The sequence below is a fragment of the Physella acuta genome, unplaced genomic scaffold, assembly GCF_028476545.2.
Source record: "Physella acuta isolate Inbredline_101_S28 unplaced genomic scaffold, ASM2847654v3 ptg000959l, whole genome shotgun sequence".
Taxonomy (NCBI): domain Eukaryota; kingdom Metazoa; phylum Mollusca; class Gastropoda; family Physidae; genus Physella; species Physella acuta.
Genome location: NW_026732476.1, coordinates 1 through 126324, shown reverse-complemented (window position 1 = coordinate 126324; position 126324 = coordinate 1). Strand labels below are relative to the sequence as shown.

At 36.1% G+C, this 126324-nt stretch overlaps 4 protein-coding genes and 1 pseudogene across 15 annotated transcripts; 4 read left to right on the top strand and 1 right to left on the bottom strand.

Moving 5' to 3' along the window:
• Positions 1 to 22529: 22529 nt before the first annotated feature.
• On the bottom strand, positions 22530 to 68833 carry LOC131953856 (uncharacterized). 10 transcript variants are annotated; one of them, XM_059317261.1, is made up of 9 exons: positions 68784 to 68833; positions 63679 to 64019; positions 38196 to 38335; positions 37557 to 37715; positions 32798 to 32855; positions 32343 to 32389; positions 30022 to 32208; positions 29413 to 29435; positions 22530 to 28024 (listed from the first exon to the last, which is right to left on the bottom strand). In XM_059317261.1, the coding sequence occupies exons 2-9, from the start codon at positions 64013 to 64015 to the stop codon at positions 22591 to 22593; spliced, it is 8385 nt and encodes a 2794-aa protein (XP_059173244.1). In that variant the 5' UTR covers positions 64016 to 64019; positions 68784 to 68833; the 3' UTR covers positions 22530 to 22590. The 10 variants fall into 10 exon arrangements, with proteins under 10 accessions (XP_059173244.1, XP_059173242.1, XP_059173243.1 ...); XM_059317259.1 differs by lacking the exon at positions 68784 to 68833 and adding an exon at positions 66977 to 67100; XM_059317260.1 differs by lacking the exon at positions 68784 to 68833 and adding an exon at positions 64233 to 64324.
• LOC131953857 (voltage-gated purine nucleotide uniporter SLC17A9) lies at positions 59879 to 82104 on the top strand. 2 transcript variants are annotated; one of them, XM_059317266.1, is made up of 13 exons: positions 59879 to 59965; positions 75742 to 75985; positions 76459 to 76585; positions 77199 to 77418; positions 78049 to 78148; positions 78497 to 78570; positions 78802 to 78976; positions 79290 to 79386; positions 79565 to 79652; positions 79850 to 79884; positions 80082 to 80253; positions 80611 to 80640; positions 80815 to 82104. In XM_059317266.1, the coding sequence occupies exons 2-13, from the start codon at positions 75831 to 75833 to the stop codon at positions 80952 to 80954; spliced, it is 1413 nt and encodes a 470-aa protein (XP_059173249.1). In that variant the 5' UTR covers positions 59879 to 59965; positions 75742 to 75830; the 3' UTR covers positions 80955 to 82104. The 2 variants fall into 2 exon arrangements, with proteins under 2 accessions (XP_059173249.1, XP_059173250.1); XM_059317267.1 differs by lacking the exon at positions 59879 to 59965 and adding an exon at positions 74854 to 74925.
• Positions 82105 to 87123: 5019 nt separating this feature from the next.
• On the top strand, positions 87124 to 96690 carry LOC131953859 (cystathionine gamma-lyase). Of its 2 annotated transcripts, XM_059317268.1 has the most exons (13): positions 87124 to 87412; positions 89646 to 89727; positions 91092 to 91187; positions 91300 to 91409; positions 91834 to 91980; positions 92299 to 92356; positions 92544 to 92621; positions 93009 to 93161; positions 93266 to 93387; positions 93642 to 93694; positions 93878 to 94016; positions 94506 to 94630; positions 95131 to 96690. In XM_059317268.1, exons 1-12 carry the CDS (start codon positions 87134 to 87136, stop codon positions 94581 to 94583), a joined length of 1395 nt encoding a protein of 464 aa, XP_059173251.1. In that variant the 5' UTR covers positions 87124 to 87133; the 3' UTR covers positions 94584 to 94630; positions 95131 to 96690. The 2 variants fall into 2 exon arrangements, with proteins under 2 accessions (XP_059173251.1, XP_059173252.1); XM_059317269.1 differs by lacking the exon at positions 94506 to 94630 and having other exon boundaries at positions 87125 to 87412.
• Positions 96691 to 97572: 882 nt separating this feature from the next.
• On the top strand, positions 97573 to 111810 carry LOC131953861 (DNA ligase 4). The gene is made up of 21 exons (XM_059317271.1): positions 97573 to 97688; positions 99446 to 99634; positions 100010 to 100087; positions 100560 to 100661; positions 100906 to 101214; positions 101534 to 101638; positions 102139 to 102245; positions 102497 to 102642; positions 102887 to 102960; positions 103197 to 103333; positions 103642 to 103742; positions 104260 to 104441; positions 105678 to 105845; positions 106942 to 107079; positions 107491 to 107637; positions 108273 to 108390; positions 108605 to 108737; positions 109722 to 109851; positions 110084 to 110178; positions 110327 to 110479; positions 110832 to 111810. Exons 2-21 carry the CDS (start codon positions 99449 to 99451, stop codon positions 110965 to 110967), a joined length of 2745 nt encoding a protein of 914 aa, XP_059173254.1. The 5' UTR covers positions 97573 to 97688; positions 99446 to 99448; the 3' UTR covers positions 110968 to 111810.
• Positions 111811 to 112826: 1016 nt separating this feature from the next.
• LOC131953860 (arrestin domain-containing protein 3-like) lies at positions 112827 to 126193 on the top strand (annotated as a pseudogene).
• Positions 126194 to 126324: the final 131 nt, after the last annotated feature.

The window sequence follows — 126324 nt, the reverse complement described above, 5'->3', positions numbered from 1 at the left end:
TAATTAGCTCCCTTCCGATAATTAGTTTTTCTACAACTCCGCATGAAATGGGAGAGGCATAAAAAGCACAGTATTGGATAGGGGACTGAACAACCGAGAGCAGAATAAAAGGCAAGAGTTACTCGCCCTTGAATAACTTATAAGGCAGGTGAATTGAACGCATGCTTATGATTCAAAGGATTTTTATTTTTTTTATTTTTACATACTTTTATCTTTACTTTATTTTGTGCACTAGTAAATACAGGTACCCTGGGAAGGATTGGGAAAGTTGTAGGGAAAATACCAGCAACAACTGTCTTTTGATATGATGAACCCATATTGACCAGAGATTTGCGCAGAAATGTCTTCTCCTGTGAGAGAGACGAGGGAATGGTAATGACCAACACCCACCCCCTCCCCCCAACAGAGAACGAACAGTGCAAAAAAATCTAACATATTTTATTTAAAAAACGAAAAATATTTAACCAGTATCCGCACCTTAACCCCAGAAATGTCAGGTGCCCCCCCCCCCCCCCAACCCACACTAGAAGAATGCCTGAAAGAAACCCAAGTAATGATCCCTTAGTCGGCTCCCAAATATGAGTGTTAAAATTATTTTTTTAATTAATTATTTTTTTTTAAAATAATCTAGTGCGTATTATAATAATCCTGAATAACACAATTGCAAATAGAAAGATAAGTGGGTGTGATTTTTTTTTTCAATTACAATTTGTTGTTAGAAAAAAAAAACTTCAAAGTACTATTTATACTAAGCTCGACGCTATTTTCATCTTACCTGCTTTAATGGCCAACCCCCCCCCCCCCCCCCCCCCCCCCCCGCACACACACACACACACACACACACTCACACAAACACACAACACAAAAATAAATCCACATTGAGTCTGCCAAGGGTGCACAATGTTACAAAAAAAACAAGATTGAAATTGCCGATGCCATAAAAAAATTGTCCCATGCACCCAAAACAATGGCTACGTTTCAAGTCCGCTCCCTATTGAAGTATCACAAGCAGACGATAAATATTGTAGGCCACATCAATGCGCCGCGTGATGATTAAGTCTTGAAAGTGAAACACGCCCGCTCTATTCTGGCCAGTTTTTTGTACCCTTTGATCTGGCAAACTCAGCGTTTCAAACTTAAAGGTTTTCAGTTGTGTTTTGTTATCTTTATAAATTCACAAGATTCTGTGAGGTTTATTTTCTATTAACTTTTGCGTTAAATTTTTTTTCTTTAAAATTTTATTCCTAATTTATTTCAAAGATATTTTTGTGTTATTGAATGGCGATAAAAAAAAAACTGTTCTAAAAACTTGATTCACTCAATTTAACTTTACGGGATATAAACCATGGGAAGGACTGTTACAGAATCCGGTAGACTTGCCATCTAGGCAAATTAAAAGCTAAAGTGACGTGCATCAGTCAGTATTGAACTGACTTTGTCACATAGTGTAAGACTTGCCATCTAAGAAAATTAAAAGCTAAAACAAATTAAGATGTTAAAAAAAGTTGAATACGGCTGAAAATTCGGGAAGGAATTGTCGGTCCATTAAGCAAATTAATGGCACCTCATTGTAGTGATGTGAAGTGTACTAGAGGTGTACATGTGGGACCGAGTGCTGTGTGTGTACACACCTTATTTGTATGTTGCGAGACAGTGTCGTGTACGTGTTTGTTGCCGTGTGTTTGTTGTACGGAGTGAACGAGGGCACACATAGGTCACATACAGAGGGCACACAGGGGGCATACAGAGGGCACACGACACCAAGATAATGGGTTGACATTCAGATAAACGGACATGATACCAAGATAATGGATTAACAGACAAGACACCAACACAATTGTTTGACTGACACCCAACACCCAAATCATACAGGACACCAAAACCCTCCACACACAATCCCCGTGACGTCATTAAAAATCGATCACCATCTGATTGATCTCCGATCACGTGATTTCGATACATCCCACCCAGTGCGACTGTCATTCATATTTCTTTCCCTGCTCAGGGTTGAGATTTGGTTTTAATTCACCCCTCCCCTTTCCCCCTCCCCACCTCCTCTACAACCCCCCCCCCCCCCCCCCCCACCCCCAGCTACCAACAACACACAAACAACACCTTCCAGTTGAGCAGCAAATCAATAATTGTAATTTTTTTTCACTGTAGTTATTTCAGCAAGTAACGTTGTTTTTTTTTTTTTTGCTGTTTTTTTTTTAATTTCGTCATGCATCACTGAACAACGTGGAGCTTTTGTTCCGGAGTTTGTCCAAGGCAGCAATCAAGCGTGGTGGGCGTGATGAGTGGGTGGTACCTGGGTGATGGGACACACCATGGATTATGCATGGTCAGAGCAAAAGTGTGCATTGAGGAACAAATAAACGAAACAATGTTACAGGATTAGCGATAAATTTTAAAAAAGACTTCAGAAGAGGTTTAATGTGCTGACTCCAGTGGGGTAAAATCAAAATGGGATTGGAAATTGCAAGTATGGAAGATGATTTTTTGTTGTTGTTCTATACAGAAATGTGCAAAACGTTTCTTTGATTTTGTGGATTCCTTATCATGAGACAAACAAAAAGACTGCAGTCGACTGGTTGAGTAAGATAATATGATGCTATAATATAAATACTCTCAAGTTCGATCAACTGGCAAGGTACAATGAAACACTTCTGAGTCGACTCAGCTAGGTCAAGCTAAAGTAAGGGTGGGTGTGTTGTAGTGCTGACTACACATTCTTCTCAGGGGTGGGGGGGGGGGGGGGGGGGGGGGGTTGGGTTTGTTCGCGGCTTTTTTTCACACATGACAGACAACCGCGGCCATTAATAAAGGGCAGATAACTCTCGCAATTCACTGATTGCTTTTAAAACAAATATTATTAGTCATGTGAGATGTCGGCTTAAATGACGTAATACTGGTTGGAGCTTAAATAATTATTGAACATTTTAAAATCGTATGCTATTAAATTAAAACATGTGATTTTAAAAACTTTACCATGTGTATTTTGTATCACTCTTTTTACAAATGATATAAAAATCTTAGATAACTAAAAAAATATTCAAAAAATAAACTAAACCATTTTTTTTTCTCTTCGTCGCCACCTTCTTATGTAAAAAAAAAACAAAGTTATGCTGACCTTCAACAACAGATAAATATATATATATATATATATATATATATATATATATATATATATATATATATATATATATATATATATATATATATATATATATATATATCTCACAAGAGAAAATGGACATACAAATCAAAATGGAAATAAACGGCGGCCCCGGCTAAACCACAGATATAAAAAAAAAAAGTGTTTCCAAATGTCAAGGTTATGATCGAGTGTGAAAAAGTAAACAGACAAAATTGTCAAAAAGTAAAAAAAACAAAATTAAGTTCTTGGTATTTGCAACTTTCGGTTACATAAATCCCTAAAAACGGATATTTCTTTTTGCTTTCTCGTATATATGAAATATAGAGAAAGTCTTGTAATCGTGGGAAAAAAAAATTCCGGATTTTTGCAAATCTCGACGTTTTACAACTCCCTGAGCCGAAAAAACATAGTTTTGCAATCTTGTCTGTATGTCTGTGTATGTATGTGTGTGTGTCTGTGTGTGTGTGTGTAAACACGATAACTTGAGTACCGTTACAGCTAAGTTCATGAAATTTCATAAATAAGAATTATATTTAAATCGTAGATCCGTATCAACTTTTGAGCGGTTTCCGATTACCGAAAGTGGAACTTTTTCTACTTTCAATTTTTTTAAAAGCCTATAAATGAAATTCCACATGTAAGTAAAATATCTAATTCTCTGCCTTCTTTCAAATTTTGAGTCATTTCCGTTGACCGAAAGTAGTAGTTTTCGTTGTTTCCAATTTCTCAAAAAACGCATTATAATTTATAAAGTACTAATAATATTCCGCACTTCTCCCATGTTCGCTTGGTGCGCAATTCTTTTTTCTACGAGAGTCTATTCTATTTTTAAAAGTTGAAGTAATTAAAAATCATGTCTATATCCGAGTTGCCATCCCCCGTATTGTTATATAAGAATATTCCAGAAAGTTTAGGGGAGATCACTCCCGGTTTATTAAATATTTGAAACACCTTCAGGTATTGGCGATATCTTTATTAGTTCTCACGTGCGTATGCTCGTGAGTTGTTGTTTTTTTGTTCTGTCGGTTAGCAGCAGACGATTTAAGCACACGATTTAAGCAGACGATTTCAGCAGACGATTTAAGATACATAAGAAAAGAGAGCTGGGAGGCGTGGTGGGTGTGATGGAGCGGGGGAGGGGCGCGCGTAAATTCTAGAATGAAGGTGTGAACGTCTAGTTTATGGCGACAATTATGGCTCACCTTTAGGCGTAATGAGGCTTAATGAGAGATGATAAAAAATCTGAAAAAGATAAAAAAAAACAATATCGGCTTCAATTTAATTTACCAATTACCCTCCTTTTTTAGAGCGTTATTTTTTTTTATGTCGTCTTCTTTCTACACCCATAAATTTTTCTTACATTTTTAAACGAGAGTTGTATGAATAAATGATCATTTAAATTTCGATTTTTTTATATCGGCACGTTCAAATTTAATTCGAGACAGGCAAAGACAAGAATCTAATTCGGGTTCAATTCAGTAGAATGTCCCTGAGTCCACCCAGCTCTGATGGGTACCTAACTCAGGTTAGAGAAATACAGGCGGCTGTGATGACCACATTATCCCCTTGTATAACGAGGTCATTGAAACATCTGCCCCATGTGTCTTGTGCACGAACGGGGAAAGATGATTGTTACGTTCTGAGTTGGTTTCAGATAAATGACAACTCTTCGTGACTACTTTAATTACTTTTATTCCGTCTCAAATACATTCAAGCGTAGCCCTCGTCCTAATCGCTAGCAACTAACCCCTGACAATCATTCACTCCCGCTTTTATACCGCATTCGACCTTGGGATAACAATACATAAACACACCGGGGTTAACAATATTCTAGGGTGAACTCAACTCACACACGCACTCTCCCCTAAGTTCGAGACTATTCTACCCTATTCTAATCTGACCTCAACTGACCCGTAACAATAATGAAAGACAAGAATATGGTAGAATTAGTAGAACTGGCCTGAAAGAAACACTGGTGATTATACGGCAGCCTTTTCCCATATACCTTTATATAACATATCCTTAGACCAACACTCACCTAATATTTTAGGACCCCCCCCCCTTTATTTTTTCCACCCCCATCTAACTTGCCACAATGCGGTACTACAAAATCAAGACAATTATATTTTTTTTATGTTTTTTATTTTTAAAACCAGGATTTTACAGTGTGGTACGCCTAACCGAAGAGTAGCCCCATGCAAACATACGCAAGCTCACACAAAATGATACCTGGTTACTTTCTCGTAAAATGGAGTGAATGATGAGCTGTTGTACTCGTACAAAAATCATTGTACGTCTTCCTGGGCCGGAAAAATCCGGTTGGGCAATCGTGTGTGTGTTTGTGTATGCGTGTGTGTGCGTGCGTGCATGTGTGGGTTTTTTTGAGTACCGTTTTAGTGAGGTGAACGCTTTTTTAGATGTAATTATTAGATTCTATCCGTAGGTTTTTTTATCAACTTTAAAGCGATTTCGGGTTACCGGAAGTGGTACTATATTTCCGGTTTCTGTAAAAAAAAATTTCATGTTTTATAACTTCGTGTAATTCTCACAAAGTAGCCTATTCTAAAATCGTTTTGCCTTTATTGATTTTTTTATTAGTTTTATAGACGAGCAGTTTTGTCACAAATTTGCCTACGATTTCGTTAGCCCGATCCCACACGAAGTACACCACTACCTTTTCTGTTATATGGAAATATAAGAGAAAGCTTAAGGGAGATCACTCCCGATTTATTTAAAAAAACACCGTGACACGTTCGAAAACCTGGGTCAAACCAGTTTAGTTTCAATAAAAAAAAAAATTCTCTCCGCTTGATTGCGTTAGCTCACCTAATTATTCCCCCAAGTTTTTATTGTAACCAGTTTTAAACTGAATTCTCGCCTTAAGACAAACAAATGAAGCTCAGCCGCCTATTTTAGCCCCCCTTGGGAAGATTGTGAAATATTTAACGGTAAGATTTCTCAAGAGACGAGCTTTAAAATCTATTTTTTTGGCTGGAAGTTTTTTTTATTTCTCTTTAGAAAAGGTTAATCGCTGTGAGATGTTCTTTTATTCTGGTGCTCTATTTGCGTTTTAACCTTTAGGGATAGGGAATAATCAAGGATGGGGGGGGGGGCATGTGTATTTGTGGATAATAAAATGAATTATATATTATTGCGTTTTTATCAGAGATGCACTTATCCGCAAAGTCTAAAAACAAACTGTATAAGTACACAAAGAAATAATTACATCTTGATAATAGAGACGTTTTGGTATATTATCCTCAGTGTTTTAGAGCAATTTTAAATCTAAAAGCTAATACCAGCAGACTAGTGTATAGTTAAATAGATGTCTACCGTACTTCTATGTCTTAAAACAAGTGTCTCTGTGTCTCAAACATGTCTTCGTGTCTCAAAAAATGTGTCTCGATACCAATATCTGTATGACCAAAAAAGCCGTCATTAATCCCCACTTCATATTTTTTTAATTTACAAAACTGTCAACCCAATCTTTTTTTTTAATTTAAAAATTAACCTAAAGATTTAAGAATAAAGGCAATAATTGTATCGTTTGTATCGTTAATCCATAACTAATACTAAAAATCGATTACTGTCCCTCACAATCAACCCACAATCGCAGTAATCGATACCGCGACAACTAAAAAACGAACCACGCGATGGCCGTGAGTATTTTACAAGCGTAGGTAACAGAGAATACCTTAGAAAAAAGTATCGTGTTTTCTCTATCTGTTTAAAGTGCTTGCCGCGCGTAGAAGCACCACTGGCTCAAGTTGTTTTAAATTTGTTAACACGGGTTGCTGAAGGTTTTCAACTTTGATTAGTACTGCCGCACTTTACGGTGAGGTCCGTCTGTTGACGGGATGGAATGGTGATGACGTCACAGTCCACGGGTGATTAACGAATGTCAAGGTCGCTATGTAATTTAGTTTGTAATTTAAAATAGATTGTATGATTTAGAATTATCTGGCTGATTTATAAATGCTCTTGCTATATATAATTGTCTGTCTGCATTTATCATTGTCTGTCTTATTTATCATTGTCTGTGTGATTTATCATTGTCTGTTTGATTTAGAATTGTATGCGTGATTTCGACATGTCGGTCTGATTTAGAAATGTCTGTCTAAATTGCTGGTTTGGGAAAGGGTAGATAAATACGAGGGCGTCAGAAAACAAGTTGATTTATTAAGGGGGTTGGGGTGGAGTTATAGGGGGTGGGGGGTTGAGTAGTTTCAGAAATGATGTTAAATTTGTGTAATAAATTTTTATTTAATTCCACTGTTTTTCACTTTCTAGAATACAGAGTATAGAGGAAGTATTGTAATCGTGCACAAAAATCACATGAAATGTTGACAGTTTTCATTATTTTACACCTCAGTACTTCGCATATGAAGAAGTACTGAGGTGTAAAACTACAGATTTGCAAAGCCCAGTTTTTCCGACTCGATTACCCATAGAACACCGAAATTTTGATAAATCTGCATTTATTTTAATCGGGCAAAAATAATAAATGCAGATTTATCAAAATTTCGGTGTCGGAGTCGGAAAAACTGGGCTTTGCAAATCTGTCGGTATGTTTGTGTGTGTGTGTATGTGTGTGTGTGTGTATGTCTGTGAACACGATAACCTGAGTACCGTTACAGCTAGGTTGATGAAATTTCACATATAAGTATTATATCAAATCTGTAGTTTTGTATCAACTTTTCAGCGATTTCCGGTAACCGGAAGTGGAACTTATTCTACTTTTAGTTTTTCAAAAGCATATAACTTGATTACTGTTTCAGATAGAATAAGATAAACGAAAGTTCACATGTAAGTAAACAATCTAATGCTATGCATTCTGTCAAATTTTGAGTAATTTCCGTTGACCGGCAGTAGTTATTTACGCTATTTCTCAAATGACAGAAACTGTATTACACAAGACAGAAATAGCTGACTGCTAGAAACTGTGTTACCCATGTCCAGATTACCATGGTGTAAACCAGACATTGACCCATGTCACCTCCACCCCTGACAAACAAAAACTTTAAGTCAGAATTAAACAATTCCCAACGGGTGTGTAGAAAAAATGTAAGGAGATTAGCCTTTAGCTAATGTCAAGTTCTTTTCTCAGATGTAGCGGCATCGAGATGTCTAGTCTGAGAGGGTGGGGCATTTCCCCTGGGTACAATGTCTGTGAAAAGATGAGGGGGTGCGTCTTTGGGAAGCCATATATGGCGATATTTCAAATATTTAAAACTAGATCAAGTACTTCATTTATTCTTTGCAACCTGACTATCCTTAAAAAGCGTTATCTTTAAACCCGATAATTAGTTTTCAAAATATCATCTTTTCCCTTTTGTGCGCAAGACACATGAGACAGATGAAGAACAGTTGATCTGTTTCTATTACCTCGACAAAGATTGGATGAAGCGGTCAGCACTATGCTCAGCCGCCTTTCTTTACATAACGTGGGTCAGGTAACTATCTTGAATTATATAGTGTTGTAATTATAAATTTGTAAAAGACACAATACATGGAATTACCTTTTAGTGGAGTTCGTCTCGGCTATAGGATGAACAACAGCTCTCGACTATAGGATTTGTATACAACATTGAACAACACCAGCCATCGACTATAGGATTTGTATACAACATTGAAGAACACCAACACTCGACTATAGGATTTGTATACAACATTGAAGAACACCAACACTCGACTATAGGATTTGTATACAACATTGAAGAACACCAACACTCGACTATAGGATTTGTATACAACATTGAAGAACACCAACACTCGACTATAGGATTTGTATACAACATTGAAGAACACCAACACTCGACTATAGGATTTGTATACAACATTGAAGAACACCAACACTCGACTATAGGATTTGTATACAACATTGAAGAACACCAACACTCGACTATAGGATTTGTATACAACATTGAAGAACACCAGCCATCGACTATAGGATTTGTATACAACATTGAAGAACACCAACACTCGACTATAGAATTTGTATACAACATTGAAGAACACCAACACTCGACTATAGGATTTGTATACAACATTGAAGAACACCAGCCATCGACTATAGGATTTGTATACAACATTGAAGAACACCAACACTCGACTATAGGATTTGTATACAACATTGAAGAACACCAACACTCGACTATAGGATTTGTATACAACATTGAAGAACACCAGCCATCGACTATAGGATTTGTATACAACATTGAAGAACACCAACACTCGACTATAGGATTTGTATACAACATTGAAGAACACCAACACTCGACTATAGGATTTGTATACAACATTGAAGAACACCAACACTCGACTATAGGATTTGTATACAACATTGAAGAACACCAACACTCGACTATAGGATTTGTATACAACATTGAAGAACACCAGCCATCGACTATAGGATTTGTATACAACATTGAAGAACACCAGACATCGACTATAGGATTTGTATACAACATTGAAGAACACCAGACATCGACTATAGGATTTGTATACAACAATTATGAACACCAGATCACCTTACTATTCCAGTGATCACCAAAACATATTCGTCATCGATTCCTCCACCGAGTACAGTAATCTTTATTTTTTATTGACTAATTTTTTTTTTAAAAATTAGACAAAATCAAAGATTCTCACGATTTATCTGAAATGCATTGTCTAGAAAATTTGAAAGAAAACGCTTTTTTTTTAAAAAAAAATAAGCAAAAAAAAAAAAAAAAAAAAAAAAAAAGAAAGAAACGGGCCATTCAGGAATTAAAAGATTCTACCAACAGATAATGTGTCCGAAGTGAAAGCCTGTAATGTGAGGGTTTTTTTCTTTTTCTAAAAGCCGATATTTTTTTTAAAACCCGTTTTTCTATAGAACAAATTACACCGACGTTGCCACTACGAGCGAATGAATGAATATCACAAAGGTCAACGTTGGCTGATAAACTACTCGTATAACCAATATGCCATTTAGGCTTTTAAGGTTTTTTTTTCTCTCTTTTTTTTTTATTTCTTGTATTCCATAATTCATTTCTCCAAAACAATCCGGGTGATTTCAAACAATTTTTTTTAATTTGATAACTACATTTTAGAATCATAATCAAATATATATAAGAAACCCAGTAATGGTTTTCTTTATTTCTTTATGTAAAAATTATTGGTTTTCGCACCCTGTTTGTGTGGCTCTCATGTCAGTCATTACATTTTAAAAATAAATGTATCTGTGATTCTCAAATTACTTTTTTTTCAAATCCCGAGGGTGCCATTTTCTTCGCTTTTCAACCGGAGCTTTCAGAATAAGCGTATCATGGGCTGGGTTGTCGCTCTTTGCGATCGATATTTCTTGGAGAAATCAGGAGTAACAATAACACGGTTAAAAGGGAGAACGGTGCATTATAATCAGTGATGGGGGTAGAAAGTGTTCCTTCATAATGGTAATAAAAGTACATGCATATTTCAGATTGCGGTAGATCTACGCGGGTGTTTTTGGCTTGTTTGGCGCTGGTTCTAAAATTTGATCTGGCCCATTCATTGTAAAGAAAGCGGGGTCTTTAGATCTATATACAGAAATAGAAACAAACAATAGCTACACCATACATATAGGCCTATAGCTTATCATTTTTTTAAAACATAAAAAGCTTGCTTTTTAAAATGTCTACAAAAGGAAATAAAATTTATAAATAAAAATTTAACACAAATAGGAGAAAATGAAAGTAAAAATGGTGTCGGTACTTAGCACTGAAATGTCAGAAATTTTAGTTTTTATTTGACATTGTGTCTCAACAACAGTGCTTTTTCCGGGCAATTGTTCTCGTGAAACATACGTGGGAGGGTAAGGACTAACTTATATTTCGATAGAGCGGGGGGAGGGGGGCAGCGGCGGAAAGTGGTTGAATTATAAATTTTGTATATAAGTTATTTTTCATTCGAGAAAAAGGGGGGTGGCGATTTTCGGGGGTCGGGCGGTTCTCCTCTGTAGAGAAGCACGACAGAAATTCTGCTCAACAACAAAGCCTAGCCTACTTGTCTAAAATTGTGTTGTCTGATTTCCGTAACATTTGTTCTAACCCTCTTTACTGTAAGTCAGTGCTATTGGTCCCATTTAATTAAACAATTTATAAATATTTTTTCCAAGGCAATAACCTTAAGCTGGCTTCTCGGTCATAATAACGGTATTGTGTTTTAATTATACAGAAATAGCTTGTTTATTTTTTTGTTTGTTTGTTGTTTTTTGTTTTGATTTTTTTTTTCGAAGAGTGGGGGGGGGGGGGTTGTAATAAATAGCGATAGTGGGGAAAATTTTTAAAAAAAAATGCCAAACAAAAACAAAACGATCCAGCGCATGGCAAGTACTCTACCACGAGAGTTGGGTGGGGTGGGGTGGGGGGATAAAGATGGATCGTCGTTTCGTGTGTGGTCTAAAGTATAACTAATTACCTGTTATTTGTCTCATTTATATTTCTATACACGCACAAGCAAGCAGGGCAAGTCGGGGTGAAAATATGTTGAGTAAAAAAAAAAACATTTTAGCAAAAAATTCCATGTCACATAGCCTAATTTATCTACAGATTATCTTTTTGAACTAAGTATTCTAATGAGCTACAATGTTTACATGTTCTAATTTTATATACAGAATATCTTTTTGAACTAAATGTTATACGTAAACTAAGTTTGTTTTAAAAATTATTTATATTTTGTAAAATAAAAACATCTCGACTGTATTTTTAATGCGCAAAAAAATGTATACTAAATTTAACCGAGAAAATTTTTAAAATGTTTAATTAGTTTTTCCGTGTACCAACAGCGATTACATTTTTTATGTACGTTTAGTTTACGATGGTAGGGGTTAAACCTCGGTGATGGATGGGTTAACCCTTGATGATGGAAAGATCCATTAAACGATTTATATAGCTACACCAGCCAGTAATTAGTGATGGGTAACTGCACGTTCCTTGTTTTGGGAGATGAAGAGCGGCACTGAGTTATGGCGGCGGTCGTTCAGTCTTTTATGCAAAGATTCGGTTATTTTCGTCAGCTTTGTTTCTTTTGAGCGTGAGTACATGTGCGCGTGTTTAGAGATGAAAGGTGTGGGGTAGGTGGCTGAAGGTAAACTTGATTTTTACGGTTACAGGTAAACTTGGTTCTCATGTTGTTTGTTTTTTTTTTTGTTTTTTTTTTTCTGGGGTACATGAGGTGGGTTTAGTACAATGTGTGTCGCGTATTAGGTGAGTTATTTTAAATTCACATGCATCTGGTGTATGTCACGTGTTGTGTGTCACGTTGCCCGTATGTCACATGTGTTCGCTGTATGTTAGGTTTGTTATATAGTTTACGTATGCCATATGGAACACCAGTCGTCTGCTAAACCCAAAAGTCCGAGTTCGAACCCCCAGGCTGATGAGGCTAGATAGCTGGGGAGCAACCTCTCTAGGAGAGACAACTCCAAAATAAACCAACTGATGCCTTGTAGTTATTTTTTTTTTTTTTTTTTTTTTTACAAAAGCTATGGAAGCAAATCCAAAAAGAAAATCAGGCTGAAATCTGAGCCAACGACGGCGCATATCAAGTTGGGGGAGATCTCTTCCAACATTACAATGGACCCAAGCGAGAATAGTCTCAAAGGTATTCGAGAGGCCCATTAAATATTTTTAAAATCATGCACGGAGTAATTAAAATTAATGTGGTTATAAAATCCTGCCTGTTTGGTTTTTGTTGGACTTCAAAAGGAAGAGTGGATGTATTTGACGTTTTTAATATTTTTGGTAATTAAACACTATTTTTTAAAAAGGCAAAAGCAATTAGGTTTTCGCGTGGTTATGGCGACATGAAAAATGACATCCTGATATTCGATAGGCTAGCATAAATTTTATTGCACAAAATCTAAACAAAAATTGTGAAAAATGGTAGAACTAGGTCACGTGGTTGAAAATAGCATTGTGTAATTTAAAACTTTATCTGCAAAGTTTTGAAAACAAATAACTATTGATCACGGAGTTCCTGTACAGCCAATCAAGATGTGTCTTACGAAAGTGAAACTCCGGGACATACCTTAGCCTTGATGAAAATAAATAGAAATGTAGCCTTGATACAAATTATTCTCAAGTTTTCTGGATTCGCAACATTTATAACAAGTGTTTCTTCCAGACTTTTTTCTCCGGGGGGTGGGGGGGGGGGCACTTGAAATTTTCGGGGGGGGGGGGGGGGGGGATGGACTAAAATTTCCGGTGGAAGGGGGCCGGACACTGCTAAAAGTATATATTTTCTATATAAATTTCATTTCGTTCGGGGGGCAGAGCCCCCCCCCCCCTCCCCCGAAGAGATGCCTTGTAGAAACTCTGTTTATAACATTAATTCTAAAAATATTAAATTTCCGAATTGTTTTTAGGCTTAAGTTTTTAATTTTTATTATTTTTACGATCGCTTTGATTGCAAAATCTAAAAAGGCACGTTTTTAATCCATGTCAACAATATGATGGAAGGATTCTCGTCAACTCGGTGGTCTCCATTAAGAACGAAGAAGAAGAAGATGTTATATCCAGTGCGTCACATTTGCCTTTGAGTGTCATATTTACCCATGTGTCATAACGTCATATTTAGGCAACATACTGTGTCACTTCCCAATAGTTGCAAGACAGTCTTCTCACACTAATTACAATTTCTAATTACATCACACTAATTACAGCATCACTATATTTTATCAGCTCCTCTCTTTTCACTTTGAACGCATCAAATTTTGTTTTCCTCTTAGATTTACCGGTGCTTGTATAATAATAATAATACCATATTCGTTTCTCAAACATCACCGAAGCTAATGTTTCAGCCTAATTATCCTTAATCCCACGCCATCCTTTGTATTAAGTCTAGCCCTAATCACCAGTGTTATCGGCTATACGACATACCAGGATCAGGATTGACCTACCAACGGTTATTGGATAAACCTGATTTACCAGAACACGTGACGTCACGTCCTAATGCACTTTATTTTCTCGGGTTTCTCTGTTGACAGTGCACTTTTTTTTACGCGCTGCCCGCCTAAAGTTGTGGGAATTCCCGAATTGCTGTGCTCTTTACCGTTTTCATTAGCGCGCTTTGGGTTGATACAGTGCTTGATTTTATTTGTGAATCTTTCCTAGTCTGTATTTTATTTCAGACCAGACTTTGTATTATTTCTTGAATGACACGGGTCATATTGGGCTTCACTGTGAATGAATCGTGTAAACATTTGTACCAGATGGGTGTTGACGCCACCCCCCTCCCCCCTCCACACCACCCCAAGTTTTAAAATCAGATTTTTTTTTTAAAGACGATAATCCCATCTACATGTATAAGTAAAAAAACAAAAGATTTTAAATGTTGTCGATTTGATTGTGTGCAATGTAATTATCATTATTTTTAGAAACCTCGAGATTGCTGTGTCTAACGATAAAAACTGAATGTGGCCTACATCTTCGAAATGGACACCAGCGAGTTGACGAAAATCCTTCCGTAATGTTGTTGACATGGAATAAAAATGTGCTTTTTTAGATTTAGGACCATAAAAATAATAAAATATAAAATTTGTTTAAAAACTTAAGCCTAAAATTAATTCAGAAATTTAATATTTTTAGAATCAATGCTATACAAATTGCAGATCCAGAGAACTTGAAAATAATTTGTTGAGTTTAAGGATACATTTCTATTTATTTTCATCAAGCCTAAGTTATAACTCGATGTTTCACTTTCGTAAGACAAACATTGATTGGCTGTAAAGGAACTCCGTGATCGATTTCTGACAGCCCACTTTATAGTTATTTTGTTTACAAAACTTTGCAGATCAAGTTTTTAAATAACAATGCAAATTTAAACACTATGACCTAGTTTTTCTATTTTTAGCTTACAATGTGTACAATAAAATTTATGGCAACCTATCGAATAGCAGGACGCCATTGTTTATGTCGCCATTACACGTAAAAACCAAATTATTTTTGCTTTTTTTTTTAAATTTTTATTTAGTTACCGAAAATATTAAAAACATCAACTACATCCAATCTTTAGTAAAGTCCGAAAAAAACAAGACAGACAGGATTTTATAACCATATTAATTGTAACTACGCCGTGCAAGATTTTTAAATTAATTTATGGACCTCTCAAATACCTTTGAGACTTTTCTCGCTGGTGTCCATTAAGTTTTACATTTTATTTTATTTTTTCGGTGTCACCCGGTGCGAACCGCACCCATTACTCCCACCCGCCAAACGACGTTACTGGGTTATGGCTATGGGTACCGCACGACAAAGATGTAAGCCACCCGCATGTAACTAACCTACGGGTTATAACGAAAATTGGTCAACGACCCCCCCCCCCCTCAGAATTCTCGAGATAAACATTCCTTGTTTTTGTTTCTCCAGCAAAATTATCGATAACTCATCTCTGCCTAGAGTACAATGTGCTCGATAATTACACCAAAAGTCGCCCGGGGCTGTGCCGGCAGGTTTAAGGGCGGCACGGGGCAGACGACACACCAAATAAAACAAGCTTCTGTCAACAAATAACAATTAGATTCTGCCACCAAACGATATCAGTTCAATAAAATAATTGTCGGTGTTTGTTTATTTTACCCTAAAGAAGAAGGGACATTTTTTTTTGCGTCGTTTTCCATTTAGATATACGAACTTGTATTGTCTCTTCCAGTCTCCCCCCCCCCCAGTGTTTCTTTCAGACTTTTTTCTCTCTTAAGGGGGGGGGTGGAGAATGGTAAAAGTATATATTTGTAAATTCTATTTCGTTCGGGGGTGGAGGTGGTAGATGCTTCGGGGAGGGGCTTAGCCCTCACGAAGGGATACCTGGAAAAAAACGCTGCCCCCCCCCCCCCCCCAATCCCTCCACCCTGAGCACATCCACCGTCCCCCGCCCTGGACGTAAAAAAAAAGGGCTTAGTTCATAAAGAAAAGAACATTTATTTATACTTCAACATTCTAATTATTTTACTTTAAAATAATATTTATTTAACCAGTATTTGCATCCCTACTCTCCGCAAGTTTCAAGTTTCCCGGCAAGTTTAAAGTGCCCCCCCCCCGCCCCCTAACCACCACCACCCCCGGAGAAAAAAATATTTGAGATAAACACCATGCTAACGAAGCAGGTAACTCTCAATGTCTTGTCAAAACTGATTTGTAAGCCTAAAAGATAACACGATTCGCATTATGATTGCCGTACGATCGCTCGTTAAAATACCTTCTCTAAAGTACAACCGCTAAAGCTAGACCTGTGTCTTGTATTTTTTTCAAGGCATGTATTTGTTACATTGAGACTTATGTCGTTAAAAACTGAAATATAATAAAACTGTGTTTTATTTTTTAGACTACAGCAGTGACGTGCTGTCAGTGCTGGCGCCAGGTTATTTAGCGCCCTAGGCAAAACTTATTAAAAGCGCCCCCCCCCCCCCGCATTTTTTTTCGTGCCCCCGTATTAACAGAAGCGCAAGGCCCGAAGACAAACTTTCGATTTGCACCCCCTCCCCCTCAAACTTTCGATTTGCACCTCCTCCCCCCCCCCCGCCCTCACACTTTCGATTTGCACCCCCCCCCCTCAAACTGTTAATTTCTTTTTCCAACCCATTTTAGCGCCCCCCCCCCCTACCGACAGCGCCCTAGGCGACCGCCTAGTTCGCCTTATAGGCAGCGCCAGCCCTGCATGCTGGTTAGGAACTCGGGGTACTAGGCTAGTCCTCTACTAAGAATCTCAAAAAATACAAACTAATTTATTTTGACAAATAGTGTCATACGTCGTGGCCAAAGTATCGTTACAGGTAGTTGCAGGCTCGGAGCCCATGTCGGCGTTGTTAATGTTTTATTCTTATTTTTATTTACAATGTTTCCCCAGGCGCCATAGCTGGTCCCCGTTGAGTAACACAGATCTAGAAGATTACTCCCCCCCCCTCGTCAATTACCCCCCCCCCCCCCTCGTCAATTACCCCCCCCCCCCCCCCGGACTCCTCCCACCTTTCCCATTACCCCCTGTTATCCCCCCCCCTCCCCCCATGCTCAAGAACCTTGACTCTAACCGTAACCCCAAAACCCAACTACAGACATATAGCTAATCCTAATCCCCAACATCAATCTTAACCCCAACTCTAAACTTACGTCTAACAATAACCCTGACCTTAACACTAGCTCTAACCCTAACCATAACCCCTAACCCTAAACCTAGTCCTAACTTATCCATAACAGGGCGGGGGTAATTGCTTGGGGGGGGGTGAATTGTTCCGGGAGTAATGTCCGGTGTGTGGGGGGGGGGGGATTGACGGGGTAGGGGAGTATTGTCCTGCTCCTGGGAACATACCACACGTCACTAAACTGCGGGTATCTGAAAAATTCTTAACGCATAGTAGAGTCGATTAGCCGGACACATTTGTATAAAAGTCACCCCAACAACAAATTAGATGGTACGGCTAATCAATTAGAACCGCTATTTCCAACAGCCGTCCTTGAGTCAACATTTGTTTAGGTTATCCCTTATCCTAAGGATAATTTTCTCCCACCCCCGACCGACCCCCCCCCCCCCCCCACACACACACACACCCACACAGATCAACAACATGTTGTGGGAGTTCTATGCACGTCAGCCGCAGGGTGGCTAGTCGATCAGTGAGGGGCGTGATCAGGTAACTAATTCACGGGGTAACAAGTGCATCTTTGGACGGTTAGACACTACACCTTTGGACGGTTAGACACTACACCTTTAAACGGTTAGACATTACACCTTTAAACGGTTAGACAAATGCACTTTTGGACGGTTAGACACATTTGGACGGTTGGAAAAAGGACGAATACACATCTAGACAATTAAACAAACGATGAATAACCTACACCGGTGACAGGACAAATGATCTCAGGACAAATTATCTCAGACAAAATATCTCAGACAAAATATCTCACGGACAATTGATCTCAGGACAAATGATCTCAGGACAAATGATCTCAGGACAAATGATCTCAGGACAAATGATCTCAGGACAAATGATCTCAATGACAAATGATCTCACGGACAAAAGATACCAGGACAAAATATATCAGGACAAATGATACCATGGACAATTGATCTCAAACAAAATATCTCAGTCAAAATATCTCACAGCAAAATTTTAATAGTGTATTTGATAGTTGATCTAAAAAAAAGTTTATAGACTGTCATACGGTTTTCTATACTATCTTTAATATTGTTTACAGGCCTATATACTAATTGTGAGAAATGTTTGCCGTATACAATTGTCATATTGCACTAAAGATTTTAAAACTGAGATTACTAATATAGTATTTGAGGTTCAAGACATTTTTCAATAGACAGCGTAGGCGGGCTTGCCAAACATGAGACAATCCTACCATGTCAGGTGGACGAAACTAGATCAAAAGGGAATGAAATAACAATAAAGACACTCATTCGTATCAAGGTGGCCGCCCGCTTTGATGGCAGAGACATGCTTTAAGGGAAATACATCCGCCCTCCATGGACAATACAACTAGCATCAACAGTCAATAGTTATGTGTCGGTCACACCTTTAGACGGTTTAAAAAACGAATAAACATATCTTTGGTCATTTAGAAAAACGAATAAATAACAGCACCAGGTCAAACCACCAAGCCACACCCTTCCCCCAACCCAGCTCCCACCCATCAACCCTCCTCCCCCCCCCCCCCTTTAAAAATGTATTTCATTCTGGTTCTTTAAAAAAATTTGTGCATCGTCACATTTCTTGAGCACATGATCACACGTATCACATCCCTTTCCACCACTCCTCCCCCTCCCCCATGTGAGTGTCGTCATTTCCGGCGATAAACTACAACTTTGAAGTTATAGATGATGAAAGTTAAGGGAAAAAACATAACAAATATAGTGTTACGTTTAAAACACCTCTGGGGGGAGGGGTAGGGGGTGCACTATTATTCAGGGGAACCTTAACTATTCTCCAACCCACCCACCCCCGTTTCAATTTGAGTTTTAGAATTTATTTAACGTACAGCATGTGTCGGCTATTCAAAATACATGTTTTGACACGATGTGATGAATCAGGTGGGTATAATTACAAATGGCCGTTATACTGTGTGGATGGGGGGGGGGGGGGGGGAGGGGGAGGTGTCATCCATAGATTATTTCACGCTTTTCTCAAACCTCCCATCTTTCCCTCCATTACACATCGTCACTAAAAACTAGATCATCCCGCTAAAATGACGTCACACCTCAGCTTACAACCACTCCTCAAAATTTTCAGTTGAATTATTTTTAAAATAAAATATCTTTTTTCCACTTAAAATGTTGACTCAGAGCTCGGTCAACAAAAACGCGAAATATCGGCTGAAAATTCAGTTTCTAACATTATTTCTTTTTAAAATGCAAAGGTGTTACGTCACACTATCGGACCCCACCCACCTTCACAAAATCACGGACCCCCGCCCCTCCCTACACGAGTGTGAGGTTATTTCCCTAAAAAGGAAAGATGCTGATCTAGGTATCATCAGTAGAACTAGCAGGATGTTATGTCTCAACTTTCTACCGTGTATTCTTAATTTAATGACTTTCAATTATTGCAGCATAGACCTTTATTCTATAATTGCTTTCTATTATTCTGAGCGTCACAGGTTGTATTTTTTTTATTTAAAAAAATAACCCACATATTATTATAATTATACAACCAGCATTGCATTTATTTTATGTTGAACCAAGCTTACGGTTCTGTAAATGCAAGGTACACTACTCCTGTAAAGTTTTTGCTTTAAAAAAATTAATTCCGGTCACCTCCCCTTACTTGGAATTTTTGGATGATAGGGCTCGAGGTAACAACCTAATTCTTACAAACCTTGATAGATTTTGTATTGATAAAGAGCTGCATGAAGATTGTTCTTGCCATAACTTGATGCAGTGAGCACACAATTGGCAAATAGTGAGTGGCCATGGCCAAAGTTTTACAAAATTTTAGATCAAGATTTCTCACCAGGTATACTTTTGTTCACAGATGCTTTAAATAATAAGTTTACCAGAATAAAAAAAAAAACAAGATTTTAATATTTTATTTATTTGGAAAAAATACATATATAATCCAGATATGAAACAATTTATCTGGAACATTTATGAAGAGGGAAATTTCAGTTAGAAATATATAAGTAATTTCATTATTTTTTTTTTCAGTTTGTAAAAAGACAAAATTAACATCCACTAGTACTTTCAAAAAGTGATTTAGCAAAAAAACACAGAGAGATAGCCCCTCAAAAAAATTCAAAATTTTAAGCCATCCAATGATTAGGTTCAAATAAAAAGCTTGTTTTTAATGTCACTGAGAAACTCCTTTAAGTATATCTTTAATACATCTTACTGCTGTTTCACTTACTGATGACTTACAATCATATAAAAAATCAGTTAACAGTTTAGGTTATAGTCAATATTAGATCAAGAGTCAGAGCTATTTTATATTAGCTCTATTGTTTTAAATTTTTAAGATGTAAAATTTCATCATTTTTTTTTAAATCTATAACTTTTTGAATTTAATAAAACTGCATGAAATTAAATCTATGATGTGTTGCTAACCTCTGTTTAAAGTTCCACAAATAAACACAAAACCAATATAGCAGCAGCAGAACTAGAGTTAACCAGCTGTCTGATTATGGACCATAAAATCATGGACATCAGTTTGCAAAACATTTCAACAGTTTTAACAATTCACATCACAGGTACCAATAAAGCAAATTTCTGTAGGAATAAAATGAGTGAAACAGAACCCTTTTTTACAAGAAAACAAACAGCAAATAAAAACATTTTGAACACAAGTGAATATCTTTTTTTTTCTTGGATTAACTAACAAAACAAGGGGAGCAAATTAGGCAAGATCATGATTTGATCAATGAAAAAAACACGATTGGCTGGATCATGACATACTTTGTCTTGCCAACTTGAAATATTTATAATTAAATATATGAGTATAGAAAACTATTCTACCATCCAAAATAATTTGCCTTATGACCTAAATAATCAACTTTTCAAAAAAAAAAAAAAAAATACAATTAGTAATAGCAGTACTTACAGAATAAAAGATATACCACACCTAAATTGTGTTACATTTTCTGAGTAAAAAAGTTAAAATTTTTACCGAACTAACACATAAAAACAATTTTTGAGTACAATTTCATTCAGAAATACAATTTTAATGCTACAATTTTTTAAAGAAATAAAATGTTTTTTTTTTCAATTACCAGATACATAATAAACAAAAACCATGATAAAAATCCTATTAAAGTATCCACTCAAAAAAATGTAGATCACAATATTTTTGATTGACAGATCAATTTTATATTAAATTACTAAAACGCAAATTTACCCCTTTTTTGAAAAAGTTAAAATTAACATGTTCCTTTTTATCATGTATGAGTATGTTAAATATGGTAATTACTTATAATTAATTACATCTGTCCAAATTGTACTTTTAATACCAGAATACTGAAGGTTTAACAGCTAAAAAAATAAATATAATTTTAGCCAGAGATAATTTAACAGTACCGTTTCTTCTAACAAGTGAGACAGCTTTTATCTACTAATTACAATTACTAAAACTAATTCACCAAATATGGCACGGAGTTCCACAGATCTGAAACAATTTCATTTCAAAAACAAATTTAGCAATATTTGTTAAGTCACAATGTAGCTTACTAAAGCTACAGATTTGAATTTTGAACATTTGGAACATTTAAAAAAAAAATCTTAGCATTTCCTCTTTTAAATTTTACATTTCCACAAAAAAGTTGAACAATGGCATATTTATTTTTATAAAAGGCATCCATTAAATTTTTAAAAATGACAAAGCTTATAAAAAAGAAAACAAAAAGTTTAAAAAGGCTGAACTGTGAAAGTTCCCAAGGAATGTATAATATTAAAAACAAATAAATGCACCAACTGCAAGCATATACAGATATTTTAAATAAATCTTAAAGGGAATGCCACATTATGTATCACACTGTGATATCATTAAGATGCACCATTTTTAATACTTATAATTGCATACATTATTCCTGGACGAATTTCTAATTTTATAAGCACAATAAAACAACAACAGCTACATAACCAACCGTGTAAGCTTTTTTCAAATTTAGAATCATTAAACCGACTAAAAATCACTCAGGGTTAACGACTTTTATGTAACTAAGTAATTACAGTAGAGTGAATGAAACCACCTCACACTTCAAAACAAGTGAAAACAGAGGTACTTTAAAATTGAAGCAGTTTTAATTCTACCAACAGTTACCACTAAGTCAAAGTATCACAGCTGACAACATAGGATTCTGGACCTAACACTGATCCCATTCAAGTTAGCTTACATAAAAAAATGAATATTTGGCAACTCGTATGAGGGCCAAAGATAGATTATTAAGCTGCTATAGAAGGATTTTTAAAAAACAATTTCTGGTCTGTTATAAAACTTTTTTCGATGTTTGACCATACTCATCAACTGACACCTGCATGTGTATGAGTGAGACGTTCTTTTCATCAGCATGCTGAGACCTCAGGTGTTGGGTGGCGGCCAGGTGGGAGGATGAGTACCACCCGCAGCAGGCACACTCATAAATGTAGGTCAGGTTGGACTTGTGAATCTTGGAGTGGTGGTCCAGGTCAGACCGGTTGATGTAGCAGCACTCACAGTTGGGGATCTCACACACGTAGATACGCGAGGGCAGCTGGGATTTCCTGGCCTCGGTGTCCCGCATCACCATCAGCTGGCCCTTGTGCTCCTGGGCGTAGTGTGCCTTCATGCCCGATAGAGTGCTGTCGTAGAAGTAGCCAGTGCAGTACAAGCACTGGTACTTCTTCTCCTCCAGCCTGACAGACATGCTGCTGGATCTCTTCAACTTGCGCAGGTCCAACATGTCAAGCTCCACCCTACACGCGGGGAAGTTCCCACTGTTTGATTTTTTGCTTTGTCTGGCACCAACAGCCTTTTTTCCTGTGGACTTGTGACTCGTTGGTGCCCGGTGAGATAATGTGTGCCGCTCAAACTGTTTTTCAGTGCTAGACAGCTTATAACAATCTGGGTGTGAGCAGATGAAAAACCTGCACCGCTCATGCCTCCTCTGTTTAAAACAGTTAACTACCATAGGTGGCATTGAGCTATGTTTATTTAAGACATGGGGTTTGATCTTTTTTAGTGTCCCCTCACTGACATCTAAACAATAGCCACACATGTAAACTGCTGTTTTTTCATGACCTGAATCATTGCCTTTGTCCGAATCTGATGACAACCTAGGTGTTTTGAGTTGATCTGTCACTTCAGTGTTTACATGGTAAGATGTTGATGGCTGAGAATAAATAGGTTTTGATTTACTGCAATATTTTCTTTTTAATTTCTCCCCACTTTCACTACTGTCTCCATCCTCTAGAGCAGGCTTCATCTTTGACAGAGCTTTCACAGCAGCACTTCGAGCTGGTATACAAGTAAGCTGGGAGTGTGAGAGCTCCTTTTTTTTACTTTTAGCTTTATGGCCTCTTGACAACTTCGCTTTTTTAGCTTCAGGTTCTGGCCTAGCCTCAAAGCTGCGGACCTCAGGTTTGGGGCTCCTGATGACAGGATCCTCATAAGAGCTTTCGTAGGTTTCACTAACAGAGCTGACAGACAGAGGCACGCTGCGAGGGTTGGAGGCCATGTCACTGTCTGAGTCCCCAGTGGAGTCGATCAGCTCGTTTAGCCACTCGGGTACCTGTTTGTGCACAGGTTTGCAGGTGTCATCGGAGCATTGCTCAGCAACCAGCCGTTCTTCAGCAACCAGTGGTTCTACAGCATCAGCAACCAACGGTTTTTCAACATCAGCAACTAGCGGTTCTTCAACATCAGCAACCAATGGTTCTTCAGCATCAGCAACCAATGGTTCTTCACTGTCACTGTCACTAGAGCAGCTGCTACAACTACTGCTGCCTGAGCTACTGCTGCTGTCAGAACTGCTGCCACTGGAGGAGTCAGATTCATCAGATGCATCCATACTCTCTGCTTTATTGTCGTTTGGCTCATCCACCTTAGCAGCATTAGTATCATCACTAATGCTACACACTGTCATGTTTCCAAGCAATTTGAACCTCAGCTTCAGTGGTGGAGACATAATTTGATCTTTTTTCTCAATGACAGCCTTAGTAGACCCTGGTAGAAGAGCTTTAGTGTTGGGTTTTTGTTTAAATGTAGGTGAGCTCTGATGACTTTCAACTATTGGGAGTGCACTACGCCCACCCACTGGTAGGGCAGCTTCAGTCACATGTGGGGTGACAACAGGCACCGGTGGAGCTACAACATCAGCTTCTGGTGGAGTGACATCAGTGACTGGTGGGACTACAGCCTCAGGTGGGGCAACAACAGCCACTGGTGGGACTACAACATCAACTTCAGCCAAGTTCTGCAACTGTGTTTGTGTTTCAGCCAAGTTCTGCAACTGTGTTTGTGTTTCAGCCAAGTTCTGCAACTGTGTTTGTCTTTCAGCCAAGTTCTGCAACTGTGTTTGTCTTTCAGCCAAGTTCTGCGACTGTGCCTGTGTTTCAGCCAAGTTCTGCAACTGTGTTTGTATTTCTTCTTCACACAAATCATCCAAAATCTCATCACACACTTCCTGGGCCCCAGTTTCTGATAATGTTATCTCCTCTTCAACATAATCAAGTTCTGGCCTAACAATGTGCTCTTCTGACCTTTCATCCTCTGGACAAGGCTGACCAGTGTCCATCACAGCAGGCTCAAACTGGCTGCCAGTGTCATGCAAACTGTTGTTCTCAAGGTAGTCAACTTCATTAGCCACTTCCACATTATCTATGGTACAGTAGTCTAGAGACTGGCAATTATCAGAAGTAAAATACTCCTCAATTGGTGCTGGATGGCTGACGTGACTGACTTCACAGAAATTGGCATCATATACAGAGGTGTACAGTGAACTGCTTGAAGGGGACACATCATCTGAGCTAGCCTCAGGTTGTAGAAACTCCTCATCTGGTGTTTCATCACTGATTAGTGTTGGATGATCAATGTGACTCACGTCACGAAAAGTAGAATCTTCTGCAGGAGTGTGTTGAGATGTATGTGAAGGGGAGACTATTGAGCTAACATCAAGTAATGCAGCTGGAGTTAAAGGACTAATTGGTAGTGGACGACATTTTGGACTCACTTCAGTTAAAGTAGTATCATATACATGGGTATATTGAGAGACATCAGGAGCAGGTATGGATTCCTCAGCTTTAGTCAAATGACAGGTGGGTACCGGATGGCTGACTTTGCTCAAATTTGAATCATATACATGGGTATATTGAGAGACATCAGTTGAACCAACATCAACTGGAGCAGCAGGTATGGACTCCTCAGCTCGAGTTAAACGACGGACGGGTACTGGATGGCTGACTTTGCTCAAATTTGAATCATTTACATGGGTATATTGAGAGACATCAGTTGAACCAACATCAACTGGAGCAGCAGGCATGGACTCCTCAGCTCCAGTTAAACGACGGCTGGGTACTGAATGGCTGACTTTGCTCAAATTTGAATCATTTACATGGGTATATTGAGAGACATCAGGAGCAGGTATGGACTCCTCAGATTGAGTTAAACGACGGCTGGGTACTGGATGGCTGACTTTGCTCAAATTTGAATCATATACATGGGTGTATTGAGAGACATCAGTTGAACCAACATCAAGTGGAGCAGCAGGCATGAACTCATCAGCTTGAGTTAAACGATGGACGGGTACCGAAGGGCTGACTTGATTTACTCCACTAAAATTAGCTTCATACGCAGAGGTGCAGTGAGTGCTATGCAAAGGGGTTGAGCTATTATCAAAAGGGGCAGCTGACCTAAGTTCTTCTGGGTGAGTTAAATGACTAATTTGCCGCATTCCACAATAATTAGCATCATCTGCAGAGGTGAATTGTGATGTGTGAGCAGAGGAGACATAATAGGAGCTATTCTCTGCTGGTGTCAGTTCTTCATCTCCAGTCAATCCACTGCAACTATTTAAACTACCTTTAGTGTCACTGAACACTGTATCTATAGGCGTATCCTTGGCTGGTTCTACATTATGTAAATTATTACACTGAGATGGGAAGCTAAAATTGTCCACTGATTCACTTTGAACAGGATGTATTTCTTCCGTACCAAAAAATCTCTGAAGTAACTTATCATTTCTTGGCTGAACACTCTTTACCCAGGATTTAACAGCTGGCCCTATTTCCATCTCTTCATTGGCCGACTGAGAAGGTTTATAGAAATTGCTCTGTGTGGTTGATAAGTCTACAGGTGTAGACTCCTCCATTTCTAGCTCATCGCTGGTTGACCTGGTACAATGCTGTGTAGAGTTTTCTGATCTAGATAGAGTACCATTTTGTTCTGTATATTGAGAGTTACCCTGGAAAGCTAAGTTTTCATGCTCCAACTGGCAGACAGCTTGCCCACTGTGTTGGGTGATATTGTGTGAGGCTGAGTTTTCCATTTCAAACTCCTGTGTTAGTGTATCAGGCTGGGTGGACTTACTCTCTAATACTGTGCTCTCCACTACAAGCTCATTGGTTAGATTTTGATGGTAATGGGATCTACTCTGCAAGGCTGAGTTATCATTTTCAAATCTGCCAGCTTGCACATTTTGTTGACAACTGTTATCCTGATAGGCTGGATTATCAATTTCAAACTCATCTGTCAGCTTTTTATGCAGGGGGGAATGGTGTGGTAACTTATTTTCTAACTCATCCTTTTCTAACTCGTTAGTAATCATTTGTTGATTGGGGGAGGAGTTACTCTGTAAAAGTGTGTTATCTATTTCAAACTCATCAGTCATCATTTGTTGATTGGGGGAGGAGTTACTCCGTAAAAGTGAGTTATCTGTTTCAAACTCATCCGCTGGTTTTTGGTGTTCATTATCGTTGCTCTGTAAGGCTGTATTTTCTAATTCCAAATCCTCTCTTAAACTGTGGTCTTGTGTGTTATGGAGTAAACCTGAACTACTTTCTTCAAACACATCCAGAACTTGCTGTTGGTGTTGTAATAATCTACCCTGTAAGCCTGATTTTTCCACTGTGTTTAACTGATCCACACCAAGATGGTCTTCAGCTGGGCTTGTATGTACAGAGAAGTTTCCACCTCCATTGGGTTTTGTTGCAGCTTCAAACTTATCCTGTGTTTTAAGATCATCACTTTCATCATTCTTATATAATGGGGAGTTGGTTTGTATGCCTGATCCTTCTACTGTTGCCAGCTGGTCAATTTTACCAGACTGTTCTGGTGAATTACTAACATTTGACGATACATTTGCTAGCACTGGTGATAATGCTGACTGACTGACCAAATTATCTTTTTGTAACTCTGTACTCTCTAATGCTGCCAATGAATTAACACTAACTGGTGAATTACTAAATGAATTAACACTTACTGGGGAATGACTACGTTTTTCTATTGTAAGACCTGATTTTTCACATTTCGCTGAAGGTGAATGTTTACGGGAAATATCTATCATATCATTATCTGAACTCGAAAAGGAATCATCACTCTCTAAAGCTAGATCCTCCTCTAAGTCTACATAACTAGCCATACATGATTTTATTCCTTGGGGACTTTCACAGACATCCTTTTCATCAACAGCTAAATAAGAATTGTTAACATTTCTATGTACATTATAGCTATAAGTACTCCCTGATGTAATCTTGTTTAGGCTTGGTTCTGGGTCAATATTCAAGTCAGATTCTGAATCACTGTCCCCAATTTCTTGCACATTCATCCTTTCTGATTTTGACGAGGAGTCTGAATCTGATGAAACGTCCAGTGGAATGCTTCCATCCGTGTCCTTCTCATCAAACACGCTGAAGTTGGAATCACTACACTCTGTCTCATCCACTGACCTGCAAATAGAAAAGGCAATATTTTTTTCCTACATGTCATCTTTTTGTCTAGGACAACATACCCTTGGCAAGACTATGCTGTCCATAGTCAGTTTCAACTAAAATGTTAGAGCATTCACTGATTGCATGGTTGAAACTGTCTGTGGCTAAATGAAAGCTGACTATTGTTTAAACCCGAATTTAAGACAAAAACTTAAACCTTACATTTTTTCAACTAATTAGCTGTTAAAAATTATCACCGATTAATGATTTATTGAACACAACTTAAGTACATTACTAAGAAAAGTCAGCTATTAATTTTCATATAAAACAATGCATATTTATTTTAATTTAAAAATCAGGGCTTATACAATTTTTTAAAGTAATATTTTTTAAATCAAAAATTTTTAAAATGCTAAAAATTAATAATCAAAATGATTCACATAGTAAGAAGATAAACAGAAAAAAGCAATAAAATTTAAATAATGTAAAATAAAATGGTTAAAAGTTTAGTTTTAAAATTATATCCAAATATATCATTTAATTTGTACACCACACTATAAATATATCTACATTTTCTAACTGGATTGAAATAAGAATATCCCATAAAATTCTTGAAACATGTCATGTAAAAGCATTTTACCATTACATAATTTTCCTTTCTGACACAAGAAACCTTTAACAACTGAATGTTTTGAACAACTAAATTATTTTATTAAAATAACACATAACCCATATGCAAAAAAAAAAAAAAGAAATTTACAATTAAAAAAAAAACAAAGAGTCAAAATAAAAATAAACCACTAAATGCATTTCCAACTGACATCAAACACAGACTAAAACACATGCTTTAAAAAAGTCATCCACTTATAATAATAAAAAGAACAGTGAAAGCCTATTTAAATTATCAGAAGGCAAAAATGTAACAATATAAAATTAGTGTTAGATGTAGTATAAAAAAAATATTGTATGACCTAGTGTCAAGCAACCAGATTTGTCCTTTTAACAACAAGTTAAATAGTTCAGTCAAACATTTGCCTACAGTAACATGCCGAGAACCTATAACAGATTGTATGTCCTCCTTGTGGTTAATTAAGGTCAAAGATAATGTCTTAACATTAAATACTGGATTCTTTCACTCGGGAAGGTTAAAGATAAGGAGTCAAAGTTTCTTAGATTCTGAGTAAACAGTTACAAGGCAATAGGTCAGCTGTTGTGCTTAACACAGAATAAAATTCGAGTAAATTATTCTCATAATACATAAAATTCAAATGTTTGTTCAGTTTTCAGAATACATCAAGCAAAGTTTCAAAGAGAAAAATTCACAGTTGAGCAATTTGAAAGTTACTTTAAAATAATAAATAGAAAACAAGTTCAAGTGGGGTTTGTTTTTAAATATACATGCTTACACTCCTCTTCCCTTTTCAACTACCTGAAAAAAAAAGGAATTGACACCCTCTATCACCTGTTATTTAAATACCTTACTCTTTTTTTTTAAAACTGAACTTGACATTTTTAAACCTATTTTTGTTATTTAGTTTATGTTACAAACAGAATTATATATTTATTCATGCATTTTTAAAAAAAAAACATTTTTTTTTTCTAGCCAATTTAAAACATCCATGCATAATAAAACTAAAACTAAAGGAACATTACCAGAGCAATTTAAATGCACTAAACAATCTCAGGCTTAAACTAGAACTGCAGAGGAAGCTAATTTTATTAGAAAAATCAATGCTTTTGTATTAAAATTATCCTACAGATTTGGTTAAAGAGCTAATTACAATGCAATGCTAAATATAAAAACCATTCTTCAAGAAAGAAAATGTAACGGCATGCAACAACTTTCAAGTTTTCACTAATATTGGCAGTTAATAATCCACAGTGTAATAGATAATGCTATGTCAAACATAATGGGATCGTCTTCACATCTACAAGCTACTGGTCAAGTCAATCAAATCCAAAAAGCGTTTTCAACCATGCAATCAACAACACTGGTAAAAATTTCAAGACGTTACCTTCTCTTTGGCCATCTCAGCAAAACTGACAGTTTGATCCAAACACTCCCGAATGTGTGGCTCTACCTCAACATCAGCCAGCTCTGGTTTATTCCACGGTGTGCACTGATCTACATGATTCAAGAACATGCGAGGGCTCTCAGATTTAAACGTGCAGTCATCTCTAGCACAGAAAAAAACCTGCTGCCCCGTGCTAGACTCTTCATCCACAGCCACAAGACCCTTCCCTCTGTGCTTGTAGTAAATGTGACTTTTCATGGAAGAATGGCGTTTAGCTGTGTAAGTACAGTGGTAGCAGCGGTATACAGTACTTTCTTTTTTAGCTCCTCGTGCTGGAGCTAATTTTACTTTGAGCGAGCTGGGTGAGTCTCTGAGAGACACAATATCCTCAGCCTCCTCTTCCCCATTTGTAGGAAAGCTGTCATTGGAGGCCTGAGATAGAACTGAGGAAGCGGGTGAATGGTGCACTTGCGGAGATTGGCTTCTGTGCCTGGAATCAGGGCTGATTGCAGGTACTGAGTGCTTAACATTAGAATTTCTATTTACAGTGCGAGGATTTTTATTTATGATGGAATCTGGGGTCATATTTTTAATAAGAGCAACATACCTATGTGGTTTTCCAGGATGTTCTCTGTTGGAATGTTCTTTGATTTCTGCCTGGCTATTGCTCTGAAATGAACAGTAACCACAACTCCAGTAAAGGCTAGAAGTGCTAGAACTACGATTGTTTCTCACATAGGGACCTCGGACTTTATTTCCTGAACTGCCTCGCTGGGGTTTGGATGAAGATGAGCTGGATGGATAATTTTGCATAGGACTATTTTGAGAATGGGAAGCAGCCTGCATCATACCTGTAGGATGAGGCTGGTTATCATGTCCATGTAGGTAGGGATTAGGAGAGTTATGGTTAGATGAATAAAGGACCCTATCTGATTCTGAATCATCTGGAGGCTCCGGTGCTTCACTGATTTCCTCAACTTCCATTTCAAAAATGTCATAATCAGAATCTTTAAGTGGTGCATGCCTTTTAGGGTGCTGGCTTTTTCTGGATTTGCCCAAACGGTCTTTATGCACTCCATCTAAACTTTCCCCATCTTCTGAATCAACTTTTGCTGACTTGGCTGGCGATGGCACAGCCTCATTAAATGTAGAATCAGTTTTTCTTTTCCTGTGCTCAAGCTCTTCAAGTGCCTTCTGCATTTCTTGTGGGTCGATGTCATCAATATCTTCATCCGGGTCCTTGTTTTCTTTACCTTCAGCCCGTGCTTTAACACGCAAATAGTCAGATAGCAGTGTACAATAAGAGAGTCTACTTGCCGTTTCTGTAAAGTTTTCAGAGTGAACCTTATGCATGTGTCGAACAACATCTGATCGGCAGAATGATTCGTAGACACAAAATTTACAGCTAAACCTATGCTCCAGAGCATGCTGAATCAACAAAGGTTTATTGTTTGTGGTAAAAGGACAAAAGTTACACCAAAAGTAACCAAAATCCAACGACGCTACAACTTTGTCTGATTTATCTGTAACAAATGACTTAGAGCTAATCCCACACACGAGTTCATGGTTTTGAACATTGAAAATTTTCTCAATTTCATTGTCAGCTGCATTAGATTCCATAAGGGCGTAAGTAAAATGTGTCTTGTCTTTAAGTATTGAGGTATGTCTCAGAGTGGGGCTTTTAGGTCTAGCCATTCGGGGTTTCAACACATTCTCGACATTTTTTCTATTTGATACATCCACGCGAGCTTGCAATGTGGATGAAATCGGAAACACAGTTGGCTTGCCAGCAGCTGGAAAAGCTGGCTCGGATCTCTTAATAAAACCATCATGCGCTGCACGAGCTCGACGGGCATTAGGCTTAAAGCCACCAGCATCACTCATAGCAAGTAGAGTTTCATTCTTTTTTAGAAGACCCTCGACAATGTTCTGCACTGTATCCATCTTCTTGCCTGCTATTGCACCCTGAAGCTGGCTGCGAATGGTAGATCCAGCAAAGAGATCATTTAGAGGTATCTGAACAGGGTGTGCTGTGATGGAAGGTGGGACACCAGTCGGCACAGGTAAGGTGTTCTCAAAGTGAATTGGAGGAAGAGGTGAAGAATTCCTAGAGTTAGCATTGGAGTCATGGCCAGTGGGTGCGTTCAACCGGTTTTCATACCCTGTGTCTTCTGGTTCATCTTTAACCTTTGATAAAAAGAGTTCAATTAAACATTCAAAAACTTCAATTTAAATGTTTAGTCATGATGATAGATTTCGGAAACCACTAAAAGGGTAAATATGTGCTGTAAAATTGTGCTGTAAACATAAAAGAAACGTACCTGTACATCTGTGATTCTATCCTGTAAATAATCTGACTCTTTTTGACCTGGAAAAATAAAGGGAATAAACTGCGTAAACACTAACTGTAATAGCAGTTAATTTCAGTGTTCACTGACAAAATTTTTGTTTTATGGAATAATTATAATTCTTTCTTTGAAAGTTAATCTTAAAAGTTTATTTTGTAAACTGGTTACTTGAATTTAACTTTAAACAAAATTTAATTTAATGACAATCACATGTTTCTCTTGATCAAATAACATACATATAATTATCAAAAAAACAGATTTTAACTTAGCACTCAATTCATTAGTTATAATAATGGCTAAGCACTAAATTTATTAGTTAAGTGTGGTGGTCAATTGTCAGCTAGGCCATTAAATTGATTACTAGCTTTTATTAAAAATGAAGCCATATACAATTTTAGATATTAGATGTAACAAAAAACTTTCTCTACCAGTTAACATGGCTTCTTGGTCTTCTAAACGTCCAGTCATTTCCAAATCTTCTGAGTCCTGTAAAATAAAAAACAAGCAACTTTTACATTTCTATTTTACATATTCAAAACTTATCCTGTTACCATGACATATCAGTTCTGTGAATCTAGTCAAAATTTATCTTTATATAAATATTTTGATCTAGATATCTAGCTTTAAATCTAGATTTTTAAATGCTAGATCTAGTCCTTTAGTTAGTAGAATCTAGATTCTAGATCTAATTAGTACTTAGTAGATATCTCAAATCTAGATATCAAAGTAGATCTAGATTCTAGATCTCTAGTACTAGATTCTCTAGTAACTAGACTAGATCTACTCTTACTGTCTTACTACTTAGTAAGTACTAGATCTTAGATCTAGAATCTAGTCACTTTCTAGTGCACTAGTAGAGTAGTAAATCTAGAATCTAGATCCAGGGGCGTAGCGAGGGGGGTGCGGGGGGTGCGGACCGCACCGGGTGACACCATTTAGGGGGGTGACACCAAGGCAAAAAATAGCAAAATATATAGAGAAAAACTTGAGGGGGGGGGGGGGGGGGAGTGCAAATCAAAAACTTGAGGGGGGGGGTGCAAATCGAAAGTTTGAGGGGGGATGGAAAAAGAAAACTTGAAAGTTTGTCCCCAAGAAGAAGGGACGCTACGCCTCTGGGGGTGACACCATTAAGTGCCGCACCGGGTGACACCCGACCTCGCTACGCCACTGTCTAGATCTAGTTGTACATAGTTACTAGTCTACTCAGTAGTAGAGTCAAGTAGAGTGAGACTAGAGAACTAGAGCAAATTACATTGTCCGAACACTACATGGGACCGAACACTTCGTCGGTTTTTGGCTCATAGAAACTTTAATTAGCATGTCTCATGCGAAACAACGGCGCCTGCACGTAAACTGTTCATTTATGAACACTTCCGTGTCAAGTACTTCCGTTTCCTCTCTCAAGAATTATTTTTAGAAAATTTTTAACGTTGCATGGTACGCACATTTCTATTTTTACACCAGCCGGATGAAGTGACCTAGGGTTGGACTTAGGGGCAAAACTTGAACCAATCAACGCTTAGCTAAAAGGTTACACTATAAATAGCTTCTATATATGTATGGAACATCGTAAATGTCAAGGTTAATGGGTTATTTTGTGCTTGAACAATAAAAAGGGGGTGTTCGCTAACTTTTTTGACCTTACATGGGACCGGACAGCAACACAAAAATATTATTAAATAAGAATTTAGAGCATAAAAGGGGCTGGTTATTGAAGGGAAAGGGTCAAAATAAGGTCAAGAATGCAGTGGAATGCGAAAGAGGAGGGGGAATCATGTGACCTGGCTGGCTTAGCAGCGTACTGCGCGAGCCGCAATGGCTGAATGGGATGAACTTTGGGAGTGTGGGAAAAAGGTTTTATACTATTAAAATTACCTCACAAACAATCAATAACACAATATAAATGCATATAATATATGTTTTTATTCATTAAATTGACTTTAAATTATTCTAAATGAACAAAAAGTGCTTTGTCCGATGACGGGTAAAGGTGTCCGAACACATTTGAAATTGTATTACATGTGTCCGAACACATGTTAAGACCCCCCAGTCACTATAACAAGAATAGCTAAAGTTCTATGCGTATGAATACAAAATGACACACACATTATTAAAGTAGAATGATTGCGGATAGATATGATACTTTTTTTTCCTTCCTATGTTAAGCGGTTACTGAATGAGACCGCATGGAAGTTTTAAGTTGCGTTTTTTCGCGGTGTGTGTCCGGACAGTGTAATTTGCTCTAGAGACTAGAGAGAGATCCTGTTGAAAAAAACTGGTCTCTTGTGGTTCAAAATTTCTAGTCTAATCACAAATAATTAATACTCAATGTCACAGCTACACTGGTTGGTTATGGTTTTTCTACTAGATCTAGATTATCTAGAAGATCTAAATCTAGATCTAGAATGCTTGAGCTCGGCCTACCACTACCAGTCCAAGTTCAGTGCATGAACTCGCAAAAACATGCCAAACTTTTTAATTTTAACGTAATCTAGATTACCTATTTCTACTTTAAATCTACTCTACAAAGAACACGTAAATATAATTGCAAACCTTGAAAAGGACAATGTCAATTTTTAAACTGCATGTAGATTTAGATTCTAGCTCTAGATCTCAGATGTATTACATGGAAAAGTTAAGTAACAGTACGGTAACACAAACATCGCGTCGACGCCATGTTGCAATTTTTTTTTTACCCAGATTTGGAAATTGCGGCCAAATAAAAGCTATTTATTTTTTAACGAAGCCCATTATTGATATTGCACTCGATTCTAGTACACAAATATAGTTAAATAAAGTAAGCTATTTTTAGATATCTAGGTCTAAATCAATACCCAAGTGCAAAATTCTAAAATGTTTTTTAAGCAATATGCATGTAAATCTATATCTAGGAAGTAAAAATATATTTCTGTAGTCATTTCATTAAAAAGTCTGGGCAAATTTTACCACAATGAATGAATGAATACATACGGCACAAGCCCAGCTCTTTGCGCGCTATAATGTGCTACGCAGCATGTTGACGTCATAAAATCATTATCTCATCCTGTGCCCTACTAGGCCTAGGCCCACTAAAGTGTTCAACCAATCAAAACCACTAGCTAGGGGGGGGGGGGGCTATATTTAATATAGAGCAGTTTATATGTAATTTTAATTCTCTTGCTTTTCAATTAGATTAGATCATTAGATCTGGGTTTAATTTAAAAGAGCAGATAGATTTGTAGATCAAGTTATTTTAAAAATTAAAGAAGAAAGGATGTTAACATGTAAAAAATTTCTGTAAAAATATCTTCAAAATAAGAAATAATAGTAACAGAATCTAAGTGGTTGGTAGGCTTTTCAAACAAGCATTTCTCTCTTCTTTTCTTCTTCTTCGTTCTTAATTATTAGTGTTGAAGGGTGATCGAGATTTATCTGCCAGTGGGTTTTTGAACTCGAGACTTTGTTCGAATTTATCAACCATGAGCTTTTTGCCGACTCGACCACGCCTCCAACACAATTAAGCGTTACGTGTCAACTGGTTATGCGCCTTTGAGGCCATTGACTCCGATTTCAGCCTGCTTTTCTTTTTGGATTTGCTTCCATAGCCTTTGTCCAACCAAGAACAAACTACAAGGCAGCAGTTGTTTAATTTTGGAGTTGTCTCTCCTAGAAGAGTGGCTGTCCCCAGCTAACGAGCCTCATCTGCCCGAAGGTTCGAACTCGAGACTTTTCGGTTTAGCAACCATGAGCTTTACCGACTCGACCACGACGACCCCTTAGCATTTCTCTAAATTAATGTTTAACTATAGGCCTAATATGTGAATGCAGTATCATAGATTACTTACCCTTTCAATGCACTTTACATTATAATTTAATTAGACCTGTCTGTACTTTTATATGCTACCTAAATAGGTTAAACTGTACATTTTTAAAAAAAAAAATTATTTGAAAGTTGCCCCATCTTACTTAAGTTGATTAATTCAAGCACTCACACAGAAAATTATCTAATTTTAAAAAAAACAAACAAAATCAAATTAAGCTCAGCTACGATAGCTAAACTTAATTTTACTATATAGGACCATTTGGTATATTCTCTATGGTAAGATAATATGTGTGGAAGATAAGGCTGTGGGAACAGCAACCCACTCTTAAAAAAAACTCCAAAATATAACAACTGCTGCCTTGCAGATTGCTTTTAGGTGGACAAAAATAAGGAAGCAAATCCAGAAAGAAAAGCTGCCTTAGTCCAAGGCAACAGGCCATATAGCACATAATATTTTCACACATAACATAATACTTAATTGTGTTGGAGGAAATCCCCTCCAATATTAATATTAAGAACAAACAAAAAGAAAACTAGTTCCTATCAGAGTTTTGGGGTCGAGTTGGTAAAGCTCATGGTTGCTAAACCAAAAAGTCTCAAGTTCGAACCCTCTGGCAGATGAGGTGACGCACTTTTCTTCTCCAAAATCAAACAACTGCTGCCTTGTAGTTTGTTCTTGGTTAAACAAAGGCTATGGAAGCAAATCCAAATAGAAAAGCAGGCTGAAATCGGAGTCAATGGCCTCAATGGCGCATAACCAGTTGACTCGTATACTTAATTGTGTTGGAGGGGATCCCTTCCAACACTAAAATAAAGAACAAAGAAGAAGAAGAAGAGTTTGATGACATCAACCTTGAAAACAATCTTGAGACTATCAATCCAATAATTCATTTGTGAGATCTACTAAACCCTCACATTACTCCAATTTAGAGGCGTAGCGAGGGGGGGGGGGGGGTGTGCGGACCGCACCAGGTGACATCATTTAGGGGGGTGACACCAAGGCAAACAAAAAACAGCAAAGTATATGGAGAAAAATTTGAGGGGAGGGGGGTTCAAATTGAAAGTTTGAGGGGGGGGGGGTGCTAATCGTAAGTTTGGGGGGGGGGGGTTCAAATTAAAAATTGAAAGTTTGTCCCGGGAAGGGTCGCTACGCCTCTGGGGGGGTGACACCATTAAGTGCTGCGCCGGGTGACACCCGACCTCGCTACGCCACTGCTCCAATTACAGAGTGGGTGATAGAAGTAACAGCGTTCATAAGAATGTTCATATTTTAAAAAGTACTATTTCTTTTCAAATGACAAATGCATACAAATTTAATGAAACTAAAATTAATTAAACAAAAAAATCCAGAAACTGTTTAAAAGTAAAAAATATGGTGTTCTTACTGTTTCATTGTTATATTCTAACTTCCATGGGGCACCTTCTCCAGCATTTACAGCTATATATTCCTCATCTTCCTCTGAATTATATTCAATTGTTACAGCTTTGTTTCCATCAACTAACTTGCGGCTAATATGTAGTGGTAGCGAAGCTTTTGCTTTTCCCTGCACACATCCAAAATAATGAACTTTGATTTAGATTTTTCCATAAGTCAGCTTATTTTTATTAATAAACTACAAGGCAGTAATACAAATCATACATGGAGAAACAAAAATGTAAATATCTACTGTGATAGTATTTTATGATGACAATGTGTTTGGTAGAAAACACTCTTTAGCTGAAGTTCTGTTAGTCAATATGTATACAAAAACAATAAAAATTTATTCAGAAGCCATTAACTTTAGAAACTAGTCTAGGCTAGCTGCTATAATAAAACTCACTGAAGTTTAATAAGGACAACAGCAAAAGGAAAACCATTGTTTTGAAAAAGGCATATGCTTTGAAAAAAAAAGCACAAAAATAGTTCTAAAATTTATTAAATGTAAATTTGTGTGCAAAATTTAATAAGCTACTGAAAAACCCTTCTGAATCCAAGCATTTCTGAATGTACTATACGTACAGCTACACCACTGTACGAGGCTTACCTTGCCCTTGCCTTCATAGGGTGTATCTGAAATTTCACTCTTTATTCCTGCCTTTGAAGCTAAGGAACTTTCACCACTTGGAAGAGAGAATGAAGATGATGGAAGTGCTTCATGGGAGGTTGATGCTGATTCAAGACGATCTAGAATTTAAAATAAAATCCCTTAGAATATTATAAAAAACAAAAAGCTTTTAATTGCTAAAAGATGATTTACATAAGACAAAAAAAATCTTAAACATGTAATGACTCCAAAGGTCAAATTATGATCTTAGGAGTCATTACAGGTTAAAAAAAAATTTTAACTGTGAAAAGTTTGTCATTTTGAACCAGAAAGAGATATACATACAGTGATACCACTGTTTGTATCAATAATATAAGAAAATATGAAACAACAACAGCCAAGTAGTTTTTATTTTATAAAATAAATTTTAATTCAAAAAATGTTCTAGACACTGAAATAACCAAATTTAATGGAAACTAATTTAACTGTTTATACTAAAAGCAAAAAATATATTAAAATAACAAATATAAATTATCCAAACAATTAATGTACATTTTTCGTTCCCAGACTGGTCCGAGGTCACACCTTGACCGCGCCTATTACAAGTGTCTATGCCAGCGCGCCTCTTGAATTTTTCAGCCCAGCCTCTGCTGGCCTTAAAATCACCAAATACACTCTCACTTGTCCCAGGCGTTTTCTTAAGATCTGCATACAGCTGTCTGGCCTTGTCACATAACATAGAGTCTGTAACGTACTCCCCATCTAAATGTTTTTCATTGATCCAACATAAGAGCAACAGTTCAACATCTTCAACTGTTTGCGACCTCTGTTTCGTTAACATATTCACGCCTTTTGCTACTTTAGAATTTTTTATTGCTTCCTTTTTAGCAACAATGGAACTAATTGTGGAGGGTGGCTTGTTGTACAGTCTGCCAATGTCAGCTATCTTCATGCCACTCTCATATTTCTCAATGATCTCCTTCTTCAGCTCTATTGTGTTCCTGTCTTTCTTCTTTAGATGGCTGGTGGCTTTGGTAGCTTTTGTTGGACCCATGCTGGAACTAAAAGATAAGGTTAGATTTTTTTAAGACAAGGAAACATTTAATACAGAGAGAAAAGGATTTGAGTATGCCTATTTCAAAGAGTATTTGTAATTTTTTTTAAATTGATTTTTTTTTTCTGGTGGCTGAAGGTTATTAAAATTTTGAAGAGAAAAAAAAAAACTCAAAATAAACTCATTTTAGAACGTATTAAAACATCAACAGGAAGTAATAGAGTTCAATATTCTTTGCTAGTTTCACTACCCTTTCCCAATCCCTACCTCTGACATTAATGCATTACAAACCATAACCCTGACCTTCACCCTGGCAACCAATTCGATACTAACAACAGATAGAAAAGTTGGATACGATATTATACTGCTTTGCCAGCCTTTTTTTCTATATATATAAGATCCCACAGATCAAATTTAATACTGAATACACACTTAACACTTACATGTATTTGTTGTACGGGTGAAGTAATATCGCAGCCAATAAAAAGCAACAAACTGGTTACACTGATGTTGGTGAAACATGCCAGGCTATGCTTGTACGCTGGCCAAATGCTAGCACAAAGAAAAAAATAACATCGCCACACCGCACAGGAGAACGCGAGTTCGTAAAATAGGTCACGGAATATGTCGGCGAAATCCGAGGCAACCGTTGAGAAACGAAACAAACCTTTCGCTGAACAGATCGATAACAAACAAACAAAAAAACGAAACTCACGATAAACAAGGCCACTGAAAACCGAGGTTTATCAATGACAACTGTTTAGTAATGGTAGTCCACCAGTCTCTCCTGTTGTAAGAAACTAATTTCAACTGTGTTTCTCTACCTCTAGAGTCTAGTTGGAATGTGTAATGATAACTCGCTTTGACTTCGTTAAAAAAAACACGTTTATATATCAATCAAATATAACCCACTGCATATTATTTTATACATTTTTTACTTACCATTTGTTTGTTTTTTTTCAAATCGATAAATACACTATAGATTGGGCCTAAAAACACTGCTGATATAATTAAATCCCAATATTTAAGGCCTAAATTAAGTGCTGATTAGTTTATATATATGCCATTATTCAGGTATTCAAAGCCTAGATCAACTACTGCTGCAGATCTCGATTTATTTACACCTAAACAACATGTTTGATAGTACAATATGTTAGTCAAGAGGTTTTTTTTTTTCTGCAGACACAGCTGTTAGGGTCAGGGTTATGTAGCTATGGTGGTTGGGATACTTGCAAAGACAGCTTCAATACGATCTGCCGTCATCTTTACAAGTACTGTTTAAAAATGCATAAAACCATAGACATTTTAATTAAACTTTTTTTTTATTTTATGTGCCTTCCTGCACAAGCAGCTATCTATTAGTAAAGTCATTTTCGTTAACGATTTCATTACGGCAATATTGGTGTTTTAGATTAATTACGTTGTTAGGTAAGTCATTGCGTAAAAATATAGGTGTCTTGGGGGTTAGTCAAAGAACTACAGCAGTTAGTTAGCCAGGAATAACAACAGCTTGAATTTTTCAACGTTAATTCTGGGCATTGATCATGGTATACGTCTAGATGTGCACACCAAAGTGTTTGAACACACAAGACACATTCGACACGATGTTTTCTCCGTATATGAGTCATAAAGGCAAGTAAATCCACGCAGCAAATCATCTCAATATCTAACAGGTAAATCCATTCAATCAGCCTAAAAGGCAAATCATCTCAATATCTTACAGGAAAATCCATCCAACTTCTAACAGGTAAATCCACCCAACATCAACATTTGTGTCTTGGGCACAAAAAGTAAAAGATGATGCTAATCAAACAGTAAAAACTCTTACCACTATATGGTTTTTGGTCAACGCAATCGCCTGGCATTTCAAAGGTTGATCTACCCGCAGGTAAAGCCTGCTGTGTGCCGGTAGCTTGTTCTTGTAGCTCAATCTTTGATGTCGCTGCAGGAAAAGTTTGCTGAGAATATGCAGCTTGTTCTTTTAACTCATACTTTGATCTATCTTCAAGAAAAGTCTGCTGAGGATAGGTAGCTTGTTCTTGAAGTTGAAGATTTGATCTATCTGCAGAAAAAGCCTGCTGGGTGTACGTAGTTTGCTCATGCAGGCCAAAGTGTGATCTGCTTGTCGGAAAAGTCTGCTGAGCATAGGTAGGTTGGTCTTGCGGCTCAAAGTGTGATCTTCCTGCGAGAAATGCCTGAAATCCATAGGTACTTTGTTCAGGAAAACTCTGGTGGGTGTAGGCGGCGTGTTCTGCCGGGTCGAAGGTTGATCTGCCTGTGGTAAAACTCTGATGAGCGTATGCTGCATGTTCTGGCAGGTCAAAGGTCGATCTACCTGCGGCCAAACTGTACTGAGAGTACGCAGCTTGATCTGTGCTATCGAACGCGGATCTGCCTGTTGGAGAAACCTGCTTAGTGAAGGAAGTCTGACGTTTCCTTCGAATCTGACGCCGAAGATGCTGCACCGGAATCATCTGCAGCGCCGCCCTCTCGCTCAGGTTCCGCAGTTCTCGGTCGAGTATCTGCTGCGGCGTCTCGTTCGTTTCTACCGCTCTCCTGGCAATGTTTTGCCTGACCTGCAGGACCTCGCACCGCACCGTGTCCGGCGGATGGGTGTGCTCGTGCAGGAATCCGATGACAACGCCGTCCTTGACCTTAATCTTGGCTTTACACGCCGATACGCCATTGATGTTGCCTCGTCGCTTTTCACACTCGTACCCGGTCACGCCCGACGCTAGATCTTTCTGCTTTACGTACACGTATCCATTATGCATAATCTTCCGCTTGCCACGATTACTGGGGATTTGCTCGGCGAATTCCATGGTAATTAGTTTTAATTATTGTTTTTTTTTTTTTTCTGTTTTGAAACGAAGAGAAAAGCGAATCTATGCTTTATTTGTATGCCTCTGTGAGGCTTCTGTGAACACAGCTTAAACTATATCAGAAACACATCACCAATGAACACGGGTCGCCTCTGTAATTTGATTTTGACCAGCCACGGACGTGCAGGAGAGCAGAGCTTAGAAGCACATACTGACAGCACACCCCTAGCCAGAGAGAAAAAGCAACCACACATTTAGGCGTCCACGAGCTTCAGCACATGCGCCGCTTACGGCCACACATTAAGGCATCGAGAAAACTACGACGCGTTCAAGGGCTGGGGGGATTGGGGGGGGGGGGGGTAATTGACGGTGTAGGGGAAATAATCGACCCGGGGAAAAGTGGGAAGGGAGGGGGGTAATAACAGTGGCGGTTGATGACCTAGGGGTAATTTCCGGGAAAGGGGGGGGGGGGGGGGGGGTTAATTACCTTGGGGTATTGAAGGGACAAGGGCAATGAACAGATCCCCAAAGTAGATGTATAGAATAGACACAGTTCTTTGTAAGCTTGTGGTTGTACGTGACAAAACCGATAATTATATTTATAATATATAAATTAACTTATTGTAAAGCAATATTATGATTACAACGTATACGATAATGGTAATGAAATCCAATCATTATGGTAGTAAATAATTAAGCATATATATATATATATATATATATATATATATATATATATATATATATATATATATATATATATATACACACACACAATTAGTGGATGAAAATCGACCACGAACTGTGAAAGTTGAACAGGGATTCTGAAATGGTGACATTTCAAAAGGTACAAGCGGCCGCATTTAATTAAGGTCGAAAAAAAGTCTTCGGGCGAATGTGGGCTGTCTTGTCATAAGCATGTCTTTTGTGTCAGAAAGTCATATGTGTCGAATAGGCCAAACAAAATCTTGTGATTTCAATTAAAAAAAAACAAATACCATGACTTGTATACGTGAACGTTTTAATCAAGAGGGCCAAATTTAGCTGGAAGTAGAGTAGAGCCGTGACACATCTTAATCGATTGAAATTTTTTCCCCATTAATTCCTCTCCCCCCTCCCACCATCGTTTGTAGCAACTCACTTTACTTGTTACAAACATGTTACTTTTTTTCTCTCAAGGTTAGTTTCGGATGTCGACTCTATAAATATAACCAGCTACACTTCCGTCTCTCCCTTCCTGTAACATAGTCCTTCAATACATGACGATGACATTAGCATACCATTCGCGTGATAGTCATAGAATCTAGTATATTTGGTGTGTTGCGAAATCAAAAACGGGATGTGAAACCTTGAGGGGAGAACTTTTCCGCAGATGACGTCATGCGCATAGAGTGAGCCATAGAGGGAGAGGGGAACTATACTGACCAGGAGCTTAGTTTGGGAAAGGGGGGAACGGTGCGGCGTTTCATACATTTGAAAATAAAAATGTTTACCAACATACACATTTTCATAAGCATTAATAGTAATACATAGTTTTACATAGTTTTAAAGAGGTGGGGGTTGAACATAGTGAATTCATTGTATACGTGTATGGATGTTTGCGACATGTAGATCTATATTAAAGTGTATGGGGAGATTGGAGGAGGGGAGTAAATTTCGTCTAAAACTCAAAACTGCAGATTGTCAACATTTTATAGACGACCACTATTGTGTTTCACGTTAAAAAAAAGTGCAATAATCGTTCCTTTAAAATGTCTGTCAGATACAGAAGAGATGTGTACTCACTGTAATACCTAATGACCTAAGACCAAGGCAGCGCTACCGCCTAGTGCCGCCTTGTCTAGTCTATAAATCTACGGGCAATGTCTTGATCTAATCTAGATTAGATCTATTTCAAAACCAAGCAGTCTGGACATTTTCAGTTTTTGAGGAAGAATCAGTGCAATATTTATATTTGCGCTTTTTACTCTTGAATCTTGATGGAATACTTGACCTTCCATCTTGTCAATTATCTTGCCGTCAGTTTAAAATCTGTTCAATTTTTCAGCTAATTCATATTTCATTCGCCTTTTCAATCAAAGCGTTACGATAATTTGGCATATTTGACGAAATTGCTTCTGTATAGGCCTACCAAGAATGCAAAAGATAGGCTACAAAATGCGTCATTAACTGTTTGACATTATCCCTCTCTTTTTCTTTTTTGTTGCGTAAATTTCACAAATGTTTAACTATTGACGGCTTTTTAATAATCTCATGCAAATTCATCTCACAGCCGCTTGCCGTTCGGGAAGATCCTTTAAATTTAACATGTCATACGCGCCGTTTTTTCCTTTATACTTAAATCCATTCTTTTTCTGTTTGAAGGAATCACCATTGTTAGGTAAGGTGGGTCTAGGTTAACTATAATTATTAGTAGAAAAAAAAAACTCACACAATAACTGTAGGCTAGCCTATGCCTAATCGAGCTATATCCACACGATCGACACAAGGGAAGAGCACAGAACGGTGACGCGGACTGTGTAACCGCGCGAAATGAGGTCACAGCACAACATCGACGGGAGACCACTCAGCACCAAAACAGTGTAGACGCGCGACTAGACTGTCCTTGGGTCGTTACCGCTAGTGATAACATTGTTCGGAGTAGACTCGAAATACGTTCCATTCTATGTAACCGAAAATTCAGGAACACTGCTTGGGTAATTTCGAATACGATTCTTTAACAATAAACAAAGCGTTTGATCATAATAACCAGAGATCGTAAATAAAAAGGATATTTGCTTTTAACCTATGCATCAGTACAGCAGACAAGTCTGCAGTACAGACCCTAACAAAAATTAGCCATGACATTAGGCCTATCCATTATCAGAGGGATGATTCACTTGATGATACTCAGTAAGCTATAGGGATAGCAGAAGGCGGGCGTAGATAATTATAGTGTTTTTTTTCTTTAAATAAGCACGTGTAGTTGAAAGTTTATTTAAGCATCAAGTGTTATTAAACACAGCAAAAACAAAAATCCTAATTTTTATTTTATTTTGTAGCTTAAGGATTCCACCGGATAACTATTACACAATCCCACCTTCAACAAACGCCTCACATGACGCAATACACCATCTGTCTGTCTTTAAACATTGAGTTAGCTGCAGTTGGGGGTTTTCAGTACACAACTGGTGCCACTAGTGGTGAGCAAGACTGGCGATAGAAGTGGTGAGCAGCAAGCACGACTGGTGACACAGGTGGTGAACATGACCAAGTGACACTCGTGGCGATCAACAAGCACGACTGGTGAGACTAGTAGTGAGCGTGATTCAAGTGGTGAGCAGCAACCATAACTGGTGACACTCTTGGTCATCAGCAAGCTTAACTGGTGACAATGACATTCGTGGTGGGTAGCAAGAACGACAGGTGAAACTATAAGGTGAGCATTAGTATTACAGGTGACATTAGCGGTGAGGAGCAAGCATGACTGGTGACGCTTGTGAGCAGCAAGAACGAGTGGTGACACTAAAGGGGAGCATCACTGGTGACATAAGTGGTGACATTGACTGGGAGAGGCAAGCACTACTCTAGTCACTACTCACACACAACTAGAAGAACCAAACCGCTAAACAGATGCCATAGATCAGGGGTCTCCAAACTACGGCCCGCGGAGATCTTTTTGTCCAAGGAAAAATCGTTTGTTGGTGATGGCTGAGGAACTTTGCCCAGAAAAATCAAAGACATGCCTGGAAGAAACTGGCCCCCGAACTGAAATTTGATATTTAATGCGGCCCTCGGACTGAAAAGTTTGGAGACCCCTGGTATAGGGGATAGTCCACCAGTCTCTCCTGTTGTAAGAAACCAATTTCAACTGTGTTTCTCTACATCTAGAGTCTAGTTGAAATGTGTAATGATAACTCGCTTTGACTTCGTTAAAAAAACACGTTTATATATCAATCAAATATAACCCACTGCATATTATTTTATACATTTTTTACTTACCATTTGTTGTTTTTTTTTTCAAATCGATAAATACACTATAGATTGGGCCTAAAAACACTGCTGATATAATTATATCCCAATATTTACGGTCTACATTAAGTGCTGATTAGTTTATATATAGGCCCTTATTCAGGTATTCAAAGCCTAGATCAACTACTGCTGCAGATCTCGATTTATTTACACCTAAACAACATGTTTGATAGTACAATATGTTAGTCAAGAGGTTTTTTTTTTTTTCTGAAGACACAGCTGTTAGGGTCAGGGTTATGTAGCTATGGTGGTTGGGATACTTGCAAAGACAGCTTCAATACGATCTGCCGTCATCTTTACAAGTACTGTTTAAAAATGCAATAAACCATAGACATTTTAATTAAACTTTTTTTTATTTTATGTGCCTTCTTGCACAAGCAGCTATCTATTAGTAAAGTCATTTTCGTTAACGATTTCATTACGGCAATATTGGTGTTTTAGATTAATTACGTTGTTAGGTAAGACATTGCGTAAAAATATAGGTGTCTTGGAGGTTAGTCAAAGAACTACAGCAGTTAGTTAGCCAGGCATAACAACAGCTTGAATTTTTCAACGTTAATTCTGGGCATTGATCATGCTATACGTCTAGATGTGCACACCAAAGTGTTTGAACACACAAGTCACATTCGACACGATGTTTTCTCCGTATATGAGTCATAAAGGCAAGTAAATCCACGCAGCATAACAGGCAAATCATCTCAATATCTAACAGGTAAATCCATTCAATCAAAGCCTTATAGGCTAATCATCTCAATATCTTACAGGTAAATCCATCCAACTTCTAACAGGTAAATCCACCCAACATCAACATTTGTGTCTTGGGCACAAAAAGTAAAAGATGATGCTAATCAAACAGTAAAAACTCTTACCACTATATGGTTTTTGGTCAACGCAATCCCCTGGCATTTCAAAGGTTGATCTACCTGCAGGTAAAGCCTGCTGTGTGCAGGTAGCTTGTTCTTGTAGCTCAATCTTTGATGTCGCTGCAGGAAAAGTTTGCTGAGAATACGCAGCTTGTTCTTTTAACTCATACTTTGATCTATCTCCAAGAAAAGTCTGCTGAGGATAGGTAGCTTGTTCTTGAAGCTGAAAATTTGATCTATCTGCAGAAAAATCCCGCTGGGTGTACGTAGTTTGCTCATGCAGGCCAAAATGTGATCGGCTTGTCGGAAAAGTCTGCTGAGCATAGGTAGCTTGGTCTTGCGGCTCAACGTGTGATCTTCCTGCAAGAAATGCCTGAAGACCATAGGTACTTTGTTCAGGAAAACTCTGATGGGTGTAGGCGGCGTGTTCTGCCGGGTCGAAGGTTGATCTGCCTGTGGTAAAACTCTGATGAGCGTATGCTGCATGTTCTGGTAGGTCAAAGGTCGATCTACCTGTGGTAAAACTGTACTGAGAGTAGGCAGCTTGATCTGTGCTATCGAACGTAGATCTGCCTGTTGGAGAAACCTGCTTAGTGAAGGAAGTCTGACGCTTCCTTCGAATCTGACGCCGAAGATGCTGCACCGGAATCATCTGCAGCGCCGCCCTCTCACTCAGGTTCCGCAGTTCCCGGTCGAGTATCTGCTGCGGCGTCTCGTTCGTTTCTACCGCTCTCCTGGCAATGTTTTGCCTGACCTGCAGGACCTCGCACCGCACCGTGTCCGGCGGATGGGTGTGCTCGTGCAGGAATCCGATGACAGCGCCGTCCTTGACCTTGATCTTGGCTTTACACGCCGATACGCCATTGATGTTGCCTCGTCGCTTTTCACACTCGTACCCGGTGACGCCAGACGCTAGATCTTTCTGCTTGACGTACACGTATCCATTATGCATAATCTTCCGCTTGCCACGATTACTGGGGATTTGCTCGGCGAATTCCATGGTAATTAGTTTTAATTATTGTTTTTTTTTCTTGATGTTTTGAAACGAAGAGAGAAGCGAATCTATGCTTTATCATATGCCTATGTGAGGCTTGTGTGAACACACAGCTTAAACTATATCAGAAACACATCACCAATGAACACGGGTCGTCGCTGTAATTTGTTTTTGACCAGCCACGGACGTGAAGGAGAGCCGAGCTTAGAAGCACATACTGACAGCACACCCCTAGCCAGAGAGAAAAAGCAACCACACATTTAGGCGTCCACGAGCTTCAGCACATGCGCCGCTTACGGCCACACATTAAGGCATCGAGAAAACTACGACGCGTTCAAGGGCTGGGGGGATTGGGGGAGGGGGGGGGGGGGTAATTGACGGTGTAGGGGAAATAATCGACCCGGGGAAAAGTGGGAAGGGAGGGGGGTAATAACAGTGGCGGTTGATGACCTAGGGGTAATTTCCGGGAAGGGGGGGGGGTTAATTACCTTGGGGTATTGAAGGGACGAGGCCAATGAACAGATCCCCAAAGTAGATGTATAGAATAGACAGAGTTCTTTGTAAGCTTGTGATTGTACGTGATAAAACCGATAATCATATTTATAATATATAAATTAACTTATTGTAAAGCAATATGATAATTACAACATATACGATAATGGTAATGAAATCCAATCATTATGGTAGTAAAACATTAAGCATGGCATATATATATATATATATATATATATATATATATATATATATATATATATATATATATATATATATATATATATATATATATATATATATATACATACACACAATTGGTGGATGAAAATTGACCACGAACTATGGTAGTTGAACAGAGATTCTTCGATTGGAGTAATGGTGACATTTCAAAGGGTAACAAACGGCCGCATTTAATTAAGGTCGAAAAAAGTCTTCGGGCGAATGTGGGGTGTCTTGTCATAACCATGTCTTGTGTAAATTTTCGCGAGTCAAAAGTCATATCTGTCGAATAGGCCAAACACAATCTTGTGATTTCAATTTTAAAAAAAACAACAAATACCATGATTTGTATAAGTGAACGGTTTAGTCAAACAAGAGGGCCAAATGAAGATAGAAATAGAGTAGAGCCGTGACACATCTTAATCGATTGAATTTTTTTCCCCATTAATTACCCCCCCCCCCCCCTCCCCCTCACACCATCATTTGTAGCAACTCACTTTACTTGTTACAAAGATGTTAATTTTTTTATCTCAAGGTTAGTTTCGGATGTCGACTCTATAAATATAACCAGCTACACTTCCGTCTCTCCCTTCCTGTAAGTTAGTCCGTCAATACATGACGATGACATTAGCATACTATTCGCGAGATAGTCATAGAATCTAGTATTTTTGGTGTGTTGCGAAATCAAAAACGGGATGTGAAACTTTGAGGGGGGGGGGGAACTTTTCCACAGATGACGTCATGCGCGTAGATGGGGAGGGGAACTATAGTGACCAGGGGCTTAGTATGGGAAAGGGGGGAACGGTGCGACGTTTTGTACATTTGAAAATAAAAATGGTTACCAACATGCACATTTTCATAAGCATTAATAGTAATACATAGTTTTAAAGAGGTGGGGGGTTGCGACATGTAGATCTATATTAAAGTGTATGGGGAGATTGGAGGAGGAGGGGGGTAAATTTCGTCTAAAACTCAAAACTGCAGATTGTCAACATTTTATAGACGACCACTATTGTGTTTCACGTTAAAAAGTGCAATAATCGTTCCTTTAAAATGGCTAACTGTCAGATAACATACTATGACTTAATGCCGCGCAACCGCCCAGTGCCGCCTTGTCTATAAATCTACTGGCAATATAGTCTGGATCTAAAACCAAGCAGTCTGGACATTTTCAGTTTTTGAGGAAGAATCAGTGCAATATTTGCGCTTTTTACTCTTGAATCTTGATGGAATTCCTTGACCTTCCATCTTGTCAACTATCTTGCCGTCAGTTTAAAATTTGTTCAATTTTTTCAGCTAATTCATTCGCCTTTTCAATCAAAGCGTAATAAGCGTTACGATAATTTGGCATATTTGACGAAATTGCTTCAGTATAGGCCTACTAATAATGCAACAGATAGGCTACAAAATGCGTCATCAACTGTTTAACATTATCCGTCTCTTTTTCGCTTTTTTGTTGCGTAAATTTCACAAATGTTTAACTATTGACGGCTTTTTAATAATCTCATGCTGCCTGCAAATTCATCTCACAGCCGCTTGCCGTTCGGGAAGATCCTTTAAATTTAACATGTCATACGCGCCGTTTTTTCCTTTATACTTAAATCCATTCTTTTTCTATTTGAAGGAATCACCATTTTTAGGTAAGGTGGGTCTAGGTTAACTATAATTATTAGTAGAAAAAAAAAACTCACACAATAACTGTAGGCTAGCCTATGCCTAATCGAGCTATATCCACACGATCGACACAAGGGAAGAGCACAGAACGGTGACGCGGACTGTGTAATCGCGCGAAATGAGGTCACAGCACAACATCGACGGGAGACCACTCAGCACCAAAACAGTGTAGACGCGCGACTAGACTGTCCTTGGGTCGTTACCGCTAGTGATAACATTAACATTGTTCGGAGTAGATCGAAATACGTTCCATTCTATGTAACCGAAAATTCAGGAACACTGCTTAGGTAATTTCGAATATGATTCTTTAACAATAAACAAAGCGTTTGATCATAATAACCAGAGATCGTAAATAAAAAAGGATATTTGCTTTTAGCCTATGCATCAGTACAGCAGACAAGTCTGCAGTACAAACCCTAACAAAAATTAGCCATGACATTAGGCCTATCCATTATCAGAGGGATGATTCACTTGATGATACTCAGTAAGCTATAGGGATAGCAGAAGGCGGGCGTAGATAATTATAGTGTTTTTTTTCTTTAAATAAGCACGTGTAGTTGAAAGTTTATTTAAGCATCAAGTGTTATTAAACACAGCAAAAACAAAAATCCTAATTTTTTTTTATTATGTAGCTTAAGGATTCCACCGGATAACTATTACACAATCCCACCTTCAACAACGCCTCCCATGACGCAATACACCATCTGTCTGTCTTTAAACATTGAGTTAGCTGCAGTTGGGGGTTTTCAGTACACAACTGGTGCCACTAGTGGTGAGCAAGACTGGCGATAGAAGTGGTGAGCAGCAAGCACGACTGGTGACACAGGTGGTGAACATGACCAAGTGACACTCGTGGCGATCAACAAGCACGACTGGTGAGACTAGTAGTGAGCGTGACTAGTGATTCAAGTGGTGAGCAGCAACCATAACTGGTGACACTCTTGGTCATCAGCAAGCTTAACTGGTGACAATGACATTCGTGGTGGGTAGCAAGCACGATAGGTGAAACTATAAGGTGAGCATTAGTATTACAGGTGACATTAGCGGTGAGGAGCAAGCATGACTGGTGATGCTTGTGAGCAGCAAGAACGAGTGGTGACACTAAAGGGGAGCATCACTGGTGACATAAGTGGTGACATTGACTGGGAGAAGCAAGCACTACTCTAGTCACTACTCACACACAACTGCAAGAACCAAACCGCTAAACAGATGCAATATAAGGAACATTCTCCTTTTTTTTTTAAATTAACTTTTTAAATTAATCTGAGCTTGTCTTTTGTTTGTGCTACGCCAAGCTTCAATGATAACTGTAAAATGAAGATATGCAGTGTACACCAAGCCGAAGCTAAAACAAAAAAAATTTCCAACACATGTGTGATAACAAGTCCAGTGAGGTCATCAAATTCCAACAAGTGTGGAACAACATTCCCTATGACGTCAGATGTAGCCTACATCATCAATGATTTTATTGATCTCGAATAACTGAGGCTTGGGAGAGGGGGTAGCGAGGAAGCAATACGATGTGTGGCAATGGGGGAAAGGGGGGGGGGGAATGGAAAAGAGGGGCCATCAATACCATGACACGCAAAATGATGTCACCTTTGGGCACATGACATTTCTATAATGACAAAACCGACAAGAAAATTGGTACACCATTCTCTTTGTTAAAAAAAAAAAATCAAACTCATCAGCACCTAGTCTAGTTGTCGATATAATTTGACAACTCATAACATAAAAAGACTTTAAAAAATCGCGTAATAATCTCTGTCAGTACTTAAGTGCGTCACTGGAGCGATTTTCTTTAAATTGATCAGAACAAGTTAAATAACCACAGACGTATCTTTGGGCCAAAGTAAGTACTTACCTCGGTGGAGCTGTCTTTTTTTTTTTCAAAAAAAGCTTAAATAATCACACGTATTACTTAGGGTCACAATAAGTACTTACTTACCTCAGTGGAGCTCTTTAGTTTTCAAAAAAAGCTTAAATATGCACACACATTACTTAAGGTCACAGTAAGTACTTACGTACCTCAGTCAAAGGAGAAGCGAGGGGGGGCACATATGTCCCCGGAAAAATTAAATTGAAAGCTTGAGGGGGGGTGCAAATCAAAATCTTGAGGGGGGGGGGGGGGTGCAAATCGAAAGTTTGTCGGGAAGGGTCGCTACGCCTCTGACCTCAGTGGAGCTCTTTTGTTTTCAAAAAGCTAAAATAAATTAAATAATCACACGCATTACTCAAGGTCACAGTGAGTACTCACCTGTATCTGTGTCGCTGGTGATCTCCACTTTCAAATGATTGAGCTTGATACCGTACCTAGTCTTAAACTTATCCAGCCAGCCGACGCTGGCCTTGAACTCAGGATTTCCCCCCATTTCTTTATTAATCGCTATGGCAGCCTGGGCAATAGCCGGCCCTGTGAGGGGTACTCCATTATCGCGCTGCTGCAAACACCATTTGAACACCCGGTTGTTAACTTGTTTATACTTTGAAACTACCATCGATTTGTTTTTACAGTACTTAAAGACGCAATCGTTTTTTTCCATCTCCAAAACGTGGTTCGCAATTTTAACCGCATCCCGCCTGATGTCAGCGACCGTTGATCTTCCTATGCCGTAAGACGCTGCGATATTCATTACATTTTCTCCACTCTGGAGTCTTCGGATGACATCGAGTTTTTGAGAAAAATCTAAAACAACTCGCTTCCGTTTCTCACTCATTTTTTTTATACTGTCTAAACTAGCTACACTTCTACTTTTCGTTAAGACGGATAATATTTGAGAGGCTATGTAAAGCGTAAACTTTATAGCTAAAGAAAGGCTATCGTTGTTTGCCTAGGCCCTAGCACGAGGCTTCGGGCTGTAGCAGTCGCGCATGCGTCAGACTAAAAATAACCGCAACGCTGACGCGTGTAGTCGGAAAACTGAGACTGTCGGTTAACAGGAAAACGGTTTTAGTCAAGTTTTAGCTGCGCAGCGGATAATCGCAGTGGGGGCCTGCTCGAGCTGTTGTTAGTGTGGCCTGTTGTTGTAATGGAAGATCACAAATTTTACGTTTTGTAGGTCTCCTGAATGTACGTTGTTACTTCAGTTTATTTGTAGATTATCTACTAATACTATTACTATTGGATTATAATTTGATTTTTAAAAAGAATCCTATGATGAAGTACAGTTCATGTTTCTGAAGGGAAGTGTGTGATCAGCACTTTTCCTAACATTATTACTAAAGGAGGTTCTGCTGCCTTGAACCCGGATTCAAACTCGAGTCTTTCGGGCTAATTGCCTTGAGCTCTACCGCTTAGACCACGCCGTCCCATAATTTAATTTAGGGATACCTTGTTGTTTTTTTAAAACATTAGCACTCAGAGGCGTAGCGACCCCTCCCGGCGCCCGGGGACAAACTTTCAATTTGGCGCCCCAACCATATATTTTTTATATTTATAATTCCAAATAGCAGCTAAATAAGCTTATTTTGGCGCCCCTAAGGGCGGCGCCCGGGGACATATGTACCCCCCCCCCCCCCGCGCCGCTACGCCTCTCTTAGCACCTTAAATATTTCTTTAAATGGCTTAGTCTCGAATAAATCCCCCAAGAGGATTATGTAAGAATATTTTAACCAATACTTGCATGTTCAACAGTAGGACTTAACATTAGATCTATATTGCTCTACTTAACGTTGTCATGTATGATAAACCGGACCCCCCCCCTTACACTGCAACAGTCTTTTACTACTCAAATGTATGGATGTCAGAGAATAACACAGAAACCCATTCCTGGTTTGTTTGTTTTTTTTTGGTAGTCAAAGTATTAAAGTGTTTTACAGAGATGTATTAATGGGTTTTCACAAAACATTTAACAACACGCAGGAGTGTTGGTTGTACGAATAAACATGTTTTAGAAGACAGACAGGGTGTGTTATGTGTGTACCCACAAACATGTTTTACAACACACATGTGCTATGTGTGTACCCACAAACATGTTTTACAACACACATGTGCTATGTGTGTACCCACAAACATGTTTTACAACACACATGTGCTATGTGTGTACCCACAAACATGTTTCACAACACACATGTGCTATGTGTGTACCTACAAACGCAGGGCTACTTTCACCAATAACCAGGCTAACCTTAGATCCCGCCCCCCCCCCCCTCACCTTCCTCGGGACAAATAACACACGTGTTCACCTATCATCAACCAGTGACTTATTAATGGTTGACAGGTGAGCGATACGCCAACATAATTGTTCTTTTGTCACGCCACGTCTTAGGTTCAGGAGGGGGGGGGGGGTGACAAAATAGTGATTCGGGGGGAGAGGAGGTGGAAGAGGTTCATGAAAATATTGTTCATCTCTTGAGGCCGTCTTTTTTTTTACACCGGTAGCTGGCAAGAAGGGCATAGCTTCTATTATGAACATAATTTACAGTCTTGTGTAAGTCCAATAATCACTGCTAAACTTTTTATAAAGGACACCTGTAACATTGATTCACTTATCAAACACACAAAAAAGGTACTGCGCTTTATTTACACTAATGATGTTAAATATTCATTGTATGCGCAATTTGCTGGAAACATCTGTAGGGTCAAAGACGCCTGTAAAAATACGGTTAAATACATAACATGCATCTGCACATAGAGACACCCTTCTGAAACTGACAGGTAAAAAAATGTACTACCTGAACTCTTGTAGGAGCGCAATAAACTATCGGAGAGTTCCAGAATTTCCATCAGGACTGGAGACTTCGATAAGAAGGACTGGGATCGAATCCCAGTCGTGTTGTAATTCTTCACACCGAGCATCTGTGCTTGGAGTTTGTTCAGTCTTTCGATATCCTCGGGTGTGGTTTGCGAGGCTCTACCAGTAAAGGGGATCCCGAATTTTTGGGGGTCGGCTTGCCATTGGTGGAATGGTCGGTCGACTCCGTACTTCCCCTGGAGGGGTGGCTGACCCGGAAATGTTGGTTGCTCCGGAAGTGGTAGACCCAGATGTCTGTTGAAAGCAACAGTCGTTGGCACGTCGTTGCTCGTGGAGGAACATGACGAGAGTTCAAAGTTCTCCGGCAGAGGGAACTGGCCAGGCGACGAGGAGTAGGCCATTTCATAAGCCTTTTTTCTTATTCTATACTCCCTTGTACGCTCGGCTCCGCTCTTGGGTGTACGCCTAAGCGGATCGTCACTGGAACATTCGCCGTATAGAGCAGCAAGGTCTCTCATCGCAGTCATCTGCTCCATTGACGGAGGCATCAACGCCATTAGCCTTGCCTTTTTTCTTATACGATACTCCTTCGCCCGCTGTGCCCCCGTTTTCGCTTTCTTTTTCGGCGACTTGAGTGTCCGCATCCTGTCACGGTATGCCCGTACGCGTTCAGCGTTAGAATTCGGCATGTCGGGGTCGTTTTTGTTTTTAAAAAAACCACAAATAACCAAGTCACAGTTTTTATTTCAGAACAAGCACGCTAGCCCACGGCACAGCACTGTGTAACGAAACGTTGAATCACGGCCTCTCCCTCCTCTGCCCGCCAAGGCGCACTAAATAACTGGGAGCGTAACGAAAATGTGTAACACGCTGTCTCGCCCGCTGACGCAGTGGCCTCGTTTCGTTACTGTGCTAATATGCAAAGCGGGCTGCAGCCAATAGCCAGTCGTGGCCCAGTTAACACTACGGTATGGCGCGTAATCGGTTAGTTTATAGTAATAGTATAGCAATTTTTATATTCAAAGACAGACAAAATTACAGTCATTATTAGCACTGAATATAACTTCATTTAAAATTTTCTATTTTTATGATTTTTTTTATTTTACAGTGGATATGTTTTAACCTTTTTTTTTTATATAACAAACGAATGGCCTGCTCATGGTTATAACAGAGGCAACAGGAAGGTTAATTTATTTTTTAAAAAAAAGACAAACAACTAAGGTTACATCTAGATCTTGATTCTACGTGATCAGCAACAGATAGATTTGGAACTGATCTAGATATTGAGCATGATTTTTTTTTTTTTGTTATTTAATAACCAGGCACATAATTATTGTTACAGTTCATTTAACCTAGTACTAGTAGGTTTAATCTAGTAGGTTTAGTAATCATGTAGAAATAAATGTTTCACGTAAGCATAGTTTTAAATTCATATTGATAAGTATTAACCTTTATTTGGTAGGGATTTCGATGACGGACATTTCTAAGTATCAAACACTGACACAGGTTTTATTTATTTTTTTAATCTATTATGGCCGTGTTAGAACTATCTTTACGTCAATCTCCAACTACTGGTGCGGTTTTTATAGTCTTTAAATACAATATTTAAAAGCGATAAGTGTAGTTTTTTTTAAGGGTTGGTTTTTTTTTCTGTCAGGGTCCAAGTCTTAGGAAACGATGGCACGTCATTTGGTAGTTACACTACTTGCACATGTTTTAAACAAGTCAAAGTTAGCAATACACTAACGCACAAATCGGGGTTTCTTTTAGACATTTTGCTCGGGGAGGGGGGGGGCTGCACTTTCGTGGAGAGAGCAGGAACTTATAAAATGGTTTAATTATACAATGGCGCCTCGAGATGCGAACTGTATATTCGTACAGTACCACAGTTTGCTCGTATCTCAAAGCAATTTTCCCCATTTAAATAAATTAAAGTACAACTAACTCCGTTCCAATCCCCAAAATGCCACCCAGTTGTTTTTAAATTAAAAAAAAAACAACCTCCTGATAAATTACAAATACTGTATAAAAAACATCAAAACACGTAAAGAAATAAACTGTTGTAACCAAACTTGCTGCCTCACCGTGCCTGTCGAAGGAGAGAATGCCAGTCCTTTTCCTGAAGTTATCGAACCAGCCCCGGCTGGCTTTAAAGAACTCTTCCGATGCCTCGTCCGTGATCGAACGCGGCGTCTGGGCCAACATTCCATCATAAATCGCTCGTGCCTTCTCGCAGATGATGCCCTGATTCAAGGTATCTCCTGCAAGCTGCTTCTCTGTCACCCACCCTAATAGCCTCTCCTCCATTTTTTCATGCAGGGAGGTCCGGAGCTTGGAAAGTATTGTGACGCCCTTAGCCAGCGTTACACCCTTGATTAACTCCTTCTGTTTCAGCATCGTACATATAGTTGAAGTACTCCGCCCGTACTGTCTGGCTAAGTCAGTCACTCGCGCGCCTTGCTCGTGTTTTTCTATGATCTCACGTTTCAATTCAATAGACATCATCTTTTTATGAGCACTCAACTTCCTACTCACTTTCTTCGGACCCATGGTTTTAAAAAAAAAAATGTGATAAAGTTCTGAGAATACACAAAGAGCACAGAATCCGAACACAGCTTATCAAAGAAGCTCCGACAGCGAGACGAACAAGCACATTGAAACCGAGGCGCTGGGGAAAAGCGAGACACGCGAGGCGCAGTGTGCAACCAACACGCTGACCCGGTTCCTCGTATCTCAAAGCAAAAAAATCTCTCGCTCGATGGCTCGTGTCTAAAAATATCTCGTGGGTTAAGGCACTTTTTTTTGTTGAGGTAAAAGTAAAGCTCCCTTAGCTATCCATCGGGTAGTTGAAGAAGGATTCACGTTTCTTGACCTCAGTATATGAAGGGATAGCGTGGGCATTACTATTCCTGGTCTCCGGGACTTTCCCCCAACGTAATTTGGGTGCCCATCAGAGCTGGGTGGATTCGGGGAGGTCCTAAAGTCACGAGTCCGAACCAAGATTCGAACACTAGACCTTCGGGATAGCAGCTAAGCATTCTTCCATTCGATCGCGCAGTTCCAGAGATTTTTTTAGGCTCCACAGTATATTTTCTATTTTTATGTAGTATTTTCGATTTTGACCGGTGCCCCCCCCCCCCCCCCAGGAGATGCCTGAAAGAAACACAAGTACGTAGGTCTATACCTAATTCACATAATTGGGTTAATTTATTTTTTTCTGCAGTGGAGTTTTGACTTCTTTGACTTACAAATACCGGTTCCTCAAGAAAATAAAATGATAGGCTATATAGATGAATGTCTACAACTATTAGGCTTAATTAGATAAATATAATGAACTTTAAAAAAACAAAACAGATATACTATCATACCTACGAAGTATCCGGTAGCTTCAGCTTTTGCTTTAGAATCACCGCCAAACGCTGGGGTTGCACCCGTGGGTTTGAAATTGTGCAGCTGGACCCTGGTTTTGAATCGATCAAACCATCCAATGCTGGCGGTAAATCGTTTATCGAGTTGATTGTGTTTACTTTTGACCTTGTTGAATAAACTCAGGGCTTTCTTCTGTATAACGGCTCGGCTCAGGGGTATATGTTTCCTGTTGCACTCCTCGATCCACGCCGCTAGCAGACGTTCCATCTCCATCATGGTCAAGCTCCGGTTGGTGGTCGAGACCTGCCAATCACCTAACGCTAGCGCGACCCTACCTTTTTCTTTTATCTCTTCTGAGTGTTTGATAATGTTACGCACCGTAGATTCGGGCATTCCGAGGTCGCGCCCAATCTTGTAGTTGCTGTGACCACGTTCGTGGCGCGCGATGACATCAAACTTTTGTTCCAAAGAAATCACCAGACGTTTCTTTTTACCAACGATAGAAGACAATATAATCGAATCGTCACTGCTATCCATGTTGAAAACAAATATTTCAGCCTTTATCAATAAACAACGGTTAAAACCGATTGATTAATCAAGCACATAAACAAACCTCTCTAGCTGAACGCCAACACGACACAAGTGGAAGATCCGCACTAACTGAAGTTTCAGTTCGCACTAAATCGAACAACGCATTACTCGAAACGCACTAACCATGACCTAGCCTTGACCTGGTAAAGATGTTAACTTTGGTTAAGGAGATCGGCGATTAAAATGCTCAGTAGTTTTTTTAAATAATAATAACTTTACAATGCTAAGTTTTTATTAATATTAATGTTTGGGTTAATTAATTGTAATTCATTGTCAAATTACGCATTTCCTTCCATATTTTTGAGTAATTAAAAAAAAATAGGCATGCCCCAACGCAAACCCAGTCAACATAGTTAGGCCTAGTTGTTTCTCCCGCTGATAACAGAACCAATCAAATTTTGCTTCCTTTGTACATATTTACACATAATTAGGTAATGAAAACAATTTACAAAAGGATCGGGTGTATTATGACAAAAAAAAATAAAATACGTTTTCAAAATAAATCGACAAAACTGTGCTGCGGTGTGAAACTAGGTCATGTTGATATCGAGTGGCTAGCCAGCCTGTAGAAAAATCGTGTGTACCATAGTCTAGTAGCAGTGTGTAGTTCCTGTTCGCGGAGACAGGCTAGTAAACAGTAACAAAAAAAAACATACTATCATACCTACGAAGTATCCAGTATCTTCAGCTTTTGCTTTAGAATCACCGCCAAACGCTGGGTCTGCACCCGTGGGTTTGAAATTGTGCAGCTGGGACCTGGTTTTGAATCGATAAAACCATCCATCGCTGGCGGTAAATCGTTTTTCGAATGGATTGTGTTTACTTTTGACCTTGTTGAATAAACTCAGGGCTTTCTTCTTTATCACGGCTCGGCTCAGGGATATATGTTTCCTGTTGCACTCCTCGATCCACGCCGCTAGCAGACGTTCCATCTCCATCATGGTGAAGCTCCGGTTGATGGTCAAGACCTGCGATTCACCTAACGTAAGCGCGGCCCTGCCTTTTTCTTTGATCTTTTCCGAGTGTTTGATAATGTTACGCACCGTAGATTCGGGCATTCCGAGGTCGCGCCCTATCTTGTAGTTGTTGTGACCACGTTCGTGGCGCGCGATGACATCAAATTTTTTTTCCAAAGAAATCACAAGAGGTTTCTTTTTACCAACGATAGAAGACAATATAATCGAATCGTCACTGCTATCCATGTTGAAAACAAATATGTCAGCCTTTATCAATAAACAACGGTTAAAACCGATTGATTAATCAAGCACATAAACAAACCTCTCTAGCTGAACGCCAACACGACACAAGCGGAAGATCCGCACTAACTGAAGTTTCAGTTCGCACTAAATCGAACAACGCATTACTCGAAACGCACTAACCATGACCTAGCTTTGACCTGGTAAAGATTGTAAACTTTGGTTAAGGAGATCGGCGATTAAAATGCTCAGTAGTTTTTTTAAATAATAATAACTTTACAATGCTAAGTTTTTTATTAATATTAAGGTTTGGGTTAATTAATTGTAATTCATTGTCAAATTACGCATTTCCTTCCATATTTTTTGAGTAATTAAAAAAAAAATAGGCATGCCCCAACGCAAACCCAGTCAACATAGTTAGGCCTACTTGTTTCTCCCGCTGATAACAGAACCAATCAAATTTTGCTTCCTTCGTACATATTTACACATAATTAGGTAATGAAAACAATTTACAAAAGGATTGGGTGTATTATAACAAAACAAAAAAATACGTTTTCAAAATAAATCGACAAAACTGTGCTGCGGTGTGAAACTAGGTCATGTTGATATCGAGTGGCTAGCCAGCCTGTAGAAAAATGGTGTGCACCATAGTATAGTAGCAGTGTGTAGTTCCTGTTCGCGGAGACAGGCTAGTAAACAGTAACACCATCTCGGATTATCGAAACGTCTAAAATGATTTGGGACATCTATTCTAGATCTATCTGTACGTTAATTTATGGAAAAGCTTAACATCACGTCACATTCATTAGCAAATGTTTATCGATCTAGATCTAGAGCAATTTTACTAGAAGTGGCTAGATCTAGATCTATTATAAACTATTAGGCCCCCTATTATTTTTAATAAACTTTTTTTTTTCAGTGTTACGTACGAGATAACTGTTAGAATTAAAAGGACTTTTCGTTTCTAGTCTAACACAGTGTAGATCTATTAACTAATAACTGAGTCTATAATCTAACTGTGTCGTGTAGATCTAGATTCTAGATCCGCTCAAGCCGGTGTGTGGAGTAGTGTAGACAAACTGCTAAAATAAAAGGTGTTTATTACGTTGATAGTGTCGTTTGTAATTAACGTAAAATAATGAAACGAATTAATTCTAGATATCTATGTCTTATGATATGGTAGGAAAATATGAATTCATATATGAATAGTGTAGTTATTACGCAGACATTGACCTAGTGTATAGCGACTATAGCCTACATTAAAAAAACCCACTAAAATAAATGTTTAAATGTTTACCTTTTGTTGCTAAAACGTCGTTGGTAGGCCTATGATAATAATTTTCATCCTCACCGTTTCCACGTGTAATCGCATTAAGCCGGTCGATATTTATTTTAGCACGAACTTTGAACCTTGCATACCACCCGCGACTGGCTTTGAAGTCTTTATAGTCTTTATACTCACTATTGGGTAGGTATGTTTGTAAAGTGGAAGTCCTAAGCTCGTCGTAAATGCTTTTTGCTTTCTCACATATATAGCTCTTGTTGAAATTGCAATCGCCCCACATGTGTTTATCGTGCAACCAGTTTGTCAGTTGGCTTTCCATTTCCACGACATAGGGATCAGAATTAATTTTAACCGTTGCATCGGGTACTGTTACGCCCTTTAATTTGTCTTTTGTTTTTAAAAAAGTAGAAATGGTAGAAGGCGAGATACCGTAAAGTCTGGAGAGCTGCTTGACCCGAAAGCCTTCTTCATATTTGTTGATGATTTCCTGTTTTAATTTTATTGTTAGTATCTTTCGTTTACCTTTTCCACTCATTTTGTTGGTCAACAAGTTGTTTTTTTTTACGATGCTAAATTCACACACTGCAGTACCAACATCGACTTGGGTAATTGTTTTAACTTTATTTCCAACAAAAAGAATGAAACAAAGACGGTCTATCGACCAACAATTCCGAACTGTTTAGGTTAGATCTAGAAATTAGTTTAAGGAAGAACTCGCACCGTTTTTCGCCGGCTTCAAGATCATTCTTTGTGTGCGGTACCGATGCGGTCGTTCTGCGAAAGCGTTCGTTGTTGTGTGCAGTGTGTAGTCTGGGTCTGGTACAGCCCGGAAGTCGCGCGATCTGCCTTTCTGCGGGAGGAGGAGATGGGGGGGGGGGGGGGGGGGGGAGGAGATGGGGGGGGGGGTTGTTGGCACTAGTAGGTGAAGTTTTGGGTTAGCCAAAATTACCGTCACTAAACCTAAATACTCCAAGATAAGTCCAAAGATGCTCACAGAAAGTCACGATGAACTGCAGATTAGTGCAAGCACAGCGTTTGCGTTCTATTTCTGTCTTAAATAAAGCAGGCTAGCGTATCGAATGTATTTCAAGTTTAAGCTGTGTATTAACGAAGAACATACTCTAGATGCCTGAAACAAAAAACCATTCTCATTGGGCTTTTTAATTTTTCTATTTGAAACGGGACTAAACTATCACAGTTTCTTTAAGGCATCTCTTGGGAAGGGTGTGTGTGGGGGGGGGGGGGGGTGATAACACTGCACCACCTAACCTCCCCACCTGGACGAAATACAATAAATATATAACCAGTGTCGTTGCCCCCCCCCCCCCCCCCCCGGGAGAAAAATATGTGAAAGAAACTGTTAACTGGTCAAATGGACAACGCGTCTCGGCGCATGGCACCAATGTGTAACCCAAGTCTTGGATCCTGCTTCGGTACACTGCTCTGTCTTTACATAACGATTTCTCATGACCTTCTTTTGTTAGGACACTACTGGATAACACTGTATGGTAATGATTCTTTGAACAATACAGCAATTATGTATTTGACAAAGTCAAGCTGCCTCATTCCACAATTTCATCGAAAAGTAGCAAGTATGATAGGTGTCGATCTACTTCAATTGTAACTCTTATCCAAAGTACAGTTGGTTACTAAAGTATGGTACTTTATTTAAACAAACCCAGTTCATGCAATCAGTGTTTCTTCCAGACTTTTTTCTCTGGGGGGGGGGGGGGGGGGCGGTAGACTTTCTTTGGGGTGCGGATATATATATATATATATATATGTATATATTTTCTATATAAATTATATAAATTTCATTTCGTTCGGTGGCGGTAAAATTTGGGGGGGGGGGGAAGAAACTCTGCATGCAATAAGTTTTGTCTGTAGGTCAGGTGGCATCCGGTGTCACCCCCTCCACCAAAGACTACATGTATAGTGTACTAAATGTCACCTCCACCCCGATGGTGTCACACTGTGTCTTACGGTGTAAACAACGTTAATACGTTATTAAACTAACTTTTAAAAAAGCAGATTTTTTCCCCCAATAAAATCAGTTATACAGGTTTCCCACATTTGTTTGACCAAAAAATTCCCTGCTATTTTTGACAAAATTCCCTGCTATTTCGGTAAAATTCCCTGCTACTTTTCATACATTTTTCACGCGCAAAACCACTCAGACAAAAAAACTTGAAATGTGAAAATGAAAAATAACATACCAAGTGCAGCTTTTATTTCCTGAAATACTAATACCAACGACGAAGTGGAAGGTGCCAACGACGAAGTGGAAGGTGCTACAGATGTAGCCTGAATGGTAGGTGTGTTTGAATTAAAAAAGGGCAATGCAGGCATTGACTTGTGAAGGTTTACCTTCTCCAAGTGCTTTTTGCTCTTCATGTGTGAGGTGAGAGCTTGCCTTCCCATTGATTTGATGTTAACTGATTTGCTGCACAACCTGCAAAATGCTGAGTAAACTGTCTTGTCACGGGCTATCCACAATTTGAACTCTGGATTGTCCAACCAGCAACTTTGGAATGAGGAATAACCCATAGGCATGGTTCTAAAAAGAATTATATGAAAAGTGAAAAGATCTAGAATCAAGACTCAATGTACAATGCAACTTTTAACAATTTACAAGCAAGACTAGAATACCATACAGGACTAATACTATTATTATAAAATAAATCTACCTAGATCAAAACTCTAGCACTTTCTTACATTAAATATTCTAAAACAATTCAGAAATTAATTTCTAATATAAATTAATAATTACTTCAGTAGTAATTAAATCTTCAAAAAAAAAAATAATAATTAGTCTAAACTCAGATCACTAGATCTAATTCCTTCAACTTTTGACAAACCAAACTAAAACTGCCCAGGGTCTAGACTAGATCTAGAATCTAGATCTATATCTAGATTTAAATTTTAATTAGGCATAATCTAGATCTAGTCCATCCTAGATATAGAATTTTTAGTTTCTAGATCTAGATTCCAGTCTACAACTGTATAACAATCCTTAGATATAGTGAGTTAGATCTAGACTCTCTAGATCTTAGCTATATTATTTAATACGAGCCGACCCGCAGCGTATCATACGCCGCTATTTAGTTGTTTTATTTTCTACTTTTAAGTAATTCATAATTTGTGAATTCGACAGTACCAATGCTGCCACTGAAAATATTTGCTTTAAAACACTAACCCCCCCCCTTTCCCATAACCCCGACCCTACCCCCCGTGAAAGCAGCCTCCTCTTAGTTATTTCTTAGTTACCTCCTGTAAGTTTAAAATCGAACTAAATTATCTGCCCCTAATAGAAACCAGGCTCTACGATTTGTAAACATTTAGCTTTGCAAACATTTAGCGTGACCACAGCTCACCAGACAATGTGGGGGTGGGGTGGGGGTGGTAGTGATAGTAATGCTTTGTATTTAAACACAAGACTAACGTATTTAATAGCAAACATCAATACATTTCCATACAAATAGAAATTAAAGGGAAATTACTCAAAATAATATTTTCTTAAGATGGCCGCTGTTTTTAATAGCAAATTTAGTATCTGGAACAGCGTTGTTAAACCTTAATTTCATGACATTTTTATTGATTTAAACCTTAAATGTGGTTTAATATTCAATTATCTTTAGTATTTTAGTAAAATATGCAAAAATATATTCATATTTAAGCCATATTTATTAGTTACCTTATCCCTACAGCCCTACATTACTAGTGACGGCCGAATTGATTACGGCATCATTACGCTAAAGCGATAGATTACCCTAGATTCTAACGTCTAAAAGTTTAGGAGTTGAGGGCATATAGAAATCGATTCTAGTAGGGATTTTGGTAAAAAAACACTAATCATAATATAAAAATAAAAATGACATATTCTTGTAGAGCTCAACTATATGAAAACAAAACAAAAAAGATTTTCTGTCTAGCTCAAATAGTTTTTTTTTAGCGAATTTTTTTGTGAGGGGTGGAATCCCCTTGCTTTTGCATTGGCCAATTGTGACAAGTGATGGTATACCTGAATAAATTGAGCATAGTTATTTTACTTGCAGTTGTATTTTGTTCATATTTGCAGAGTTTAACTAGAATGATATATAGAACTTGTAAATGCTATTGAAATGAATAAAAATAATACAGAACTTATATTTTTGTGTTGGCTTCCTCCCATAACCCCAAAAAACTGTGTGCTGCGCAAATATGAAAATGTTTCTAAAGCCATATTTTATATAAATACAGCAAATGAAAGAACTACAAAGTTAGAAATCTAAAGTAAATGACTTGAACACTGTTATGTGCATATAATTGCCTCATTATTTTGGGCAGGTGAAGTAGAGTCCATCTTTAAGCCATTTTGTTATAAAACTGCTGCGCAAATATGAAAATGTTTCTAAAGCAATATTTTATATAAATACAGTGAATGAAAGAACTCCATAGTCAGAAATCTAAAGTAAATGACTTGAACACTGTAATGTGTCTATAACTGCCTTGTTATTTTGGGCAGGTGAAGTAGAGTCCATATAAAAGCCATTTTGTAATAAAATTTGAAGTTATCAGATCAATGTTTTTATGTGTGAATTGTGTATGGATTCTGATTTTCAGCATATAACTATATCTAAGGGTAAGTAGAACTTGAATACTTAAAATTACAGTTAGCACAATGCTAGTGTATAGCAACAGACAGGTAACCTAGATCTAGATCTAGGTCTGACTCTTGTCAGTCTAGTCTGACAAAATTGGATTTTAGGAAAAACATATTCTGCAAAACTAGAACTAGAGCTGAAAAAATTAAAGATGGGTATGTAAATATATTTTGAAATAAAAAAATTAGGAGATTTGTTTGCACATGCCATAAGAATGCTGTTATTAGTTGATCAAACTTAAAGGCCGGAAGATCGGGATGAAAAAATATAACAATGGTGGCAGCGTGACCTACATACAGTGACTACGTTCGGAGCAGTATAACTAATGTCGGAGTCAAAATATCCAAAAACAAATTTCATTTCCACATACTTAAGATATGTCTGATCAGTAATCTACTCTCACCTAGAATAATCTTTTAAAAAATCGTGATTCCAACGTATTTGAAACTAGCCTTCATACAGGGGGAAGACCAAAGCAGAGACAGCGTGCGATCAGATCGCTAAGCCATCAAAACAATGGGAAAACCATTCTACTTTTCATTTAACATTAGGAAATGACCTTTTAAACTTAATTAATTACCATAAATTAAAAACTTATTAGTATGCAAAACCAAATCTCGTGCGACCGGTATCAGAAAGTAATGGGCGATTTCGGGTCATGTTTTTACCGCGATCTCGGCCGATACCGACAACCCTAATTCTAGATTTCCTAGATCTAGATCTAGCTCTAGATTAGAATTAGATCTAATCTAGATCTAGATTTCTAGTTTGATTAGGCCTCTAGATTTAGAATAGATATGGATTTATAAAAGCCTAGACTAGAATAAGAATTTAATTTAGAATCTAGGTCTAAATTAAAAAAAAAACTTACCTAGTCAATTCTCTGAACACAGGCTTGAAACAAGTAAAAAAAAATTTAAGTCCGAAAAATCTGAAGCCGTAGAATTTATCTATGATCGATCGAGGGTAGAACCTTAGTTTAGCGTCGGTTATTATTCCGGAATCGTATAGCAGTAAAAAAAACAGTAAAACTATGCTAAAGTCTGTCACACACTTCCGGAATTCACCGGAAGTACTGTAAACGATACTTTATTTGGCGTCATCTTTTATTTTTATACAGAATGTTTAAAATTTGGATAGATTTATTTTTGTAATCATTTTTACATTTTGTAATCATTTTTACCATTTTCGTAATCTAGATTTTTTTACTTGGCCAAGCAGCTAGATATCTAGCTAGATCTAGATCTAGATCTAATTTATTAATGGTCGCAAATCCGCTGCAAGCCAAAAACATTAAATTATTATATTTGACTTCATTATTTATTTTTATATTAAGATATGATGTTTTTTTTTTTTAAATCTACCAATTTAAATCTACTATTATATTTATTCTTGTTTCCTTTTGTCGATTAAACTTAAAAAATTAAAACATTAATTTACTACAATCGACTTTCAATTTATTTATATTTCAATGGTCAAATAAACCATGGTTTACCGTAACTCTAGTTACCGAAACTCAACAAACATTACCCGATAATTTCCGACGCTAAACTAAGGTTTTACCCGATCGAGCATCGCCAAGAATAGATCTATGAGAATATCCGTTGATGGGCCTTTTTATAGTCAATATGCCGTATCGCACCACGAGAACCGGCGAATATAGGCTAGCCTTGATCACTAGAGGCGAGACTAGCGATTGGATATGCCCATGCCCGGTCGAAATCTCGCGATACCCGGAATGTTTAAAAACAAGTTAATAAAAAGTCTAGTGACAATTTAAGCGCAATTTCCTTAATTAATTTTTTGTTTTGTTGACACCAAATGGTGTTTCCTGGTGCAGTCTCCATCCCTGCATTGTGTCGATACATCATGCACTCCACCTTGAGTAAGTGCCGTGTGGTTAACCCACTGAACCCCCCCCCCCCCCCCCTCACACACAATATTGGCTCGTGCCTGGCTTGCATGGTCCTCCCAGCATATTGACAGTTCTGAGGATGACACTAAGTAAATAGAAGCACGGGCGGCAGTTTGATGTAACACCAGCACAGGTTTTTCGGGGAGGGGGTTGGGGATGTGAAGAGTTGAAGGTCACAGTCAAAGAACGATTAGGTCAATCGCTATCGCACATCCCAGCATCCAATGTTCTGGGGCGGTATTTAGCCTATTTGTGTAGCTATAGTGCCGGTTCAAAGGTAATTAAATTATCGACGTCAAAAATTACACTTTCATTTACAATAAATTTACACCAATTTTTCATCACAAGGCAAATTCTTGGCTAAGGAAACGCGTATTTATATTATTATGCTTTTAAGTTGAACAAATGCTTTTTCGTTATTTATATACCGCTGCTGTTGTATCCAAATTATTCCGAGTATTTGTACCCCTAGCAGTACAGTGTGGTAGTAATCAGTAGCCTGTTCGCATGATTAATGGAGAGGCTCGTCTGTAAATATTGTCACATTCTTAAAATTATCGCCCCCCCCCCCCCCCCCCACACACATACACCACCTTCCCACATTGTTACAAAACTCCGATTCTGTGAGTGACATCATTTAAGGACGACCACTAATTAAATTACCATACATCAAAACCATGTCAACAACGTTTGGAGATTCTTGACACACTGGAAGTAATTCAAACGGTTCAGCTTGTGAATGCCCTATTAAAATTGTACTTACGGGACTTGTATGATGCTGCTGGATAATTTTCCCAATACTCTGGCATGATGTCGTCACTGAGAAAACGAACAAAATTGACAAATAAGCTTAAACCATAACAAATAGCCTACACTTGTAGTTCTGGCATATAACACGCAACAAGCGAATAACTTCATTGTCAATTTATTATAGCAAGCATTTTTAATCTTACGACTGCTAACCCAAAAGTATCGAGTTGGATCCCAGGCTTAAGTTGGTAATACGTCCCTAAGTCCACCCAGCTCTGATGGGTACCTAGCTTACGTTCAGAGTTTCTTCCAGGCATCTCTTGGGGGGGGGGGGGGGCTTCGCCCCCCCCCCCCCCCGAAATTTTTTACCGCCCCCCCCCCCGAACGAAATGAAATTTATATAATTTATATAGAAAATATATACTTTTAACAGTGTCCGCCCCCCCCCGAAGAAAGTCTACCGCCCCCCCCCCCCCCCAAAATTTCAAGTGCCCCCCCCCCCCGGAGAAAAAAGTCTGGAAGAAACACTGCTTACGTTTAGATAAAGTAAAGACAGTTGGTCATAATGCTGACCACACTATCCCTTATTATCTGTCAAGGTCACAAGAAACAGGTGAACTCAACTTCACCTGCCCGTGTCCATCAGGTCCAAAATGGAACATTACTTTTATTGGCTAACTACAATGCATTTACTGGGGAAAGAATTTTTAGTGCATTTAAAAATAATTTATTTTAACTGGATCGGTAGCTTGCAATACTTTACTACAACAAATATCTGACATGGTATAGGCGTTAGTCGTACTCTGATTGGTAGGCCTACACAAATGAGGACCAGCTCATCTCAGTAGCGTAGCGAGGGGGGGGGGGGACATATGTCCCCGGGCGCCGATCTTAGGGGACGCCAAAATGGGTTGGAAAAATAAATTGAAAGGTTGAGGGGGGTGCAAATCGAAAGTTTGAGGGGGGGGGGGTGCAAATCGAAATCTTGAGGGGTGTGCAAATATGAAAGTTTGTCCCCGGGCGCCAGGAAGGGTGGCTACGCTTCTGGCTCATCTGAACGATCTGTTGATCACTACTTTGTTATCCACATTTTTATACGTTTTTATTTAGTTCACAATGGTCTGTTTCATGGTAACTAAATTTTGATTCATTTCTTAGCCATTTCGTTCAAATTTTCAAGATACAACTGAACTGAAAGTTTTCATTCACTTAAAATTGGAGCCAATCACTGCACGGTTACCCAAAAACTCGGAATCAAACTTCAGTCATTAAATTAAATTACTACATATCAACACACAAAAAATCAAAAGATATCACTGGATGTTTTAAAAACCACAGAATGATAATAAATTATCTCAAATCTAGACCGATAAAATAACAAACTACTTGTACACGAACACGAAGTACATACTCCTCATCAGCTGTGTTAGCGGAAGGATCGCCTTGAAGAGAGACGCTCTTCATGTTGAACCTCCTTTGAAATTTCTCAAACCAACCCTTGCTGGCAGTAAACTTGGTTAGTTTGGTGGTCGATCCTGGTAGAGAGTCTTCCCCACCTCCCGTACCCTGACCATACAGCTGTCTAGCCTGCTTACGGATTGTGATCGTATTTAAGGGGATGTTTTTCTCCTTGCAGTCTAGTATCCAAAGGCTTAATAGAGACTCCATCTTTACAATAGCTTTATTGCGTGGAGTTACCACCCTTTTTGCTGCCTTGTTCAAAGTCATTTGAGCCGTCGATCGTATATTGTCTTCGTCTTTCTTGATGTAGCGAACACTGGATTCGTTAATGCCGTAACAACGACCTACAGCGGCGTAGCTTCTGCATTCCTTTAGCATGTCGAGGAGTTTCACCTTCTCTGCTATCGTGAGTATCTTTCTGTGGCGCTTAGATTTGCTGCCAGATGGCTTAGAGTGTGAAGATTTGGGCGGCATCATAAGGCTAAGAATCAAGTCACTATTGATCACAAAACAAACCTAAAATGCACCATGCACAAAAATGTTAAGCGGTGCAGCCGAAAGGTGTATGAAGAATACGAAGCCAAAATTACACTGCACAATACACACACGCGATGTAGCCAAGAGGTGCTTTTACTGAACGGCGCGCAATAAAGAATCTAAGCTAACCTAAGCCTATGTTTTTGGGGAGTTGAGGTTACAATCACATAGCCAACCAGCGCCAAGGATACTGAACAGAATGCTCTCACTGTTTGTGTTTCTTCTATCAGCCAATGGCGTTGCACGTACGACATGTCACTGGAACGCCAAACCATGTACACACGGTCGCGGAAACCCGCGATGTACAGAGGGAACCGCGATATTACGTTAAATTGATTTATTTTTTTTAAATTGGCGATGCACTAAGAAGGCGAATTGTCAACCGCGATGCAGCGAGATATTACTGTAGCAACAAAATAACAACTGGATTGAGAAACCGTACTACCAGCCTGTTTTAAAATTACATCTAGACTACATCTAGACTAGTAGAATTACCTTCTGTAAGAAAGCTTGGCAGTAAAACTAAAAGAACAGTAATCTATCTCAAATGACGGGGGATGGGCTGAAACTCGATAGCAGCCCTTTTTAAAATTTATTCTACAGATCAGGCAGGAAAATCGAGCCATGCTGTGTCGATGTATGTAGCTAACGCTTCTATATAAAAAGAGTTACTGGTTCACAGTAGGGTATGCCATGTGTTACATCTTGTTACAATATGTATTTTAAAAGTGAAAATACCACATGATTCTATGACGGGAACGTCGTGGTACCTTTAGGTTGAGGTGTAGCATGCAGTGTACCAATGCTAAAAATAGTTAACTGGTCACGCTTTTAGTTGGGGTGTAGTACATTGGTCTGGGAACCACTGCTAAACTAGTTAACTGGTCAAGCTTTTAGTTGGGGTGTAGTACATTGGTCTGGGAACCACTGCTAAACCAGTTAACTGGTCAAGCTTTTAGTTGGGGTTTAGTACATTGGTCTGGGAATCACTGCTAAACTAGTTAACTGGTCAAGCTTTTAGTTGGGGTGTAGCACACTGATCCGGGAACCACTGCTAAACTAGTTAACTGGTCAAGTTGAGGTGTAGCATACAGTGTACCAATGCTAAAAATAAGTTAACTGGTCAAGCTTTTAGTTGGGGTGTAGTACACTGGTCTGGGAACCACTGCTAAACCAGTTAACTGGTCACGCTTTTAGTTGTGTAGTACATTGGTCTGGGAACCACTGCTAAACCAGTTAACTGGTCAAGCTTTTAGTTGAGGTGTAGTACATTGGTCTGGGAACCACTGCTAAACCAGTTAACTGGTCACGCTTTTAGTTGGGGTGTAGCACACGGGTATGGGAACCACTGCTAAACTAGTTAACTGGTCAAGTTGAGGTGTAGCATACAGTGTACCAATGCTAAAAATAAGTTAACTGGTCAAGCTTTTAGTTGGGGTGTAGTGCATTGGTCTGGGAACCACTGCTAAACTAGTTAACTGGTCAATTATTTAGCTGAGGTGTAGCGCTGGAAACCACTGCTAAAATGGTTAAACTGGTCAAATTAACGGATGTCACACAGACACGTGACACATTTTTTTTACGGCCCTGAGCTTAAACTTTCACATGTAAATGATAACACATAACACGACCAACGCACAGAAAGATTATCCGATAACGATGATAAAAATAATAAAGCATGCAGACAATAAATACATGTTAAGAGAAGTGAAAAATATTATACAATAAAGGCAACGAATAACACTAACTACAACAATATCTTAATGGGCTCTGTGCGTTACGTAGCCAGAGTTTCTTTCAGACATTTTTCTCCGGAAGAGGGGGGGGGGGAAGAAGGGTTGTTCACTGGTTAAAGTAGGCTTAATATTTTCTAAATAAATAATTGTTTTTTTTTCTAATTTGTTCGGTGGCGGGGAGGGGGGGGGGGGGGGGGATGCCTGCCTCTCATTGCAGAGATTCCGGAAAAAAATTGAGAATGGTCAAGTGGTATTTTGTGCGATACCCGCACAATGACAACGTATTCCAAAACAGAACTTAAAACAGGGATTTAATGTGTGGTGTGTTCAATTCGTTGTCTAACAAACTGCACATTATTGTCGACCGTCAGTTTTAACAAGAAGATACCGGCGGAGAACAAAATGTTGCTTAATTTAATTAGAAGTGGTATAATTTGAATGTAATTTTTTTCTTCTAACTCAACGCGTCTTGTTTATTAGCTAAACACAGCCAGCGAGGAGTCATTATGACGCATGCAATGTAGAGATGATGACCAGTGTTTCTTCCAGACTTTTTTCTCGGGGGGGGGGGGGGCACTTGATATTTTCGGGGGGGGGGGGGGCGGACACTAGTAAAAGTATATGTTTACTATATAAATTCCATCCCGTTCGGGGATAGGGGGGGGGAGCGGTGAGATGCCTGGAAGAAACTCTGATGATGACTATAATTCGTATTCCTGGGCCTTTATGGACAATATATCATCTACTGCGGAATTAGATCTAGAATTAGAAGAATAATTAAAAATTAGCATTTCAGATTTAAAGGCGAAAATATTTGTTGACTCTGACAAGCTCAGTTATGGACGACATTGAAGTTGACGTAAGAGGACTGGGTCGGCCACTCTATTTGCAACCCCCAAACGCCCCTTCTCGTCACAGAGTAGCTTAAGTAATATTTATGTTGTTTATGTAATTAGATTTTTCAAATTTTTATATTAAGACGTCATTCATGAATGGAAGACCCAAATTAAAACCCACACATATTTGTCGCAGTCGAGTATTGATACATCGCCAGAGGCGTAGCGACCCATTTTGGCGACGGGGCGAAATATCAACTTTGCCCCCCCCACCCCCATTTAAATATATATGTTTGCGTGGTTGAAAAAGCGTCTATCCACCTAACTTGGAAAGTCGTTTTTTACCAGTTACTTTCCCTTTTTAATTACAGTGTCAAACATTCGATGTAGGAAAACGTTTAAATAAGTCCGTAAAACTAGGTATCAGTCTATTTTCTTAACTTCGATTGAAGGCAATTAAGTGATGCAGCTTAGAATGAGCTTTTTATATATTTTTTCTACCCGCTTTGGCGCCCCCCTGTTCACGCCCAGGGCGGCTGCCCCACCCGCTCTCCCCTCGCTACGCCTCTGTACATCGCAGAGATTTTTTTACCTTAATGGGGACTGGTGGTATCCAGCGAGACTGTGTGGGCGGATGTGTATGCCGGTACGTTTCCTGAATTTATCGAACCATCCTCGACTTCCCTTAAACTCCTCGCACTCCGAACTGCTTGATTTAGGCGTGCTTTCCTTAATATCACGATAAAGTTGTTTCGCCTTTTCACAAATCATCCTCTCCGTTATTATATTACCAGCAAATTTATTTTCATCAATCCATACCAAAAGGCATTTTTCCATCTCCTCGATAACCTGCGACCTCTTAGAAGTCAACGTTGTCACCCCTTTCGCCACATTAGCTGCCTTTATCGCTGCTTTATTTTTCAGAATGGTGCACACCGTAGATTTCGGCATCTGAAACATGGCCGCCAAATCCGAAACCCGAGTTCCACTTTCATGCTTCGCGATCAGTATCTTTTTGACCTCGATCGTAGTTACCCTAACTCTCCTCTTTATACCTTTAGGTTTGGCTGTTTCGTTGTCTTTGTCGGATGACATGGTTAATGATAAATGCAATTTTAATGCATTTTACACATTATTTTAGGAAAATAAGTACTGAAATTCCGAATCTAATCACTTAGAATGTTTCGCAGAGTGAGACAACTTGACACAACAGATGGCGTTTACGCAGCTAGCGCAACTGAACACTGCGCGCGCAGTTCGAACGTGGAAGCAACGTTCGATCCTGAAATTGATTTTCTGTGAAATTTAACTGGCTCGACCCATACCACTTCTAAAATTAAAATTGTGTCTGTTATGTATTTTCTTACTAGATTTAAAGACTTTAAAGCACAAAAAGTGGCTTTTGTAACATCATTTAGCCAAAATTTTACACTAAAGTATTCAGACCCAAGATAGATCTATGTCTAGTCAACGCTGGACGGATAACTGTAAAATTACTTGAATAGCCAACTTGATTGTCTTCCCCTGACCATAGTAATACGTAACCACACTGATTAGATTAGGCCTACACATTACTCTGTGTTGTGTATGTTTTTTTTACTCAACTTCTAACTGAATCAAAACAATTTTAAAACCTTTTAGTTGAAATAATTAATATATAGGCCTAGATCTAGAATCTAGTAGTTAGGATCTAGATATCTAGATCTACTAGTTAGACTCAGACTGTAGTATAATTATTAATTAATTCATTTTTTTTAAATTTTATCATTTCATTTTTAAATGATTTTATTTAAAAAAAACAAATTTAAATTTGATGATTATTAAATTATTAATTTTATCATTTTAAATTGTTAATAATCATCAAATTAAATATAATTATAATTATAATATAGGCCCTATATTATAATTATAGGCCTCTAATTAATACTATTAATTAGAGGCCTATAGGTCTAGTAGGCCTATTTACCTATTATTATGTAGTTAGTAGTAGTAGTATGTATAATTATTAATTATGGCGGGTGTGGGGAAATTCATATTCATAGGCCTATTGATTATTGTTTAATTATTTCTACCAGCCTATGCCCTCCTATACTAGCCTATAGATCTAGTAAAAGTATTAATAATGTATTCTTAAGTATTCTAGATCTAATAATCTAATTAATTATAATTAGCCTACTATACTATATAGGACTAAAGGGGCCTACATAGCACCATAATATAGTATAGTCATAGTCACCTATTAATTTAGATTCCAAAATCTCAATTTTAGGTTTCCTATGTTTATTATTTAAATTTTTGAGTCTAGCTGCTACATTTTCAACACATAATGAGACGACTAGGCTTAATAAAAGATCTTTTAGTGTCGCATTTTGTTGATTTTACTTCTGCCATTTTAATTCAGAATGTTTTCAAGCCTGGTCTAATCATCAGTACATAAAGCCTAAACTACTTGAGCTGCCGTACAAAATCAATCAATGAATTGTTTTATTGATGTCCATGGCAAAAATTAATACTAGTACATCTAATCCTGTCAAAGACAACACTTTTTTCAATTCAAAAGAATGTGCGGTTGATATTTCACCAAAAAAAGATCATTTGATAAAAAACAAATTTCTTCATCACAACGATGGAACATTTTGGACAAGGTAAGTTAAAATGTATGCTTCCTTTACATGGATCAATGCCCATTTGCCATGACTTTCCCTTAATTGAGCTGGGTGGACTCAGGGAAGTCCTGCATGAACTACCCTCCCCCCCTGCCCCCCAACCACCACCACCACTTTGTTCAGATACACAAGGCTTTTACTTTTCTACAGCTACTTTTAGAATGTTGAAGGTTACATAAATACGCAAGATTATGGCCGCATGAAACTTTGACCATGTCGTAACTTAGTGTTTTACAGTATCAGATTTAAGCTTTTAAATGCCCTAAGCAGTTCAAGCAAATGTTACTTTTTAATGACTAAACAGAGTTTAAGAAACAACTAAAAAAAAAATTAATTAAAAAAAAAGAGACTGCATTATTAATTTAGTATGGCTGTTCTAATGCTAATTATGGATTTATTTATAAATGTAGTAAGTAATTATAATATAGTTTTGATTTCATGATTTTTTTCAGTAACGAGAAAACATACTGGATTTTTGGATTATTGTTTGGCACTGCCATGTTGTATGCTTCAAGAACACTTATGCCTCTCTGTGTTGTTTCCATATCAGAAGAAATGGGGTGGGACAAGACAGAGTCTGTAAGTAGTTTTAAAAATATATGTTTTTCCACATTTAACATTTTATTTACATGGTGTTAAAAACTAGTTCATTCTTCTATAAAGTATATTAAGTATATTGATATTTTTCACTAATGCTAATGATAAGAAGAATTCATTTTACATTTAATTAAGTGCACCATTTCATTACACCCTAGAAGCTTAGGTGTAGTTTCTGTGGCATAGGTTAAATTGCCAGCAGAGTATATTAATATTTTTTTCTTGTGTTAGTGTCTGTATGCTGACTAGCTGTTTTCCTAACATTGACTCTAACAGCAATGCAAATGGGAGAAATATTGGCAGTACCAACATAATGTAATGTAATGTTTCAGTTAGGCAGATAGAATTTCATATACTATAAGATCTTGTACTTGGATTACTCTCAAATTTTGAGTACCTCCAATATCAGGAAGTGGTTCTTTATTGGTTTTTGAATAGCTATCCCAACTGCCCACATTAAAGTATACTATAATTATTAAATTCCTAAAAAAATGTGATTTACCCTTATACCTTCTGATCATAAAACTAAAAAAGATTATAAGCTTTGATTACTGTTTGTGAATACACATATTACATTTATTTTCTATTTTTCAAGGGGACAGTTTTGTCAGCATTTTTCTGGGGATACACCATGACACAGTTCCTGGGCGGCTACTTAAGTGACAGGATTGGTGGTGAAGTTGTCCTGCCTGTTGCCGCCTGCATGTGGTCCCTGATCACATTTTGGACCCCACAGCTCGCTTATCTCTCCACTGACAAGCACACATCTCTACACATTGTGGTCTTATCACGTGTAGCGCTGGGCATTTTTCAAGGTACGTTGGTCATTTTCTCTACAAATGTTTCTCTGTAATTCTAATGTAAAGTCAGTGCTACTGATTGTAGCTGAGACTTAGAGGATTCCCTGGACAGCCAGAAAAAAAATCTAGACATTTGTAGAATAATAATCCTCAATTTTCATTGGCTAGACACAATTAACAGCACATTCCTCTGGCAAAAATATCAGCCAACTTTGAGCTGAAGATGAAATCAGGAGTGGAAGATGTGATGCATAGGAAACACATTAGTGCCAATATCACCAGGCACATTGAAATATGTAAACCTTAATGCAGACATTAAAGGGGCCATTCAAAAACACCATGTAATAAGAATTGGAGGCTTGTAGAGAGTGACCAGCATATTAAGGAGTTGGTGGTCCATACCCCAGCAAGAGTGACTGGAGATGACGTCAGAAAATTATCTCTAATTACTTTGATTAAACTATGATAACAATTAGGGACATTAATTAAGCATTTTTATAAATTTAAGTATAAGAAGTGCTTTCTTTTAAAAAATATATTTTCATTAATAATTAATATATCTGTTTTTTAAACACATTTTTAAAATAAATATAGCTGTTTTGTTTTAATTAACTTTACAAGCTGGTAATTTTTCATGTGTTTCAGGTTTTCATTTCCCTGGAATGACAAGTTTAATTTCTAGAAGAGTGTTAGAGCACCAGCGATCTTTTCTCTACAGTGTTGTTGCCTCGGGTTCCCATTTTGGGTAAGGAGTTTTCCCCTTGCAGATAAATAAAAACTGTTTTAGGTCAGGAAGAAAGTTTTTTTTTTTTAAATTTTTTCATTTAACATGCCCTTAAAATATTTTATGGTAGGAAAAAACATTATAATAACCTGTACTGGTTATCTTTCTAACTTTTTTAGTACTTAGTGGTGATAAGTAATTTAAATAATAAATTTAAATTATAGTAAACAAGTATTTTTTTGTAAACTTAATAATTAACTCTCAATTGATGCAGTTTATTTATTTTTGGTGTCAGATGTGACAAAACAACAAGAATATGTTAAATTGTCTAGTTAATTAAAATTTATAACAGTTGTATTTTTTTTTCAGAACTTTACTAACTGGTAGCATGGGTTCTGTTATGTTGGACTCATATGGCTGGTCTTTACCATTTTATATCATAGGTGACTTGAGATTGCAACCTTTTTTAAAACTAAGAATTGATAAAACTGTTAAGTGTTTTGTTCTATTCTTGAAATCTTGAAAAGTTTAAAATAAATTTTAGAATTATAATTTATAAGTAATTAAAAAAACTTTCTCATTAGTTTTTTTAATAGTTGATCAAGGTTTATCTTAGTAACATTTTTGTTCCATATTTGTTCAATGCCTGTTATTTTACCCCAATGAAATTCCAGGTTTGTCTGGCCTGTGTTGGATGCTTGTGATGAAGTATGTGTTGATAGGTAAACAGCGCAACAGGTCCATTATGGTTTCCTTAAATGAAGCTCAGCTGATAGACACTGGAAAACTCAAGCCAGAGCCTAGGTCTCCTGTACCTTGGGTCTACCTGCTAACTAAGCCAGCTTTCTGGTGAGCTTTTTATATGTTGTGAATTTAACTTATTTACAGTAAAATAGAGAACTTAAAAAAAAAATTCTGTTGTTTTTTGTGTGCTGAGAATATATATCTTTTGCAAATTAAATTTTGAAAAAGATAAAGTATTTAGAAATCAGTACTTATTGTATTGTTTATATCCCACTATAAAGTCTAAAATGTTTTCATAATTCTTTTAAGAAATAGTAATATAAAAAAAACACCTGGATATTTGTTTTATTTTAGTGTATGCTATTGAGGAAGCTATTATTACCAGCTGATTCTGATAGATTTCTATATCTTCTTTTAGGTCATTATTAGTGGGTCACTTCTGTGAAAACAATGCCTTTTTTATCTTGTTGTCATGGATGCCTACATACTTTCATGAGAGTTTTCCAACAGCTAAGGTAAAAATCTTAATAAAAGTAAATGTATAACTAATGTTTATAAATTTATATTTCATTCCTTTTATTTTTCATCATTACCATGTACTTGTCTTTAAATGCAATTACCAAAATTAAGCTGTTTCAGGCTTTGACTGCAGTATGCTGGGAGGTTGCTATAAAACTGTTGTGTTTATTTCAGGGCTGGGTTTTTAATGTTGTACCCTGGGTTGTTACTATACCAAGTTCAATAGGAAGTGGGTGGATTGCAGACAAAATGATCACTAAAGGTGAATTAGCTCTAAGCTGTCTATAAAAACCAACGTTTTAGTATTTTAAGCTGTAAATATAAAATAATTATTTTAGATATGTGCAGAGACACAATTATTTTTCATTTAAAACTTTAAATATATTTGCTACATGGATTTTCATTGGAACCTTACAGTATGTTTATTGTTTTTTTTTTTTTTTTTTTGCCTTAATGCAGGTTACACAGTTACATTTGTCCGTAAAGCCATGGAAGTAAGTAGTTTGTTTTCCTGTTTGAAAACAAGTCAGACTGTAATTACTTGTATCTCAAATTGATATGTTATTATTTTAGAATTTGGTTTTAATATATTTTGGTTTTAATATATTTTAAGTTTAAATCTAAAGCCAGAGAAAAAAGTTTTATAATTATATTGTCTCTTAAAATAATAAAATATTTTCTGTTATAACAGACTGTTGCCTTGTGTGGGACAGCTTTCTTCTTGTTTTTAATATCATATGCAAGCAGCTATTCCTCATGCTTGATATGTATGGCCCTGGCTGTAGCATGCTGTGGATTCCACAATAGTGGGATTCTAGTCAATCCACAAGACATCGCCCCTAAACATGCCGGATCTGTGTTTGGTGAGCCTTCTTGAATAATAAGCTAAGCTGTTTCACACCAGTGCTAATTTTTTTTAATGTGTGATATTTTTGTTTTGAAATAGATGATGTTAATATTTATAATAATTTTTGTGTTGAAATACATGATGTTAATATTTATAATAATTTATGTGTTGAAATAGATGTACTGTTTAATAGTTAATTACATTAGTATAGGTTTTGAATGACTCTTAAAAAATTATCAAAGAGGTAATTAACTATTTGTTTAAAATTATTAAAAAGAATACCAGTTAAACCTAATTATGCTAAATAAGTAACATCCAAATAAAAATAAAAAAATTCAATACCTTGGCTTAAAATATGTTTACATTTTTTTAGGAATCATGAATATGGCTGGAGCTATTCCAGGTAAGTAGATTGTAACCAATTGTTTCTTGTATAAACAGGTCCTACTTGTTCCATAACAATTACTGCAGTATAAATATTTTTTTTTGCCACATGTTGCATTGCTTTTAGCTTCTTGTATTATAAATAAAAACATTTTAAAATTTCATAGTTTGAATTTCCACATATCATTCCCAGGTTTTGTAGGTGTTTACATTGCTGGACATATACTTGAAGTGACCAAAAGCTGGAACGCTGTCTTTGGGCAGACTGCCATGGTTTGCCTGTTTGGCTGGGCTGTCTTTATTATTTTTGGTACCGGTAAAAAAATTGTATGAATCTCTTCGATAAAATAATGTTGTATATTTCTGGGCTGCCTGATGGTGTTTTTTTTTTGTTAAAACAAAGATCAATCATACTTTTGACAAAATGCATTTAAATCTGTTATTCTTTGAGACAGATTATTTACACAACTTTTTAATGGCATTGATTTCTGACACATTTTTCTTCCTGTGATAAATAATGATTCATAACCACATAACTATATCAATAATCAATGAACAAACATTTTGTAAATTGTATGTTTAGTAGTTTGTAATCCAGTTTTTTAGTTTCACTCAACCAGAAGTTTAATTTTAGATTGCAGTATTAGGTAATTGGTCTGGTTTAGTCTCTGATGTTTACCAAAGATTCCTCAAATTTAATTCCTAAGATGTTTTTTAAAGAAATTCATTACATGTATGAATTTTTGGAATAGTTCCTATACAATGGTTTAAAAAACTTCTGTACCTTGAGTGTTTTACAGGGTTTCTAGTCAAACATGTGTTTTTTTTTTTAATCATAACTATTTTAAAATGTTTGATTATTATATGTGAGTTTGTTTATTTTTAAATTTGTGTAGGTCATCTTGTGAGTTCATTATCATGTTTATAAAAGATGAGTGTATTTTTGAAGAAAATTTTTTAAAATAATAGTAGGCCTATCATCTTAAAAAAAAAACAACAGAAACCTGATGCTTTGAAGTAACAAGCAGATGAAAAACATATTTAGTTGTATTAATACAAATATTAACATGTAACACTAATGAACTGTTATTTAAATGAATAATGGAGCTTCTACTGATCTAAGTAGAATGTAATTTTAATTCAGGCATTTCAGAACTTTATGTTACTTCTTTATTTTACTTTCCAACAAAATGGTATCACTATTAAAACTTATATAGAGAAGATAGTTTTAGCTGTGGGGCATATTTTGTTAACTGCTTTTTTAAAGATAATCAAATTAAAACTGGTTATAATCTTTTTTGGTTATGTTGATTATCATTTTATAAGAGCTCAAAATCTTCTATTTATTTCCAATGTCTGCAGTAAAACTTTATATTAATTATAAGCACTCATTTGCAGTAATTATTTGCTGCTATGTCAGGCACAAAATTAAATAGAATGCATCTGTTACCATACATAACTGTATTGGAAGCCATTGTACTTAACAGTTACCTGGGAGATAGGCATTAAAGGTCTGGTCTGTAATAACAATGTTTTAACAATTGTTTGAGAAAATTTTGCATTTTTTTTTATATAAAATTTCTTGGAGTAGGATTTTTCTTGTATTGCCAAAATGAATCTAAAACTTCAGTAGTATAAATTTATAATAAGAAATATTAGCTTAATCACTCATTAATTTTTAGTTTTTAGACCTACATTTGTTTTGTTTTATCAGTTTGCTGTTTTTATTTTTTTTAACCAGGTGCTACCCATCATATTTAATACAATGATCATTTTTATTAAACTTTCTTGTTTCCAAATTGCTTTTTTTATCCACTTTTAAAATTAATTTTTTGTGATCTTGAGCCTAATAATAATAGATATGATTCTAAGAAATCTTAAAAAGTATCCATGTATCAAAGTGGTTATTTTGAGTGTCACTTTTACTATTGTTCAAGTAGTTAAGCTATATTAACATCAAGAAAATGGAGGTCCAGAAATCAAACTGTTACTAAATATAGACTGATTTTTTTTTTAAGTTTCAGGAAACAAGCAATTTAATGCCTCAACCTTAAGAGTTTACTTCACTTGGTATAAAAAATTATTAAAAGAAGTCGTACACAGACACTTTTTGGGACCATCATAGAGAATTGGCAAAAGCTATAAAGCTAATATATTAAAATATATTTACATTATTTTTGTTTTATTTTGCCAATTCTTTTTTCTCTTGAAGTTATGGAACTTCATTTATTTTGAAAATAATTCAAAATAAATGAATTTATTGTTAGATGTTATTAAAGGAAACATTTTTAATCTATATTGCTTATGCCCTTATAAAAATTCTTGAAGTAAGTTGTACATTTTTGAGTGGGTTATTTCAGTTTGGCTTTTTAATGTATATGCATAATTAGTATTTTGTTAGAAAATTTAACATTCATTTAAAATTTTAACATCAAGTACATTTTATGTTTATTAACTTAGGTAGATAAAATGTGAAGAGCTTAATGGTAGTCTTTCAGCCATCCTAAAACAATAATAAGCTCGTATAGGGAGGCTACTAAAAATAATCATCCTTGGTATGAATTGTAATTTTGTCATAACATTTATGGCTTTAAAAAAATCACTACATGCAATGTTCAAAATGTTCATACATACAGTATACAAGTAATTCTTGTACATCAATACTGCTCCCTTGCTGGCTTGTTAGCAGTTCAAAATTAAAATTAACACACTATTTGTTGTTGTTTTTTATTTAGTTAGTCTAAACTTAATTAGGGCCTCTGCTGTGTTGGATCATTGAAGAATAAATGAGATGTCGTTTGTTAGAAATCTATAGGTTTTATGTTTACATACGGCTCTTCTTCTTCGTTTGTAATTTTTAGTGTTGGAAGGGATCCCCTCCAACACAATTTCAGCTTGTTTTTCTTTTTGGATTTGCTTCCATAGCCTTTGTCCAACCTAGAATAAACTACAAGGCAGCAGTTGTTTGATTTTGGAGTTGTCTCTCCTAGCTGTCCCCAGCTAACAGCCTCATCTGCACAAGAGTTTGAACTTGAGACTTTTTGGTTTACCTTTACAAAGCATGAGCTTTACCAACTCAACCATGCCACCCTCCATACTGCTCTGAGTAGAGCATCTTCAACATATCCCAGTGTTCACCCAAGCTTCAATGAATGCCTGGATTGGTGAAGTCAGCTTACCTAGTCATCATCCAGAAACGATGTACGTTTTTTTGCTTATTTCTAACACCCTAACTTTGTGATACATCATCACAAAAAATAAATAAACCAGGAGTGATCTCCCCTAAACTTTCTCGAATAATCTTATATAACTTGGAATATAGACATGCTTTTTAATTACTTAAACTTTTAAAAATAGAATAGAATCTCATAGAAAAAAGAATTGCGCACCAAGCAAACGCCAAAACAAAATGTGCATAATAGTGCGCAATATTATGAGTACTTTATAAATTTACATGCATTTTTTGAGAAATCGGAAATAGCGTAAATTAGTACTTCCGGTCAACGGAAATTACTCAAAATTTGACAGAAGGTAGAGAATTAGATCGTTTACTTACATGTGAAATTTCATGCATCTATCTAAAACAGTATGCAAGTTATAGGCTTTTGAAAAATTTAAAGTAGAAAAAGTAACACTTCCGGTTATCGGAAATCGCTCAAAAGTTGATCAGGATCTAAGATTTTGATAAAATACTTATATATGAAATTTCATCAACCTAGCTGTAACGGTACTCAAGTTATCGTGTTTACACACAGACAGACACACACACAGACAGACGCACAGACATACGGACAAGATTGCAAAATTATGTTTTTCCGTATCAGTGAGGTGTAAAACGTCGAGATTTGTAAATAAAATACTTAAAAAATACTTTTTAAAAAACCACGTTTTTCTTGTGGACTAAAAAGTAGAAAATAACTATTTTCATACATTTGATGACAAAAAACGTGGGTACGTTCACCATCAAATTTCCCGACCCATCTGCCCGACCCACGTTTTTTGTCATCAAATGTATGAAAATAGTTATTTTCTACTTTTTAGTCCACAAGAAAAACGTGGTTTTTTAAAAAGTATTTTTTAAGTATTTTATTTTCTCCTTTTTAGTCCGTTGCTACACATGAAAAACGTGGTTTTTAAAAAAGTGTTTATAAATACACGGACTAAAAAAATCTTGAGCGACCAGGATTCGAACCTGGGTTGTCGCGGCCACAACGCGAAGTACTAACCACTATACGATCACGGCCAGCGCGCTCACATCGATTGGGGCCGAAGTAACTGTGTCAACAAGCCTCCAGTCTTGTCGGTATCTTTAGAAATCATGTCCTCAATTTTATGGTCCTTTGGGCGTAATTAAATTAAGCTAATTACGGTCTCTAATTGCTAGTTTTTATGATTGCATCTGAAATTGTTAGGCGAAAGTAACCTGCATGCCAAATTTCAGATCTATAGAGCAATCAGAAGTGGGCTAATTTTCGATGTCAATTTTAACAACAAACACATCCACGCGAAGCTGAGTTAATAAAAACGTGTTAATAAAATCTCGATTTTTTTTGCACGATTGCAAGACTTTCTCTATACTTCGTATATACGAGAAAGTAAAAATCAAACACTTTAAAATGACACAGCACTTTTGTCTATACCTTGGCACCAAAATTTTTAAAACTGCTATTTCTTTTTAATTCATTATAGCTTTGTCAATTTAAAAAATCACTTTTTGAAAAGCAGATACGCAAGCGTGATGTCATCATTTCTTAACTTCTTTTCACACATTGTCACAAAAGTTTGACCACCTACCACCCAAAAAAATGACATCATTTATGGAGTTTTCCCCTCCCTCGATCTATAAGTGAAGATGGAGATTTGCTATCCCACAAAAGTTTCGAAAAATTAACGATGATAGGCATGTTTTGATACTTCCAGGGGTAGGGTGGAGAGCTTATGTGAAATAACTAAAGACACACTGCATCTCACCTCGCTTGAACAACTACAAAGATTGTTTTGGGCCATTTTTATTATAGGCCAATAATTGTGGTTAAGTGTCGTCCATAAATGACGTCACACTCGTAGTGGGAGGGGGGGGGGGGGGTCCGTAATTTTGTGATTGGGGGGTGGGGGGGTTCAGATGGTGTGACGTCACTTTTTTGCATTATAAAAAAGCAATTTTAGAAAACGAGTTTTAGCCGTTATTTCGCGTTTTAGAAAACGGTTTCAACAAATTGTAATAGGAATTGATTAGAATACTCTATGTTGACAGAGTTCAGACAAGATTTTGGAAAAAAATATCGATGTTTTAAGAAAAATTCAACAGCAATTTTCAGGTGGGGGGGGGGGTGTAGGCTGAGATGCGACGTCATTTTAGGGGGGGGGGGGTCCCTGGCTTTTTGTGACGACGTGTGACGGAGGGGGGGGGGAGGTAAAAATCGTCAAAAAAGCGTGACGACATTTATGGATGACCCTTTAGCAATAGTGTTTATCTTTTCCCGTTCGTGCCCAAAATACATGGGGCAGATGAAGTAGAATTATTCTGATTCGATGACCTGGGGGGGGGGGGAATGTTACTAGTGTATATGCTCATAAATTTTTTAAAATATTTAATAGTTCTAGAAAAATATTCCTATTCATGAAATAAAATTGATATCTATATAATGATATCTAAAAATCAAGAAACATACAGTATCACACTGTTTTGAAGAAAAAAGACATAGACTTATAGATCTATTCACTCCATATATAGAAAGTCCTACATTTAAACTTCAAACAAAGCAATGGATGTTTAACATAATTTTAATATGAAAATCCTTATTTCTCTCTTCCCCCCCCCCCCCCCCCCCCGCTTGGGCGCATATACACACATCACCATTGAGTTAATGAGTACTTAAATAACATAAATATTTTACAATTATAGGTCTATTATTATAAGATTTTCTTTCTTAAATCTTTAAAAAAATTAAACTTGCTTTCTCTAATAAAGTAATAAAAGCATTAGTCGCCAAAATGTGTAGATTTTACGAGCGATATTGCTTTTATTAGAGAAAGAAGTTGTTTTTTAAAAAGTGTATTTGAAAGCTTATTATTAATTTTTTTTGTATGCCCTATTTATTTTATTTTCTCCTTTTTAGTAACCCGTTCTTAAATTGATAACACATACGACTGAAATATTTGCTTTAAAATCCGATCAATAGACTATAGTATAGATCACTATACGCGATCTCTAAACATCTGCCACTTCTTAATGAAATTGTAATGACTGGACTAGATTCAACTGTCTATCTACTAATCTACTTTGATTAAAAACTAGATTTCCTTGCATTGTCATCAAAGTAGAACGTATTTGGAAATCTTGAATGAAATCACTGGATTTAAATTGAGTTTGCCACAACCCACAAGCAAACAAATAGACATTGTGAACTATAAAAAGAAAAGCAGCCTCTAATAAAAAGTGTAAATATCTTTGAAAAGCGTATCTTTCAAAAATAATAGACGGAGTAGTTGACCCCGCATGACCCCATGACATGTTTTGTTTTCCACGATTCACTACCAAGCTCTCCATTCGTAACGAACATAGGCTAGTAACATCCGCCGCTGCAAGGTTTATAAATTTATTAAGAACTAGGTCTAAGTTTTTCTCCTCAAAATCTAATATGGATTTAGAAAATTTTAAGCCTTTTCCAAATATTTCTACTGATATTATACACGAAGGACAAGATCCGGAACAATGGAAATCCATGGCAGTGATACCTCCCATTTCAACATCAACAACTTTTAAACAGTTTGCACCGGCTGAGCACAGTGTGAGTCAGTAGATTCTAGACATTCAGCAGTTTTTAATTTTAAAATTCTGTATATCTATTCTTTATCTATACCAAAAGAATAGCCATAGAGCCTAATAATATTATAATTATTAATTTAGTTTATAATTAGTTAGTCCAGTGACATAGCCAGGATCGTCTCAGGGGGGGGGGGGGGGGTTCCAATTTGTACCCTGGGTCAAACTTTCGATTTGCACCCCCCCCCTCAAACTTTCGATTTGCACCTCCCCCCCCCCCCCCTCAAACTTTTGATTTGCACCTCCCCCCCCCTCAAACTTTCGATTTGCACCCCCCCCCTCAAACTTTCGATTATATTATATACTAAATATATACCAAGGGGTCTATAACTAAAAAGAAAACCGTGGGATACTATATTATCTATTAGACACTTTTACTAATATTTAGGAAGAGACCCACACTTATCTTAATAGTTATATTTATTTAAAGAAACTCATTTATTTTCTACTTTTTAGTGCATTAGTTCATAAAAGCTTGTTATTAAAACGTTTTTATACATTTTTTAATTAAGCTTTATTATTTTTTGACTGGCAAAAGTATTGTTTTGGTCGTCCGCCTAAATTGATTATCTCATCAAAACTGTATATTTTTTAAGTTCTACACATTGTTGAAGATTATGATCTCATAGCCCAGGACAAACAGAGAAAGAGAAGTGCACATATGGGCTTTTATATATTAGGATATTTTTTGTTGCTTTTTATACTTTTCTTTTCTTACAGTTTGATTTTAATCCCCCATTTCACAAATACTTCCTATCGACCTACTATAAACTAAGCTGTGACTGCAGCTTACAGTAGATTATGATTAGGCTGTTGCTGATATACACTTTTTTAAGCTTGGGAAGAAAATTAAGCTCCCACTGAACACATACCCAAAGTCTTATAATATTTACATGTGAGTGTTTGTTAAGGGTAATATATTATAATGTCAGGAATAATATTGCTGTGGCCATTTCTAACATGTTTGTCAGGGAAATTCTTGTTGAATGTCATTTTTGTTAAGAGTCATTTTGACCAGTCTTAGAGTTATTTGCCTTGAGTCAATTAGTCCAGGTCTATTTGTCAGGAGACAGTAGGTAACAGGCCTTTTTGACATTGAGGATTGGTTGAAGCTGTTTTTTGTACATCTCAAGAGAGCAGGCTATTAGTGACATCATACATCATACCCTCCTTCCCCTGATTCCCTCTAAATTTACATCACAAAGTTCTACATCTCCTTCAAATAATTATAAATTATAGTCCTAACATTTTTATGTTTTGTGGAATTAATAAATTTTTATTTATATACAACTATGAACTAACTCCATAGGAAGAAAATGATTTGGATATCTGAATATATATTTTCCTTTTATAATAAAAAATATGAGGTTGAAAAAGAAATTGTGTGTAGGATAGTATTGTTAAATCTCTGAATATGTATATGATGTATGGGTGAGTCATACACTTGATATTTTAGGCTAAAACTTGTCACTCATAAGTTTATGCACAAGTCTGTATTAGAATGGGTACTAGGCAAAGATTTCAGTTAAATGAGTGTTGAGTTTTATATGACACCTCTTCACTATTCCAGCTGAATGCAGTTGTTCATATTTAGTTGAATCACCATGATTCAGCGTTTTACTAATAGTAAAAGTAACTACAGGCTACAGCCATACATAATGTGATAATTGCAATGCTTGTCATTTCAAATTCCACTGTAGAAACTGCTAACCTAATTTTTTTTTAATTACTTTTATATAAAAAAAAAAAGGAGATAAGCTCCATAGTGTAGAAGTTGATCCAGAGTGCTGACATTATATTGCTAAGTATGTAAAATACCTGACAGTATCAGATAGATAAGAATAAAACTGTACTTGGCTTACTTTATTTATGACACTTTTTTTATATTGCTGGCTTTTATGTGGCTCAAATTCATTGCCATATGTTGCGAAAATTATAGCAAATTGATCTCTATTGAGAGCCATGAATGCTAATTTCTTTTGTCCTACCTGTTTTGCTAAAGAACAAAAAAACATGTAAAAAATAAAAATTTTACAGCATTATGACCTATTTTTTTTACACTACAACTCCTTCCCGTCTTTTAAAAAAAGTGTATTTGAAAATATTTGTCATCTGTCATAAAAGTCCCCCCCTCTCCCCCTCATAATTTAGCATGTGTCTTTGTGTTTTGAAAATTAACTTTTTTCTTTATATCCTAGGGTTTTGAGTACTCTCGCAGTGGAAATCCTACTCGCAATTGTCTAGAGCAATGTTTAGCAGCGTCAGAAGGAGCAAAGCATGGTTAGCCTATTTATTCTGTTTGCATATTTTTAGGGAGTTAATAATTAAATACTGGCAGAGCAATGGTTTTTGACTTCAGAAGGAGCCTATTATTTTCTATTACCTAGTAACACATCTGTAGAGAGTTAAATAGTTGAATACTGGCACAGATGTATAAAAAAAATATATAACACCTGTTCCACAAAACTCATGCAGTCAGATTATTTACTCTTTTTGCAGCTTAATTAATAATGCGAGTATTAATTTTTTTTTGCTTTTTGTTTTGAATGTAAAATAAATAAGTTAAACATTTTAACATGAGGTTATTTTATGATTGACAGAAAAGAGATTAGGAACATATAAAAATACAACTATGAATACCTACATGTTGTATATCAATTTTTAGTTTGTATCTAACATCATTTAAAGGATAGTCACCTTTTATGAAATAGTTGTTTTTTTTTAGCTTTGTTCCTATCCCTTTAAAATGGTTATTTTGTATAATCAAAGGGTAACCCAATGTGTTCTAATCTATCAGTGCTGTAGTCTGTTGGTGTACCACAAGTGTCCGGTTGACCAGTTGCCTCCACTTCAAACTGTCCTCTACCATCTTCTATGTTTAATCCAGTGTGAGATCTACACCTATCCATTCTTTGATGTTATCCTCCCACCATTTCTCTCTATTTTTTTTTTATTTGCCTGGTATTGTAACTTATAGGAAAGCCTTTCTAGTCCCTGTACTGTTATAAAAATTCTGAGCCTTTATTTTTATCATGATTCCCCTCGTCCCCCAGTTGATCCTTGGATCCTTTCTTGCCGTACATCATTGGAGATGCAGTGTTTATATGTGATTCCTAGTAACTTTCTATAGCATCTCACTTTTCCTGGGTTGAGCTATATTTTCAACTTTTGATTTTAGTGTCTAGGATTTTGCAAGCATAAAGAAATGTGGCCATGACTCAGAGACACATTAGCTAGATTTTTATACAAAGGTCTGTGTCTTTCTCTATTCTTTCAGTTTTGAGCTTTGTAATTGTGTGTGTTGTCTCTGCAATTTATGGCAATCAGTTTAGGTCTGAACCCTTCATCTGAGATGATTGCCGACAGACTCTCAAACTTAGATTTTGATCTGTAGTAGCTTCTCATCTTCAGTTTGTCAGTTATGCTACTGTTGCCATAGTTAGTCATCAAGTCTTTTCTCAGTCTTGATTTTCCATTTCTTTTTCCTTTCATGACAAGCCGTCTCATGTTAGCAAAAAGCAAGTTTATTATTGTTTAGCTGCCATTTCAAACAATCCCCAATTTAACTAACACTGATTACAAGAAAGATTTGTAATCTTGTTGTAAAAAATGTTGACGATGTTGAATTAAAAAATCCGTTTTAGGTCTGTGCTTTGCATCTGGATTGGCAGCAACAATGACTGTTACTCATTTACTAAATAATGGAGACCATGTGATAAGCATGGATGATGTCTATGGTGGTATGTATTCCATAAAATATCTAGTTGAGACATTAAAAAAGAAAGCAGTTAACATCTCAAGATTAAATTTGCATAAAATAATCAACTAGTGTTTTTTTCATGTACCTTTTAGGGACCAACCGCTACTTTAGTAAATGTGCAGCTAAATTTGGCCTTGACATTTCGTTTGTTGACTGTACTCAGGTTAAAAATGTTGTTGATGCACTAAAGCCAAAAACACGAGTAAGTTGTTTCTTTTTGGTCTTTTGTTTGTGCTCTATTTCTATTTTTAGAAGCAGATTTTTTCCAACAATATTTAAGTAGATGTTATGTATACACCCCTGTGGTCATTAAAACAGATGCACTGTACTTCATCTGCCTCATATGTTTTGGGCTTGAACAGGAAAAGATGAGGATAAATTATCTTCTGGGGGATCAAAGGGTTAAGACAATTATTCTCCATTCAACTCAGTTTGTAGATACTTTCTTCAGGATGACTATACATCATTTACTTTCTTTTAAGCTGATTACTAAGGCACTTAGTTTCTTGATTCTTCCTATTTTATTATATTATTATTTTTTTTTTTGAATTCGTGAATTGTATTAAATTATTAGTCATAACTTATGTTTCTGTAGTCATTTTTGAAAGTAAGCATCTTGTGTTTAGATGATATGGATAGAAACGCCCACCAACCCCACCATGAAAATTGTGGACATTGCAGCCGTGTGCCAGGCTGTGAGATCAGAGACCAGCTCGTGGGAAGTGAAGCCATTTGTTGTCGTCGACAACACTTTCATGTCTGCTTATTTTCAGGTTAGTTGCGTTTGGCCTGATTAATTACTGTGTCAAACCAAGATTATGAATTTGTTAAATCTCTGAATTCCATTAAATTTAAAAAAAAAAACTTTTTCCTTGTAGTTAACATTATTTTTCATTATTTTAAAATTTAGTTTTTGTATATGGGATGTAGTGTTTAACCTTTTGCAACATTATTGAATAAAACACAAACATGTTCTTTTTAAAGTCCTGTAAAGATTATTTCACTAGTCTGAAATTAACAACTTTGTTTTACCTAGTTGTATCTCATTCTATTAATAAACATACATTATTTTTATTGTTTTCAATTTCTAGAGACCATTAGCCTTGGGAGCTGATATGACCATGCATTCTTTATCTAAATACATGAATGGTAAGCTTATAAATTCATTCACTATGTTTGACTATACATTTTTAGAACAGAATGCTTTTTGATCCATAATTTCTGTTCAAGCAGAAATCTTATACAGTGTTCTTGATTAAATTGTTCCAGCTGTTCAGTTCTGTTTATAAGCTGTGCACCCAGTATATTAAAATACTGTTTGCCCTTTAATTCTCAGGTCACAGTGATGTTATCATGGGTGCCATTCTACTAAACGATGACGTCCTGGCTGAAAAACTTCGGTTTTTCCAGAATTGTAAGTTGATCTATTTTCACAAGTTTTTACCTATGTCTCAATGTTTATTTACTAGGGAGTGTTGTTGGTCAAATCTTTTGACCCACTTCTAATGCAGCAATTTTGTTCAAATATGGTTGCATATGTATCAGATTTCATTAGCCACCAAATCTTTACAAAAGAAGTTTTTTTTGTGCTTTATTTAGTGCATTTTAAAGATTATTTAAAGTTACTCTAGTTTTTTTTATTCAATATTAACTAATAATATGTTATCTGTGGATAAAAAGATGGTCTCTGCTGTACGTAAATTCTAGTAAATATTTCAAAGAATCTGTTCAACAAAATGGTTTGTGCCTAACTAATACATTTTAGTACGATTTTAAAATATTTAAAAAAAATTATTTTCAGCTCTGGGAGCTGTTCCTTCCCCATTTGATTGCTACCTCTGTAATCGTGGCATGAAGACCCTGGCAGTCAGAATGAAGGAGCACATGATTAATGGTTTAGCTGTAGCAAGGTACCTTGAGTCGCATCCTGCTGTGGAGAGAGTGGTCCATCCTGGTAAAACTACAAATTTAGTGTACCTTAATTATTGGGACTATAATTTTACTTTCCAGGCCCATTTTAAACTAAGTAATTTAAAACATTGTTTGTTATAACTGTAGGCCTTCCTTCGCACCCCCAGTATGAGTTGGGGAAAAGACAGATGATTGGATACTCAGGCATGCTGATATTTTTCATCAAAGGTGGTCTGGAGGCATCAAAAACATTTTTAAAATCAGTGAAGGTAGCTTGAGGTTATATTTCTCTAACTATATAAGTCTTTTATCATTTTCTAAATCTCATTTTATTTAAAAATTAATGTTGGACAATTTGATTTTTAAAAAAACAACCTTTTGCTAGTTTCGGTTATCCCACATTATTAACAATACGTTTTTTAGTATAAAGTAGCAATATTTTTTTCTAAATGATAATGTTTATTGTAAAACAAGCTTGATTTGTAGACTAGATGTAATCAAAATATAATTCTGTTTTTCCTAGATTTTCACCTTGGCTGAAAGTCTAGGCGGATTTGAGAGTCTTTGTGAATTGCCGTAAGTTTTACCTTTTTTATGCATTAAAAAAACCATGGTTTAAAGATGTTAAATGTTTTAAAAAGCTTAATTTATGGCAGTTTGTTTTTAAGTTTATAATTTATCTTTTGTTCTAATATTTAAAAATAAACATACTGAAAAATAGCAGTTTGTGCTAATTATAGACTTTCTAATCTCTTTTAGATCCTTGCAAACACATGCTTCAGTCCCAGAGGACCAGAGAAAGAAACTCGGCATCTCTGACTCTCTCATCCGTTTGTCTGTTGGCTTGGAGGACATTGAAGATCTGATTAATGATCTGGACCAAGCCCTTAGAGCTGCTGTAAGTTTTCATTTAAAAAAAAAAAAATTATATATTTATCTGTACACACTCTACAGACATTTTTTTAAACCACATTCAAGCTATGAATGAATACAAAATACTTTACATAATCAAATTTAAGTTAATAGCATATTAATGGAATAGTTTAAAATCTTCAAGAAATTCAACCCTTAGACCAAGCCCTTAGAGCTGCTGTAAGTTTAATATGCAAGTTCCAATTTTTTATGTAAAAAAAAAAAAAAATTATATATTTATCTGTACACACTCTACAGACATTTTTTTAAACCACATTCAAGCTATGTATGAATACAAAATACTTTACATAATCAAATTTAAGTTAATAGCATATTAATGGAATAGTTTAAAATCTTCAAGAAATCCAACCCTTACAGTAAGTTTGATTGTATGCTGGAATTAATAATATTTAATTTATAGCATTTGTATTGTGACAAATGCTTCAAATGCTAGATGATGTTGTATTGTTTACAGAGTTTTTATGTACCAGTAAATAAACGCAGCTCAATCAAAAGACCTGTTGACAATTTAAGAAGTTTTGATAATGCTTAAAGAACTAAGAATTAAGAAGCGAGTTATAGTAAATTTATGTAGATGAGGTAAAGGTTTTTTTTAAAGTTTGCTGTTAATTGATTTTAAATAAAAAATTGAATTGAGCATTTAAGTTTCAGTTTTTAAATTGTTCTAAAAATGGCCACTCCTGCTGCTCCCGCTGGGGGTTATGCCTCTTTTTTTTTGTTTCTCTTTCTTGTTAAATAATTTTACAGTTATATGAAATTTTTTTTCCAATTGTGAAATAATTGTATACATTTTTGTGGATTTTGTTTATTAATCTTCATAAAATAAACTATTTAAATAGCTAAACAATTTTTTTACTTGGATTAAATACATATTTAATTTACTTTAAAAGAAGCTGATTGTTATAAACAAGAAAGTGTTCATAGTTTGTTAAATATTTTTAATATGTTAAAAAATTCAGTAATTAAATAATTAGTCTTTTACTGCTAACAAGTTTGTAAATTTGTTTCATGAAATTGCATTTTTTTAGGCAATCTTAAGTTTTTTCTTTCCTAATTATTTAATAATTTGACACTTTCAGGTTAAATGCTAGAGGAGCTACCATTGCTGGACTCTATGCCTGTGGGAAATTATCTTACACAGATCTTCAGTGCCATTTGAACTTTTATTTGTAATTGGTTACTGAATAAAGAGGAATATCTTAGTTGTATGCACAAATCTACCCCCTGTTTAACTGTCAATTTTTTCATAACATCTTTTGAGTGAAAACCATATACACTTTTTCAATATAAACTGTGTCCATCCAATGTATTTTAAAAAAAGAAATATTTATTTGTTATAATTTAAGATCCACCCTTTGATTTTCAATATTACAAGTTTAAAAATATTTCTTTACCAACTAATTATCAAGTTTAAAATATATTCTTTTTACACAAATATCTATTCTTATATATAAAATAAACACTTTTTGCACTGATCAGTCTTCATGTATACCTCCACTTCATTGTTAATCTATTTTTTCTTCAAATGTTATTGTGCAACTAAAACACTTAAACTTATTTTCTATATTTGAATTGTGAATTTACCTCAAGTTTATTTTCTAATTTTCTCTAAAACTGCTTTGATATTTTCCTCTTGATGTTAAAGAAAGTTTTCATGCGTTAGTTATATTATAATTTGACCTGATTAAGCTTCTTATTAATTTTCATTTTAAATATAATTTCTATTTTCACTTCATTAAAAAAAAAATCATTCATATTATAATTTTAGTGCTTACCTTTTTAATTTAAACAATTTTGATAGACTATCACTTTTATTGGACATACATTAACTCTAGTCTAGATGATTGGACTGTTTTTTGTTTTTGTTTGGTTTTATATCAAACCTGGTGGCATTAAAATGATTTAAAGTAACTATTCATTTATAAACTTTGATACTGCTTATTTTATTATTAACTCTTATTTACAAAGATTAAACCCTTGATTGTTTTATCTGTGGTTCATTATTTTTCTTTTCATTTTTCACCTCCTAGTAATTGTTTCAAATTCAAAAATTGAAAATGAACACAATTTTTTAAAATGATTTTCTAGTGTGTGTGAATTAGCTTACTTATTTGTTGTAGGAGTTTTACCCCTTATGAAATATTTGTATTCACTTTAACTCTTTTGCCTACTATATTTAGATTTTCTTTGTTCATTTTTTATGATTAATTATTATTTTTCGAACTGTTGTAGTGTTGTGGCAATGGTATATCAATTATCAGGGATTGTTTCTAGGTTAATACTTAATCCTCCAATTGCTAAGTGTTTTGGTTCTGTACAGATCATTTATTCGCAATTGTAGTTTGTAAAAGGAATCTCGGTGAATTTGCTCTTCTTTTTTCTCCCACTTCATTTGATGTTTTACAGCATCATTGCCATCCAGTCGTTTTATTGTAACAGTGCTATACAACACATGCCACAAAGGCAGTGCAAGTCTGGTAGGGTATTTAAAATGGTTTTATAATATCTGATTTATTGCTAATGGATCTGTTTTGAGTGTTATTAGGGTATGTTAATGATTTAACATGTAAATTCATGTAAACTTGTTGATTTTGATGGACTGCTTTGGGAAAAATTCTATTAAAAATAAAACAACTTAATAGTCTTTGAGTTCATTTCAGTGTTAAAAAAGACTCAATGTAAATTAATGTTTGTGATGAACTCTGAAGCTTATTTGACGGAAGAGTATTTAGGTGGGAGGTCAACCTTTAGGCTGCTTTCTGGCATCATCTTGTTCTGGAAATTTGTATCAATTAACTAACGAGGAGCAAATTTACTAAATTATTAATTAAACCCTATAATTAAGTATTAGATTACCGCAGCCTTTTTTGACATCCTAAAAGTCATTCAGAAAGAAAATTTGTTGGATTCTTAAGCTTGTGAATTTATTTAAAAAACAACCACAATCTTTTTCACATTAAGTGAAGACATTTCATTTTGTGTGGGCATCTTCTGTGATGAGAATGTTTGACATTATTTTATGGCATATGTGCTATTCTTGTAAAGAAATTAATAACAATACTTTGAATATAATTTAAAATGTCAACTCTTCATCTGACATCTCAGGGGTTGTCCATAAATAAAGTCATGTAATTTAAATCCCACCACCTCTTGTTACAGTATCACAAAATGCCTGACCTAACCCCCTTTTCAGAAATATCAATTCTGTTAAACTTAAGGACTTTTATTCCCCCTTCCCCCTCAGAATTGGCACATGATCTTAAAAGTCCTTTATGGACAGCCCTTAACTCTTAATATATTTATAAATATATTTCTCACATTTTCATTTTTTTTCAATTCAAAGCCAAATATTCAAATAACATTTCCTAATCATTATCCTCACACCTCGGTGTTAGACTTTTTTTTTTTAAAAGTATTATTTCGTTTAAAAAATGTGGGATCCATCTTTTACATTTACAATACATTATTGTACTGCTAAGGAGTAGGCTACTGCACGTTAACCTACAGCAATCCGACTCAAATCAACTGTAGTAAATATTGGAAGTACTAGATCTTAGATCTAGATCTAGATCTAGATCTATAAAGTAGCCGCCCTTAGCCTTGCCTCAACTTCACAGTTTTATTACTTTACATTAATGTAAGTTTTGAATTTGCCTATCTGTTGACGACACTGTCTATTTTTTCTTCCTTCAGCAAGTACACTCATGTAAACTCAGTGTAACACACACTCACACTGGGTAAAACTCCATTTTAGCGTATTTTATTCTCCGCTTCTTGTTTACCTCCAGTTGAGCGTATTTTATTATAACAACCGAAACACACCAAAACATTAGGAAAACAGGATTTATTATTTGTATTGTATTTTGTTTTAACAAATGAATAAAAATGAATAAAAAAAAACAAAGAGACTGACTTTTTTTTAGATTTTGATAATTTACTTTTGTTAAAAGTTGAGAAAAATCCAAATTTAGAATATTGAATGTGCAATGTTCGTGCGTCAGAATTTTCATGGCAATGGGTGAAATACCTAAAAACTTAACTCACAATTGGCTGCAAAGGCGGGTAAGTTTGTACTGTTACAAGTATCTCCCAGGCATGATACTATAAATAAACATTAATGAACTTACAATGACCCCAAAACTAAGGCCAACACAATTTCAAACAGCTATTGCCCGAGCTATGACATATGCTGATAATTAAAGTAAATGTGAACTCACGGTGAACCCGCAACCGTGTAAGGCGTGTAAGGATTTTTCTCCCGCTGACGATCACACGATAGTTAATTGGAACAGTTCTAATGCTTTTTTATGTTTTTTTTTACCTTTTCTAATAAAAAATCGCATTTATAAAAATAAATAAATAGATCTGTGTTTTCCTAACGTTTTTGTGTGTTTCGGTTGTGTTTACAATAAAATACGCTCAACTGGAGGTGAACGTCAAGCGGGGAATAAAATACGCTAAAATGGAGTTTTACCCTCACACTGTGTTGTCACTTTTGTTGTGTTAATCATCTTAATGTTATGTATGTGAAGTTAAGTCTTAAGTGTAGTTCTTAGTAGTACTCTAGTACTGTAACTCAAATGAAATGTATTTAAACTTTAATTTTTAATAACATTTAATAATATTAATGTACTACTCAGTCCTCACTTCACTACTGACACTACTGTACTGTACTGTAACTCAGTAACTGTAGTACAGTCAGTAGAAAGTAGTAGTCTAGGCCTACAATTGTGTGGTTTGGGGTTACACTTACAGATAGATCATAGATCTAATATTTAATATCATATTCTCACTATTCTGGGGCAAAAGTCCTAAACTTAATTAAACTAGATTCTGGTTGTTGGTATAATTTTGTAAAACACAAGGACATATCTGAATAGAAACATTGTCAATGTAACTATGTAATTAATAGTAGCCTAACTGGTTACTTTTCTTTAAATCTACCTTTTAACCATTTGTCTTAGTAAGTCTAGAATGGCTTCAAAAAGTAGAAATATGGACTAAAAACATTTCAGTTACATTTTAAACATTAGGCATAAATGTAAAAAAAAAAGGCCTAGAGATTCCTTTTTCGACCTAATGATCCATTGGTCAGTTGAAGTAGAATTCATATTCTTCTTGACCTCTGCATAAGAAGGGATGGTATGGTCAGCACTATGCCCAGCCACCTTTACTTCCCCAATATAAGTTAGGTACCCATCAGAGCTGGGTGGGCTCAGGGACATTCTACTGACTTGAATTTTCAGGGTAGCAGTCTTGCACTCTCCCCCTATGCCACGCTGTCCTATAAAATATTAAATGTATTGACTATATAATATTATGGGGTCCTAAGCAACCAATAACGAGATGGGATCTCACTCACTATTTTTCTAGTATTCACATATTTATTTTCAGAGCATGGCAAGTTCTAATAACTCAGCTTTGAGTACAGTAGCCTCCAAAGTTAAATTTTCAGAAATATGTGGACTTTTAGAAAAAGTACACAATACACAGGGCAACGACAAAAAGAAAAGAATTCTGAAAGATTTTGTGGACAAGTGGAGAGATTTTCATGATCAGATTCATAAAGATGACAGTGACACTGTAGGTATCTTGTTCTTCTATGAAGGTTACAGATCATGTAGTTTATAGAGAACCTTAAAATTACTGTCTTATGTTATTAAAACCCCATAGTAAGCTTTAAATATGATAGTATATAATGAGCTTTAACATTTTTTTATTATTTGAAATGAGCTAGTTTTTTTACTGTATAACTTAAGACAAAGACAGAGCTTGGGAGAGGTAAAAGATTTAGTCAGTGCTACATCACACCTTTTTCTTTGTGGATACATTACATAAAAAGTATTATGGGTGATGTTATTTTCTCTGCTCTCTTTTTGAAAATTTAGGTGCATAAAAATAAAGTAGAATGTATAAATGCTGTTCAACTTTATGTTTTTTTAATATTTGCCTCCACAGAGTGATTCCTTTTACCCTGCTATGAGATTGCTCCTTCCTCATCTTGAGAGAGAAAGATTAGCTTATGGCATCAAAGAGGTTACAAAAATCATCATATTCTAGAGTGGTATTTAGTGATGTAATATCAAATCAACATCTTATTGTTTTAGTTTACCTGTATCTTTTTTGTTTTACATAATTATTGTTCTGTTTTCTAAGGTTATTGATAACTAAAATTTGGGTTTACAATTTTATCAAACATACTTTAAAGTAATTTAATTTATACTTAAACAGAAACAGAATAATAATTCAATGTCAACTGTTAAAACTTGTATTAGAGTATATTAATATATACTTACTTTCTTACACAAATACATGTGAACATAATTGGAATGTTATTAATAAACTAAAAAAAATGTCATTAATAATACAAGTGTTACTTAAAAAAAACAACAGATGTTTTCAAGAAGCTTTGTGATTAAAAGAGCTTTTCTCATTTGCCTAAGTTATTGTTTACAAATATCTGATGAACATTTAACTAGAATTAAAGTAAGTTATTCCATGTTTGCAGCACACATTTGCCAAGCTCCTGATAGAAGTTCTGTATCTGGGTAAAGACAGCCCTGATGCTCACAAGCTGCTCAACTTCAAGGCTCCAAAAACTGCCAGAGCAGTGAGTACTGAACGCTCATACACTTTGTTCACTTCTGTTTTTTATGTTCAGTGCTTTGAAGTGGAATAGTTGCAATGAAAATAAAAATCTGATATTGCTTAAACATTTGTAAAATTGACTTCTATTAATGTTTACTATTGTTAAAAGCTTATGTTATAAATTCACAAACCCTCAACAATAAATTTTGTTGCTAATTGTACAACAAAACATGTGACAGTATAAACTTAATAAACTCCATTGCTAGGATGCAGGAGACTTTGCCAGTGTGGCCTATCTAGTGCTAAAAAGTCGCTGTCCAGATAAAGGCTCTCTAACTATTGAAGAGGTCAATCAAGACCTGGATGCCATCGCCATGGGCAATGCCAGCAAGGATAAAAATATTGTGCGCAAACGCATCCTGCATCTGCTGACCTCTCTTAGCCCCACAGAGATAAAATGGCTGATCAGGATGATAATGAAAGAGTTGAAGATTGGGCTCAGCCAAGCCTCTGTGTTGAGTGTGTATCATCCTGATGGGGAGGAACTGTTTAATGTCAACAACAGCTTAGAAAAGGTATCAAAGTTGTTTCACATAGGTACAGTTAATTTTTAGTGATGTTTTTCATTTATCACAAAAGACATTTTAATACAAAAAGGTTTAAATATAAGATACACATTCAGATTTATATAATACATTGCTACTATTTTTACTTTTCATTTTCAAAACAATCGTTGCAATAAAATTAAAATTACCTTTTTTTTAAAAAGATAAAATTTCTTAACTTATGTTTATTTTTAAAAATTTATTTTGATAATTTAAGAAAATTAATTTACATACTGTTGTTTTTAAGTTAATGAAGGAAAGATAATTGTACTCTGATCAATTATATTAGGTTTGTCGTCTACTGAGGGATCCAAAAACTAGAGCTTATGAAATAGGGATTGAAGTTTTCTCCCCTTTTACACCAATGTTGGGTGAGAGGGCCTCACCAGATAAGGTATTTTTTTCTTTCTTTGGTGAATTATGTGAATGGCATTTAATAATATGGGTCCCTTTCAAAGGTCACTATGTCTTATTCAGCACCCATTGAGATGGGGACATACAACTGTATGTTGATCAGTGTACACAACTGAATGAAGTAGGAACATACACCTATATGTTGGTCTGTGGAGAACCCAACTAGATAGAGACAGACAACCATATTTTATTCCATTAAAGCCATATGTTTCAATAAATACTTTATCAATGTATTGAAGAGAGTTAATGATTTGGTTCCAATCTAGCTCACGACAGTTTCCCTGCATTATCTAATTTTGGATTATTTGCAAAAATACTAGATATATTTTTTAGTTACATTCAGAAATTAATCACTAATTTAAAAAAAAATCATGTTGCAATTTTTGCCTTACAAACGCTAATCTTTGTAATTCAACTGTGGACCACATACTGTGTTGTGAACAAATTCAATTTAATATTTGTCGTATTTGTGTTTGACAGGTAGAAAAGCTGATGGAAAACAAAGTTTATTTTATTGAAACAAAGTACGATGGGGAGAGGGTTTTACTGCACAAAGATGGTGATGAGTACAAGTACTTTTCCAGGAGGTATTTTCTACCATAAACACACTTAAATAGCTTTTCTATAGTCATATCTGGTAGAAATAAAATATAATTTAAATTTCTCTGCTGAATATGTCTAGTATACTTAATAGCCAATTTTGTAAATTAGGATTACAGGTGAAATTAAAGTGATTAATCTAATACATTTATGAATGAGTAAGTTTTTCTAATTGAAATTGTAATCTATTAACCAAATTGTTTTCTGAATACATTTTTAACATAATTTTTTATTTTAGTGGCAATGAATATACTTCTGTGTTTGGCTCCAATCCCTTTGAAGGAACCTTAACTCCATACATTGCCAACTGCTTCAAGCCAGATGTAAAGAAATGTATACTGGATGGAGAGATGCTGGGGTATCATGCTGCAACTAAAACATTTGGTCAGTTTAAAGAAAAAAATTATTATGAAATAATTTAAAAATAATTAGCACAATCAATAGAAATAATTTGCTAGGTTAATTAGACATGTAAAAAAAATATCACTGTTACTGCGATGTTTGATCCTACAAATTAAATAGTATATTAAATATAATGAACACTTAATAATAAAATTTTACAGTATTCTACAGTATTTCCTTCTTAAGTAAGATTAAATGTGTCAACTGTATGCTTGCAATTTCTCAGGGACAAAGGGAGAGCAGTTTGATGTAAAATCTAAAGATTTAGTTGAAAGAACTGGTTATCAGCCTTGTGTTCAGGCAAGAACTATTTAAACTTTTATTTCCTCATTAATGTTTGATGATATATGTATGATGATGTATGTGTGATGATGTATGCTTGATGATGTATCTGATTAATTTACCATTGAAAGTAGATGGTGCATTGACTGATTATGTTTAGCTAACATCATATTAGACATGATCTTGACATAGATAGGTGTTTGATGTATGTGAGAAGTGTTGATTAAAATCATGACCCATGTTCATCATTCCAGGTCTTTGATGTGCTGCTACTGAATGACAAAGTGTTGACCAACTCGCCATTGAAAGATAGACTCCCACTCCTAAAAGATGTATTTACTCCTATCACAGGGAGAATTTTGACATCAACATACAAGGAAGCAACCACTAAGTAATACATTATACGGATTATTTTCATAGGCAAAATGCTTCTAAACTAAGCTCACTTCTACTAACCCAGATGAATTTTATAGCCATTATACTTCTAAAAATATAAAATTGATAGTACTTATCACTGTTGTGGTTTTATGTTCGGATCAGGTGTGGGAATGAGTGGAACATACACTGTTGTTTCCTATCTCCTTGTTTTATCAAATAAATTATCATACAACCAATACTATTTCTAGCACAAACGTTTACTGTTTTATTATTTATTTATTTTTATAATTTTTGCTTGTGAAAATTAAACTTTTCCCATAGCCAAGAATGTGCTGATGCTTTAAATGACGCCATCGACAACAAGGAAGAGGGCATCATGGTCAAGCTGGCTGATAGTGTCTACAGACCCAACACAAGAAAGGGTAAAATAGTTTTACATTTTCATGTGAATTTGGGATGGTCTACAGACCCAACACAAGAAAGGGTAAAATAGTTTTACATTTTCATCTGAATGTGGGATAGTTGGCTGTTGATTGCCTACTACATACTGACTGTTGTGGGTTGTATATATAGCAGTTCTCTCAGTAAATAATACACATGTTGAAGCAAATCTTTACACCTCCTAAACCAAACAGTTCACTTGTAGACTTGTAAGATGCGAATGTATCTGGGATCAATTAATAAGTGTTGAAAAAGCATTGCTTCTACATATATACCTCAGTATAACATATTTTTGTATTTATCAATTTTATAACTCTAGTCCCTACTGCCTAACCTCTATAGTATAACCTATACTTTAGCTGTAACATGTGCTCTAGTCATAACCAAAATCCTTGAGTATTGACAGTTTAAAAAAAAATCATTTGTGACATTTGTTTTTTGTGTAAAACCATATAGCATCAATGAAGAGAATATTTTTTAATATGTTTCTTGTGTCAGGTGGCTGGTTCAAGATAAAGCCAGAATATGTGGGTGGCTTGATGGACGAGCTGGATCTGCTGGTGGTGGGGGGATACTTCGGTGTGGGGGAGAGGGGTGGCATGGTGTCACATTTTCTCTGTGCAGTGGCTGAGCCAGTGGAGGAAGGGGAGACACCGCAGAGGTTTTATTCTTTCTGTAAAGTAAGTTTTTTGTGTATGTATATTGTGGGGGGGGGGGGGGGGGGGGGAGGGGGCACCACAGAGGTTTTATTCTTTCTGTAAAGTAAGTTTTTTGTGTATGTATATTGTAAGGGGGGGGGGGGCACCACAAAGGTTTTATTCTTTCTGTAAAGTAAGTTTTTTGTGTATGTATATTGTTTGTGAGGGTGGGAGGGGGCATGCTACAGATGTTTTATTCCTTCTGTAAAGTAAGTCTTTAATGTACGTATATGTGTATAATATGTGTCTGGGATGGGGGGGGGGGTAGGGGGAGTAACACACCACAGAGGTTTTATTCTTGCTGTAATGCAAGTCTTTCACGTAAGCAATAGTGCTTTTTGGGAAAGGGGAGACTATAAATTGGTGTACAGCATCAATGAGTTACTTAGTAAATAAAATACACATGACATTAGTTGTTGCCGCTGTTTTTTTTTTAACTAAGTCTATAATCAAGACAAGTTTTGCTTGGGTTCCAGTCTTAGCAGTAAAACATCCTTGAGCCCACCCAGCTCTGGTCACCAACATTATCCCTTTTCCTTTCTTGTGGTACATCCAGCCTCCCATCAAAACTTTCCACTCCCCACGGTCTATATTCAATCTTATCAGTTTTTCTAAATACCTTCTTATTCTTTCAGCCTCCTCCAGCATGCTATACTTCCATGTCTTCTTGAATCTTTCTTCTTCTTCTTTGTTCTTAACACAATTAAGTATACGTGTCAACTGGTGATGCGTCTTTGATGCCATTGACTCCGATTTCAGCCCGCTTTTCTTTTTGAATTTGCTTCCATTGCCTTTGTCCAACCAAGAACAAACTACAAGGCAGCAGTTGTTTGATTTTGGAGTTGTCTCTCCTAGAAGAGTTACTGTCTCCAGCTAACGAGCCTCATCTGCCTGAGGGATCGAACTCGAGACTTTTCGGTTTAGCAACCATGAGCTTTACCGACTCGACCAGACCATCTTGAATCAACCTCTGCATATTTTTGCCCAGGGGGTTGCGTCTGGTGGGGTACTTGAATTATGTCAGGGAATGTAAATGCTACCACAGATATTGAAAGACTTTCCTTCATCAACTCACTGAGCTGTTCTAAACCTGAGCTCAAGTTTAATTCAATGCTTCCTATATGTTTTAACATTTTAATTTCTCTCTGATGATCACTAATGTAGATATTAATATGTATAGGCTAAAACAAATGATTGTATGCATCATGTTGGTTGCAGGTAGGTTCAGGGTACAGCAAGAAACAGCTGAAAGATTTTAATGCTGAGCTGGCAGAACATTGGAAGGTCTACAACAAGAACAACCCACCCAAATACCTGGAGCTGGCCAGTGGCTTTAAGGAGAAGCCAGATCTGTGGCTCCCACCTGACAAGTCTAAAATCTTACAGGTAAAATATTCTCTAGTGCTGCCCACAAGTCTAAAATCTTACAGGTAAAATATTCTCTAGTGCTGCACACAAGTCAAAAATCTTACAGGTAAAATATTCTCTAGTGCTGCACACAAGTCTAAAATCTTACAGGTAAAATATTCTCTTGTGCTGCCCACAAGTCTAACAAGTAAAATATTCTCTTGTGCTGCCCACAAGTCTAACAGGTAAATATTGTCTAGTGCTGCCCTTAAGTCTAAAATCTTACAGGTAAAATATTGTCTTGTGTTGCCCACAAGTCTAAAATCTTACAGGTAAAATATTCTCTAGTGCTGCACACAAGTCTAAAATCTTACAGGTAAAATATTCTCTAGTGCTGCCCCCTAAGTCTAAAATCTTACAGGTAAAATATTGTCTAGTGCTGCCCACAAGTCTAAAATCTTACAGGTAAAATATTCTCTAGTGCTGCCCACAAGTCTAACAGGTAAAATATTCTCTTGTGCTGCCCACAAGTCTAAAATCTTACAGGTAAAATATTCTCTTGTGCTGCCCACAAGTCTAACAGGTAAAATATTGTCTTGTGTTGCCCATAAGTCTAAAATCTTACAGGTAAAATATTCTCTAGTGATGCCCACAAGTCTAAAATCTTACAATTAGTCATTCTCTATGTGTCTACTGGAAGGGAAATGTCATAACTTCAGTGATATAAAAATATATTAGCTTTTACAAAAACCAAATTTGACTGTAGTGTACTGGATTTGATTCCATAGAACATCCCTGAGCCCACCCAGTTCTGACAGGTTCCTGGCTCATGTTAGGGAAAAGTAAAGTCGGCCTGGCATAGAACTGACCTCACTACTATCTTTATATTCTGACATCATTAAAACAGATTAACTCAGCTTCTTTCGCCTTCAATGCTGAAAAATATGAAAGGAAACAATTCTTTTTACTGTAATGTTTGTACAGTGTAACAAAATATGAATAGATTATCATTAAATGTATTATTATAGATTAAAATCAGAACAAGAAGATGAGCCAGTAGACAGACTGAGTCATGAGTTTGTTGTTATAGAACTAGAGATGTTATTTATACTTGGTTTACTCATGTTTTGATCAGGTAAAAGCTTCTGAGATTATAGACAGCGATCGCTTCAAGACAGGATGTACGCTACGTTTTCCTCGTGTTGAGAAGATCAGGGATGACAAACCATGGGATCAGTGCATGACAACAAAAGACATCCAGGACCTCAAAGAGGTCAGTCAGAAGTTTTAAAACATAGTAGCATTGAAAGGTTAAACTAAAATAATATGGGATCAGTGAATAGCAACAAAAGACATTCAGGAAAGCAGTACCAATATTTACATAATAGGTCAAATTAAAATATTTCTATGTGGACCCTTTTAATTTTACTATTTTTTGTGTCATTCAGCATTTTATTCTTTTTATTAAGCCTATGGAAAGTTGTTTTCTTCTATCATTTTTTTGTTTAGCAATATGTTTTAACTTTCTTTGAACACAAAATAAGCTGTTTTTTCTTTCCATCTTTTTATTTTTCAACTTCAAACAATATTTGTTTTGTTTCACTCATTCAACACCGTACAAGATATTTTATTTTTCATCTTTCTACTGTTAGCATACAGTAACATTTTTATCTCTGTATTCCAGAAATCTGGAGGAAAACTGACAGGAGCCAGGTATGAACTGGGTGATGCGGAGGAACCAACCAAGAAGAAACGCAAAGTCGTCAGTCATGTGGTTCGTCCAACCTTAATGGCACAGTTTCAGGGAGCAGATGTTTCTAAAGTTAAAAAAGTAAATTGTTAATTGTAAATTGTTTTATAAGAATTTGTTTAGCTATTTTAATTTTACTGACGAGTTGTGGCAAAAGTAAAGTTCCCTTTTGAACCTGTTGGTCAATGGGGCAAGTGAAGTAAAGTTCACCTGTTTCTGTGATCTCAACATATGAAGGAATTGTGTGGTCAGCACTGTGCTTAGATGCCTTTACATTCCCTAATGTGAGTTAGGTACCCATCAGAACTGTGGTCAAGCTTCAGCTAACTTTTGTTATTACTTAGATCTTATGTTTTTTTAGTAAGATCAGCCAATTTGGGAATGTAAGAAATTTGTAAAGCAGTCCTTGTATGAAACTACTGTACTGATGCTGTTAATATGACAGTTTGGCTGAGTGTTTAAGTGTGTGATTGAAAACCTGAAAGTTAACATTTTATTTCTCGTGTCTAAAACTCCTGAGTATAGTCAGCTCTGATGGGTTCCTGACTTAAGTTGGGGATAGTAAATTTGTCTGAGCATTCCCCTTGTTTGCCCAGACTTCAGAAACTTCACTTTGTGCAAAAAGTTTTTTGTTTTTGAGTTTTTACCATCCTAAAATATTTCAAGCAATAAAAAGAAAATCTTTTAAAAGTTTAATAAAATAAACCTTTTTTCAGCTGGCTGAGATACTAGAAGGTAAGGAATTCTGTGTGATTGATGGGCCAACACACTTTCCCAAACAGGAACTGGAGAAAAAAATTGTGGAACTTGGTGGCGATGTTGTACAAAATCCTGGTAACTATCTTGTATGTGAGAAAGTTTGTGTCTGTTTGTTTGTAAAATAAGTTTGTTTGTTTTTTTATTTAATACTTTACTATAAATCAAATATCTTCTGTAATTTTATGGTATAATTTGGGTTTTTTTTTCTTAAATTAATAGTTTCTTAATGCTACTATTTTAAATTTTCAAAATATTAGACGGCTGAACATAAAAATGACTTTAATTCCAGATACAACCACGTTTTGCGTCATTGCTGAAAAAGTTGCCATCAAGGTTAAAAACTTAATCAAAAAAGGCAAATATGACATTGTCAAGGCTGATTGGTTATTGCGTGTCATTGATAGCGGGTCTTGGATTTCATGGTAGGTTTGTTGCTCTCAGATTGTTTTATCCATCAGTTTTTTTTTTTTAAATCTTTGCTTCACTTTGTTTATTTAACTTGGATGACTGTTGTCTATGTATCCTGAATTATTTTTATTTTAATGAGATTTATGCTAAAAATTTTTTTCTTTTTTTTTCTTCTTTAATCGTCTTTGCCATTTCCATTAACCTAAATGGGAGGTAATTTAGGACAATTTTAAAAATCTTTCATATGATAGGTGTAGATGAATCCATCTGTTTCTTTGAATGGAAAGCTTAGCCCTAAATGTGAATGTTTCCCCTCAAGTAATTTTCACTGGGGTTGTCTGTTATGACTCCCCTATCAGTTATCCATGGTCATCTCCCCCCTTCATTAGCACAACCTTAGAATACATATTATACCTATACCTATCTCTATCCATTTCAATATCCAATTCCCTAACTCTATCCCTCAATCATCCTAACCCTGTCATTATCACTAACCCTATCTCTAATCCTAACCATATCATCCCTATACCTAGCCCCAATCATATCCCTAACTTTAATGCCAACCCTCTTATCCTATTTCTATCAGTATTTTTTTATCCAAATGACCAAAGGGTGGGGGTGTAATGTAATATTGTAGTTTTTTTTTTGTAGTGGTAATAGGGGTAAATGACCAGGGGTGGGGGTGGTATTTGATTGGAGGGTGAGTAATACCCTGATCCCTCATCACACATCCCTTAAGCACCTTTCATGCATGTGTAATGTACCACCACCACAATGTGCCTATCCCACTCAAAGCTCATACTTGATACTTTTGGGTAGCATTAACACTCTACTCCCTGACCACCAATGTTCCCTCTAAGGGGGAAAAGCTAGTGTGCAAAATGTATTTTCTGTGTGCGCTGTTCTAAAAGTCTTATACAAGGAAATATTTATTTTACAAAATTTGAAAAATTGTGCTGCACATTGAAACATCCATGTTTTTATGTAAATCTGCCCAGGTCACCCAATGATATGATTTACAGCACCCCTGCCACCCTCAAGTCATTTGAACAAGACTACGACCAGTTCGGTGATAGCTACACGGTAGACGTTACAGAGGAACAGCTTCGGAACATTTTTGAAGGGATGGTAAGTGGCTGGTAGTCTTGATGGGCTGGCAGATGATTTAAAGGTTGACAACTGGTTGAATGGGTTGATAGTTGGATGAGAGTTTGATAGGTGTATGATAGGTTGATAGTCGGATGATAGGTTGATGGATGATGATTTGGTAGTTTATTCATGGGTATGCAGTTTTCTAAGGCTTGTTCAGTCAACAGTTTTTTTAAATAAGTTTTTCTAATATTGTTTGCCATTTGCAAAGGGTGACATCCAGCCTTTATCAAGGGAAGTAATCCATGAAGTGGAAGAAGACAATTTTCCTGATGAATCCCCTTACGGTTTATTTCGTCCTTGCATGTAGGTGTACACAATATTATAAACCTTAAACAATTTTTGTAATTATTTTTAAAAAAATGAAATTTTTAGCTTTCATAAACTACTTTTTTCACATTTTTTAGACAACTCCAATTTTTCAGATTTTATATAGAAAACTGCATTTTTTCAGTTTTTATATAGACAACTGTATTGCCTTTGGGGACTCAAGTACTCGCATAAGAAACAGTCCATTAGACCTCCTAGAGCTGGAGTTACGGTTCTTTGGAGGAGAAATTTCTGAGACATTGAATCAAGAGGTGTCTCATGTGCTAGTCCATGACAGGTTGGTGATTTCCCTTGTGTAAACTTAACTTGGGCATTCTTCTGTGATATCTGACAGGTTATTGATTTAAGTTAGCACTAAGGCGAGTGCTTTGGTATTAAAACAATTAAGATACAATTATAGAATTACCATCTTAAGTAATTCCCTTTCTCATAGTCATAAGCTATGCCGTGGTAGTTGTTTACATTCTAGATACACATTTACCTCGACATTGTTAAAAATTTAAAACATACTAACAAATAACTGCTGTCATAAATATACATTTTAACATAAATTATGTTTTAAAAAAGTTTTTTTACTTAGGAACTTAATTTAAGCCTTAAAAAATATATCCTTTCCAAAATTTTCTAAGTGATCTAAGCAGAGTTGGTGGCATGAAAGAAATTCGCCGACGACGACAAAGGAAATTCTATATCGTGACAGAGAAGTGGATAAGAGACTGCATGGAAGAGGGAAGCTTATGTGCAGAGAGAGGTTATGAGCCATGAGATCTATACTTAAATGTTTTAGAATAAACTGATTTAGGAATCACTTAAATTCCAATAGAGGTTACGAACTGCGAAATATATATTTATGTTTTAAACATATTAAGCTTGTAAGTTAATTTAGCTTTAAAGCTATTTCAGTTACTTCAAGGGATATGTGTAAAATGTTTAATGCAAATATTTATTTCAGTAAAGTATAATGAGTTCTTTTACATACAATTGTGCAAAAATAAATGATTAAGAAAATATTATTTAAGCTAAAAGCAGAAGTAACAGCAACATTGTTTTGTACTAATCCTCTTTTATATTTTTATGTTGTTTTTTTCTATGTATAAACAAAACATCTTTTTTACCACTTCTTGTTAAATGAAACAGTTATTTTTGCTATCCATCTTGTAAAATGATCTTTTTTATGCCTAATATTTGAACACATTGAGTATTCTATATTTATTTATACCTACAAAAATTTATGTGAAATATTTGTTTGTCACTCAATTTAAAACTATTTTCCTATTTTCAAACAGACACATTTTTTATATAGTACATCTTATTTTTAATGTGTACAGAGAATTGTTCCTTGCTGTTAAATTTTTATTATAAAATATATGTTTATCATGTCTTAAAATTCAGATTCTTAGAAAAAAAAATTGTAAATACATTCCCAATGAACTATTTATCATTAAAATTGTTTTTTAAGTAGCTAGTATGATAGGAGAGGTCAAGGTTATATTTTACCTTTATTACTATTACATAATGGTTGTTATTCATAAATTTTTAAGCATACATTTTGATGCGATTGTTTAGATAATAAGCATAGCTGTGATAGTTATGGAATAAAAACCTTAATTGGCAGCATGATGTAGGTCTTTCTTTTATTTTTCTGACTGTATCACTGATTATATAGAGTTATGTCCCTTATGTTAATGTCTGTAGACATGGGGTGCTCTGTTGTATTATATATAGATAGATAGATAGACAGACAGACAGACAGATAGATAGATAGATAGATAGATACATAGATATATTATAGATAGATAGATATAGATATATCAGACTATATACAAATGCTTATTGGCTAGTGTTACAGGACATCCATCGCTACTCAGTGATGTAAAAGATAATTAAAATAGTTAAAATTTGTAACAAAAGTAACATTATAAGTAAACCTCCCCCCCCCCCCCCCCGCAGACTACTTTAAAATATTTTCATGACTATTAATTTGTTTTGACAGCGTGTTCTTTTTTTTTTTTTTCACAAACTGGCAAATTGACAAAAAGGCAAATAAACTTGTAAGTTTACTGAATAAAAACAACCATCATTCGTTTAGGACATGTAATGACAGCGGCACATAACTACCAACTCTCATTCGGCTTACAACATAGAGAGCGCCTGGGTGGGTGGTTTAGTCGGCGCTGTCCTCCTTCTAGTCGCGAGCGCCGAGCGAGTTTAGCCGCCAGTCTGCACGCGACGGTAAGCCGCGTGCGATCAATACGCTACCGCTGATACCATTAGCATGAACGTGAGCGCTGCGCAGCAGTCATGCATCCCAAAATGGGCCAGTCCACTGTAAATGACGAGGGGGGGCATGGGTTCTGTTAGTTTAAGCATAATAACCTGAATTATACTTGAATTTTAAAAAGATATGCGTAAAACTAAATCAGTTAAATCTAGAATATTTTTAAAAAATACGACTTCCCCCTACCCATCTGTACATTCAGCACAAGAGGAGCCGACGGTGGATACTCTTTACCCACACCGGGTCCTGTGTAGCAACCTGACACCCCTATTCAACATCAGAAAACTGAAGAATAAACGATGCCGTCGGCGCTGCCTAAGACTCGGTAGAGAGAGAGAGCGAGAGAAATGTGTGTGTGTGTGAGCTAAGATGAGAATGAACAATGGCACACGAGCAAGAACTAAAATGGACGGTACCCCGTGGATCTTTACGCCCGTTCCCACAGTAACACAGTAAGTCGACTTTTATCTATTTATTCAAACTAGATCTAGTAGACGTTCAGTAGTCTTAACAGTTCGATGTCCCTCCATCGTAGGCTGTCTGGCTAAATCCTCTAGCCGGGGCCAATCGAGATTTAAGCGAGACCTACATCAACACACATCTCTCATGTGTTAGCCTCCCACCCCCACCCTCCCCTCTGCTGGTTTTAAAAATGTCTTGACTCACCCATGCATGTGTTGCGAGTGTGAAAGAGAATTTTAAAAAAATACACTACTGTTAAAAAAATGTGTTGAAAATTTTACCTAACCGACCTCTGCATGGCATCTCAAGGATGCCTTTGTTCTAGTTTCTTAACTCCCTGATAGGAACCCCTTTAGAGAACTACTCTTTAAAGTATTAAATCCTTGTACTACAAAGTTGAATTGAATTTTCCTAGTCATTTTGGCTTTGCTAAACCACTCAAAAGCAATTTGACCTGAGGGTAGGTAGAGGAAGGTCTAAGGGCAGGGCTATAGTTTTTTCTCTTGAAATCTACTTAATTTATAATTTTATTACCTAAGAAAGGGTTAGTTAAATAAAGATTAGCTTGGTTAAAAAAATAGATATTTAAGGTTGGGTTTTTCTACAAATCAAACAGATATAGATCTAGAGTCTACATTTAAATACACAATGTAGATCTGATTTATAATCCTAATATGGCTAAACCATAATTTTATTAAGACTCAAGTAATCTTGCATGTTAACATTGTTATGTTCTTTTTCTGTAAATTTGATATTTATAGGCTAGCAGTTTAAAATTAGTGACTCATTTACACTATCTAGCACTTATGTCAAAAACAACAGTGGTTGTTTAGTTAGCTTAAAATCTGTATAGCCAAACAGGAAAGTAAATTACAATTAATAGTTACAAAAATATTTTAATATACCCAGCCTGGTTAAAAAAAGTTTAACACCACTGAAACACTGGAAGGTCATTTGTAATTGTAGAATGGCAGTTTAAGTAGCAATCATGATTGATTGCAGGTAAATGCTACAATCATGATTGACTGCAGGTACATACTACAATCATGATTGCCTGCAGGTAAATGCTACAATCACGATTGATTGCAGGTACATACTACAATCAAGATTGCCTGTAGGTACATGCTACAATCATACATTGACTAGCAAAACAAGCAGACCAAATGCTGCATTCCTATAGTGACTCTAATTTTAGAGATGAATGCCCACAAAATGAACCATTACAAAAACAAACCAAATATGACTATTAAAACAGGGTCTAATACTAGAAAGGTGTATATAGTTTAGAGATAACCAAGGTTTCTTTCAAACATCTTGCTCTGTGGTTGTGGGGGGGGGGGGGGGGGGGGGGAGGTGGGCGGTGGATGGAAAAAGCATCATGAGAGATGCCTAAAAGAAAAACAGTAGAGAATAATTTGATTGGGTCCTTTATTAGTGAGGGCACTCTTAGTGAGAAGAGGAGTTAGGGGCAGAGTCTGTCTTTTTGTGATGATGGTGATGGTGATAGCATTATACTGTATATATGGAACGGCATGGCCTAGTAGTAGAGTGCTAGACTGTTAACCTGAAGGTCTCAAGTTCTAATCCGGGTACCTAGCTCACATTAGGGAAAGTAAAGGAAGCTAGGCATATGCAGAGGTAACGTAAACAGGTGAACTACTTCACCTGCTCCATGGGCCATCAGGTTCAAAAAGGAACTTAACTTTTTTATACAGTATATTTTGACAAGTACTATTACACTCACACACCATAAATGACAACACATCTTTTTTGACCCCCCCCCCCCCCCCATCAATGTAATAATAATAATAAAATCAGAGCTCCTAAATTGATTTCACTCTTCAGCCTTGGCAAGATTTAGTTTGGTGAAACAGAATTTCTCTCTAAAATATTAACCAAACAGAGACAACATCACATATCAATCATCATCAAAAGATTCCAACCACCCCCCCCCCCCCCCCCCCCCCCCATCCCCACCCTACAGCCAGGTGTGTGACATCATTTATGGACAACCCCTTAGGGGACAGACGAACTAACATTTTCATTTCTCTAGTTGATTAGAATAAACAAACTATCTGCGGTAATAAAAAAAATCATTGACTGGGATCATATGGGATAGATGGAAACATCAAGAGCTATGGTCCAAATATTTGTACTCCATGACCTTAAAGTTGGCCAGGTAATTGGGGAACAAGTCTTTGGAAAAACCAGATTAATGCCATATTTCTCGAACACGCACTGTATCAAGCAAATTAATTTAACACTTCTCCGTAAAATTAATTCTTCTTTAATTCCACTACAAAAATATTTCAACTTGCTACAAAAAAAATGTTTAACTTTTTTTGTTTCAGTTTTATTTGTCTAAACAATTTATAAGCATCTTTGTTTCTTACCCCAACTTGTAATCACTAATCAGGTTGGAAGTGATTAAAACAACTGCAACTGATAATGATTTTTTCCCGGGAAAAGGTTATAGAGTATCAAGCTGACCTTTACCACCAGCAGTATTGGAGATGTAACATGCACAACTTTCTTATTGATTAAAAGAACATTCACTAAGTATTGTAAAATCATGGGTGAAATAATATAATGCATTTTATTTTTTATTTTTAGAAAAGTGTTTGAGTATTTTGCCTCAGAGAAAAGCGTGCTCTTGATATAAGATTAGTTGTAAGGCAAAATTTGATGTAAAATTCTTTTTTTTTTTTTTTGTAATTATTTTTTACAGGCTGACTTTGCCCCTTATCAGTAATTGAAATCAAAGCTTAAATTGTGTCACTTACTCCCATATTTGAATGTCTTAATGAGTGATTTTTTGGCTTGTTATAAATAGTAAAATAATACAGTTAATAGAAGAATGATAAAAAGGGTAGGATTGAAACTGTAGAATAATTGATAGGAATATTGATAGACTGACTGACTTGCAGAATCTGATAGAAATGAATGAGATAAGAATTATTTGAAGGATAATTTAATGTCACTTTTTATTCTTAACAGTTTAGACACAGAGCCCACTTTATTCTCATCCATATGTTTAATTTTAAACAAATATTGATTTTAAAAAAATTGGGTCTCATAATTAAAGAAAATATTAATAACAAATAACTAATTTGATACTTTACTTCAATTATAAAGAAGTATGCTATGAAAAAACATTGTCAAGTTATATTTTAAACTTAAGTTCTTCAAAACAAAGTTTAAATATCTCAGTAGTTGGAAAGATCTTGAGTATTAAAAGCAATGAATAGTGTGTGGTGTTTAAACCATTTTGTAGAGAAAGTTTGCAGCCACTGACATCCATCATATCTACTTTAAGATAAATAAATATCAAGATGTTGGCCCTACTGGGCTAAATATGAACTGGGTTGATGCATTGATTTAAATTCTGTTTAAAATAAAACAGTCGTGTGACTTGATCAGGACTCAAATTGTAGTGCGTAGAAAAAGAAACTTGCTTTCTCAATCAAAAGATTTAAGTAACCTAAATCTCAGTGAGTACTATATGATTTTTTTCTATCTGGTACAAGAATTATGTTTGAGTATTCAGATATCAAACACTCATTGCCGGCGCCAGGTTATTTGGCGCCCTAGGAAAAACGTATTAAAACGCCCCCTTTCAGACAAATTAATTAATAAAACATATGCATAAGAAAACAATGAATTAAAAGTGACATATTAATTTATTATCAATTGCATACACATTGAAAGTAGACATCAAAATCAAATTTTTCTTTCCTCCTTTGTCGCAAAAGTTTGTACTAATTCCTTCAATTCCAGTTTGCAAGCATAATCACATTCTATTGAAATTGTTGCTATGAGTCCATGAGTCTACTTTATACATTATGACATAGCCCCCCTCCCTAGAAAATTTCGTGCTTCCCCCCTCACCCAGGAGAAAAAAGTCTGGAAAAAAACACTGAAAAAACCCCACACAGTTCTTGTTGTGTTGGGCTCTCTGCAGACCTCCCAAGGTGAGTTCCAGAATGAAACTGACCTGTTTTAATCTTGACTGTCTTTAGTTATAATTGTAAAATGTCTATATTGTGTGATTGTGTAACAATTTTCTTGTTTTTGAAAAATAAAAGGTTATAAATGTTATATATTACAGCCTACAATTGTTATATATAAATCCTTTATGAGAAGGTGAAAAATATGAAAAAGACAATTAATTAGATACTGTATGTCTACTAACATTAAGTGTTGCAATCTACAACAGCTACTGATGTATTTGTTTTTCAACTTAATAATGCTAAAAAAAAAACGACCAAAATATTTTGTTTAGAACTTCTGCTCTATATAACTTTTACATTAGCAAATAATAACTTAAATGTTATATATTACAGCCTACAACTGTTATATATAAATCCTTTATGAGAAGGTGAAAAATATGAAAAAGACAATTAATTAGATACTGTATGTCTACTAACATTAAGTGTTGCAATCTACAACAGCTACTGATGTATTTGTTTTTCAACTTAATAATGCTAAAAAAAAAACTACCAAAATATTTTGTTTAGAACTTCTGCTCTATATGAAAAAGACAATTAATTAGATACTGTATGTCTACTAACATTAAGTGTTGCAATCTACAACAGCTACTGATGTATTTGTTTTTCAACTTAATAATGCTAAAAAAAAACTACCAAAATATTTTGTTTAGAACTTCTGCTCTATATAACTTTTACATTAGCAAATAATAACTTAAATGTTATATATTACAGCCTACAATTGTTATATATAAATCCTTTATGAGAAGGTGAAAAATATGAAAAAGACAATTAATTAGATACTGTATGTCTACTAACATTAAGTGTTGCAATTTACAACTGCTACTGATGTATTTGTTTTTCAACTTGATAATGCTAAAAAAAAACCCTACCAAACTATTTTGTTTAGAACTTCTGCTTTATATAACTTTTAGAATAGCAAATAATAACTTAAAGTTGTATTTATAAGACTTAGTGAGCGTCAACCTAAGGTGCAGGCATTTGAAATAAATGTAAATTTAAGCAACGAATTATCTCCCATTTGGAAATACAAATACAAATAGTTCATTCAGGGGAAATAACTTTCATTTGAATAGCTAAATTAACCAAGTGTAACTAAGACATTCATGAAAGACACAATAAAACGCTCTAAATTTCACTACGTAATAATTCTAACAAATATTTTATATTAGCTATGTAACTGTGTGAAAACAATATATTTTACTTATAGAATACTTTTAACTGTAGGTTTTGTTTGAAAGTCTAAATATGGTAGCTTTATTGTAACATACTTCTATTCAATTTTGAGGACATACATTTAACTTCTGCTCTCACTGTTATTATAAGAACACATTTTTGGATCCCCTAAATAAAGGGACGCCTTTCAAAATAATCAAATATGGGAAACTTATTAAGACATTGTTATCATTATTGATAAAATATAAAAAAATTATAATTTGAAAAAACAAAGTTTACAATTAGTTATAAATTCCAGCCTAAATAATATTATATAATTATACTTTAAGAGTGGTAATATAAATTCCAAAAAAACTAAAGATTTTTCAGCTAGAGAACGCCTACCGTTCTTTGTAGTATGTTCCGTCCTGAATTGAAATCATCTAACTTACAATAAACTCGACTACTTGATATACTCTACTACATTCACAACAAATATGAAACTTCGAAACCTAAACATAACTAGACTCGATGCTCCAGAACTACGACATCAACTTGCTTAACTTCACCAAGCTCTACAAATTATACTCCCAATCAACAACGATTTCACTGGATCTACTACTACATGGTAACAGCCAGTGGCGTAGCCAGGATCGTCTCAAGGGGGGGGTTCCAATTTTTACCGGGGACAAACTTTTGATTTGCACCCCCCCCTCAGACTTTTGATTTGCACCCCCCCTCAAACTTTCGATTTGCACCTCCCCCCCCCTCAAACTTTTGATTTGTACCCCATCAAACTTTCGATTTGCATCCCCCCCTCATACTTTATATATACCGAGGGGTCTATGGGGGGGGTTATGACCCCCACCCCCCCTAACCCCCCTGCCTATTCCACTGGTAACAGCCATCACACTTTGATACCTTAATACTTCAAGGCTCGATACACTCAGACCCAAGAACATTTCTCTGCTACCAATCAGATTCCACTAGATCTTGAACTACACAGTAGCCGAAAAAATTTTTGCCACTTTAACATTTTGATACTTCATACCTACCAAACCATATCAGCAAAATCCTTCCGCTGTTACTCCCAAATCTAAACGATTCATTAAAACTTACCAAACAAGTACAATACTTTGAAAAGCCTGTCATTACAAAACTCTATACACCAGAACAGATTTCTAATTCAAAGTTAGAGAAAAAGAGACTTACAAGCTCTATTAAAAACCAAAATTGCATGTGTTTTTGGAACGCACCGTCATGCGCTGGAGCGATCACTAAATCAACATTAAAATTAGATAACCGTTTGAAATGTTCGAAATTTAAATTACGAACTGATTTAATCTCTTTTGACATCATGTGCCACCAAAATAAAAAGGCAAAATGACTGGTAAAAAGCGCCCCGACCTTTCCAAATTAGGAAGGAGGGGTTGCATTTTCACCGAATAAATATAGGCCTATATAGACCTAATTTTGAGGTGGGGCTGCAAAATTGAGTTTGTCCTGTGTGCTGAAATATATTGCTACTCCTTTGTATATTACCATCTATAGTTTATTAAAGATAATCAAAGTTATTAATTACTAGGTACTTTTTGATAATTGCGATTAAACCTTTTCCGCCCCTCTAGGGATGGCGCCCTAGGCGACTGCCCAGCTTGCCTTATAGGTAGTGCTGGCCCTGCAAACACTTATCTAACTAATAACATGTCTGTTTTGAGTGTTGTTTCATTTTCATGTCAGAAAGTAATAATTTTTCCAACTTAAAAGGTCAGTTATAATTTAAATGAAGTAATCAATGACTAAAGATAAAAACAATTTTACATAAAGAAACTTTTTAACCAGTCGAAATTTGTGTATGGTTTTGGTATTTGTTTTTAATAGATAGACCTGTATTTAAAAAATGTGTCCCTCCCACCCCTTCTGCTATTGTAAGAATTAACCATCTCCTGTTTACAATGTACTTTTAATATCTTTTCTATTGAACAAGAAACCTATTGTGTTTGTTTTTCTGGCAATTTTTTTCGGAAAATTAACAAAATAGCTTGTCGAAACGTGAGTCAAGAAATGAAAACTTCTTTCTCTGTATTTCCAGATGAGCCCCACCCTTTAGCTGTTTGAATTATGGACAAGACACTTGTACAGTCCTCTCTGTTCACCCTTGACTCCTGAGTAAATTATTTTGTTGTGGTCACTCAAGTTTTCCACATGACCATGGATTACATTCGTGCCTTTGACGTGGAGCTGGACAAGCCTGTATACTATGCAGGGGAAATGCTCACCGGCCATGTGTATGTGGAAGTTGAGGAGAATATGCGTCTGCAAAGTGAGTAGTCAACTGCAGTTTTAGGCTTGATTTAAAACATTAACAGTTTTTTTTAAGCATAATAGCAGTGAGTAATTCCCTACATTTTAAAGTTTGATTTAAAAAACATGATTTTAAAAAAAAGAAAACGAGCATTAGAACAGTACTACCCTGCATTTTAAAACTTAATTAAAAACATTTTTAGGTAGCATACAAGCAGTAATTCTCAGCATTTTTAAGCTTAATTAAAACATTAATTAAAATGATATCATAAAAACAATAATTCCCTGCATTTTGAACTAGATTAAAAAACCACTTTCAAATTTATTTTAGCATAAGAGCAGTAATTCCCAGCATTTTAAGCTTAATTAAAAAATATTATTAAAAAAAAGAAAAGCATAAAAGCAGTAATTCCATGCATTTTAAGCTTAATTAAGAAACATTTTCAAAAATAATATTACTGTTAGAGCAGTAATACTCTGGATTTTAAAGCCTGATTAAGAAATATTTAAAAAAAAATAGCATATTAAAAGTAATTCCCTGCATTTTAAGCTTGATTACAAAATATTTTTAAAAAGGCATTAAAGGCTCTTATTTTGTGTTTGAAAAGATCCTGTTCATGCTACAGAGTATTACAATATTTTATATCTCTTTTACAATTTTAGTCACTAGTTAAAAACATTTAAAACTAGTAGATAAGTAAATAATTTTCATTGAGAGTATTTGAGTTCCCTAAGTCTTGTAATGACCTACCACCTCATTTTTTCTCACATCCAGACATACTTCCTTAATGAATGCTACCACTGCTCGTATTTTTCTTCTAAAGCACTAAAATATGGCAATGTGATAACAAACAAATGTTATTTTTTAAAATCTCAGCTGGTGGGTTATCTTTGCTATCTGGGTGTGGCTCTGCAGTCTCATACATAGAAACCATGTCGTGGAGGGAGTTGTAATTATATGTTGTACTCGAGGAGGTGTAGATATGTGCATAAAGAGCATGCACACAATTATGTACCTGGGGAGGTGTAGACATGTGCGTAAAGAACATGCGCACAATAATGTGCCTGAGTTATTCAGATATATACATCATGCACACAATATGTACAGGAATAGGTTCAGATATGTGCATTATTAATGATGATGGTTAATAATAATTAGCCTTTCTACAAGTTTTACATGCCCATACTACAGGTATGTTGCAATGTCTAATGTCTTACATGCACATATAGGTATTTTTCAATGTTCAAAAAATACATGCACATACATACAGGTATGTTTAAGGTCCTACATGCCCATACAGGTATGTTTAAGGTCCTACATCTACATACAGGTATGTTTAAGGTCCTACATCTACATACAGGTATGTTAAAGGTCCTACATACATATACAGGTATGTTTCAGGTCCTACATGCACATACAGGTATGTTTTAAGGTCCTACATCTACATACAGGTATTGTTAAGGTCCTACATCCACATACAGGTATATCTTATTGTTCCAGATATCAAAGTCTTCCTCCGTGGCAAGGCTCACACTGAATGGAAAATAACGCGTGCTGGTGAGAGGAGAACGATGAAGCAAGATGAACACTACGTGGATGAAAGATTGATGATCTGGGGAAAAGGTAAAGTTCTGGGATTATTTATACACAACTGTTTCACTGAAATACATTTTGTCTTAAGCTGTTTAACCTTCACCTTATGAATTGATTAACCAATCTTGGAGTACTGAAATCAATGAATTAGATCCTTGTGACACAGTAATTTTTTGGGACATGCTATTGGCCTTATGAGAAGAGTTGGTACACAAAAATCATTGAATATAGTGCAACCTGCTCTGTTTTGTCAAGTTATTTGTATGTGGTTTTTTTGCTGCTCAAAGGGAACATTCTAACATAGTATCACCCCTTGAATTATTTTCATGTTATTTTAATAATGTTGCTTAACACTATATGTTCATCTTACATTTACATTATATTTCTTCTTTGTTTTTCACCTGGTGTTTCCCACCCTTTATGTTCATAAAACATCATTTTTAAGTCCAATGTAAATGCTTTTTTATTACATATATAAATTATGCAGGGTAAATGAGGCATACATCAAGAGCAAATGATCTAGGCCAAATAATGTCTTGGCAGATATTTTGTGAATGCAAAATGAAGGATAAAAAAATAAATTATCTTACATTATATGATGCCTTTTAAAATTTGTAATTGTTTTTTTGCACATTATGAATTTCATTTAGGCAAAGTCTTAATTAGTGAGAACTTATTAAAAAATAATTTATTGCTGGTTCTTGAATATTTTTAACAATGCAACTGAACTCTCCGAAAATTTTAACTAAGTAAATTGCGTTCTCACTAGACCAAATTTTAATAATACAAAGCCACACTCCCAGATTTAACAAGATGATTTAAAATAGTGGATCAAGTTTACAATTTAATTAATGTAAGCCCTGACTGGGGGGGGGGGGGTGACTATTGACTATTCTACGTCCCTAGGCTTATATAAAAAAACTTATATAAATAAAGTATCAGGTCAGTGCAAGCCTGGTCGAACCCTGACTGGTTAAAATCCTAAACTTAGTCTTAGCAACTAAAATAAAACAAAAAATAAAACATTAAAAACTAACTATCTGTGTATTGCCTTTCAGATGACAATGATTTTCATCAAGTTAACCATTTAATTAAAAACTGTCTGTTAATTGCCTTTCAGATGACAATGATTTCCATCAAGTTAACCATTTAATTAAAAACTGTCTGTTAATTGCCTTTCAGATGACAATGATTCCCATCAAGGGATCCCTATTTTAACTCGAGGCAGGCACAGATACCCCTTCCACTTCCAGCTGCCTGACTCTATTCTGCCTTGCTCCTTTGAGAGTAAAATAGGAAATATTCGTTACTATGTACGGGTGAATCTCAACATTCCCTACGCTTCCTGCCCTCAGTGCATTCGCTACTTCACCATCATTGGCCCTAATATTGATTGCATGGATGAAAGATTTTTGGTAAGTTCGAGTATTAAATCTTCATTTTATTACTTTATTTTAAGAAGATTTTTTATTACATTGTTTTTACAGGTTAGCAGAAGTTCTTCTTGCTATACAAATGTTATTTCCTTACTTTTCAATTAAACAGTAAAAAAGTTTACATTGTGTTTAAAAAAAAATTATTTAGCAAATTTTAAGCTTACTACTTAGGTGTATAACTTAAAATTACATTTTATTACTTATAATTTATTTTTTAACACAACAATACTTTTGAAAGTTATTTCCTTACTTTTCAATTAAACAGTAAAGAAGTTTACATTGTGTTAAAAAAAATTTATTTAGCAAATTTTAAGCTTACTACTTAGGTGTATAACTTAAAATTACATTTTTTTACTTATAATTTATTTTTTTACACAACAATATTTTTGAAAGTGCATTAATAAATACATTTATTCATTAAAAAACAAAAATGAAAAATAATGAAACTTCTTTTAGACCCCAGTTTCTTCTATGGCCAAGAGAAACTCTGCAGCCTTTGTTGTGGTAAGGGGCCTCTACTCCTTCGTGCAACTCTCGAGCGATCATCGTATGTGTGTGGAGAACAGATCATGTTAAAAGCCGAAGTACAAAATGGTAGTGACTCTGAAGTGTGGGTGCTTTGTAAACTAATTCAGGTACGTTAATTATATACTGCTAATATTAATTCTTTTTATGTTTATTATTAGGTTTAAAATATTTAAATTTATCCTAGCTTTCTCAAAATGCATTTAATAAAAAAAAAATCTAAGAAGGAAATTTAATAACATACCACCTTTGTAGGTCTACACTTTTTAAACCTAACATAGGCCCATAAAATAGTGTATCTTAAATTGATTGGCATGTGTGAGCAAACATAAAAACTTGATCTTGTGCATAGAACAAAATGCTTTTAAAACTTTCATTCATATACCAAGAAATATATTTATATTCTCAATTATTCCCAATTTTAAAATAGCTAAAAATTATTTTTGGCTTTTATTTTTAAATTTTATGCTGTATTGAAAACATTTTATCAAATGATTATCAAATGATTAGGCCTAATATTAAAGGGTTTATGAAATTACTAATTACATAAAAAACTAATTACGTATTGCTTGTAAAAAATTTGAAATAAAACAGTACGATTGCCTGTAATATATTTACATTTCTTTTTTTATTTACAGTATGTGGAGTTTTTTATCAACAAAGGTGTTCTGGGATTATCTAAAGAGGTCAGACACACAGTCCTGGAGGCAGAAAGTGACAAGATCCCCCCACATGACACGTCACGCTTGGACGAACTCATGGCTAGACTTGTAGTTCCCATTATGCCCCCAACCAATGGTGGAGGTGTGCGGACTAGTACAAATCTACTACACACTCAAGGTACTTGTAACATTTTAATTGTGTAATCTCATTTCCTAACATAATTTCCCCTTTAATCTTTTTCAGATATGAAAAACCTCTTAATGTATAACATTAGAAGTTAATTGAGGATGTATGATGAAGTGAAGTGGGGGAGGGGGGGGGGATAAGTGATAGAGCACTTGACTGGCAACTTGAAAGCTGCAATTTTAATATCTGGCTGTACGGCCACTCAAAAATGTCTTCTATTAAACAAGCACTTACAATTTAAAAAAAAATAATGATGGTGTTGCGTGGGGGATAAAGCTGTGGATTAACATACAGAGGTTTTGAACACCCCCCCCCCCCCCCCCCCCCCCCCCAAAATTTGTGCCTACTCCTCTGACTTCAAACAATTGTGTGTGTTTTGGAAGCTTTATATAAATCAACATCATAAAATTTATAAGAAAAAAAGAAAATGTATACTTCAGTGGCTGGTTATTTCCTATCATTGGGAAATCCCAGAGCAGTGATGTTATTATTACTTTATTTTTTTGTTTTAAATACACTTTTAATACTACTTAATTCCAAAACTACTGAATTCCAGGTGTACCTTGAAACTTCTAAAGGAAAGGGGGATGCAGCAGAGATAAGTCTGCCCATCACAATTGGCACCGTGCCTTTCAGGGCACAAAATGGGCCAATGCCAGACATTCACTATGGTGAGTTTTAGATTGGCCATGATGGCCTTTTTAAGTTAAATTAGATTTTGCCACTCTAAATTAAGTTCTTTGTTTATATGACTAATATTGTAAAAGCCATTTGATCATAGTGATAATATCATATCAATTTATGACCAGTTATCTTCATTTATCTTAATGCCACTTCATTGTATTATCACTCCAGAAATAAATTAATTGTTTCACTAAGATTTCTGGCACAAAAAGTTGATATTACTTTGCATTTTTTAACACACATTTTATTTTTAAAGTATTACTAAAGTACTATTGAAAAATTTGGAACTGTATTTAAAAATAATTGTAATTTTAGATATTGTGTTTGTATTGTAGAAATAAATAATTTTAATTTTGACCTTAATTATGGTTGTATTGCAGAAATGAATAATTTTAATTTTGACCTTAATTGTGGTTGTATTGCAGAAATGAATAATTTTAATTTTGACCTTAATTGTGGTTGTATTGCAGAAATGAATAATTTTAATTTTGACCCTAATTGTGGTGCTTGTATTGCAGAAATGGCGGCCCCAAATGTTGAAGGTGGCATGTACATCAGTCCGGAGTTCCAGCTTGGCCAGGTGTACATGGGGGACGAGGTGGACCCAGAGACTGACCAGACCATCCTGTACAGACCAGTGTATGTGTGTGTCTCTGGAGGAAACTTGTCCTCTCACACAGGGTCTCATTTACTACAGGTGATTTTATACTGCTGGTTTTTCCATGTTATTTCTGGTCACCAGAGCCGGCGTTAGGGGGTGGAGAACGGGGCGGTCGCCATAGGCCCCGCGCTTGAAGGGGCCCCGCGCTTCAGCAATGTCATTGTTAT

Bases quoted from the DNA above. Each gene is read 5' to 3' on its own strand.
- LOC131953856 (XM_059317255.1), bottom strand. From the start codon at position 55,710: ATGCCGAATTCTAACGCTGAACGCGTACGGGCATACCGTGACAGGATG. The intron at 38,336-55,001 runs GTAGTACATTTT...TTTAAATTCTAG, and splicing joins GCGCTCCTACAAGAGTTCAG to ATCGTCTTGAATCAGCATCA. The intron at 28,025-29,412 runs GTAAGCATGTAT...TTCTATTTGCAG, and splicing joins GTTGAAAAGGGAAGAGGAGT to GTCAGTGGATGAGACAGAGT.
- LOC131953857 (XM_059317266.1), top strand. From the start codon at position 75,831: ATGTCCATGGCAAAAATTAATACTAGTACATCTAATCCTGTCAAAGAC. The intron at 75,986-76,458 runs GTAAGTTAAAAT...GATTTTTTTCAG, and splicing joins GATGGAACATTTTGGACAAG to TAACGAGAAAACATACTGGA. The intron at 78,149-78,496 runs GTAAGGAGTTTT...TTTTTTTTTCAG, and splicing joins GCCTCGGGTTCCCATTTTGG to AACTTTACTAACTGGTAGCA.
- LOC131953859 (XM_059317268.1), top strand. From the start codon at position 87,134: ATGTTTTGTTTTCCACGATTCACTACCAAGCTCTCCATTCGTAACGAA. The intron at 89,728-91,091 runs GTTAGCCTATTT...AATCCGTTTTAG, and splicing joins GTCAGAAGGAGCAAAGCATG to GTCTGTGCTTTGCATCTGGA. The intron at 91,410-91,833 runs GTAAGTTGTTTC...TCTTGTGTTTAG, and splicing joins CACTAAAGCCAAAAACACGA to ATGATATGGATAGAAACGCC.
- LOC131953861 (XM_059317271.1), top strand. From the start codon at position 99,449: ATGGCAAGTTCTAATAACTCAGCTTTGAGTACAGTAGCCTCCAAAGTT. The intron at 102,643-102,886 runs GTCAGTTTAAAG...GCAATTTCTCAG, and splicing joins TGCTGCAACTAAAACATTTG to GGACAAAGGGAGAGCAGTTT. The intron at 110,179-110,326 runs GTAGGTGTACAC...GCATTTTTTCAG, and splicing joins GGTTTATTTCGTCCTTGCAT to TTTTTATATAGACAACTGTA.